Here is a 144,179-nt window from a genome sequence, read left to right as displayed (position 1 = left end):
TCTAAGCATCAAATTGACATCCAATGCCAATGCCTGATGCTCTTTCCTCTTGACCTGGAGAAGTCTTGCGATTTAATCGCAAGTCACACGTGTGGTGCGTTTTCACTGCGATTTTTAATCGCATCCATAGACTTGCATTGCCGAATCCGATCCGAAAATCGGTGACAATCGGAGCATGCTGCGATTGTCTCGGTCTGTGGAACGGATCCGATAAAAAAACGCATGATGGGAGCAGCACCATAGAATAACATTGGGACGAATGCAATGCGATTTTTTATCGCATTGCATTCGTCCGATTTTATCTCTAGTGTGACTCCGGCCTAAGTCTAACAATAAGTACCAATAGACAGAAACCACATGGTTGAAAAAACAAGATGTTAGCCTAAGTGTACATAATAATAGATAAGACATGACCCAATGACCCCAAATCTGGGCGTCCCCAGAACAACAATCTAATAAGTGGTATGTATGTATGTCCGGGATTGGCATCCGCACCGTCGCAGCTACAGACACAAAATTTGGCACAGTCACACGTCTGGACCCCGAGAGTATCATAGGCTATGTTGTGAGGCAAAATTTTAACCCCGCGTGTTCCAATTCACCAAACAATTTTACCCCTATCTACATAATGGGGAAAAAGTGTATGTATGTATTGTCATCTGCACCGTCATAGCTACAGCCACAAAATTTGGCACAGTCACACGTCTGGACCCTGAGACCGTCATAGGCTATGTTGTGAGGCAAATTTTAACCCCATACATTCCAATTCACCAAACAATTTTGCCCCTATCTACATAATGGGGAAAAAGTGAAAGGAAAAGTGTTGGAGGCAAATTGACAGCTGCCAGATGTGAACAAGGAGGACTTAAAGAATGAGAGCGATGGCGCCAAACAGTATATACCGTACAGTTGCTAAGGTGGGGCCCTGACATGGGATACTCACCACACATGGGGATATGAACACACACACAAAATGCGCCACACACTACCACGGGCTTCAACACATATACCACCCTCAGCACACATTTCACCACACATACACCAACCTCGCCACATAAAAGTCGAAACACAAAAGTCGCCACTCAAAACTCGCCACGCTGTCCCAGATGTGTTTAAAAGATGAAAAATGAGCTGTGATTGGTTGCTATCAGCAACAGTTTTCTTTGTAGACAGTTGTGGTAACTGAGGCCTATTATTCTTATCATTTCTATGGTGTTATCGTCCTGTAAAGCTGGAAATAACACAATTTATTACCGTGACAACACAGACCACCCTCTGACACAGACTGCAGGGGAACCCATTATCACACAGGATAGGATTAGATACACGGCTCAGCAGTCAGTATCACACTGGATAGGATTAGATACACAGCTCAGCAGTCAGTATCACACTGGATAGGATTAGATACACAGCTCAGCAGTCAGTATCACACTGGATAGGATTAGATACACAGCTCAGCAGTCAGTATCACACAGAATAGTATTAGATACACGGCTCAGCAGACAGTATCACACAGAATAGTATTAGATACACGGCGCAGCAGTCAGTATCACACAGGATAGGATTAGATGCACGGTTTTAATGTGCAATATAATCATTATAATTTGTCATAACTAACCACAGTTGGTTACTATGCCCAGGCAACGCCGGGCTCTTCAGCTAGTAACATATAAACACTCATGCCACACGGCCTCAGAAAAACCAGGGGGCCCTGTAAGTGGCCCTGTAAGGGAGGGAGTGAGATGAACATCCACTCTAGGGATAAAAAAAATAATGTACCAACACTCACTCCAAGAGGCCTACTGAAGGCCAGAGGGCACTGTAGGTAACCCTGGTAGAGAGGGAGAAAAAAACCATCCACTATAAGGATAGGGAGGAGGGCTGAAATTATATGCCAAAATATATAAATGGGAAAAGTGGAATCACCATAGAGAGCAGTCCAGCATGGAGAATCAGGGGTCAGGCCGTCAGAGGAAGATAGTCCCGGGACAAGGGCAGTGTGGGGAGCCCCACACGTATCACTGCTGGGAGCAGCTTCATCAGGGGAAGCCAGTCAATTACCAGTCATCCAGTCTCTTTTTTTTATGTTTCACATTTATTTGTTATCTATGGGCTCTTGTTTTCTGAGCGCTTTACTGCTGCCTCTATGTGCCAGTCTTTACTGTGATGCTCTCACGCCCATTCCACACCTTGCAGACCGGGTCTCATGTTGTTTCTACTACACTTGCTCAGTATGCCTCTTTTAGTTCCTGTAGTGAACGCGCGCAGACTGGCAGTATACGTCATATAATTTCTGCCTCCTGCATTTTCCTCCAGTTCAGCCCTCCTCCCTATCCTTATAGTGGATGGTGTTATGAATGAGTCACCGTAGGAGGCAGACACAAAAATAGAGGCTACGTCCAGAAAACCAGAGAAGTTGGCAACTATCAGATTGCAGACCCCTGAACCTATCAACACAACTAGCAGTAGCCGTGGGGGGTTCCTACGGTGCCCTAGACCCCTCGATCACAGCCGGAGAGCTAAATAGCCTAAAGACAGAAAAGGAAATCTAAACTGCCCCAGAGCAGACCCCAAAGTAAAAGGCAGCCCCCAACATATAATGACGGTGAAGCAAGATGAAAAAACACTCACACAGATAGAAAGATAGGCTGAGCAAATGATGGGGCCCAAACTAAACTACACAGGACAGGAAAGGACGGTTGCTGTCTGCAATCTGCCAAAAACCCTATCAAAGACATAAGCCAACAGCTGATATGGAAAAAGACCCTGAAGCAGCTAGGCTTCAAAACTAAATCAGCACTCCGGTATCTTCAGAAGACAGAGCAAAAGGAATTCAGCTCACCCCAGCAGGGAATGGCAGAAATCCAGAAAAACAAAGAAAACAAAGTCAAAACACAAATGCAAAAAGCTGAGCAGAAAAACTTATCTTTAGAAGAGCAGGAATTCAGACTGGTCTCCAAGGATCCCACAGAGAAATCACCCGCAGGGCAGAAGGGCGTCGGCAGCCTTATATCCAGTCCGTAACTCCACTCAGCCAGTCATCATCATTAGGCTCAGGTGACTGATAATCAGGCTCACTACCTTTCCTTACCAGAAGAGGGAGTTCATCGGGCCTCAGTAGTGAAGGGGAAAATGAACTCACAACAGTACCTCCCCCTTGAGGAGGGGTCACCGAACCCTCAACCACGCCACCAGGGCGATCAGGGTGAGCCCGATGAAAGGCACGCACCAATCTTTTGGCATGAATATCAGAGGCAGAGACCCAGGAATTATCCTCCTGACCATAACCCTTCCACTTAACCAAATACTGGAGTCTCCGTCTCGCCAGACGAGAATCCAGTACTTTCTCTACCTCATATTCCATGTTACCTTCAACCAATACAGGGTCTGGAGGTGGCACCCCCGGAACAACAGGTTCAACAAACCTCTTCAACAAGGACTTATGAAACACATTATGGATATTAAATGTGACAGGAAGAGCCAAACGAAAAGAGACCGGATTAATAATCTCCAAATTCTTGTAAGGTTCAATAAATCTAGGCTTAAATTTAGGAGAAGCCACCTTCATTGCAATATTTCTTGATGATAACCACACCATATCACCAACTTTAAACTGGGGACCAATGGTCCTATGTCGGTTGGAAAACCGCTGGGCCTTTTCCTGGGAGAGAGATAACTTATCTACCACTTGGTCCCAGATCTGGTGCATTCTCTCCACCACAGTGTCAACACCTGGGCAGGCAGACGCCTCCACCTGCCCTGAAGAGAATCGAGGATGAAACCCAAAGTTACAAAAAAAGGTGACATCAAAGTGGCAGAACTAGCTCTATTATTTAAAGCAAATTCGGCCAAGGGCAAAAATGAAACCCAATCATCCTGATCAGCAGAAATAAAACATCTCAAATATGACTCTAAGGTCTGGTTTGTTCTCTCTGTCTGCCCATTGGTCTGAGGGTGAAAAGCGGAGGAGAAGGACAACTGAATTCCCAGCTTGGAACAGAAAGTTCTCCAAAATCTAGACACAAACTGAACTCCTCTGTCAGATACAATGTTCTCAGGAATCCCGTGCAAGCGAACCACCTGTTGAAAAAACAAGGGCACCAACTCAGAGGAAGACGGCAACTTAGGGAGTGGTACAAGATGAACCATCTTAGAGAACCTATCACAAATCACCCAAATAACAGTCATCCTTTGAGAGACAGGCATATCAGAGATGAAATCCATTGAAATATGGGTCCATGGCCTCTTGGGGACAGGCAAAGGCATCAACAACCCACTAGAGCGAGAACACGATTTAGACCGGGAGCACGTCCCACAGGACTGCACAAAATTCCTGACATCACGAGACAAGGAGGGCCACCAAAAGGACCGACTCACCAGATCTCTAGTACCAAAAATACCTGGATGACCAGCCAAAGCAGAGCAATGAACTTCAGACATCACTCTCTTCTTCCACTGGTCAGGAACATACAACTTTCCACTGGGACAATGCTCAGGTTTGTCCTCCTGGAACTCTTCCAGAGCAAGTCTCAAATCGGGCGAGATGGCAGAAAGAACTACCCCTTCGCATAAGATGGTAGCAGGCTTAGTCACCACAGGAGAATCAGCAAAGAAGCTCCTAGAGAGGGCGTCAGCCTTGACATTCTTAGTTCCAGGAAGAAAAGAAACCACAAAATCAAAACGTGTAAAAAACAAGGCCCACCTAGCCTGTCTAGGGTTCAAGCACTTAGTCGACTCTAGGTAAATCAAATTCTTGTGGTCAGTGAGGACCACGACTTGATGCTTAGCTCCCTCCAACCAATGTCTCCACTCCTCAAATGCCCATTTCATGGCCAACAGTTCCCGATTCCCCACATCATAGTTACCTTCAGATGGAGAGAACTTTTGGGAAAAGAAAGCACAGGGATTCATTTTAGATGTTACAGGATCCTTTTGGGACAAAACAGCTCCTGCACCAATCTCAGAAGCATCCACCTCCACCTGGAACGGAAGTGAGACATCAGGTTGCTGCAAAACCGGGGCGGAGGTGAATCTTCGCTTCAGCTCCTGAAAGGAAGAAACAGCCTCCGGAGACCAATTTAACACATCAGCACCCTTCTTAGTCAAATCAGTCAATGGCTTGGCAATACTAGAAAATTTTGCTATAAATTTCCGATAAAAATTAGCAAAACCCAAAAACTTCTGGAGGGCCTTCAAAGAAGTGGGCTGAACCCAATCATAAATTGCCTGTACCTTGGCCGGGTCCATTTCAATAGTTGACGGAGACAAAATAAATCCCAAAAAAGAAATCCTCTGTACTCCAAAATGGCATTTAGATCCTTTGACATACAGGGAATTCTCCCTCAAGATCCGGAACACAGTCCGTATATGTTCCACATGAGAATCCCAATCCTTGGAGAATATCAAAATATCATCCAGATAGATAATCAAAAACTTATCGACAAAATCTCGGAAAATATCGTTCATGAAGCACTGGAAGACAGAAGGGGCATTAGTGAGCCCAAAAGGCATCACCAGGTACTCAAAATGTCCCTCTGGAGTATTAAATGCCGTCTTCCATTTATCCCTCTGCTTAATGCGAATAAGATTATACGCCCCCCCTGAGGTCAAGCTTGGTAAACCAGCAAGCACCTTTAACTCTAGAGAATAGATCTGAAATCAGGGGTAACGGATACTGATATTTAACAGTAATTTTGTTGAGGGCACGATAATCAATACAAGGTCTTAATGATCCATCCTTTTTGGCTACAAAAAAAAAACGGCACCTAAGGGTAATGAGGATGGTCTAATATGACCCTTCTCCAATGCCTCCTTAATATAGGATCGCATAGCCTCGTGCTCGGGTACAGATAAATTGAAGAGCTGACCCTTGGGAAATTTACACCCCGGGCTCAGTTCAATTGCACAGTCATAACTCCTATGAGGAGGCAGAGTCGCAGACTCATTCTCACTAAATACATCATAAAAGTCCGCCAAATAATCAGGAACATCATGCGACTGAGGAGAGGTGGAAAACACTGGAGCCTCACTAAAGGCACACCGACAACCCCAACTCACCACAGACACAGATTTCCAATCCAAAACTGGATTATGAATTTGTAACCAGGGAAACCCCAGAACAATGGTATCATGCAGATTATGCAACACCAAAAATCTGCAATTTTCTTGATGGTCTGGGGCGACCCGCATTACCACCTGGGTCCAAAACTGAGGTTTATTTTTAGCCAAAGGAGTAGCATCAATCCCCCTCAAAGGGATAGGCATCTGCAGAGGTGTCATCGGAAATCCACAACGTTTAGCAAAATCCAAGTCCATTAGGTTTAGGGCTGCTCCCGAATCCACAAAAGCCTTGGCGGAAAATGTGGACAGGGAGCAGATCAGAGTAATAGCCAAAAGAAACTTAGGTTGAACACCACCAACAGAAAACGTGTGTGCAAAGCGTTTCTCTCGTTTAGGACAGACAGAAATAATATGCGAGGCATCTCCACAGAAAAAACACAACTTATTATGCCTTCTGAACTCCTGACGCTGCTCTCTGGACAAAACTCTATCACATTGCATAGGTTCAGACATTTGTTCAACAGGTGGCAACACCTCTCGTGCAGTTTTGCATTCGCGCAAACGCCGATCAACCTGAATGGCTAATGACATAGAATCGTCAAGACCAGAGAGAACAGGAAATCCCACCATAGTATCTTTTACGGCTTCTGACAAACCCTTCCGAAAGAGAGCAGCCAAGGCATTATCATTCCAGGTAGTAAGTACCTCCCACTTTCGGAATTTTTGACAGTACAATTCTGCAGAATCTCGACCCTGGTTCAATGTCAGCAGGGTCTTTTCAGCCTGATCAATGGCATTAGGTTCATCATACAACAACCCAGTCTAGACCACAGTCTAGATCACGTGAAGTCATTATTTCCCTCTACTCCTCTTTGGTCAGACCTCATCTGGAATATTGTGTCCAGTTTTGGGCACCACATTTTAAAAAAGACATCAACAAACTGGAGCAAGTTCAGAAAAGAGCGACCAGAATGGTGACCGGTCTGCAAACCCTGTCTTATGAGGAAAGGTTGCAGGATTTGGGAATGTTTAGTTTGCAAAAGAGAAGACTGAGAGGAGACTTAATAGCTGTCTACAAATATCTAAAGGGCTGTCACATTGTAGAAGGATCAACTTTGTTCTCTTTTGCACAAGGAAAGACTAGAAGCAATGGGATGAAACTGAATGGGAGGAGACACAGATTAGATATTAGAAAAAACTTTTTGACAGTTAGAGTGATCAATGAGTGGAACAGGCTGCCACGAGAAGTTGTGAGTTCTCCTTCAATGGAAGTCTTCAAACAGAGGCTGGACAGACATCTGACTGGGATGATTTAGCGAATCCTGCTTTGAGCAGGGGGTTGGACCAGATGGCCCAGGAGGTCCCTTCCAACTCTACGATTCTATGATTCTATGATTCTATGAACCCCAAGGCTTGAAAAAACATGTTCACATTAGTCAGAATAGGATCATCTGGTTTCAAAGAAAACGCCCAATCCTGGGGATCGCCACGCAGCATAGAGATGACAATTTTAACCTGCTGCGCGGAGCTCCCCGACGAGTTAGGCTTCAAGGCAAAAAATAATTTACAATTATTTTTGAAATTCAAAAATTTAGACCGATCCCAAAAAAATACATCGGGTGTAGGAATCTGTGGTTCAGCAGCATGTGAATGAGTAAGGTAGGCGGAAATTCCCCGCACTTCCGCAGCGAGCTGCTCCACACGATCAGACAATTGCTTTATCTCCATTGAGAGAAAAAAAAATTCCCCCTACGGCCTCAGAGATATAGAGGAAAAAATATACACATTTTTTTTTTTTTACAATTCTTTCCTGCTAATGAGTACCCTAGGATCTGCGGTATGGCGGGTGATTCTGTTATGAATGAGTCACCGTAGGAGGCAGACACAAAAATAGAGGCTACGTCCAGAAAACCAGAGAAGTTGGCAACTATCAGATTGCAGACCCCTGAACCTATCAACACAACTAGCAGTAGCCGTGGGGGGTTCCTACGGTGCCCTAGACCCCTCGATCACAGCCGGAGAGCTAAATAGCCTAAAGACAGAAAAGGAAACCTAAACTGCCCCAGAGCAGACCCCAAAGTAAAAGGCAGCCCCCAACATATAATGACGGTGAAGCAAAATGAAAAAACACTCACACAGATAGAAAGATAGGCTGAGCAAATGGGGCCCAAACTAAACTACACAGGACAGGAAAGGACGGTTGCTGTCTGCAATCTGCCAAAAACCCTATCAAAGACATAAGCCAACAGCTGATATGGAAAAAGACCCTGAAGCAGCTAGGCTTCAAAACTAAATCAGCACTCCGGTATCTTCAGAAGACAGAGCAAAAGGAATTCAGCTCACCCCAGCAGGGAATGGCAGAAATCCAGAAAAACAAAGTCAAAACACAAATGCAAAAAGCTGAGCAGAGAAACTTATCTTTAGAAGAGCAGGAATTCAGACTGGTCTCCAAGGATCCCACAGAGAAATCACCCGCAGGGCAGAAGTGCGTCGGCAGCCTTATATCCAGTCCGTAACTCCACTCAGCCAGTCATCATCATTAGGCTCAGGTGACTGATAATCAGGCTCACTACCTTTCCTTACCAGAAGAGGGAGTTCATCGGGCCTCAGTAGTGAAGGGGAAAATGAACTCACAACAGGATGGTTTTTTGCTCCCTCTCTACCAGGGTTGTGCCTAATATGCTGGGTTCTTTTTTCTCCTTTTTGAATTATGCTTCTGCCTGTGCGTTTTGCAGCACCCCTTGAATATTTTTGAAAATTGGTCATTTTGCCCTTTAGTGGTGCTTCCTACCCCCCTTTTTTTTCTGCAATGACAAGGGTCACCGGTGAGTGTATTTCCAGCGCGCTTGTCGGAAGCGCCATTTAAATGCTGCTGTCAGCGCTTGACAGCAGCATTAAACTAGTCAATAGCCACGAGTGGATCACGATTCCAACCGCGGCTATTGGGGGCACATGTCAGCTGTTCAAAGATGTGGGCTCACCTCCGGAGCTCACATCAAAGGGAGGGAGTCCGATATTGGCCTAAATATATGCCCGATGTTGGAAATGGGTTAAAGATGGGTTTGGCCATCACAGCGATCACATCTGAGTGCGCAGACAATTCTCCCATTTCTTGGCTACCTTAAAATTTTGTTGGAGTGTCTTATACAAGTTATTGACACCAGTTTGCTGAAAAAAAAATAGTTACCTACAGGGCATATATTTTAAACAGGGTTTGGCTGTCACAGCGATCACATCTGAGTGCACAGAAAATTTTGCCATTCCTGGGCTGCCGTAATATTTTGTTGGGGTATCTTATGCCAGTTTTTGACACCAGTTTGTTGAAAAAAAATAAATGTTACCTACAGGCCAGCTATTTTAAACTCAACCATTTGTAGTGACCATGTAAAATATTGTCCTCCATTTAAAATGGGCAAGGCGCATGGCAAGGGATGGGGAACTGGACGAGATGGTGATGGTGCAAGCAGAGGCCGAGGCTGAGGCCATGAGCAAGCTGAAATTGTGCCACAAAAAACATCCACATCTTTTCGCCCAACCTCCTGTCCCAATTACTAGGAGACCGCAGCAGCACACCACTATTGAACCCTGAACACTGTAAAAGGTTGTTGGTTGGATAGCGGATAATGCTTCCAGTCAGTTTGCCACCACCACCACCACTACCCTGTCTTTCACACGGTCAAGTCTGAGTAGCTGTGAGTCTGGACCGCATATTCCTCACCCTGCTGTGACCTCAGGACCATGGGAAAATGCCAGGGATGAGGTCACAGCGGGTTCAAACCAGCTATGAGAACAGCTTCAGCGAATAGAGGTGATGTCACTGATGCTGCGCTCCCTCACAGCCTGACCCGTGCTCAACTATTGAGCACAGGGAAATCAACTTGCATTTTCCCCCGCTCAAGAGGTAATCGCAGTTCAGCTTGTGAGGGAGTGTAACATCAGTGATGTCACCACTAATCAGTGGTGCTGCACTGGCATAATCTCATTCATTCGTCAGTGGTTTACAGCCGGGGAGGTCGCATCTTAGCCCCACTCCCGGTTGTAAACTGTTTAACCCCCTGGTATGGATTACAGAATACGAAAGATCGCCAGACAGGTAAGGTATATTGTTGGTTTATTATTTTTTATTTATTACAGGAGAACGAGGGCTTCACATGGATTAGCTGTACAACAAATATGGGAAACTGTTGTGTTTGATTTCATTAAAATATTTTAATATGGCTGTGTATTTATTTAACCCCTTAACAGCTATATGATTAGTAATAGAGAGGTGTCTTATTGACACCTCTCCATTACTAAGCCTGACTTGATGTCACCATACAATACAAATGTGACATCAACACCCCAACTATTACCCCATAAGCCAACACTACAGGGCAGTGGGAATAGAGAGTCTAAGTGCCAGAATTGGCGCATCTTAGAGATGCGCCTTTTCTGGGGTGGCTGAGAGCAGATGTTTGTAGCCGGGGGGGGGGAATAACCATGGTGCCTTCCTAGGCTATTAATATCTGCCCTCAGTCACTGGCTTTCCCTCTCTGGCTTGGAAAATTGCGCTGAAGCCCACGCCATTTTTCCCCCTGAAAAGAATCATTTATTAAATATAGACATGTCCCCTAATTTATACACACTATGCTAATCATATTGGTCACTGACATCTATATATCTAACTATTCTGCATGGATTTACTGTATGTAAACCATGTCTCCTATCCTGTCGGCTCCTGCACTGATTTTACAGAAGCCGACAAATGAATTACCAGCTATTCTTCTATCTCTCTATGCAATATAAAGATATATATATATATATATATATATATATGGAGGTGCCAGGGCCTAGCCCTGTAGATATTGTTACTACTGTTTGCTTCTATGATTGACATATTTGTATGTACTGCTCTGTGCCTTATATGTAAATTGTGTATATCTTTATACTGCAATATTGTGTTACATAGGTGTATTAGGTAGAGGCTGTGTAGTTAGAGAGAATGTAGAGAGAATGGACATAAGATGGGGGCACTGAGCACATATATATTGGAGCCACTAGGAGGACACTAGAGGGTTAACTAGGGGGGACATTAGAGGAGTGGTTAACCAGGAACTGAGGGGAGATAGATTTCCCTTACCTCCCAACGGTCCCAGATCTGGTGGGACAGTCCCGATTTTGACCCCCCAACCGCTGTCCCACCCGGGAGCTTATTTTCCCGCAATGCACTGAGGCGCCACTACCCCCATGCACCGACCCCATCCTTGCACTCCCAGAGAGACCCACCGGCCACCACAGCCCCTCACTGATAAATCCCAGCAATTACATCGCTGGGCTGCTCTGTAGACACAGGACCTGTGATGAGGTCACAGGAGGGGAGGAGTCAGGGGTCACATGACCCCTGTGTGGGGTCAGGAGGGGTTTACAGGGTGGATGTAGCAGAGCCGTGTGTGTACGGGGTGTACGGAGCGGAGCTGCGCGTGTACGGGGTGTACGGAGCGGAGCCGCGCGTGTACGAGGTGTACGGAGCGTAGCCACGCATGTACAAGGTGTACACAGCATAGCCGCGCGTGTACGAGGTGTACGGAGGGTAGCCGCGTGTGTACGAGGTGTACGGAGTGGAGCTGCACGTGTACAAAGTGTACGGAGCGGAGCCGCGCGTGAATGAGGTGTACAGAGTGGAGCTGTGCGTGCAAGAGATGTACGGAGCGTAGTTGCATGTGTACGAGGTGTACAGAGCGTAGTTGCGCGTGTACGAGGTGCACGGAGCTGGGTCGCGTGTGTACGAGGTGTATGGAGCGGAGCCGTGTGTGTACGAGGCGGAGCCGCGTGTGTACAAGGTGTACAGTGGTGGGGAGCATTCATACATCCCAACCGTCCCGGATCCAGTGGGACAGTCCCGATTTTGAGAGAGAGTCTGCCCCACTGCCCTGGCCGGGAGCTTAGTTTTCCCGCGGACACAGGAGTACACGGCAGAACCCTGAGAAGCACTCTAAAATTCACACATGAAGTTCCACCGGAAGTGATGTGCTGGAAGCTGACCGGAAATGAGGTAATTTTGGGGGGAGATTGTGACGGAACTATGGAGGCCCTTTGTGGGATGCTTCCGATCCATCAGCGTGTCCTCCTCCGACAGTGTGGACAGCAGGATCACCTTGAATTCAGGGATGTCAGCCATGTGAGCAGATCATGATATATCCTGCACTGGGATGCTCAGGTGGGCATTACAATGGGAGCCGGGCTGCCATAGTATCTTTATAGAATCTTTCTTTTTCTCTCTGTTTCTTTCTCTGTTCTTTATTTTTCTCTTTCTCTCTCTGTTCTTTCTTTCTCTAATCTTTCTTTTTTTCTTTCTCTCTGTTCTTTCTTTCTTTCATCTCTTTCTTTCTCTTTTTCTTTTTTCTCTCTGTTCTTTCTTTCTTCCCCTCTTCCTTTCTCTCTCTATCTGTTCTTTCTTTCTCTCTGTTCATTCTTTCCCCTCTTTCTTTCTCTCTCTAATCTTTCTTTCTCTCTCTGTTCTTTCTTTCTTTCTCTCTCTCCTTCCTTTCTCTCTCTATTCTTTACTTCTCACTCTGTTCTCTCTTTCCTTTCTTTCTTTATTTCTTTCTTTCTCTCTGTTCTTTCTTTCTCTCTCTCGCTCTGTTCTTTCTTTCCTCTTTCTCTCTCTCTCTGTTCTTTCTCTCTCGCTCTGTTTTCTTTCTTTCTTTCTTTCCAATCTTTCTTTCTCTCTCTGTTCTTTCTTTCTTCCCTTCTTTCTTTCTTTCTTTCTTTCTTTGTTCTTTTCTTTCTTTCACCTCTTTATTTCTTTCTCCCTCTCTGTTCCTTCTTTCCCCTCTTTCTTTTTTTCTCTTTCTCTGTTCTTTTTTTCTGTCCACTCTTTCTTTCTCTCTGTTCATTTTCTTTCCTTTTTCATTATTTCTCTCTGTTCTTTCTTACTTTCCCCTCTTTCTTTCTTTCTCTCTGTTCTTTCTTTCCCTTGTTTCTTTCTCTCTCTAATCTTTCTTTCTCTCTGTTCTTTCTTTCTCTCTCTCTGTTATTTCTTTCTCTGTTCTTCCTTTCTTTCTCTCTGTTCTTTCCTTCTTTCTCTCTGTTCTCTTTCTTTCCCCTCTTTCTTTCTCTCTATTCTTTCTTTCTCTCTCTGTTCTTTTGTCTTTTCTATTTCTTTCCCTCTCGCCGTTCTTTCTTTCCACTCTTTCTTTCGTTATTTCTTTCTTTCTCTCTCTGTTCTTTCTTCCCCCTCTTTATTTCTCTCTCTGTTCTTTCTTTCTTTCTTTCTCTCTCTGTTATTTCTTTCCCCTCTTTTTCTCTCTCTGATCTTTTTTTCTGTCCCCACTTTCTTTCTCTCTCTGTTCTTTCTTTCTTTCTCTCTCTGTTTCTTTCATTCTCTCTCTCTTTGTTCTTCCTTTATTTCCCCTTTCTTTCTCTCTCTGTTCTTTCCCCTTTTTCTTTCTTTTTCTTTGCTTTCTTTCATTCCTCTCTTTTTTATCTTTCTTTCTTTCTCTCTATGTTCTTTCTTTCTCTCTATCTTTGTTCTTTCTTTTTTTATGTTTCTTTCTTTCTCTTCTTTCTTTCCCCTCTTTCTTTCTCTCTCCCTCTCTGTTCTTTCTTTATTTCCTCTCTTTCTTTTTTCTCTCTCTCTGTTTTTTTTTCTGTCCACTCTTTCTTTCTCTATGTTCTTTTTCTTTCTTTCTTCTTTATTTCTCTTTGTTCTTTCTTTCCCCTCTTTCTTTCTCTCTCTCTCTGTTCTTTCTTTCTTTCCCTTCTTTCTTTATTTCTCTTTGTTGTTTCCTTCTTCCCCTCTTTATTTCTCTTTCTCTCTGTTCTTTCTCTCTCTAATCTTTCTTTCTCTCTCTGTTCTTTCTTTCTCTCTGTTCTTCCTTTCTTTCTCTCTGTTCTTTCTTTCTTTCTATCTCTGTTCTTTCTTTCTCTCTCTGTTATTTTTCTCTCTTTCTTTCTCTATCTGTTCTTTCTTTTCCCTCTTTCTTTCTCTCCCTCTCTGTTATTTCTTTCCCCTCTTTCTTTTTTCTCTCTCTTTCTTTCTTTCTTTCTATCTCTCTGTTCTTTCTTTTTTCTTTCTTTCTTTCTTTCTTTCTTTCTCTCTGTTCTTTCTTTCCACTCTTTCTTTCTTTTTCTCTCTGTTCTTTCTTTCTTTCTTTTGTTCTCTCTCTGTTCCTTCTTTCCCCTCTTTCTTTCTCTTGCCCTCTCTGTTCTTTCTTTCCCCTTTCTTTCTTTCTATTTTTCTTTCTTTCTTTCTGTTTTTTTTCTTTCCCCTCTTTCTTTCATTCTTTCTTTCTTTTCCCCCTTTCTTGCTCTCTCCCTCTCTGTTTTCTTTCTTTCGCTCTCTGTTTCTTTCTTTCTCTGTGTTCTTTCTTTCTCTCTGTTATTTCTTTCCTTTCCTCAGTACCAGTCAGTGTGCCTATAATGCCAGCCATTGTGCCCATAATGACAGCCACTGTGACCTCAGTACCAGTCAGTGTGATCAGCAGTGCTAAATGTGTGTGGTTTGGGTGTGGACATGGGTGTGACTAGCTGTGTAATGGGTGTGATTGGGAGCATGGCCTAGCTGACAGACAAGGAGTGAAGCAGAGTCCCTCAGCCATCCTAAGTAGAGAAGTGGAGTGTATTGCCTACAGCAGCAGCCAGTGGGAGAGCCGCTGGAGAGATGTCAGCCTGTAACTGGAAGCTGATGTGACAGTGAAGCCGGTGAAGAAGTCAGCCTGTATCTGGGAGCTGTTGAGCCAGGGAGATCAGTAGAAGAGTCCCTGTGGAGACAACAGCCAGAGTGTGGGAGCTTTTAAGGCAGGGTGTACAGTAGAAGAGTCCCTGTGGAGATGAGAGCCAGTGTGTCGGAACTGACCAAGTATACGAGTGGGCCACTAGCCGAGTGCGTGAACAAGATTACCATAAAAGGGTGAACAACCTAGTAGACGGGTACCATCGTGGATCTGAAGTCAGTCGCAGGATGAGAGGTCGAAGTGCCGTATTCACTGGACTCCTCGGTCCGTTGTCATTGTGTGGATCACTCCTGTATCCCTGAAGAAGCAGGGTGCTGCTGTGGAAGAAGTATTGTTGGCACCGTGTCAAGAGTCCTAAAGGTGTGTTGGATGTGCTGTGTCCTGAGGAAAATAAAGTTGAACTGTTTAAAGTTTATCCGGCCTCTGCCTACAGTTTTTTGAACCCCAGGAGTGAGCTATGTACCAGGGATGAAGCAGCCTCCAGCACAGTGAGTACCGGAGCGGCTGATCATGCTACCCCTTGGCGACCATGTTTATACATATATATACACCTATTCTATGTGTATATATCTATTCTATCTGTTCTATTATAACCTATTCTATTGTATACTGTACGTGGCAGATCAGTTGCCGGCTTTTAATCTATCTAGCTAATATTTATATATATATATATATATATACTAGCTATGAACCCATTCTATGCCCGGGTGGCGAGCATTTTTATTGGTATATGGTCTCCCATCCTGGTATGTGCTGTCTCTCTTCTATCCTGGTGTGCATGGTACCCTCACCCCCCCAATCCTGGTAAGCATGGCCCCTATTCCTCATCCTGATATGCATGGTCCCCTCACCCCCCCAATCCTGGCATGCATGGTACCCCCTTATCCCTATCCTGGTATGTATGGTCTCCTCACCCCCCGATCCTGGTATGTTTGGCCCCCTCACACCCCAGTCCTGGTATGCATGGTCCTCTCACCCCCAATCCTGGTATAAATGGTCCCCTCACCCCCCTATCCTGGTATGCATGGTCCTCTCACCCCCTATCCTGGTATGCATGGTCCTCTTACCCCCCTATCCTGATATGCATGGTCCTCTCACCCCCCAATCCTGGTATGCATGGTCCTCTCATCCCCCTATCCTGGTATGCATGGTGCCCTCACCCCCCCTATCCTAGCATGCATGGTCTTTTCACCCCCCAATCCTGGTATGCATGGTCCCCTCACCCTCCAATCCTGGTATGCATGCTACCCCTCACTCCCCAATCCTGGTAGGCATGGTCCCCTCACACCCCAATCCTGTTATACATGGTCCCCTCACCCCCCTTTTTGTGGTATGCATGGTCCCCTCACCCCCTTTTCGTGGTATGCATGGTCCTCTCACCTCCTTTTCGTGGTATGCATGGTCCCCTCCACAGCCTTTCGTGGTATGATTGGTCCCCTCACCCCCCTTTCATGGTATGCAGGGTCCCCTCACCCCTTTTCGTGGTATGCATGGTCCCCTCACCTCCTTTTCATGGTATGCATGGTCCCCTCCCTCCCCTTTCGTGGTAGGCATGGTCCCCTCACCCTCCCTTTGTGGTATGCATGGTCCCCTCACCCAACAATACTGGTATGCATGGTCACCTCTCCCCCCTTTTGTGGTATGTATGGTCCCCCTCACCTCAATTAAACTGCACACATACAAAAAAAACATTTATACTCACCCTTCTTTCCTGTGCTCCAGCGCTGCATGTTCTGCTGGAGTCTGAGGGAGGAGTCTGGCGCCGGCGTACTGCCCATGTGTCTTCAGTAAAATGGCGCCGGATCGCGCTATGCGCATGCGCTTTTCCGGTCTCCGGCCTAAGAGAAGCGCCGGGGCAACGCTCCTCCCGGTCAGGTAAGTATGTAAGTATGGCGCCCAAGATCACGGTATGTACGCATACCGCCATCTCTGGGCACCATACACACTCTTCACCGCTGGATGACTCATTCTGTCTGGAGCCAGACTGCTCAGGCGTGTCGCGCTTGCGCAGTCTATAAGGGCTTCAGACAGAGTGACGCTTTGCCCGTTATAATATATATATATATATATATATGTACATATCTAATATATAAAGCTCAAAGTGTGTATGTATGTGTGTATGTATGTGTGTGTGTGTATGTGTGTATGTCTGGGATAGGCATCCACACCGTCGCAGCTACAGCCACAAAATTTGGAACAGTCACACGTCTGGACCCCGAGAGCGTCCTAAGCTGTGTTGTGAGGTGAAATTTTAACCCCGCGCGTTCCAATTCACCAAACAATTTTGCCCCTATCTACATACTGGGGGAAAAAGTGTGTCAAGCCCCGCCCCTCATTATGATGTCATAATGCCCCTATTTGCATACTGGGGAAGCAGTGTGTGTGTGTCAAGCCCCGCCCCTCATTATGATGTCACAATGACAATGACTATGGAATGGAGGATGTGTGATGAGTGTATGGGCACTGGACTATAGGATGGAGGATATGTATGATGGGTATATGGGCACGGGACTATGAGATGGCGGATATGTATGATGGGTATATGGGCATGGGACTATGGGATGGAGGATATGTATGATGGGTATATGGGCATGGGACTATGAGATGAAGGATGTGTGATGGGTATATGGACACTCGACTGGGATGGCGAATATGTATGATGGGTATATGGGCATGGGACTATTGGATGGAGAATATGTATGTTGGGTATATGGGCAAGGGACTATGGGATGGAGAATATGTATGATGGGTATATGGGCATGGGGCTATGGGATGGAGGATGTGTGATGGGTATATGGGCACTCGACTATGGGATGGAGGATATGTATGATGGGTATATGGGAACGGGCCTATGGGATCGTGGATATGTATGATGGGTATATGGGCACGGGACTATGGGATGGAGGATAATTAGAACTTTCTATAACTAACCACAGTTAGTTACTATGCCCGGGCAGCGCCGAGCTCTTCAGCTATCTAATATATAAAGCTCAAAGTGTGTATTATGTGTGTATGTATGTATGTATGTATGTATGTGTGTATGTCCGGGATAGGCATCCGCACCGTCGTAGCTACAGCCACAAAATTTGGCACAGTCACACGTCTGGACCCCGAGAGCCTCCTAAGCTATGTTGTGAGGTGAAATTTTAACCCCGCGCGTTCCAATTCACCAAACAATTTTGCCCCTATCTACATACTGAGGGGAAAAGTGTGTGTGCGTCAAGCCCCGCCCCTCAGTGTGATGTCATGATGCCCCTATTTGCATAATGGGGAAACAGTGTGTGCGTATCAAGCCCCGCTCCTCATTATGATGTCACAATGGTTGCCATGGCAATGCTGATGTCATCATAGGTTGCAAGCCTTGCCATCGCTCATTATGATGTCATAATGGTTGACTATGGAATGGAGGATGTCTGATGAGTATATGGGCACCGGACTATGGGATGGAGGATATGTGATGGGTATATGGGCTGTGGGTGTAATAGATTATTTTTAAAACAATAATGCCTCATCAGAAAAGGAAGACCATGGCACGAAGGTCAGCTGATGCAAAAAGAAAAGCTGCATTACGGGCCAATGAAAAAATGTGAAGACCGAGAAACAAGGCTGACACACATGAGAATAGCAGCTGCTTCCTCAAGAGCCAATGAACTTTCTGAGGAGAGGGAAGTGAGGCTTGCAGACATGAAAACAAGAGCTGCTTCCTCAAGGGCCAATGAACTTTCTGAGGAGAGGGAAGCGAGGCTTGCAGACAAGAGAACAAGAGCTGCTTCCTCAAGGGCCAATGAACTTTCTGAGGAGAGGGAAGCAAGGCTTGCAAACATGAAAAAAGAGCTGCTTCCTCAAGGGCCAGTGAACTTTCTGAGGAGAGGGAAACGAGGCTTGCAGACAAGAGAACAAGAGCTGCTTCCTCAAGGGCCAGTGAACTTTCTGAGTAGAGGGAAGCGAGGCTTGCAGACATGAAAACAAGAGCTGCTTCCTCAAGGGCCAGTGAACTTTCTGAGGAGAGGGAAGCAAGGCTTTCAGACATGAAAACAAGAGCTGCTTCCTCAAGGGCCAGTGAACTTTCTGAGGAGAGGGAAGCGAGGCTTGCAGACATGAAAACAAGAGCTGCTTCCTCAAGGGCCAATGAACTTTCTGAGGAGAGGGAAGCGAGGCTTGCAGACATGAAAACAAGAGCTGCTTCCTCAAGGGCCAATGAACTTTCTGAGGAGAGGGAAGCGAGGCTTGCAAACATGAAAACAAGAGCTGCTTCCTCAAGGGCCAGTGAACTTTCTGAGGAGAGGGAAGCGAGACTTGCAGACATAAAAGCAAGAGCTGCTTCCTCAAGGGCCAGTGAACTTTCTGAGGAGAGGGAAGCGAGGCTTGCAGACATGAAAACAAGAGCTGCTTCCTCAAGGGCCAGTGAACTTTCTGAGGAGAGGGAAGCGAGGCTTGCAGACATGAAAACAAGAGCTGCTTCCTCAAGGGCCAGTGAACTTTCTGAGGAGAGGGAAGCGAGGCTTGCAGACATGAAAACAAGAGCTGCTTCCTCAAGGGCCAGTGAACTTTCTGAGGAGAGGGAAGCGAGGCTTGCAGATAAGAGAAGAGCTGCTTCCTTAAGGGCCAATGAGTTATCTCAGCAGAGAGAAGGCCTACTTGCCACTAGGAGAATTGTTATGTCTTCCACCAGGGCACAGGAAATGGTTAGAGATTTTAAACATGCTGCCTTTTGTTACCAGTCACACATAAGCTATCAGGATAATTTTACAGTTCAGATAGGAAAAATGGATGTGGTCTGCATGTACTGCAGTGCCCTGAAATGGAAGGATGAACCGCCAGGTTTATGCTGTGCAAATGGCAAGATAAAACTTCCACTGCACTTGAATGCATGCCAAATGACGATTACAAGGTTGTCATTCGAGCTGACAAAACACCACAAGGTGAACATCAGCGACGTTTCAATGCTCCCACATTTGATGAAGTTGCCATCTTGATTGTAGGTAATGATTTTCAAAGCCGTGACATTGTGCTTCAGAAAAGGAACAATAGTTTGCAACGAGTAGCAGAAACTCACAGGTCCTATGATGCACTGCAATATCTAATCATCTTTTTTGGCAGGGACAGTATGGCTATCACTTTGGAATACCTCAGACAGACCCTACAACAGGCAACCCTTCAGGAAAAAAAGTGTCTGCCATGGTCTTCTATGCATATAGGATCATGACAAGATTTGCAGAGGAAAATCGCATCTTAAAATGCAAACACCTCTTTCACCAATTTATTGTTGACATGTATGCAAAGATTGAGAGTGAACGTCTATTATAGATCCGACTAAATCAAAAGAAGCTCAGGGCAGAAGAAGATGTTCACCTTAGAGATGCTGTTGCAAATGATGCTGATCTAAAAGAGTTGGGGAAAATGGTTATTCTTCCATCAACTGTCACTGGAAGCCCACGACACATGCATGAATACACACAGGATGCAATGACTTATGTCAGAAAGTATGGCCGTCCAGATCTTTTCATCACCTTTACTTGCAATCCTGCCTGGGAGGAAATTGGAGGGCACCTGTTGCCGGGCCAAAAAACAGTGAATCGCCATGACCTTATTGCTCGGGTTTTCAAACAGAAACTTTCAAAAATGACTAATCTCATCACAAAATCACATATTTATGGTGAGACGCAGTGTTGGATGTATTCAGTTGAATGGCAAAAAAGAGGCCTTCCGCATGCCCACATCTTGATCTGGCTGAAGCAAAAAATACAGCCTTCCGAAATTGACAATATCATCAGTGCCGAATTGCCAGACCTTCAGACTGACCCATTGCTGTTTGACATCATCACAAAAAACATGATCCATGGTCCCTGTGGGAGTCTCAACAAAAATTCTCCCTGTATGATTGATGGCAGGTGTTCAAAGCATTACCCACGATCCCTGGTCCAAGAAACCCAAACAGGACAAGATGGATATCCAGTCTACCGAAGAAGAAAGCCAGGGGATGGTGGTTTCATAGCAAAGCTCAAAATGTGTGTTGGATCATCACTGCAAGAGATAGAAATTGGCAACAGGTGGGTAGTGCCTTACAACCCTTTGCTGTCAAAAATTTTCCAGGCCCACATAAATGTTGAATATTGCCACTCTGTTAAATCAATCAAGTATATCTGTAAATATGTCCACAAAGGAAGTGATCAAGCAGTTTTTGAACTGCAGAAAAATGGACCTATTATTGATGAAGTGGAGGCATTCCAGATGGGCAGGTACATAAGCAGCAATGAAGCTGTTTGGAGAATTCAAGGATTCTCCATTCATGAGCGCTACCCACCAGTTGCGCATCTGAGTGTGCACTTGGAAATGGACAGAGAATTTACTTTAACCCAGCAAACTTACAGCAGCAGCTCCTAACACCACCTAAGACCACCCTCTTGGCATTTTTTGAGCTGTGTCAACAAGACACTTTAGCAAAAACAATTCTCTACTGTGATCCACCAAAGTACTACACTTGGAATGCCTCCAGAAAAACACTGGAACGGAGGAAACGGGGGCTTGATATTGAAGGCTATCCAGGGGTGAAAGCAACTGATACTCTTGGTCGCGTCTACACTGTTCATCCGTCAAATGCAGAGTGCTTCTACCTGCGCATGTTACTTCATGTTGTCAAAGGCCCTACATCATTTTCTGACCTGAAGACCGTCGGAGGCCATGTGTGTAAAACATTTAGGGAAGCTTGCCAAAGAAAAGAACTTCTGGAAAATGATGGACACTGGGACATGACCCTCAGTGAAGCAGCAGCCACACAAACCCCAAAGCGACTAAGACACCTCTTTGCTATTATTCTAACAACCTGTAGCATTTCAAATCCTCTTGAGATTTGGACAAAGTACAAAAATGATCTCAGTGAGGACATCCTCATGCAGATTAGAAGGGAAAATCCACAGCAACTCAGGAAATGTTCAAGGAAACTTTAATGCTCCTTGAAGATCTGTGCATAGCAATGTCAGGAAAAGCCTTACAGTTGCTTGGTTTGCCTGCTCCAATAAGAAATCCTGAAGGCATCCAAATGTGTAGGGAGATTTTCATAGAAACAAACTTCAATATTGATGAACTGACAGCATTTGTGTCTCAGAACGAGCCAATATTGGTACCAGATCAGAGGGACGCCTATAACTACATTCTAAGTTTCAGTGAAACCAACAAAGGTGGGATTGTCTTCCTTGATGCTCCAGGTGGAACAGGAAAGACATTTGTAATCAACTTGCTCCTGGCAAAATTTCGACAACAAAAAAAGATTGCACTTGCAGTGGCATCTTCTGGAATTGCAGCTACGCTTATAAAAGGTGGCAGGACAGCACATTCGACATTCAAACTACCACTTAACCTGTCTCATAGTGACAGCCCCGTATGTAATATTGCCAAGGGATCAGCACTGGCAAAATTGCTTCAAAAATGCAGTGCCATCATTTGGGATGAATGCACCATGTCACACAAAAGGGCTCTGGAAGCAGTGGACAGACTGTTGCAAGACCTGCGTAGCAACAAATATATCATGGGAGGAGTAGTTGTTGTTTTGGCAGGTGACTTCCGCCAAACACTACCTGTTATTCCAAGATCAACCCCTGCAGACGAACTCAATGCCTGTCTCAAAGCATCGTACCTTTGGAGAAAAGTAAAGAAAATGTCACTGAACACAAACATGAGGTTCTACATGACGGGCGATGTTTCTAGCCAGCTGTTTTCGAGCCAGCTGTTGACTATTGGAGATGGCAAGGCACCAGTAAACTCAACCACTGGACAGATCACCTTCCCAAGCAACTTTTGTTGCATTGTAACTTCCATTGAGGAGTTGAAAGCAAAGGTTTTTCCAAACATTGAACTCCACTTAAAAAATTCTGACTGGCTGTGTGAAAGGGCTATTCTAGCTCCCAAAAATGACAGTGTCAATAAGATCAATCTTCAAATTCTAAATCTCCTTCCAGGTGTGTGCACAACTTACAAGTCAGTGGATACAGTTTTAGACCCTGCTCAAGCATTATTTTATCCAACTGAGTTCCTCAATTCCTTGGAGCCACAAAGACTTCCTCCTCACAACCTCTTTCTAAAACCTGGAGCACCTATTCTGCTATTGAGAAATTTGGATCCACCAAATCTGTGTAATGGAACAAGACTCTTGATTAAGAACCTGTTTCCACATGTAATTGAGGCAACCATTTTGACAGGATGTGCCACAGGAGAAGATGTTTTCATTCCAACAATTCCTCTCATTCCATCTGATTTGCCTTTTGATTTTAAACGCCTCCAGTTTCCTGTTCGACTGGCATTTGCTATGTCCATCAAAAAGGCTCAGGGACAGTCCTTGAAAGTAGTTGGAATCGATTTACAATCTCCATACTTTTCTCATGGTCAACTTTATGTGGCCTGTTCAACAGTTGGAGCAGCCAAAAATCTGCTCATCTTTGCACCTGAAGGAAAAATTAAGAATGTCGTTTATCAAAAGGCACTCGAATAAATAGTACAAGATTACTTCACATTACTTGGCCAATTTATTTAAATCTGTGTGGAATATCTCTGGTGTTGAAATATATGTTGTGAAATGCTTCTATTGGCTTAGTTTTTGCCTTTTAATAATTACATTTCTATCTATTTGTTTTGTGGTTTTTATGTGCAGAATAAATTTTTGTTAACATATTCTATTTTGCTAACAGCAGTTATTAGCCCGGGAGACGCTGATGTCATCATAGGTTGCAAGCCCCGCCGCTCTTTATGATGTCATAATGTTTGACTATGGGATGGAGGATATGTATGATGGGTATATGGGCACGGGACTATGGGATGGCGGATATGTATGATGGGTATATGGGCACGGGACTATGGGATGGAGGATATGTATGATGGGGATATGGGCATGGGACTATGAGTTGAAGGATGTGTGATGGGTATATGGGCACACGACTATGGGATGTCGAATATGTATGATGGGTATATGGGCACGGGACTATGGGATGGAGGATGTGTGATGGGTATATGGGCATGGGACTATGAGATGAAGGATGTGTGATGGGTGTATGGGCACACGACTATGGGATGGCGAATATGTATGATGCGTATATGGGCATGGACCTATGGGATCATGGATATGTATGATAGGTATATGGGCATGGGACTATGGGATGGCGGATATGTATGATGGGTATATGGGCACGGGCCTATGGGATTGTGGATATGTATGATGGGTATATGGGCACGGGACTATGGGATGGAGGATAATTATAATTTATAATTTATAATTTATAACCACAGTTAGTTACTATGCCCGGGCAGCACCGGGCTCTTCAGCTAGTATATATATATATATATATATAATATATAAAGCTCAAATTGTGTATGTATGTGTGTATGTATGTGTGTGTGTATGTGTGTATGTCCTGGATAGGCATCCGCACCGTCGCAGCTGCAGCCACAAAATTTGGCAAAGTCAGACGTCTGGACCCCGAGAGCGTCCTAAGCTATGTTGTGAGGTGAAATTTTAACCCTGCACATTCCAATTCACCAAACAATTTTGCCCCTATCTACATACTGGGGGAAAAAGTGTGTGCGCATCAAGCCCCGCCCCTCATTATGATGTCATAATGCCCCTATTTGCATACTGGGGAAACAGTGTGTGCGTATCAAGCCCCGCCCCTCATTGTGATGTCACAATGGTTGCCATGGCGACGCTGATGTCATCATAGGTTGCAAGCCCTTCCGCCACTCATTATGATGTCATAATGGTTGACTATGGAATGGAGGATGTGTGATGAGTATATGGGAACGGGACTATGGGATGGAGGATGTGTGATGGGTATATGGGCACCGAATTATGGGATGGAGGATATGTTTGACGGGTATATGGGCACGAGACTATGGGATGGCGTATATGTATATGGGCATGGGACTATGGGATGGAGGATGTGTGATGGGTATATGGGCACTGGACTATGTGATGGAGGATATGTATGATGGGTATATGGGCACGGGACTATGGGATGGAGGATATGTATGATGGGTATATAGGCACGGGACTATGGGATGGAGGATATGTATGATGGGTATATAGGCATGGGACTATGGGATGGAGGATATGTATGATGGGTATATGGGCACGGGACTATGGGATGGAGGATGTGTGATGGGTATATGGGCACTGGACTATGGGATGGAGGATATGTATGATGGGTATATGGGCACGGGACTATGGGATGGAGGATGTCACTGGACTATGGGATGGCAGATATGTGTGACGGGTATATGGGCATGGGACTATGGGATGGAGGATATGTATGATGGGTATATGGGCATGGGACTATGGGATGGAGGATATGTATGATGGGTATATGGGCATTGGAATATGAGATGAAGGATGTGTGATGGGTATATGGGCACTCGACTATGGGATGTCGAATATGTATGATGGGTATATGGGCAAGGGACTATGGGATGGAGGATAATTATAATTTGTTATAACTAACCACAGTTAGTTACTATACCCGGGCAGCGCCGGGCTCTTCAGCTAGTGTATATATATATATACACTCACTGGCCACTTTATTAGGTACACCTGTCCAACTGTGTGTTAAGACTTAATTTCTAATCAGCCAATCACATGGCGGCAACTCAGTGCATTTAGGCATGTAGACATGGTCAAGACAATCTCCTGCAGTTCAAACCGAGCATCAGTATGGGGAAGAAAGGTGATTTGAGTGCCTTTGAACGTGGCATGATTGTTGGTGCCAGAAGGGCTGGTCTGAGTATTTCAGAAACTGCTGATCTACTGGGATTTTCACGCACAACCATCTCTAGGGTTTACAGAGAATGGTCCGAAAAAGAAAAAAAATCCAGTGAGCGGCAGTTCTGTGGCCGGAAATGCCTTGTTGATGCCAGAGGTCAGAGGAGAATGGGCATACTGGTTCGAGCTGATAGAAAGGCAACAGTGACTCAAATTGCCACCCGTTACAACCAAGGTAGGCAGAAGAGCATCTCTGAACGCACAGTGCGTCGAACTTTGAGGCAGATGGGCTACAGCAGCAGAAGACCACACTGGGTACCACTCCTCTCAGCTAAGAACAGGCATCTGATGGCTACTTTCAGCAGGATAATGCGCCATGTCATAAAGCTCGAATCATCTCAGATTGGTTTCTTGAACATGACAATGAGTTCACTGTACTCAAATGGCCTCCTCAGTCACCAGATCTCAATCCAATAGAGCATCTTTGGGATGTGGTGGAACGGGAGATTCGCATCAGGGATGTGCAGCCGACAAATCTGCGCCAACTGTGTGATGCCATCATGTCAATATGGTCCAAAATCTCTGAGGAATGCTTCCAGCACCTTGTTGAATCTCTGCCACGAAGAATTGAGGCAGTTCTGAAGGCAAAAGGGGGTCCAACCCGTTACTAGCATGGTGTACCTAATAAAGTGGCCAGTGAGTGTATATATATATATATATATATATATATACAGTGCTGTGCAAATTAATTGGGACAAAGCATTTTTGTAAGTAAAATCTTATGTTGGTTACCAGTCAGTGATTCACACCAGTTTTTACTGCTTTGAACAGGTGTGAGTGCTTTGTCCCAATTAATTTGCACAGCACTGTATGTATATATTGTAAGGATTGTACTCACTCAGCTGCGTAGGAGGAAACAGAAGGCACATTCTCTTCAACATCCATGTGAATTGTTTGCTCCAAAACCATCAAATCCGCAACAAAAGAGGTATACAGTCTTTACACCAGGCAGACACGGCATCAATGTCCATAGCAGAGCTCTATCTGGAGGCACAGACACAGGAAGGCTTCATCTTCCTCACACAGACCACTCTGTAGTGTCCCACCTGGACATATGGAAGTCTGTGCACAGTGCTAGACTCTCCCAAACACTCACTCCCATGTGCTAAACACACCTTGATTACATCGCCTGTAACTACTTCCACAGGTGAGGTATGGATCACATGGGCTGGTCACATGGTCTTGACCTCACTGCAGGTCCTGAACCTCACAATCATACACACAGGGAAAAAGGGGTACAGTTAGCACCCTCACCCAGAGGTGAGGTATTATGGGTAGCCAGACCCTCCCATCTCTCATAGCTACCCCCAACCCGGACACAGGTGCACTAAACGACATGTTAGTGCTCACATGCACTAAATACAAAATACTCCGCTTTGCATTGCAGGGAGCATCCATCCCTGTGACATATACCTCCCATTAACTATGCGACCACCAGTCATACTACAATATATACTGTATATGCTCTGAAGAATATTTGGATTTAAAACGATGTGTAGAGTTGTGTATTACAATGCGATTTTAGCATACGGATGCCATACGGATACTAGATGCGAGGAAGTTGCATCATCGCATTGCAAACGGATTCCATATGGATCACCATATGGAGAAAATTTGTGCAATTCTCGGCCATCAAAACTGAACCGATTTTTTATACGTTAAGTGTGACTTCAACCTTACCCTGAGATGCGCCATTGGCAAGTGATGAGGGACGCATTGCCTACTGAGGCCATTTCAAAAGGCCATAAAATGTATTATTAAGGGGAACTATGATATCAGCGATGTCACCGACTCTTAGTTATGGTGGAAAAAATGCTCCAAAAGATGCAACATGAATTGAAAGAATAAGAGCAACTTCCAAATGTTTTCTGAAGTTCATTAATTTTTTCTTGGTGCTTTTTATTGGCTGTGACGGGCAAGACATGGCCGCCCACCACCATTTTTCTGAACTGTTAGAAGCCATTAAAATGTAAAAAGTTATCATGAAACTCTAATAAAATACATGTAAGTTTATGGCTGTAATGTGAAAAAATATGGAAATGTTCACGGATTTGTTTTCAAGGTGATGATAATGCCTGTAAAGCACTGTGGAATATGATGGCGCTATATAAGTAAGCATAATAATAAGACAGTGTATGGGAAACAGGAGACTGTGATGCTTCATGCCTACTGCCCTATCAGCATACTGCTTATCTATGCTGGGTGGTCAGCAAGCAGGCATAGGCGTGGAAGAGCCATGTGGAAACATGAAAGTGCAGCATTAACTGCAACCCTTCCTCTTCAAATATACCACCTTCTATCTCAACTACCAAATGGCATTGTGATAAAGACCCTGGTAGGGTCGAAACGTCTTACTTTGTAGCACATTTCAAAGCCAACTTTTTTTGTGTTTGTCTTATCAAAATAAAGAACCTTGGAATACCTAAAATAGAGTGTGCAGTGAATTTCTCTAGCATTGTAGCTATGGACTATTGTGTCTATTACCTTATTTATATCAGCATTTCTGGGGGTTTTCTCCACCTACTGGACTTTGATATTTTTTCTGTCTTGCATGGTTGAATAAAGCTTACCAGGGCCAGCCTATGGTGAGTGGGGTAGAAATGAGGGAACCTTTTAAGGTTTGGTTAGGTTAGATTTGCTAAATGTTTAGACATTTGCCAAATGTATTCGCCAAACAGTTCAACTAACGTACCCGAATCCCAATAAATTCAATGGGAGGCCAAACCAAACGTATACACTAGAATTGAGCGACTTTTGGTTTTTTAGGGTCGCGTTTCGTTTCGTGAAACCCGACTTTTCCAAAAGTCGGGTCGAGCAAGATCGTCCGATTATAGGGAAAAGTCGGGGTCGTCCCGAAACACGAAACCCAATGTAAGTCAATGGGGAATAAAAGTCGGCAGTGAGAGGAGGACAGGAAACACACCAACAGTGCCCATTTGAATGCCAAAACCATCAATTCTTCTTACTTAAGCTTGTCAACCTTAATTAACTTCATAATATAAGTTACGCACTTAAAAATGGGTGTTATTTGGCTAAAGTTGTGGGGGGGGGAGGGCTGGCTGCAGGTTTTCATGTGCCCTGGGCGAAAGAGCGCCCCTTTAACACATACCACAACTCATCATGCTCCGATACGGCAGATAAATAGCGGTATAGTACAATGAAAAATACCTCACTTTTTACATCTCATGACGAGGCCCATCTATTTCTCCATACAGAATCATTGGTCCCATATAATGTTTGAAACAGTATATGATGAGCTCCACATAATGCTACAGTATATGTTGGTCCCCATGGATGAAGCTCCACTGTCTTATGGGCCCAAATAATGCTCCAAACATAATGGGCCCCATTTCTAATGCTCTAGTGTATAATGGGCCCTGTAAATGCTGCTCCAGTGTCTGATGTCCACCTTTGGAATGTTCCAGTGTATGGTGGGCCCCATCTATCATTCTCCAGAGTATAGTGCTCCCCAAAAATTGCTGTCCCAACATTGAAAACAATCAAATAAGTCTCCTCACTAAGGAATCCCTGTACTTGTCTGGACAGGTGCTGTAGCTTGCTTAACAGCTCGCCAGCCGTTCTCACGCCCAGTATGGATTGCACGTGATTGCACAAAGGTTAGAAAGGGTACCGTATCCCTGGATAACATGTATGGATAGCGTACACATTCAAAATATATGTCTATACAGCATGAGGCAGGCTCAGACGGTGTTAGGCCCAGTATGGATTGCACGTCATTGCACAAAGGTTAGAAAGGGTACCGTATCCCTGGATAACATGTATGGATAGCATACACATTCAAAATATATGTCTATACAGCATGAGGCAGGCTCAGACGGTGTTAGGCCCAGTATGGATTGCACGTCATTGCACAAAGGTTAGAAAGGGTGCCGTATCCCTGGATAACATGTATGGATAGCGTACACATTCAAAATATATGTCTATACAGCATGAGGCAGGCTCAGACGGTGTTAGGCCCAGTATGGATTGCACGTCATTGCACAAAGGTTAGAAAGGGTACCGTATCCCCGGATAACATGTATGGATAGCGTACACATTCAAAATATATGTCTCAGGAGGCAGGCTCAGACGGTGTCAGGCACAGTATGGATTTGACGGCCCAGATTACACAGCGGAGGAGCAGGGAGAGGTAAAGATTGCAAATGCTGGGGCCCTGCCCAAGCAAGGGGGGCCCACTCTTGGGCGTCGGTACTGACACTGGGCCCCTCATAGTACAGCGGTGTGTCTGACGGCGGGTGTGCACCACCACCGTCAGAGACACTTGATTGCACTATGAGGGACCCTGTGCCAGTGCCCGCGCCCAAGAGTCGGCCTACCCACCTGTCCAGGGCAACGGCACTCGCACGGTGTCGTGCGCTAGGTGGTTACCCCGGCCATGTGGGGGAGGCAGCACAGTTAGGGAGTTTTAGAAAGTGGCATATGTTGATGTTGGACATTCAGCTGATGCAAAAGGCGAAATAGGTGAAGTACCAGGAAGAGGTGGACCAAAGCAAGCCATTTTTCTGTCACCCTATGTGTCATCAGGGGAAGGTGGGACAAAATCCTTGGAAACCCATGCGTGGTTCATTTTAATGAAGGTTAGATCATCCACATTTTGGGTTGACAGACGGGTCCTTTTTTCTGTCAGGATTGATCCAGCTGCACTGAAGACTCTTTCCGATAGCACACTTGCAGCTGGGCAAGCGAGCTCCTGTAAGGCATATTAGGCCAATTCAGGCCAGGTGTCCAGTTTAGCGGCCCAATAGTCAAAGGGGAATGACCTGTGTGGGAGAACATCGATATGGGAGGAAAAGTAGTTTGTAACCATAGTTGACAACTGCTGTCTCCTGTCACTTTCCATCGATGCAGTATTACCAGTTGTGTGAGCGGTATTTGAAAAATCAGTCCACAACATTGTCATGAAACCCCTGTCTCCAACGCCACTTCTGCTGTGTGCACCACGAACACCTCTGCCAAGCTGCCCCCCCGGCCCGTACGGCTCGTGTGAGAACCATCACCGCTGCTGTGTGCTGGGAATGCCTCAAGCAACCGATTTACCAGAGTTGCTTGTTTATTAGCCAACATTAGGTCAAGGTTCTCCTGTGGCATGATGTTTTGTAATTTGCCTTTATAGCGTGGATCCAGGATGCTGGCCAACCAGTAGTCGTCATCGTTCATCATTTTGGCAATGTGGGGGTCCCTTTTTAGGATCCGCAAGGCATAATCTGACATGTGGGCCAATGTTCCCGGTGTCAATGATGCACTGCGAGTGCTGGGTGGAGGAGCACTTTCTGGCAAATCCACATCCCTCCAGTCACGCACAAACCCTGTACCAGACCTTGCCACGCCAACATTTTCACTTGCCCCACGAGATGCATCCTCCTCCCCTAAGTAATCATCCCCATCATCCTCCTCCTCCTCCTCCTCTTCTTCCTCCACCTCGTCCAGGAGAGGTCCCTGAGCAGACAATGGCTGAATGTCATCAAGGATTCCCTCCTCCTCTTCCTCCTCATCAACATTGGCTGCAGACGCCTGCTCCTTAAGGTGCGTCAAAGTTTGCATGAGCAGACGCATAAGTGGGATGCTCATGCTTAGGATGGCGTCGTCTGCGCTTACCAGCCGTGTGCATTCCTCAAAACACTGAAGGACTTTACAAAGGTCTTTCAGCTTCGACCACTGCACGCCTGTCAACTCCATGTCTGCTCTCAAAGTGCCTGGCCGTGTAACCTCCCACAAATGCATTATGGCCTGCCTCTGCTCGCACAGCCGCTCCACCATGTGCAGGGTGGAGTTCCACCTTGTTGCAATGTCGATAATGAGGCGGTGGTTGGGAAGGTGGAGCAATCGCTGCAGCTTCTGCATACGAACGGAGTGTACAGGCGACCGGCGGATGTGCGCGCACAGTCTTCGCACCTTCTGGAGCAGGGCTGTTAACTCCGGATAATTTTTGAGGAAGCACTGCACCACCAGGTTCAAGGTGTGAGCCAAGCAAGGTATGTGGCTGAGTTTTGAAAGGGCTATGGCTGCCACAAAATTACGGCCGTTATCACTAACTACCTTGCCTGCCTCAAGATGTACACTGCCCAGCCATGACTCAGTTTGTCGCTTCAAGTACTCGGCCAGCACCTCGGCGGTGTGTCTGTCGCCCAAACACATCATCTGCAACACAGCCTGCTGACGCTTTCCACTAGCTGCTCGATAGGGGGACACATCGAGTGCAACAGTGGCAGCTGCAGATGGAGTGCTCGTACGACTGCGCTCTGTGGACGAGCTTTCGCTTCTGGAGGAGGAGGAGGAGGAGGAGGGTCGAACGCCTACAGCCAACTGTTTCCTATACCGTGGGCTAGGCAGCACTGTCCCACCACCGCTGTCCCCTGTGGACCCTGCATCCACCACATTAACCCAGTGCGCAGTGATGGACACGTAACGGCCCTGGCCATGCCGACTGGACCATGCATCAGTTGTGAGGTGCACCTTTCCGCTCACTGACTGCTTGAGTGCATGGACAATGCGGTCTTTCACATGATGGTGGAGGGCTGGGATGGCTTTGCGAGAGAAGAAGTGGCGACTGGGTAGGTCATAGCGTGGTACTGCATAGGCCATGAGTTCGCGGAAAGCTGTGCTTTCCACCAACCGAAAGGGCATCATCTCAAACGAGATTAGTTTGGCACGAGATTAGTTTGGCAATGTGGGCGTTCAAACCCAGTGTACGCGGATGAGAGACTGAGTACTTTCTTGACCTACTCATAGTGTCTGGGAGGGTGAGCTGGACTTGAGAGCTGCATATGGTGGAAGTAGCAGTGGACAGGGCGGACTGAGAGAGGGTTGATGATGGTGATGGAGTTGGTGTTCTTTCTGATGGCCTAGAATCAGTCTTTCGTTGATATAACAGTGGGATTCCCTGACTGCTGTGGCCTTGCAACGACACCTCAACATTTGCTGCTGTGCTAACCGGTGGGCTTACAGTGGGGGAAACAATGTAGCGTTGCTGACTACCTTCGTTGTGATCAGTTGCACATGTGGCACTTGAGGTTTGGTGTTGTGTCCACGCTTGCAAGTGCATGCTGGTTAAATGTCTAAGCATGCAACTGGTATTCAAATTTTTCAGATTTTTCCCTCGGCTAAAGGTCTTTGCGCACTTCTTACAGATAACCTTGGCCTGATCATGAGGATTTTGTTCAAAAAAGTGCCACACTGCACTCTTCCTACTTTGGCAGACATTTTGCGGCCTAGCACGCTGTGATCTTTTGACCCTCTGGACAAGCTGTCCAGCAACTCTTTTGATTTTTGGAACCTGTCTTTGGAGTGCTCCGGGCCTGCCAGATAACAGCTGTTGCGATGTCGATGTCTGCTGTGGATGCTCCTCATCTGAGCTATTGGAAGCAGCACCCTCTTCCCCCAATGGATGCCAATCTGGGTCAACAACTGGGTCATCCATCACCTCCTCTTCTATGTCATGTGCACCTTTCTCTGTGTCACCGTGTATGGTGGTATAGTGTGCGGGAAGGGGCACCTGAGTCTCATCAGGGTCAAAATCTGGCTCTGTACACTGCGAGGACATTGTAGTGCTCTGAGTGAATGTACCAGCAGAATCATCCATCAGCGGCTGTGCATCAGTGCACTCCATGTCAGATTCATCTTGGCCTGGGTAATTCACCATTTGACTTGATAATCCAGGCATGGTATGTGAAAACAGCTCCATGGAGTAATCAGTAGTATGGCCTGCGTCATCCTTCAATCTTGGTTGGGGTGAAGGACACAAGGAAAGGTGTGGTTCATGAACATGAGCCTTCAATGACGACTCAGTGCTTTTACTTTTTACAACTGAAGAAGAGGAGGCGATAGAGCTGGAGGCTGAGTCAGCAATGTAAGACAAAACTTTTTCCTGATGCTCTGCCTTTAAAAGCGGTTTGCCAACTCCTAGAAAACTAAGCGTTCGAGGCCTTATGTAGCCAGACGGTGACGCAGGGTCAGCACCTCCTGCATTCGGTCCTATTTTGCTCTTGCCACTACCATCAGATCCACCACCAACACCATCATTACCAGCTGCCAACCCCCGCCCAATTCCACGGCCTCTTCCACCAGCCTTCCTCATTTTTGGTAGAAATGTAGACAAAGTCCAACAAACTATATAGTAATGTAAAACAAGGTACAAGGTGTCTATAGGACAGGGGAGATTTAGAATTTCTGCACACACTTGTGGACAGTGGACACTTTTGGATTGTGTGAGGCCCACTGATATCTGATCGCTATGTGACACGCTCGATGGCACAGCTGCCTGTGACCAAAGTGACGAGAGGATAATGGAGATTTTGAATCTCTGCGTACACTTTTGGACACTGGACACTTGTAGATTGTGTGAGGCCCACTGATTTCTGAGCGCTATGTAACACGCTCGATGGCACAGCTGCCTGTGACCAAAGTGACGAGAGGATAATGGAGATTTTGAATCTCTGCGTACACTTTTGGACACTGGACACTTGTGGATTGTGTGAGGCCCACTGATATCTGAGCGCTATGTGACACGCTCGATGGCACAGCTGCCTGTGACCAAAGTGACGAGAGGATAATGGAGATTTTGAATCTCTGCGTACACTTTTGGACACTGGACACTTGTAGATTGTGTGAGGCCCACTGATATCTGAGCGCTATGTAACACGCTCGATGGCACAGCTGACTGTGACCAAAGTGACGAGAGGATAATGGAGATTTTGAATCTCTGCGTACACTTTTGGACACTGGACACTTGTAGATTGTGTGAGGCCCACTGATATCTGAGCGCTATGTGACACGCTCGATGGCACAGCTGCCTGTGACCAAAGTGACGAGAGGATAATGGAGATTTTGAATCTCTGCGTACACTTTTGGACACTGGACACTTGTAGATTGTGTGAGGCCCACTGATATCTGAGCGCTATGTAACACGCTCGATGGCACAGCTGCCTGTGACCAAAGTGACGAGAGGATAATGGAGAGTTTGAATCTCTGCGTACACTTTTGGACACTGGACACTTGTAGATTGTGTGAGGCCCACTGATATCTGAGCGCTATGTGACACGCTCGATGGCACAGCTGCCTGTGACCAAAGTGACGAGAGGATAATGGAGATTTTGAATCTCTGCGTACACTTTTGGACACTGGACACTTGTAGATTGTGTGAGGCCCACTAATATCTGAGCGCTATGTGACACGCTCGATGGCACAGCTGCCTGTGACCAAAGTGACGAGAGGATAATGGAGATTTTGAATCTCTGCGTACACTTTTGGACACTGGACACTTGTAGATTGTGTGAGGCCCACTGATATCTGAGCGCTATGTGACACGCTCGATGGCACAGCTGCCTGTGACCAAAGTGACGAGAGGATAATGGAGATTTTGAATCTCTGCGTACACTTTTGGACACTGGACACTTGTAGATTGTGTGAGGCCCACTGATATCTGAGCGCTATGTGACATGCTCGATGGCACAGCTGCCTGTGACCAAAGTGACGAGAGGATAATGGAGATTTTGAATCTCTGCATACACTTTTGGACACCGGACACTTGTGGATTGTGTGAGGCCCACTGATATCTGAGCGCTATGTGACACGCTCGATGGCACAGCTGCCTGTGACCAAAGTGACGAGAGGATAATGGAGATTTTGAATCTCTGCGTACACTTTTGGACACTGGACACTTGTAGATTGTGTGAGGCCCACTGATATCTGAGCGCTATGTGACACGCTCGATGGCACAGCTGCCTGTGACCAAAGTGACGATAGGATAATGGAGATTTGGATCTCTGCGTACACTTTTGGACACTGGACACTTGTGGATTGTGTGAGGCCCACTGATATCTGAGCGCTATGTGACACGCTCGATGGCACAGCTGCCTGTGACCAAAGTGACGAGAGGATAATGGAGATTTTGAATCTCTGCGTACACTTTTGGACACTGGACACTTGTAGATTGTGTGAGGCCCACTGATATCTGAGCGCTATGTAACACGCTCGATGGCACAGCTGCCTGTGACCAAATTGACGAGAGGATAATGGAGATTTTGAATCTCTGCGTACACTTTTGGACACTGGACACTTGTAGATTGTGTGAGGCCCACTGATATCTGAGCGCTATGTGACACGCTCGATGGCACAGCTGCCTGTGACCAAAGTGACGAGAGGATAATGGAGATTTTGAATCTCTGCGTACACTTTTGGACACTGGACACTTGTAGATTGTGTGAGGCCCACTGATATCTGAGCGCTATGTGACACGCTCGATGGCACAGCTGCCTGTGACCAAAGTGACGAGAGGATAATGGAGATTTTGAATCTCTGCGTACACTTTTGGACACTGGACACTTGTGGATTGTGTGAGGCCCACTGATATCTGAGCGCTATGTGACACACTCGATGGCACAGCTGCCTGTGACCAAAGTGACGAGAGGATAATGGAGATTTTGAATCTCTGCGTACACTTTTGGACACTGGACACTTGTAGATTGTGTGAGGCCCACTGATATCTGAGCGCTATGTAACACGCTCGATGGCACAGCTGCCTGTGACCAAAGTGACGAGAGGATAATGGAGATTTTGAATCTCTGCGTACACTTTTGGACACTGGACACTTGTAGATTGTGTGAGGCCCACTGATATCTGAGCGCTATGTGACACGCTCAATGGCACAGCTGCCTGTGACCAAAGTGACGAGAGGATAATGGAGATTTTGAATCTCTGCGTACACTTTTGGACACTGGACACTTGTGGATTGTGTGAGGCCCACTGATATCTGAGCGCTATGTGACACGCTCTATGGCACAGCTGCCTGTGACCAAAGTGACGAGAGGATAATGGAGATTTTGAATCTCTGTGTACACTTTTGGACACTGGACACTTGTAGATTGTGTGAGGCCCACTGATATCTGAGCGCTATGTGACACGCTCGATGGCACAGCTGACTGTGACCAAAGTGACGAGAGGATAATGGAGATTTTGAATCTCTGCGTACACTTTTGGACACTGGACACTTGTAGATTGTGTGAGGCCCACTGATATCTGAGCGCTATGTGACACGCTCGATGGCACAGCTGCCTGTGACCAAAGTGACGAGAGGATAATGGAGATTTTGAATCTCTGCGTACACTTTTGGACACTGGACACTTGTAGATTGTGTGAGGCCCACTGATATCTGAGCGCTATGTGACACGCTCGATGGCACAGCTGCCTGTGACCAAAGTGACGAGAGGATAATGGAGATTTTGAATCTCTGCGTACACTTTTGGACACTGGACACTTGTGGATTGTGTGAGGCCCACTGATATCTGAGCGCTATGTGACACGCTCGATGGCACAGCTGTGACAAAAGTGACTAGAGGATAAGGGAGATTGGATTGCTTTTAAAAAAGCAGTTTGCGGAGCAGTGGGTAAACAGCAATGCCAGCGTGTCAGGAAGCCTTAAAAGGCAGCCCAACAACCAACACCACTGATACACCACAATATAGCCTCCCCTTGCACTGCACACACAGTGACTTGTGTGTTGTGCAGGCCAAATCGCTAGCAGCAGAAGCAGTTTTTTTGTCTTCTTCCCTGCCTAACGCTCTCCCTACAGAATCAGCAGCAACCTCTCCCTATACTAAGATCGGCAGAAGTAAGATGGCGGTCGGCGTGCACGTCCTTTTATACCCCTTGTGACGCCCACCAAAGCAAGCCAATCACTTGCATACCCTTCTGAAAGATGGTGGTGACCCGTGCCTAGGTCATCACGTTGCCCACAGTGTCCGTGGATCCTGATTGGCTGAAAAAGAGCGCAAAACAAACTTTTGAAACGCGACTTTGGCGCGTAAGTCGCCGACCTCGTGGCCGACCTCATCCTAGGGTCGGGTTTCGTTTCATGAAACCCGACTTTGCCAAAAGTCGGCGACTTTTGAATTTTTTCGACCCGTTTCGCTCAACTCTAGTATACACAATTCCTTAAGGGGTGACAAAAATCTTCCCAAACAGCTAAAATTAGGGGCAGACACCATAAAAAGTGGCATCAATTAACCCACAGTAGAAATTTACAAATGGCACAGCAGTAATCAGCCATGGGCCATGCATGAGGTATCAGGGTCTGGGCCGGCATCTACAGCTTTGAATTGAAGTTTCAATGAGGAACTGGTGGTTAAGGAAGCCATGTAAGCCTTTTTAGCTGGGAGTCCTGATACCTCATGCAACACCTCCCAGTTTTTTTTCCAACCACACTCAGATGGCACAAACATCAGTTTGATACTGTGCTACTGGTAGAAAAGTAAAAGGAAAGTAACACAGGTAGTTGAGGGAAAGTTCAGACCTGCCTGTCTGGGAGCCCTACTTACAGAGGTAATCCACCTGATAGAGACCCAATTTAGACTTTCCACAGAGTAAAAATATTAAAATAGTCCTCTGACACACCTTCCACTACAAGCAACTCACCAGATGGAGAACAAACTTCGAGTCTCCACATTTTTAAAAAAAATATTGTCTCACAAAACTAAAGCAGAATTAATTTCCACAGAGTACAAATAGTATAATAGGTCTCTGACACACCTTCTACCACAGGCAACACATCAGATGAAGACCCAACTTTGCGTCTCCACATTTCAAAAGATTGCATGTAACATGAGCAGCCACTGCGGGCACAGAATCACGATAAAGGTGTCACAGACTGAAATAACATGAGATTAATGGTTGACACTAAAAACAACACCATGGCCTAGTCTGCTCAGTCTGCAACTGGATTGCAAAAGTCATTGGAGGTCCATGACTTGTTCATTTTCATGAAAGTTAGGTAGTGTACACTTTCAAAAGATAGCCAGATGCACTTATTTGTCAGGATACCACCAGCAGAGAGTATGCTGGCTGCCGGGCATGACAAAATCTCCAAGGCATGACTGGCTAGCTCTGGCCACTCTTCCATTTTTCAAGGCCAAAATGCAAAAGGGTCCAAACTCCCCTGATGGCATTGATATTGAGCTCCAGATACTCCTTCACAATCCTCTCCAGTCGTTCACAAACTTTCCAGTACTCTGTTTTGCTGGGTCACAGGCTGTCTTAAAAATGTGTAAAACGACTCACAGAAATTGCTTATGTCTTTTACAGTGCTGCTGTTGCTAATATTTCGGCGATGATGCCTTGACGTTTCTGGTGTTGGATGTCTAAAGCTGCAATGCACACTGCGTGCCTCACTGCTGTCTTGTGTAAAACCAATTTTAAAATTGTCTACAAGCGTGTCTTGATACTCCAACATGCGCGCTTCCCTTTCAACGTGGGGGGAGGGGGCATCTGGCTAAAGTTACTCTTGTAACGTGGATCTAACAGAGTGGCAACCCAGTAGTTAGCAATATTTCTAATATTAAAAATGCGGGCATTATGTTGAAGATAGTGAAGCAAGAAGGTGCTCAAGTGTTGGGCCCTTCCATGAGGCCCAAGTCAATGGTGTGTTGGTGGCGGTGTAGCTCAAAGTTGCTTCCTCCATCCCCTCCCACCAATCACGGACAACAGAGTGCGGATCATTATCTTCTTCATCTCCTGGCTTTTGCTAATCCATCACCTCTTCATCCTCGTCCTCCATTTGTTCCTTGGCTCCTGCACCTTCACTAACAATTTGTCTGGTACAATAAGCCTCCCGGGATCACTGTAAGCCACTCTCACATGGCACCCACCTGTGTGACAACAGCCTGGTAATTTGATATATTGTTATCCCTTCCGCATCCTCCTCTGCTTCCACCTCTTCCTCTGGGACCACCACTTCCTCACGCATACTATTCAATTTGTGCTCCAGCATGTAGATGACCGGAATAGTGATGCTAATGATGGCATCATCAGCACTAGCCATCTTATTAGCCATTTCAAAACTGTGCAGAAGGATACAGAGGTCCTTCATCTGTGCCCACTCTGAAAGTGTGATTTGCAGCTTGTCCATACTGCATTGGCCCAGGCTATGAAAAAGGACATACTGCACCAGGGTTCATTGCTGCTGCTAAAGTCGCTGCAACATTTTCAGAGAGGAATTTCACTGTCGGAGCATTGCAAATCAAATAGTTAACCGGTAGGCTGAAAGACCTTACTAGCAATGCAAGTCGATGATCTGTGGGGTGCGATCGTTAGAAGTGCGCACACAGTGGCTGTGCTTTCTGCAGCAATGCATTGAGGCTGGAATAGTAGCAGATAAATAGCTGTACCACCAGATTAAGGATGTGAGCCATGCAAGACACATGTGTGAGATTGCCATGGCATGGCGTAGGGCCGCCACCAGGTTTGCACTGCTATCACACGCAGCGTTCCCTGGCTCTAGGTTCAGTAGAGACAGCCATTGCTCTAACTCAGACTGGATAGCTGTCCACAACTCTTGAGCTGTGTGACTGCAATCTCCAAGGCAAATTAATTTTATCACTGCCTGATTGTGGTGAGTCCTGGCTGCGCAGTACAGAGGTAGAGTTGATTCTATCTGCACTTTTGGAATGTGTGTCTGACCAAGGCAGAGGTTGAGCTCACAGGTGGAGGCCCTAGGGGACGTGGAGGAGCCAGAAGCCGTGGAGGAAATGTTAAATACAAAGGCTTATCCTGCAAGCCTTAGGGATTTATAGACTTGTGGAGCAGCCCTTTGACCGCCTGCCTCCACAGCAACCAGAATCACCCAGTGCCCCATCTGTGAGATGTAACACCCCTGCCCATGCTTGCTTGTCCAGGTGTCAGTGGTGAAATGCACCCTTGCAGGCATAGAGTTTTACAGGGAATGGGTAATGTTGTCTGTGACATGCTTGTGTAGCGTGGGCATTTCTTAGAGAAGTAATGGAGACTGGGCATCTGGTACTGGGGTACAGCAACGACCATCAACTTTCTGAAACCGTCTGTATACATCAGACAGAAAGGTAACATTTACGTTGCCAACAGACTGGAGATGGTGCATTTCAAGTTTTTAGATTTGCCATGTGTAGGAGGAAACATTCTTTTACGTGACCACAACTGCGGGACCAAGGGATGGCTGCTGTGCTGAGAGAGGGTGGAGTATGGAGAACAGCACAAACTGCTGGACTGTGAATGAGGTGCAGGCGGAGATGTTATGGTGGATTGAGAAAGATGTGTTGTGCTAGGTGACACAAAAAACAGCAGACATGTCCAGTTTTGTAACAGCTGATGGGCTCTCACTCATGCCAACTGTAGGGGAAAAAAAGTGAAGTTTCTGTGGCTGGAGACCTGTGTGAAAACTCTTGGCTCGGTGACGAAGAAGGAATAAGCAGCAGATGTGGTTGATAGGCCACTGTTTGGCGAGGCCTGCTAGTCGGCATTTGCGGTCTTAAATAAGGCTCAAGCTGGGCAACTCTTGCCGCCCCTGTGAACTCTTGCCGCCCCTGTGAGGATGCAGTGCTTGTCGTGGTAGCATCATTTCAACTGTGTGGGAAGGCGCAACGTAACATCCTCGTATTCGTCCTCCACCTCCTCTTATGAGCTACTCTGCTGCGAACCTCTGGATTCACACCAAGTGAGATTTACAACCTCATCATCATCATCTCTGTTCTCACACTCCTCCCTCTAAGAGATTTCCTCTTCTTCCTGCTCTGACACTGGAGCACATGCTCTTTCTGGCCCTCATCTACAAGGCATAGCGCTGTGCGGTTGCCAAAGAAAGGGAGTCAAGTAGCCCGTCCAGTAACAGATGTTGTCAGTGGACTTTGGATAGGATGAGACTGTATTTGTTCAGTTGAGTTTTCATTAACATTCACACCTAACCCATGAACACCAAGCCTATTCCCCCCTTCCATCACGACTTTTTCCATTTTTGCCACTCATTTTGTATGTACCCTCTCCCTCTTGTAAACCTGCTTTTTCACAACCTTAGGCCCACAGCTGTCAGTCACCTGTCACTAAATGAACAATCACTAAATATTTTCTTAGATAGTGTGCCTGTACAACACTGTTATACCTAACAACTTTTAAATGGAAATGTGACCTTCTGGTTTCTCACTGCAACACAGTTTTAGCGCAAACGATTTGGATAAGCAAATTGGGCCTCCTGGCTGAACCCCAATATTAGGCCTAATGATTTTTAAGTGGAAATTTGGCCTTCTGATTTGTCACTGAAATACCATTTTTTCCCAAACAATATGGATTAGCAAGTTGGGCCTCCTGGCTGCACCCCAATATTAGGCCTAATGATTTTCACATGGAAATCTGGCCTTCTGAGTTCACACTGAGACGCAATTTTATCACAAACAATTTGGATTAGCAACTAGGGCCTCCAGAGACGGCCACACAGTTTTAGCACAATCTAGTTAGATGTTGGAAGATCGAGTTTACACTGGAAACGATCCTATCCAGCTAACTGACAAGGTCACTTTCAGCATAAAATGATGACATCAAAACAAAATGTCTGCTTTTTACATGGTCAGTAACATATGACTTCAGCAGCCAATTACAGAAGACCTTGTGTCATGATGTTGAGGATGGTTTCTGCGCGCTAATTGACTGCCAGAATGTATATATATATTAAGTTATTAAAGAAAAAAAAATGAAAACAAAAATTACATTCAACAGCTCCTCTGACCTAGACACATCCCCTCTCCTCATCAAACAGTCCCCGTCACCCCTTCTAATCATACAGCACCACTATTCTAGCCAAAGTCATACCAAAAGCATTAGTGGAAACTCAATGATTTACAGAACTGTGACCGAACTTTGCCGACTGAGTAAATGTGCTTGTGAAAGCAAGCACGAATCCGAATGTGCTACGTTTGTGCCGAATTTGAGATTGGCGTATGTTTCCAAACAAGTTCTCTTATCTGTAGAGCGGAGAGCCATTTGGGATATTAGGGTGCCAACCTCTGTGACAAGGTAAGGGCAGGATTGCGGTGCAATAGGATTCGTCTTTACCACAATGGTTGACATATTTTGAAAATTTGGCTACTTTTTGATAAAACATGGAATTATGAAAAAATATTGGGTAGTGTCATGGGAACAGCAGAGAGAACGTGCAGATCCAACCACTGCCACCAATTTGTATGGGAATAACAGTCTGCTGATCCAATCGTCAGGAGAAATACACAATTGACTGACGAGTGATGGACGAGGCCACAGCTGTTTTCATTACCAGGCCAGTTAGTGGGGGACTCACAGTGAACGTAGATTCCAATGCATGGAATATATGTACAGTCATAAAGGAAAACTGAAATCCATAAAATATCTCCAAAGAAGGGAGAAGAGCTGACAATTTAAACTTCCATTGAAATAGGCCTTCACAAGGAACATATGAGGATGAGGGAAAATGAGTTATAGCTAGGGTGAGAGGAAATAATTAAAAGAGGGGAAATACAAAGAGTGCGAACAGCTCGTCTCCTGTGAAGCAGTGACTCCCTGCAGCATCCAGGTAATTAAACAGGAAAAATCTTTTCCAGGAACCAGATAACAAAATGAGATTTGTTTACACAGAATTAACTTTTGTTCTCATCAAAGCATCTTTCATAGACACTCTGTCTTCCGGGTTCAGATAGGAATATTGAGGTTTGTATCGATCCGATAGTTATGGGACATAGATTTTCGGCATCGAAAGTTAACTGAAATAGTGTCCAGGCAGCTGGACATGAAAAATTGTAAAATCAATTGGAAATAAAATGCAGCAGGCCAGATGGACCCTTCACCAAGGAAAGCAGACACCCTCTAAAGACCTCATGAGACACAAAATGAGAATGTTTGGCAAGTGCCAGGCTGTCACTCACATCACTCCAATCTCGAGCCCATTGTATTAGAGCATTGTCGCTCTTTCCAGGTCATCAGGGAAAGCAAACAAAAGAGAGCAGCTGGAATGCCAAGGGACCGTACATTATGTAAAATACCTAGACCTAGTTTCTCATTTAGTTCAATGTGCATTCTGTGCATATAAGGGTGTGACCGCCCTGTTTCTGAGTTGGGAAATCCATCCTGTCTGGCCTATGCTTTTACTGGTGGTTCAGTCCCTCGCTCCTTGTTCACATTTACGTCACTTGACAAGTGGAAAGGTTATAAATACAAGAGTTAGGACTGTCCCACAAGGGTTTCCTTGACGTGGCGGGATGGCTTGTACAGTCTATTATCAAAATTATGTTTACTAAATACCCTTCTTATTATTATTGCCTTCATGCAAATTTTCCAATTTATTTTTTACTTTTTTTATTTTAGGATATTAGCTTTTTTTTTGGTTTTCATTATGTCAAATGCCTGTGACAGGAATGATGCCATCGAGATTACCCGATATGTGTGTGAGAGACCGGCACTTGATAACTTGGAGTGACTGCTTTTATTGGTGAAGGGTCTATGCACCATTTTAAATGGTACATTACCTTCTGTAAACAGATGAACAAGAAATACACCGCACTGGTATTTTCACCCACAGACATCATGAGTGCAAAAAGGCAGAGATATTTCATTAAGGCTGTGTGCCCACGAAGCGATTTTTAAGCGTTTTTGCTGCGATTTTCGGCAGGAAAACGCAGCGAAAACGTTTAAAAATCGTGTTCAGAACGCCCCCCATGCATTCCTATGGCATTCCGCACATGCTGTGCTAATGCTGTGCTTTTTTCTGCGGCGGAATCGCATCGCGGAAAAAAACGCAACATGCTCCTTTTGTGCGGAATCGCAAAGAATTGCCACGATTCCGCACCCATAGGAATGCATGAGAATCGCTTACTTCCCGCATGTGGCTATGCCCACCATGCGGGAAGTTAAGCGTCTCATGTGCAGTTGGAACCCACGGTGTGGAGGAGGGGAGACTGTCCTCCAGGCCCTGGGTACCATACCCCTGTAAAAAAAAGAATAAAAAATAAAAAATCAGTGTATATTTACCTTCCGATGTCCCGCGCTGCATTCCCGGCCTAAGCGTTCCCAGTAATGCCTTGCGGCAAGGTCCTGTGATGATGTAGTCTCTCGTGACTCTAGCGGTCTCGCGAGATCGCTATAGTAACGCGAGATCAACGCCATTTTAGGTCGCGCAAGGCATCGCTGGGAACGGGATGGCAGCGCGGGACGCCGGAAGGTAAATATACCCCGATTTTTTATTTTTTTATCATTTTTAACATTTTATCTTTTACTATTGAGGCCGCATAGGCGGCCTCAATAGTAAAAAGCTGTTCACACTTGTCAAACACTATGTTTGACGAGTGTGACCAACCTGTCAATCACTTTCCAAGCGATGCTTCAAATCGCTTGGAAAGTGCTTGAGAAAATCGCGGCAAAATCGCGAACAGAATCGCGGTGAAATCTTTCGCGGTGATTTCTGGGAAGGAGTCCGGCTTTCAGGCTGCATTTTAAAACGCAACGTGGGCACATAGCCTAAGAGCAAGAAAGTAATCATAGAGGACTCCCGAAACGCAAGTCTGGATCATGTCAGTAACCATCATTTCCTGAGCTGGAAGGCCTGATCTGTGAATAAGTTGCTGACAGGAGAGAAAAGGCTTTGGTTTGGCTTGGATATATTTGAATAAATGCTGATTTTTTTTTGTTCAAGAATAAATGTAGATTGTTTATCATGAAAAAATAAGACATCCCTGAAAATAAAAAAAATTAATAAAAGACCCTGTCTTATATATGGGTAAACACGGGATTTACATGATTCTATGACTGATAACTGACACTTCTATCAACGTGGACACTGAAGAAAATCATAGAAAATAGCACCACATAGAGTGATTATGTGTTTTACAATCCAAAAGACAAATAGAAAATAATAGAAAGTCCCCACAGGCGGTGGGTAATATGCAATGTTGGTGGGGTGTCAATACCACAAATGTTGGGCAGCTGGAGAGCAGCCAATGCCTTTTCCATCCCCAGGGTACTGGTAGCCGACCATATTGGCATATTGGAGATAGGAGGTGCCAAGGTTTGTAGAGAGGCAAAATCTGAAAGATTCATATTAGGTAAAATATGAGGGACGATCTCAAGGGTCCAACTTTCCATCAGCCAAATATCATAGAAAACTTGTATTTATTTGTAAAGAAAAATATGAGACATGAGACATAGAACAATGTTAATCTTATAAAATACTAGCTGAAGAGCCCAACATTGCCTGGGCATAGTAACTAACTGTGGTTAGTTATAACAAATTATAATGATTATCCTCCATCCCATAGTCCCGTGCCCATATACCACTACACATCCTCCATCCCATAGTCCAGTGCCCATATACCCATCATACATATCCTCCATCCCATAGTCCAGTGTCCATATACCCATCACACATCCTCCATCCCATAGTCCAGTGTCCATATACCCATCACACATCCTCCATCCCATAGTCCCATGCCCATATACCCATCATACATATTCTCCATCCCATAGTCCCGTGCCCATATACCTATCACACATCCTCCATCCCATAGTCCTGTGCCCATAAATCCATCATACACATCCTCCATCTCATAGTCCCGTGCCCATATACCCATCATACATATCCTCCATCCCATAGTCCCGTGCGCATATACCCATCATACATATCCTCCATCCAATAGTCCCATGCCCATATACCCATCATACATATCCTCCATCCCATAGTCCCATGCCCATATACCCATCATACATATCCTCCATCCCATCGTCCCGTGCCCATATACCCATCATACATATCCTCCATCTCATAGTCCTGTGCCCATATACCCATCATACATATCCTCCATCCCATAGTCCCATGCCCATATACCCATCATACATATCCTCCATCCCATAGTCCCATGCCCATATACCCATCATACATATCCTCCATCCCATAGTCCCGTGCCCATATACCCATCATACACATCCTCCATCTCATAGTCCCGTGCCCATATACCCATCATACATATCCTCCATCTCATAGTCCCGTGCCCATATACCTATCATACACATCCTCCATCCCATAGGCCTGAGCCAGAAGCGCTGATCAGGGAGTTCCTGGAGATGTGCTGTTATGTAACCTGGCAGTGTGGCTCTGTGTGTGGCCACTGATGATGTGATTTTCTACGCCAGTAACAATAGAGCACGGCAGTAATAGAGGAGGGGGTGATTCATTTCTGTCATGTGTTCTCTGCTGCTTTCTGGGGGCAGACAATGTCTGGGAGCTTATGTTCCCGGGGATGCTAGATTTCTCCGACCTGGTCAGTGTCTGCTGAGGTGTTGTGGAGTGGGAAAACTGTTGTTCATTGCAACCACTCACAGTTCAACTTTCATCTTTTAAACCGCTCTGGTGAAATGAAAGATGCTTAGTGATTGGTTGCTATGGGCCACACAGGCAGTGTATCCTGTTGTGGTCAAGAAGATGTGCCTATGAGATATAAATATATTAGATATTTATTTTATATATTTGAGATATATATATATATATATACAATATTATAGGGGCTATGCGGAGTGGGCGTGGCTCGATACACACATACATACACTCAGTTTTATATATATAGAAAATAATGAGGCTTCCGATGAGCAGCGAGTTCTGGGGGAAAAGGGGTCTCCCATTTCACACCACTTCTGTTAGGAATTGTAATGGATAATGGGATAATTATGTTATAGAGATATAAAACAGAAAAAGCAAAACTTTCCCCCGTGGTTACAAAGTCGATACAAACACAGCGTGATAACAGATTTATTTTGTCTTTTGATTCTTGTGTTATAACATTTTATTATTGGAGCAGAGTGAAATCCGTCACATATTGCTCATGTCACTTTTACATCACAAATACTTCTCAGGTTACAGACATATAAGATTATTAGTAATAAGCTGTAATATCAGTGCTATAAAGATACAACAAATCCATGTCCAGTAATATTCTCAGGGCACAGGACACATCCTACCAATTGCACACATCTCAGTGTTGGAGCTGGGGGGCGCCATCCTGTGATTGATGGATAAATGTCTGACATTTTATTACCTCTGTAAGAAACACAACTTTATTGGGAATGTGAAATCCCTATAAAGATGGCGCTTATCAGACTGCAGATCACTGCGGGTATGTAGGTGTAAGGGAACCTGCCATGTAATATAAGGCTAATAACGTGCAGATATGGGGCTAATCTGCAGGTTAATAGCGCTCTGACACCGTGCGTCCCCCGCACTGAGAGCCCCGCTGCCAGGAGGAAATGGACGTTATTCCCCCAGGCAGCGTTAGGGTCTCAGTCACCGCTCTGTGCATATGAAATGGTGAAATAACATTTGTTTCCTTCTCCGATTCCTTCACAGTCTCCATCATCTTCCAATGTTATAGGTCTCCTTTATCACAGAGAAATAAACAGAGAAGAAATCTTTGGCCACAATGATCAAAGGTATGTGTGGAGGAAAAAGGGCACAGACTTTCAGGAAAAGAACATCCTGCCGACCATGAAGCATGGGGGTGGATCAATCATGGTTTGGGGTTGTGTTGCAGCCAATGGCACAGGGAACATTTCATGGGTAGAGGGAAGAATGGATTCAATGAAATCAAATTTCAACAAATTCTTGATGGAAACATAACACCATCTGTAAAAAAGCTGAAGGTGAAAAGAGGATGGCTTCTACAAATGGATAATGATCCTAAACTCACGTCAAACTCCACAATAGATGACCTCAAAAGGCGCAAGCTGAAGGTTTTACAATGGCCCTCACAGTCCCCTGATCTGAGGATCCTTGAAAATCTGTGGCGAGACATTTCCCAGGAAGAATGGAGGAAAATCCATCAAACAAGAATTGAAAAACTCTTAGCTGGCTGCAAAAAGCATTTGCAAGCTGTTATACTTTCAAAAGGGGGCGCTACTAATTACTAACCATAAAATGCTCATGGAAAACAATGCATGCTTAGACTGTCATCTAATAGCAGAACATGCTGAATCATAATAAGCATACTACCAGAGTGTATGTACAAGGGGATAATGGCCAATGTATTATCACACCCAAAGACCAACGAAAATAATGAAAAAATGGTCCAACATCCCAAATATTTATGTAACATGCAAAAGTTTATTAATTAAAGGCTAAATCAGGTACAAGGAGAGAAGGGATGGATAAAACATGCATGCCTACACGAGCATGGGCGCACAAACAAGGATCACCAATCCATGTGGTAATAGAAACTCTGTCATTTATGGATTTATTGCTTATCGTTATATAAATATTTGGGATGTTGGATCATTTTTTCGTGGTCTTTGGGTATAACAAATACTAACCATGCCTATACCTTTGCAGTGGTACATTTTCCTTTTAGTAATTTTTAAAATGTAAAAAATGACATCATTTTTTCTTCCCTAAAATACAGGAAATGTGTCATCTGTAACTTTAGGCATTTTTGCCATCATTTCAGCTTCAATTTGGTTATCTGTTCACAATAGCAGTAATTATGACCAGAGGTGCCAAAACTTTTACTGTCACTGTAAGGCCTCTTTCACACATCAGTTTTTTGCCTTCAGGCGCGATCCGGCTTTTTTTTTTTAAAACCGGATCCGGCAAAATGCAATGCCGGATCCGTTTTTTCCCCATTGACTTGCATTAGCGCCGGATCGTGCCGGATGGCATTGCGTTTCATCCGTTTTTTGCCGGATCCGGCAACTTGTCTCATTCCGGCGTCTGGAAAAAACGGCTACTGTAACGTTTTTTGTCTGCGGCGAAAAAGCCGGAAGCGCCGGATCCGGCGCTTCCAGCTTTTTGCTACAATGCAAGTCTATGGGCGCCGGATCCGGAAAAAGATGGATCCGGCTACCGGATCCGTTTTTTTAAGTCTGCGCATGCTCAGATCCAATTGGCCAGCCCCCAGGAACAGATATACCTGCTAGACGGATCCAGCAAAAAAACGGATCCGTTTCTACAGTTCTCCAAAATTTATGCCGGATCCGTTTTTTCTAAAAATAGCCGGATCATGCCTGACGGCAAAAAACTGATGTGTGAAAGTAGCCCAAGACAGGAGAGAGAAAGGACCCCTCTGTCCATAAGAGATTATTACACTCCACAAGAGAGAGACAGTGAGAGAGAGGACCTCACTGACCATAAGAGCTTACACTCTACATGAGAGACAGAGAGGACCTCACTGACCATAAGAGCTTACACTCTACATGAGAGACAGAGAGGACCTCACTGACTATAAGCGCTTACACCACTGTACCAGGTATGATAATCCACCAGATGTCATAGCTGTGGGGTGTTTTTAAAAGGTCCACGTGGACACGCTGCAATACATTATCCCTCTCTCTGATGTTACGGCAGTGCGGGGAACGTGTCGGGCAAGTTTTTTTTATTGTGAATCACTAATCACATTTTAGAATATGAATTCACGTGAAACCATGAATTTCAGGAAACTGGACTCACACTGCGGTTTGATCCACTCACATCTAATATATATGCATATATACCCCTTTCCCACCTTAGACGTATAGCTACATCCAAGGTCGCCTCCTCCTGTTGCTGCAGGCTCCAACAGCAACTGGTGAAATCACGATCCACCCGCAGCTATCAACGTGTTAAATGCCGCTGTCAATCTCTGACAGCGGCATTTAACATGATTGCGCCGGAAACCTGCCACAAACCCCGCCCATCGGCTCACGTGTCACATGACTGTGGGTCACTGATGGGTTGGTATGACAACGTGGGGTCTGCAGGAGTCCCCTGTGGTTGTCATTGTCTGATAGATATGAGCGCCCCCCAGTGGTCGGTGCGCAGAGCTGATGAGCATTTTAGTTACACATAGGAGGGCTAAAGGCCCCTCAATGTGTGGAACAAGCAATCAGAAGATCGCAGCTTCAAGTCTCTTAAGGGGACTATTGAAGCAAGTAAAAAATGTTTTAAAAAATAAACAAATAAAAGTTTATATCACCCCCCATTCCCAATATAACAATGAATAAATTATTCACATATTAGGCATCGCCGCGTTCAGATTCGCCTGATCTATCAATATATAAAAATTATTAATCCGATTAGTAATTGACGTAACGAGAGAAAAATCAACTCTGCAGAATTACTGTTTTTTTCATCGCCGCAATATTGGATTAAAATGCAATAACGGGCGATCAAAAGATCGTATCTGCACCAAAATGGTATCAGTAAAAATATCAGCTCAGCGAGCAAAAAATAAGCCCTCACTCCACCTGAGATCACGAAAAATGGAGACGCTACGGGTATCAGGAAATGGGGACTTTTTTTTTCTTTTTGAAATATTGGATTTTTTTAAATAAAAAAAGAACCTAGACGTGTTTGGTATGTACAAATTCATAACGACCTGGAGAATCATAATGGCAGGTCCGTTTTAGCATTTGGTGAATATGGTAAAAAAATTGAAAAAAAAACAATTGTGGAATTGCACTTTTTTTTTGCAATTTCACCGCAGTTTGAATTTTTCCCATTTTGCAGTACACTATATGGCAAAACCAATGGTGTCAATCAAAAGTGCAACTCGTCCCACAAAAAACAAGTCCTACACGGCCATATTGACGGAAAAATAACAACGTTATGGCTCTGGGAAGAAGGGGAGCAAAAAAACGGAAACTTAAAAATGGAAACTCCCAAGGTGGTGAAGGGGTTAATTGATGTGATCTGCAGAATCTACTGGGTCACTTTATTATTATGGTGGAATTACAATTTGTTTTTCACTGTTTCACTTCACTTGGGATTATTTTCTCCCCATTCTTCAGCACATTATGTGGTAACATGAAGGGAGACTTTCATAATTACATTTCATCCTGCAAAAATCCGTCCTTCATGGAATACACATTACACATCAGTAGGGCGAGTGTCTCCTGCATCTCCTCGCTCCCCGCACAGGTCATTAGGAGGGTCACCTAAGGCTCTTTCTAGCCTGGAGGGGATGGATCTGAGGAAACCTTGTTGGAAATCCGCTGTCAGAAACACATAAATGATTGGATTCAGGCAACTGTTCAGACAAGCCAGGCTGGTAGTGATAGAGGATACTGTATGGAATGTTATGTAATACGTATAATAGGGTATTATGTATACACCATAATACCAGAATATTATTGGCCAGATGTAATATGGGAACCAGCAGATGAAGAAACACGATATAACAGTGGTGATGATCCTGGAGGATCTCTGAGATCTCTGGGATCTCTTACTTTTTCTAAGTTTGTAGAAAATGGTGACATAAGAGGTGACGATGATGAGAAACGGGATCACACACATTATAACCAATCTGATCCACTGCATGGTCAGATATAACTCTGGGTTATAATCATATATGTAATAAAAACTAAATACACACCATTCACGTAGATCATCTACATGGTATCTATACACATAATACACCGCACCGGCCACAGTGACGCTCAGCCCCCAGATGATCGCTGCACTGATTCTCACCAGGCTACGAGATCTATGAACTTTGGCCCAGAATGGCCACATGACGGACACCCAGCGGTCAATGCTCATGGCCGTCAGGAGGAGAACACTGGCGCTCATGTTCACATTAAACAGAAACATGTTCACTATACAATGTGCAGGATGTGGGATGTGTGAGAAAAGTGCAGCCCACTCAGCAATTCTCAGGGGGAGAGAGGAGCAGCACAGGAAGTCAGCGATGGCCAGGTGGAGGAACCACACGGCACTGATTGTGTTCTTCATCCTGAATCCGGCAATCCAGATGACTAATCCATTACCGATAATCCCGAGAGCAAAAACAATGCTGTATAATGTAATGGACGCCTTCTGCAGAATCTTATAATAATCTATCATGTTGTATTCATCAGGTGACCTGAGAAGACAGAACAGGGCAGACATTAGGGGAATGAAGACTTTATAGTTCCATCAGTTTCCCCCTTGTACATGGAGGACGGGGGCTGACATCACAGTGGGATCACAAGGTGGAGCGGTTTTTATGTTTTTTAATACAAATGTTTCCCTGCGTTTCACCTGTAAAGTCTCTGAGGTTCCCGCGATCTCCTGCACACAGCTCGGGTTTTTCTCCGCAGTATTTTGTACAATACCTTGGTTTCTGCAGAATGCAGCATGTCACTTATTTCAGCATTTTTTCTGCATTTTTCAGCCATTAAAAGCAATAGGGGAGCGAAAAACACTGAAAAAATGCTGAAAAATCGCAGATATCAGTTTTGCTGCATTTCTGGAGCCAAAACCTGATGAACTTGAATCTGATTTTTTTATGCACTAAACTTTATCAGCATGAACAAGAGACAAATGTACCCCGACAACAACGCAACAAAAACTAAGCAAAACCGGGATTTTTTGAAGCAAGTTTCTTACTGCCGAGAGAGAAGGTTTTTCCTGCAGAAAAAATGCAGAAAAAATGCAACATGTGAACATGGACTAATATAGAAGCAAACAAGGACAAAATAAAAGCAAAAAACAAAATTTAAAGGGACAAAAGATATAGGCAAAATAAAGGGTGGAAAGGGTTAAGGATGAGAATTGGGAAGGAAAAATATGGTTTATTAAGGGACATGGAGAAAAGAGAAACATTAAAAATTACAGGGATAGAAGGAAAATGAAAAAGCTTGGTCTGTCCAGACAGGCAGGGAAAGGGTTACGGTACACAGATAAGACCCCTTATATATAAAACATATAGGAGGTAGGAGGGAAGAGAAGGAATGGGAAAGCAAGGAAAGAAAAGGGAAAGGAAGAACAGCTGTAACCAGGAGGAGACAAGACTATAGAGAAATACTGACTGTTACATAATGGAGATACTGTCTGCTGGAGTCTAATAGCGGCGCAGTTTTCATGGAATCACAGCCACTCTGCTTGGACAGTCAGACACAGCAGAATATTCATGTAAAAACAGCAGAAAATACGCAGCATTTACGCTACATGTGAACACGGTCTAAATGTCCAAGCAACGTGGACGTGATTCCATGAAATCTCCGCTCTCTGAGGTCTGAAGACGCTGCTGAACTCTGCGGTTTTGGTGCTTTGTTTCTCTATAGGCTTCTTCTGGAAAAAACACACATAAAACACTGTTAGGCTATGTGCACACGTTACGGATTTGCCTGTGGAATTTTCTGCTCAATTTCTTCCTCTCTTAGCAGAAAACGCAGTTAGAAATCCGCGCGTTTTTGATGCAGATTTTCATGCATTTTTCCATGAGGATTTGTAAGATAAATAAAGATATGTTATTTACCAACAAAAAAGAGAATTGTGATGTCGCTTCTTTGTCCAACCTCTTCTCTTACAAGCTCCATTGAAGACCATAATATCATCACACACCATGTTCTAAAGTCATGTTTACACACACAAAACTAATAGAAGTGAATCTCTATAGATATTAGTGATGGGCGAGCAGTAAAATGCTCGGGTGCTCGCTGCTCGGGTCGACCAATTGGAATACTCGGGTACTCGGCCAGAACAACAAGCCCAATGTAAGTCTATGGGAGACAAGAGCATTTTTACCGCGATCCCCCCCGGGGTCCTTTTAAGGTCTAAAAACATCAGAAAATGATGGAAACACTGCTCAAATGACACGGGGACATCATGGGGATCACCCCGGAAGCATTCCTGACTCCTAGATCACAGCTGTAAATAATGTTGTCAGAGTTTCATGCCATTTTTACCGCTGCACCAAAAAATATACCAAAACGTAACCAAAACGGATTTTGCTGGGAAATATTTTAAGGTGCATCCTTTCCAGGTTAATGACTTATATATAAGGCAAATAAATAACCCCAGACCAAAATGTTCCTCCATCACTTGGGCTATGTTCAGACGCAGCCTTTTTGAAGCGTTTTTCAACTTTAACATTGCTTTCAACCAAAACAAATGCATTCACTGGGAAATGTCATTGTAACATTCACCAACCCTAGCTGCCATGTGGTGTGTGACACATAAGCAGACACATCTTGCTTCATTTATGAAGGAGGGACTCACAGTCACAAAGCCTAGTTTTCACCGGGGCATCAGGCGGCATTAATCTTCTAAGGCCTCATACCCATTTGCGATAAAAAAATCGGTCCGTTTTCTGGATTCTATGCGAGTGTAATGCGATTTCAGTGTGATTTTTCCATATGATATCCGTATTCAAAGCGACTTTAACATGAGGCTTTACATTGAGCGTTCTCTCCATGTAAAAACTCATGTTAAAACAGCATTGTAAAAAAACAAACTGTACACATCGTTTTAAAACAAGAATCTTCAAAACACACACACACACATATATATATATATATATATATATATATATATATATATATATGATAGACATAGCAGAATAGCCGTTCATTTGCCGGCTTTTGTAAAATAATTGCAAAAGCCGACATGATAGGAGACATGGATTACATACAGTAAACCATTTTATTTCATTTACTTTTTTATATGTACATATATACACATAGAGTACCTACATATATACACATATCAGTGACACACACAGCTATATATATATAGATATATAAATACATAATATATATATGTATAATTTCAAACTATATATATAATATATATTTAATATATTAATATATTATATATACATATAATATAAATATATATAGACATGTTAGTGACATATACAATTATTCTAGGGTTGGTTCTAAATTATGGACATGTATTTACTTAATAAATGATGATTATTTCAAAGAACAAAATGGTGTGGAATCCCCCTATTATTTATAGAGAGCAACACTATACTACGGTAATTGTATTTGTCACTGACATATATTTTTATATCTATAGATTATATATGATATGTATGTATATCTATATATATATTTTATATATAATATACATATCAGATATAAAAGATATATAATATATATACATATTATTTAAATATACACTCACTGGCCACTTTATTAGGTACACCATGCTAGTAACGGGTTGGACCCCCTTTTGCCTTCAGAACTGCCTCAATTCTTCGTGGCAGAGATTCAACAAGGTGCTGGAAGCATTCCTCAGAGATTTTGGACCATATTGACATGATGGCATCACACAGTTGGCGCAGATTTGTCGGCTGCACATCCCTGATGCGAATCTCCCGTTCCACCACATCCCAAAGATGCTCTATTGGATTGAGATCTGGTGACTGAGGAGGCCATTTGAGTACAGTGAACTCATTGTCATGTTCAAGAAACCAATCTGAGATGATTCGAGCTTTATGACATGGCGCATTATCCTGCTGAAAGTAGCCATCAGATGTTGGGTACATTGTGGTCATAAAGGGATGGACATGGTCAGCAACAATACTCAGGTAGGCTGTGGCGTTGCAACGATGCTCAATTGGTACCAAGGGGCCCAAAGAGTGCCAAGAAAAAATTCCCCACACCATGACACCACCACCACCAGCCTGAACCGTTGATACAAGGCTGGATGGATCCATGCTTTCATGTTGTTTACGCCAAATTCTGACCCTACCATCCGAATGTCGCAGCAGAAATCGAGACTCATCAGACCAGGCAACGTTTTTCCAATCTTCTACTGTCCAATTTCGATGAGCTTGTGCAAATTGTAGCCTCAGTTTCCTGTTCTTAGCTGAGAGGAGTGGTACCCAGTGTGGTCTTCTGCTGCTGTAGCCCATCTGCCTCAAAGTTCGACGCACTGTGCGTTCAGAGATGCTCTTCTGCCTACCTTGGTTGTAACGGGTGGCAATTTGAGTCACTGTTGCCTTTCTATCAGCTCGAACCAGTCTGCCCATTCTCCTCTGACCTCTGGCATCAACAAGGCATTTCCGGCCACAGAACTGCCGCTCACTGGATTTTTTTTCTTTTTCGGACCATTCTCTGTAAACCCTAGAGATGGTTGTGCGTGAAAATCCCAGTAGATCAGCAGTTTCTGAAATACTCAGACCAGCCCTTCTGGCACCAACAATCATGCCACGTTCAAAGGCACTCAAATCACCTTTCTTCCCCATACTGATGCTCGGTTTGAACTGCAGGAGATTGTCTTGACCATGTCTACATGCCTAAATGCACTGAGTTGCCGCCATGTGATTGGCTGATTAGAAATTAAGTCTTAACACACAGTTGGACAGGTGTACCTAATAAAATGGCCAGTGAGTGTATATACACATACACAGAGAGAGAGAGAGATGTCATTGACAAATACAATTAGTATAGTGTTGCTGTCTCTAAATTATAGAAGGATTCCACGCCATTTTGTTCCTTGAAAAAATCATTTAATAATTAAATACATTTCCACATTTAGAAACAACACTAGACTAATTGTATTTGTCACATATATATATATATGATATATTGTGATTATATTTATATTATATATGATATGTATATATATATATATATATATATATATATATATATAATATTAGATTTATATTGTATGTATTTATATATCTCTGTCTTCAATATAATATATTATTTTATATATATCCATATATAGATATATATAGAATAAATATAAATATATATATAAAAATTATGGCTATATATATTACATATAATATATATTATTTTATGTGTGTATATATATACAGTGGGGAAAAAAAGTATTTAGTCAGTCAGCAATAGTGCAAGTTCCACCACTTAAAAAGATGAGAGGCGTCTGTAATTTACATCATAGGTAGACCTCAACTATGGGAGACAAACTGAGAAAAAAAAATCCAGAAAATCACATTGTCTGTTTTTTTTTCATTTTATTTGCATATTATGGTGGAAAATAAGTATTTGGTCAGAAACAAAATTTCATCTCAATACTTTGTGATATATCCTTTGTTGGCAATGACAGAGGTCAAACGTTTTCTGTAAGTCTTCACAAGGTTGCCACACACTGTTGTTGGTATGTTGGCCCATTCCTCCATGCAGATCTCCTCTAGAGCAGTGATGTTTTTGGCTTTTCATTTGGCAACACGGACTTTCAACTCCCTCCAAAGGTTTTCTATAGGGTTGAGATCTGGAGACTGGCTAGGCCACTCCAGGACCTTGAAATGCTTCTTACGAAGCCACTCCTTCGTTGCCCTGGCGGTGTGCTTTGGATCATTGTCATGTTGAAAGACCCAGCCACGTTTCATCTTCAATGCCCTTGCTGATGGAAGGAGGTTTGCACTCAAAATCTCACGATACATGGCCCCATTCATTCTTTCATGTACCCGGATCAGTCGTCCTGGCCCCTTTGCAGAGAAACAGCCCCAAAGCATGATGTTTCCACCACCATGCTTTACAGTAGGTATGGTGTTTGATGGATGCAACTCAGTATTCTTTTTCCTCCAAACACGACAAGTTGTGTTTCTACCAAACAGTTCCAGTTTGGTTTCATCAGACCATAGGACATTCTCCCAAAACTCCTCTGGATCATCCAAATGCTCTCTAGCAAACTTCAGATGGGCCCGGACATGTACAGGCTTAAGCAGTGGGACACGTCTGGCACTGCAGGATCTGAGTCCATGGTGGCGTAGTGTGTTACTTATGGTAGGCCTTGTTACATTGGTCCCAGCTCTCTGCAGTTCATTCACTAGGTCCCCCCGCGTGGTTCTGGGATTTTTGCTCACCGTTCTTGTGATCATTCTGACCCCACGAGGTGGGATTTTGCGTGGAGCACCAGATCGAGGGAGATTATCAGTGGTCTTGTATGTCTTCCATTTTCTAATTATTGCTCCCACAGTTGATTTCTTCACTCCAAGCTGGTTGGCTACTGCAGATTCAGTCTTCCCAGCCTGGTGCAGGGCTACAATTTTGTTTCTGGTGTCCTTTGACAGCTCTTTGGTCTTCACCATAGTGGAGTTTGGAGTCAGACTGTTTGAGGGTGTGCACAGGTGTCTTTTTATACTGATAACAAGTTTAAACAGGTGCCATTACTACAGGTAATGAGGGGAGGAAAGAGGAGACTCTTAAAGAAGAAGTTACAGGTCTGTGAGAGCCAGAAATCTTGATTGCTTGTTTCTGACCAAATACTTATTTTCCACCATAATATGCAAATAAAATGAAAAAAAAACAGACAATGTGATTTTCTGGATTTTTTTTTCTCAGTTTGTCTCCCATAGTTGAGGTCTACCTATGATGTAAATTACAGACGCCTCTCATCTTTTTAAGTGGTGGAACTTGCACTATTGCTGACTGACTAAATACTTTTTTTCCCCACTGTATATATATATTTACATATATCTTCTAAATATATTACATATATTTATTATACATATATATATATATATATATATACTGTATATAAAGACTAGCTGTTTCCAGCCAGCTAACTCTCGGCATGCTCATTGCTATCTAATTAACACTGCTGGTGATTAAACTAAAGTAAATAATGACAACATTCAATAGCGCTTACGCAGGTGGTAAATTAAATTAAAATGAAGTTAATGACAATAATAATCATCAAAAATCTGAATAATACTAATGATACATTTTATTCATAGTATAAAATCGAAAACAAACTGGATTCAGTAAGGCCTCTTTCACACATCAGGTTTTCGCCTTCAGGCGCGATCCGGCGCTTTTGACAGAAACCGGATCCGGCGAAATGCAATGCCGGATCCGGTTTCCCCCCCATTGACTTGCATTTGCGCCGGATCGCGCCGGATGGCCATGCGTTTCATCCGGTTTTCGCCGGATCCGGCAATGTGTCGCAATGTGTCGCGATCCGGCGTCTGGAAAAAACGTCTACTGTAACGTTTTTTGTCTCCGGCGAAAAAGCCGGACACGCCGGATCCGGCGTGTCCGGCTTTTTCACACAATGAAAGCCTATGAGCGCCGCAATGCGCCGGATCCGGCGAAAGCCTGATCCGGCGGCCGGATCCGGTTTTTTGGTCTGAGCATGCTCAGTAGCTCTGCCCACAAGACATATATAAAAGCAAGACAGTGGGACCCACAGCCACACCCAACATGCCACCCAAGACAGCAACCAGGCGCCATCAGCACCACCCCAATTGGAGCAGCATGCTGAACAACGGGAGGGGAGTCCAGCAGCAGATGAGAGACGGTAATTATCAAATCACCCATTCCTCCAAACTAGGGCTATTGAATATCAAGATATTCATTGGCCCTTTGTTTCTCTTTATTCAACAGCCGCCCAATAGATGCAGCAGCAGCAGCAGCAGCAATGGCAGCAGCTGGAACACCACCCACAGGCATGGAGTGTGGCCACCAGGAAGACAGCACATCATCTTCTGGGAGCCCTCCCTCGCATCGTCAGCGTTTGACGGTAAGTTTTTATTTCCAAAATCCATCTTCTCTGTAATATATGTCTATTCATGGCCTTTTATTTCAAAACAGGAATCACAAGATGAAGAGGAGCTCCCAGAAGAAGAAGGAAGGGGTGGACAGACACCTGGAGTGGGCTCACAATTGGTAAGTTTTTTGCATCAAACGCAGAAACACAACATCACACTACACACAACACATAGAAAACAATGTTCTGCAGACCACACACAGCAAACAAATGCCTACATCCAAAGACATAACTTTTTTTGTTTTCTTCTCTAGTCTTCCCAATCTGGTGCTTGGCCAAGAGGTGCTCGCAGTGCCTCCCAGGGTCGTCGGCGACAGCAACGCGGCGGTCACCAGCGTGTAAGTATAAATATTTTTGCTTTGTTTTTTTGCACTTTTTATTTCATTTCTTTTGTGGAGGCTAATTATGTTATTTTTGTCTTTTTCTTTAACAGCCTTCACAGCGTGCTCCCGACTCTGACGTTGAGGATGGAGGGATTGATGTGGACCGCCTCATCGATCTCGTCAGAGAAAGGGAGCCGCTCTGGAATATGGCTGACCGCCGCCACGCTGACCTGATCGTTACCCGACGACTCTGGGAGGAAATCTGTTCGCTCCTTGTGGGCCGCTGGGAGGACCTCGATGTTCGGGCCCAGATTACAGAGCGTAAGTATATACAGTACCGGTTGCTTGATTTAAACCAGTGTTTCCCGAACTCCAGTCCTCGTGGTCCCCACGGATCATGTGTTCAGGATTTCTATTTACTATGGAAATCCTGAAAACATGACCCCTGGGGACCATGAGGACTGGAGTTTGGGAAACACTGATGTTGTATACTAACCACTCCTTTCTCGTTTCAGGGAACAGAATTGTGAATCGGTGGCGGTCTGTGAGAGATCGTTTCAAGAAGGAGTTCAATAAAGAGATGCGGGCACCGAGTGGATCTGGAGGACGCAGGAGCAAGTACAAGTACGCAGAAGCCCTGTCGTTCCTCCGGGAAACAATGGTCACCAGAAGGTAAATATTACACACCACATGTGAAAAAAAATGTTAGATGTAAATTTTTTTTTCAGCCAGGGCCATACCATGTCAGTATTTTAATTGTTTTTTTTTTCTCTTTATTCCACAGCACGGTGAGCAGCACTCGGGAGCCGGCACGATTGGACCCTTCTGAGGCGATCCCTGAGGAGACCGGCACCGAGGGACACTTCGACCGCCCCGGTACATCTGCACCTTCCCAGCCTTCCAACACATTCGACCCATCTGTCCCATCCACCAGCACAGGAGCATCGTGGCCGCCTACATTACATGAAGCTGCTGGTGAGGAGATCGCTTTCCCTTTACCCCACCCTTCTGCCCCTGCCACCTCTAGTACACCTGCGTGTACTGGGCGGCAGCGGCAGAGGGGTCAGGAAAAGACTTATGCGCCAGAGTTCTTGCATCTGAATGCATCTTTCCAGAACTGTCTAAAAGTCTTGTCAGAGCAAATCTCCGCAGGCTATCAGCAGATCAACTCCAGCATTCTGGAGGTGAAGACACTTCTGCAAACCATGCATTCAGAAGCAAGATCTTCGCCAAACCACACCTTTTTCAGGTCTGTTGTGGAGCGCATGGAAACGCTCTCTCCTGCCCAGCAGATGCATGTAATGCATTCATGCCACGCTGCTCTCCAGCAAGTTACCTCCCAACCTCCTCCTCCTCCTCCCACCACAGTAGTTCCTCCACCTGCACCCCCTCCAGCCACTTTCCATCCTCCCCCTCCTATTACATCTACACCCCCTCCAGCCACTTTCCATCCTCCCCCTCCTATTACATCTACACCCCCTCCAGCCACTTTCCATCCTCCCCCTCCTATTACATACCATCCACCTCCAGCCACTTTCCATCCTCCCCCTCCTATTACATACCATCCACCTCCCCAGCACCATCCACCTCCCTAGCACCATCCACCTCCCCAGCACCATCCACCTCCCCAGCACCAGCCACCTCCCCAGCACCAGCAACCTCCCCAGCACCAGCAACCTCCCCAGTACCAGCAACCTCCACAGTACCTGCAAACTCCCCAGTACCAGCAACCTCCCCAGTACCAGACATCTCCCCACTTCCAGCAACCTGCCCCGTACCAGACATCTCCCCACTTCCAGCAAACCTGCCCCGTACCAGACATCTCCCCACTTCCAGCAACCTGCCCCGTACCAGACATCTCCCCACTTCCAGCAACCTGCCCCGTACCAAACTCCTTCCCCATACAACTTGCCATCAACATCATCTGCTCCTACAGTCCCTGCCCAACCCTCCACTCCACCACCCACCACCTCTTCTGCTTCCCACATGTCCACCCATTCAGTAGTTTTTTCCACACCTTCACCTCTAACTGTTCCTTCCCCACAACGATCCCAGTCCTCTCTCCACACTCCCAGTGTCGAAGTGTCCCGCAGCCCCTACAGCAGTATTTCCACCACACACTACACAGAATTATAATGTGTGTATTTAAATAAAAATGACCAGTTTTATGGTTTCAGTTTTATAGTTTCAAATTTTTATTAAACATGCTTATTAAAATTTTAAAAAAGTTTACTAAAAAAAACATTTTTCAATAAAAGTTAAATTATTTTACACTGGTTGTCTGTCATTTCTTTCTGCGGCGAAAAAGGTTAAATACAGGGTATTTAAAAGGTGAAATGGTATTCAAAACTAGGTATATAACTGTGGGTAAATTTTAGCTTTTTGCCACAGTTGTGTTCCTGGTTGTGTTTGAAGCAAAGTATTTCACCTAAAAAGTTGTGTTTATTGTTGGTGATTTCCGAACAATGTACACAACTTTTGTTAAAAGGTGAAATACTTTGCATAAAACACAACCAGGTACACACCTGTGGCCTAAAGCTAAAAATAGAGACCATGACAAGATAGCCAACTTTGGTTGGCAAAGGTATATACTGTTGGTACAGAAGGTACACAAGTTTGGTTGGGCACAAATCTTTCACACTCTGTCATCCTGCCAGTGTACTCTGCCTTGAGGTGACATAAAGTATAGTGCAAAATTGTCCCTCATTACTGAAACCGTCACAGAACTTCTAGTGGTAATGTCATGGTAATCTTGCAAGGTGGTTTCTTCAGAGGTGTCCTCAATGGAAATGGGTTCCTTGCATATAACAAAATTGTGGAGTACCACGCACGCTTTGATCACCTCGTCCACAGTTTCTGTCTTGAGGTTGATCGCAGTCAATAGGACCCGCCATTTGGCTGTCAGAATACCAAAGGTACATTCAACCATTCTTCTTGCTCTTGTGAGGCGGTAATTAAAAATGCGTTTTGGTCTTGTCAATCCTCTGCTAGAGTACGGTTTCAAAAGGTGTTCTGACAGCTGGAAGGCTTCATCCCCTACACAGACAAATGGCATAGGTGGACCAGATGTTTGCGGCAGCGGTCTAGGTGGTGGGAACTGGAAGGTGTTTCCATACAGTTTACGCCCCATGGCAGACAGTTTGAAAACTTGAGAGTCATTGGAGCGGCCATAGGCCCAATATCAACCGCAATAAATTTGTATTCCGCGTCAGCGATGGCCATGAGGACAATTGAAAAATATTTCTTGTAATTGAAATATTCCGATCCAGATCCAGCTGGCTTTACAATGCGGATATGTTTCCCGTCCACAGCGCCCAAGCAGTTTGGAAACTGACATATCTGTTGAAACTTGTCAGCAATTTCAATCCACCTCTCTGTTGTGGGCTCTGGTAAAAACTCTTCAGCTAAGGAGTCCCACAGTGCACGGCATGTGTACTTCACAATTCCAGATATGGTGGAAATCCCGAGTCTGTACTGGAAATGCAGTGACGAAAGGGATTCTCCAGTTGCAAGAAATCTGTGGGGAATTAACAAACAATAAATTAGTTTTAAATCACAGCATTACATACCAAAACTGACCTAACACTTGGAGATACAAATTACCACCAACAAGATTGCAGTGAAAGTGTGCTCTGATGCGATCATATCCAATAAATGTGGCTTACCTTAAAGTCACCATCAGACGCTCTGCGGGTGAAACGGAGAAGTGGCAATAGGTGTCCGCTTTTCTTATGAGGTGTGCAATGCGCTCCACCAAGTAATCAAAATTCTCCATTTTCATCCTAACATATCCAAAAAATTTATCCGGGTTTCGTCGAAGGTCCATGCATAGTGTAGAATAGACCCCACGCGTCATTCTCTTGGCTGTGATGGGGTGGATCCACAAACGTTGTCTACGATGCCTGATGCGCTGCTGTCTCGCTCTCTCCTTCTCCAGAACAATCACCCTCAAACGATTTGCCTCCGCTGTAAAATCCGCCAAATTCTTCAAAATATTTCCAATGACAACATCCATCTTCGCCAGTAAACTTGCTCTTCTCTCCAACCTGCACTTTCTCCTCTACAACCTGTCAAAGAAGGGCTGTAGGAACATGCTATATATAGTTTTCCAGTAGCCAATCCCGTTCGGAAGGCCACAAGGGTCAATTTTAAAAACCGGATCCGGCGTAATCCGTCGAAAAACGGATAGAAAAATGGATGAACCGGATGAGACGGATCCGGTTTTGTCTGTCAAGAAAAAGACGGATCCGGCAGAAAACCGGATCCGTCACATCCGGTTTTACTAAACATTTGCCGGATCCGGCGTTCCGGCACGACGCCGGATCGCGCCTGACGCCGAAAACCTGATGTGTGAAAGTAGCCTAAGATGTGTGTTTTTTATTCATTCCAGCATCTAAACAAATTTCATAACGAAACATAAATTAAGGTAAAATTTCTCTGTAAACACAATTAAATGTATAGTCATTTTCATCATTTTCAAAGATCTTTCCTTGACTTCTACCAGGTACAATTTGAACTGAAAGACCTTTACAACTTGTTACTCTAGAGAATGCAGTGCATAATTGACCATGTGTGAATACAGGATCAAGTAGGAGAACGCCAATCTTATCGAATGTTTGTCCTTGCGATTTTGTAATTGTCAAGGAATAAGCCAGACGAAGTGGGAATTGTTTTCTTGTTAACTTAAACGGGATATCGCAATTTTCGCTAGTGTCCAATAGTATTCTTGGAATGAGAACCTTTTGACCACGACGCTCCCCAGAAAAAATACTGCAGTCGATGAGATTTGTACCAAGAGTTTCTACAATTAATCGAGTACCATTGCACAGTCCTTTCTTTGGATTTAGATTGCGGAGTAGCATGACACAGCAGCCTTTCTTAAGGTTCAGCATATGAGGAGGGAGAAAATCCCATATCCACCACCAATAAATGGCAGAAAGAGAGGCATAGAATAAAATTACAACAATGTTTATTACATTTTCACAAAATTCATATTCAACAAGGTAGGTACACATAAATTAGCGCCATGGGTACATATAAAGAAACACTGTGAGGACAAAATTGTATACAGGACTAATACCAATAATTTCTCAATGAGATTGAAGTTTTTTGTTCAATTTTTCCAATCTCATTGAGAAATTTTTGGTATTAGTCCTGTATACAATTTTCTCCTCACAGTGTTTCTTTATATGTATCCATGGCGCTAATTTATGTGTACTTACCTTGTTGAATATGAATTTTGTGAAAATTGTTATGTAATAAACATTGTTGTAATTTTATTCTATGCCTCTCTTTCTGCCATTTATTGGTGGTGGATATGGGATTTTCATAATCATTATTGAGGTGGTGAAAAAAATATTCAGGACATTTGCTTGACATATGAGGAGGGAGGCCCATAGGAGTTAGGGAATGTACAAATTCGATGGGGTACTGAGCTCTTTCTTCTTCTGTCTCACAGGATGAAATATTGTTGACACTGAAGTATGATTTAGTCTGACCTCTAAGCATGTTCAACACTTGTTCATTGACTGTCAGCGTGTCACAGTTTTTAGGGCATAGTACTGCTCTGGAAGCAAGATCAGCAGGAGTGAGAGAGTTCAGGTCATTCCCAAATATGCTCGTCAAGACGTCATGAGTCAGAATGTCTTTGCTCAGCTTCACAAAATCCACCAGATTCCCACCTTCAACTCCTGATCCAACAGTTAGCAGCAACACACAAAATTCAACCTCATCAGGATTGACTCTCATGTTCCTGATTAATTTCAGTTATGTGGCGCCCCCAGGAGTATGGCCGCCACACTGGCTTTGCCTTCCTCCAGGGGAGGGTAATGCCAGGCTTGGAGGCAATGATGGGTCTCTCTCGCAGTCAATCCATACATGCAACACAGTTCCACTCCAGGCCAGCAGGGGGAACTCTGAACCATGATTAAGGGGAGGAGTGCTCTCTGAGGGCCAAGAGGAAGGAGTGGTCAGTTAGTCTGCGGAGGGTGAAGAGTGCAGACATGTAAGGAGAAGCTGGAGGTTGAGCTGCAGAAGGCGAGCTCCCTCAGCTTGAGAGAGCAAGAACTGGAGTCTGGTCTCCACGGTTGTACGGATACTAAAGGTCCTGCAACAGATACCAGAGGAGTAGGAGACTGTAAATGTCCTACTCCCATTTAAGACTTGAGGCACAACAGCAGCTTGGATAGTGAGCCAGGACTCAAGAGAGAGGAGTCCCCGAGAGAGGCTACAGCTGTCAGCCGTGCAAGTAAGGTTCTTGGGAACACCTGACAGAAAGAACTCTAGAGTAACTAAGTACTGGAGTGCTTCACACCACAAGGCGCTAGGAAGGAGACTGCACAGCCCGTCTGTGAGAGAGAGAATCCCTGAGTTGCTTCCAGGCTAGCCTGCTCCGTTACCATCTGTAATCAGGACCCTGGACTGCAGTTACCAAGTAAAGGTACAGAAATTGCACCCCGCTGTGTCTTGTCTGCTTCCTACCCTGTCGGCACTGCTACATCCATTGCCAACCACATCTACACTGCCCTGGGGCCACAGCTTCACCTGTGGGGAGCTACACCATCTAGGCTGCAACACACCACCAGCCCTAGAGGATCTGCATGCAGCGTCGGCTTCACATCTCACTTGCCGAACACCACAGGTGGCGTCACAAACTATTATTCCATTAACTACATTCCACCATTGATTTGGGCACCCAGGGCCATGGACCGGGTCACCGCTGCTGTGACACATCCCCCTGACACTGGCCCGGTACCAAGTACCCCACAGCCCTGGGAGGGCGACCCAGTTCCTTGAAGGATTTCCAGACTGGACTGCTCTTGACACACGCCTCTACAATACTAACGCGATTTCCATGAAGTACAACTGGAGCTTGCTGACAAAATTCTCCTCCAACAACAATCGGGATCCCACCAAAAGGTTCTTCATTGTGAAGGAGAATATGTAAGCTTCTATCAACGGCATTGAAAAGATGAACGTGAGACATTGAAATTTCATCCCATATAATAAGTTTAGTATCCCGAAGCTCTCGGCAGACTGAGGTTCCTTCTTTAATACTTGATACAGTTCTCTCATTCAAATGAATTGAAATTCCACATCCGGAGTGGACTGTTTTACTGCCTGTGTAAAACAAACAAAAAAAATCTTCAATACAGACATCTTAAATTTACATTTTTCAGTATTCTGTAATCTAATTAAAATTACCTTTTAGTAATGTAGCTGCCAAACCGGTAGGAGCAACTGTTTTTACAATGCCACCATTCCCAAGTATAGTAGATGTCAAAGCCTTGCACACGAAAGTCTTTCCACAACCTCCTGCACCAGATAAAAAAAAGCATTTTTGTGATATGGTTGGATTATTAACTGCATTCATGATTGTTTCAAAGGCGCCTCGTTTTTCTAGGTTCATCAGAAACTGCAGTCGTTCAGATTCATGTTTCTCCCTTTCCACATCAACAATGTCACTCATTTTATACGCATCTGATGAGGAAGGTAGTCCACAACTTTTGCAATCTTTAGCAAACTGTCATAAGTGGTCTTGTATATCGGCAAGTGTTTGCTGCTCGGCCATGTATTCGTTATGAGTCAGGAGGAAGTCTTCCATCATGTTATTTTTATATTTGTTGTATAAATCAAGTCCACTTATGATGTTGGTGTGGTTCAGGATTACAGCAAATAGCTGTCGAAGCTCACCGAGCATTCTAAATAAAGATGCTTCTTCCATTGTTTTGTCCCACTCTGAATCGTCATGCAATAATCCCATGTGTTATGATTGAGTCACCGTAGGAGGCAAAAATAGAAATGCTAGCTAAGTCCAGAAAACCAGAGAAGTTGGCAGCTATCGGATTGCAGACCCCTGAACCTATCAACACAACTAGCAGTAGCCGTGGGGGGCTCCTACGATACCCTAGGCCCCTCGATCACAGCCGGAGGACTACATAGCCTAAAGACAGAAAGGGAAATCTAAACTGCCCCAGAGCAGACCCCAAAGCAAAAGGCAGCCCCCCACATATAATGACGGTGAAGCAAGAAGAAAGAACAAAACACAGACAGAAAGATAGACTGAGCAAAGATGGGGCCCAAGCTAGCTTAGATAGGAAAGGACAGGAAGGCTGCTGTCTGCAATCCGTGAAAAACCCTATAAAAATAAGAGCCAACAAACTGACAGTAAAAAAGGCCCTGAAGATGCTAGGCTTCAAAAAAGGCTATGTCAGTACTCAGGAATATTCTGAAGACAGAGCAACAGGCAAAAGGAGATTCAGCTCACCCCAGCAGGGAATGGCAGAATCCAGAAAAGCAAGGAAAACAAAACACAAATGCAAAAAGGCAAAGCAGAAATCTTAGCTTTAGATGAGCAGGAATCAGACTGGTTTCCTAGAAGTCCACAGAGAAATCACCCGCATGCCAGAAGGGCATCGGCAGCCTTATATCCAGTCATTAACTCCACTCAGCCAGTCATCATCATCAGCCCCAGGTGTTTGACAATCAGGCTCACTACCTTTCTTCACCAGAAGAGGGAGTTCCTCGGGTCTCAGTAGTGAAGGGGAAAATGAACTCACAACAGTACCTCCCCCTTGAGGAGGGGTCACCGAACCCTCAACCACGCCACCAGGGCGTTCAGGGTGAGCCCGATGAAAGGCACGCACCAATCTTTTTGCATGAATATCAGAGGCAGAGACCCAGGAATTATCCTCCTGACCATAACCCTTCCACTTAACCAAATACTGGAGTCTCCGTCTAGCCATACGGGAATCCAGTACTTTCTCTACCTCATATTCCATGTTACCTTCAACCAATACAGGGTCTGGAGGTGCAACCCCCGGAACAACAGGTTCAACAAACCTCTTCAACAAAGATTTATGGAACACATTATGGATTTTAAATGTGACAGGAAGAGCCAAACGAAAAGAGACCGGATTAATAATCTCCAAAATCTTGTAAGGTCCAATAAATCTAGGCTTAAACTTAGGAGAAGCCACCTTCATAGCAATATTTTTTGATGATAACCACACCATATCACCAACCTTAAACTGGGGACCAATGGTCCTATGTCGGTTGGAAAACCGCTGGGTCTTTTCCTGGGAGAGAGATAACTTATCCACCACTTGGTCCCAGATCTGGTGAATTCTCTCCACCACAGTGTCAACACCTGGGCAGGCAGAGGGCTCCACCTGCCCTGAAGAAAATCGAGGATGAAACCCAAAGTTACAAAAAAAAAGTGACATCAAAGTGGCAGAACTAGCTTTATTATTTAAAGTAAATTCGGCCAAGGGCAAAAATGAAACCCAATCATCCTGATCAGCAGAAATAAAACATCTCAAATATGACTCCAAGGTCTGGTTTGTTCTCTCTGTCTGCCCATTGGTCTGAGGGTGAAAAGCAGAGAAGAAGGACAACTGAATTCCCAGCTTGGAACAGAAAGTTTTCCAAAATCTAGACACAAACTGGACTCCTCTGTCAGATACAATGCTCTCAGGAATCCCGTGCAAGCGAACCACCTGTTGTAAAAACAGGGGCACCAATTCAGAGGAAGACGGCAACTTAGGGAGTGGTACAAGATGAACCATCTTAGAGAACCTATCACAAATCACCCAAATAACAGTCATCCTTTGAGAGACAGGCATATCAGGGATGAAATCCATTGAAATATGGGTCCATGGCCTCTTGGGGACAGGCAAAGGCATCAACAACTCACTAGAGCGAGAACACGATTTAGACCGGGAGCACGTCCCACAGGACTGCACAAAACTCCTGACATCACGAGACAAGGAGGGCCACCAAAAAGACTGACTCACCAGATCTCTAGTACCAAAAATACCTGGATGACCAGCCAAAGCAGAGCAATGAACTTCAGACATCACTCTCTTCTTCCACTGGTCAGGAACATACAACTTTCCACTGGAACAACGCTCAGGATTGTCCTCCTGGAACTCTTCCAGAGCACGTCTCAAATCGGGCGAGATGGCAGAAAGAACTACCCCTTCGCCTAAGATGGTAGCAGGCTTGGTCACCACAGGAGAATCAGCAAAGAAGCTCCTAGAGAGGGCATCAGCCTTGACATTCTTAGTTCCAGGAAGAAAAGAAACCACAAAATCAAAACGTGTAAAAAACAAGGCCCACCTAGCCTGTCTAGGGTTCAAGCGCTTTGCCGACTCTAGGTAAATCAAATTCTTGTGGTCAGTGAGGACCACGACTTGATGCTTAGCTCCCTCCAACCAATGTCTCCACTCCTCAAATGCCCATTTCATGGCTAACAGTTCCCGATTCCCCACATCATAGTTACGTTCAGATGGAGAGAACTTTCGGGAAAAGAAAGCACAGGGATTCATTTTAGATGTTACAGGATCCTTTTGGGACAAAACAGCTCCTGCACCAATCTCAGAAGCATCCACCTCTACCTGGAATGGAAGTGAGACATCAGGTTGCCGCAAAACCGGGGCGGAGGTGAATCTTCGCTTCAGCTCCTGAAAGGAAGAAACAGCCTCCGGAGACCAATTTAACACATCAGCACCCTTCTTAGTCAAATCAGTCAATGGCTTGGCAATACTAGAAAATTTTGCTATAAATTTCCGATAAAAATTAGCAAAACCCAAAAACTTCTGGAGGGCCTTCAAAGAAGTGGGCTGAACCCAATCGTAAATGGCCTGTACCTTGGCCGGGTCCATTTCAATAGTTGACGGAGACAAAATAAATCCCAAAAAAGAAATCCTCTGTACTCCAAAAAGGCATTTAGATCCTTTGACATACAGGGAATTCTCCCTCAAGATCCGGAACACAGTCCGAATATGTTCCACATGAGAATCCCAATCCTTGGAGAAGATCAAAATATCATCCAGATAGATAATCAAAAATTTATTGACAAAATCTCGGAAAATATCGTTCATGAAGCACTGGAAGACAGAAGGGGCATTAGTGAGCCCAAAAGGCATCACCAGGTACTCAAAATGTCCCTCCGGAGTATTAAACGCCGTCTTCCATTCATCCCCATGCTTAATGCGAATAAGATTATACGCCCCCCTGAGGTCAAGCTTGGTAAACCAGCAAGCACCTTTAACTCTGGAGAATAGATCAGAAATCAGGGGTACCGGATACTGATATTTAACAGTAATTTTGTTGAGAGCACGATAATCAATACAAGGTTTTAATGATCCATCCTTTTTGGCTACAAAAAAAAACCGGCACCTAAGGGTGACGAGGATGGTCTAATATGACCCTTCTCCAACGCCTCCTTAATATAGGACCGCATAGCCTCGTGCTCGGGTACAGATAAATTGAAGAGCCGACCTTTGGGAAATTTACACCCCGGGCTCAGTTCAATTGCACAGTCATAACTCCTATGAGGAAGCAGAGACGCAGACTCATTCTCACTAAATACATCATAAAAGTCCGCCAAATAATCAGGAACATCATGCGACTGAGGAGAGGTGGAAAACACCGGAGCCTCACTAAAGGCACACCGACAACCCCAACTCACCACAGACACAGATTTCCAATCCCAAACTGGATTATGAATTTGTAACCAGTTAAACCCCAGAACAATAGTATCATGCAGATTATGTAACACCAAAAACCTGCAATTTTCTTGATGGTCTGGGGCGACCCGCATTACCACCTGGGTCCAAAACTGAGGTTTATTTTTAGCCAAAGGAGTAGCATCAATCCCCCTCAAAGGGATAGGCGTCTGCAGAGGTGTCATCGGAAATCCACAACGTTTAGCAAAATCCAAGTCCATTAAGTTTAGAGCTGCTCCCGAATCCACAAAAGCCTTGGCGGAAATTGTGGATAGGGAGCAGATCAGAGTAATAGCCAGAAGAAACTTAGGTTGAACACCACCAACAGAAAACATGTGTGCAAAGTGTTTCTCGCGTTTAGGACAGACAGAAATAATATGCGAGGCATCTCCACAGAAAAAACACAACTTATTACGCCTTCTGAACTCCTGACGCTGCTCTCCGGAAAAAACTCTATCACATTGCATAGGTTCAGACATCTGTTCAACAGGTGGCAACACCTCTCGTGCAGCTCTGCGTTCGCGCAAACGCCGATCAACCTGAATGGCTAAAGACATAGAATCGTCAAGACCAGAGGGAACAGGAAATCCCACCATAGTATCTTTTACGGCTTCTGACAACCCCTTCCGAAAGAAAGCAGCCAAGGCATTATCATTCCAGGTAGTAATTACTGCCCACTTTCGGAATTTTTGACAGTACAATTCTGCAGAATCACGACCCTGGTTCAATGCCAGCAGGGTCTTTTCAGCCTGATCAATGGCATTAGGTTCGTCATACAACAACCCAAAGGCCTGAAAAAATGCGTTCACATTAGTCAGAATAGGATCATCTGGTTTCAAAGAAAACGCCCAATCCTGGGGATCGCCACGCAGCAAAGAGATGACAATTTTAACCTGCTGCGCGGAGCTCCCTGACGAGTTAGGCTTCAAGGCAAAAAATAATTTACAATTATTTTTGAAATTCAAAAATTTAGACCGATCCCCAAAACATACATCAGGTGTAGGAATCTTTGGTTCAGCAGCATGTGAATGAGCAAGTTAGGCGGAAATTCCCCGCACTTCCGCAGCGAGCTGCTCCACACGATCAGACAATTGCTTTATCTCCATTGAGAGAAAAAAAATTCCCCCTACGGCCTCAGAGATATAGAGGAAAAAATATACACACTTTTTTTTTTTTTTTGTACAATTCTTTCCTGCAGTTGAGTACCCTAGGATCTGCGGTATGGCGGGTGATTCTGTTATGATTGAGTCACCGTAGGAGGCAAAAATAGAAATGCTAGCTAAGTCCAGAAAACCAGAGAAGTTGGCAGCTATCGGATTGCAGACCCCTGAACCTATCAACACAACTAGCAGTAGCCGTGGGGGGCTCCTACGATGCCCTAGGCCCCTCGATCACAGCCGGAGGACTAAATAGCCTAAAGACAGAAAGGGAAATCTAAACTGCCCCAGAGCAGACCCCAAAGCAAAAGGCAGCCCCCCACATATAATGACGGTGAAGCAAGAAGAAAGAACAAAACACAGACAGAAAGATAGACTGAGCAAAGATGGGGCCCAAGCTAGCTTAGATAGGAAAGGACAGGAAGGCTGCTGTCTGCAATCCGTGAAAAACCCTATGGAAATAAGAGCCAACAAACTGACAGTAAAAAAGGCCCTGAAGACGCTAGGCTTCAAAAAAGGCTATGTCAGTACTCAGGAATATTCTGAAGACAGAGCAACAGGCAAAAGGAGATTCAGCTCACCCCAGCAGGGAATGGCAGAATCCAGAAAAGCAAGGAAAACAAAACACAAATGCAAAAAGGCAAAGCAGAAATCTTAGCTTTAGATGAGCAGGAATCAGACTGGTTTCCTAGAAGTCCACAGAGAAATCACCCGCAGGCCAGAAGGGCGTCGGCAGCCTTATATCCAGTCATTAACTCCACTCAGCCAGTCATCATCATCAGCCCCAGGTGTTTGACAATCAGGCTCACTACCTTTCTTCACCAGAAGAGGGAGTTCCTCGGGCCTCAGTAGTGAAGGGGAAAATGAACTCACAACACCCATGGCCTTTGCTGCCAGAATATAAGTTTCATATGTGTGTCCTTCCACTGTTCTCAGATCTTCGAATGATGTAGCACCTGTAAACAACATAAAGAAAATAATTAAAAATTATAAAAAAGTCAGGATGATCTAATAACGTACAATTAGATGAATATAACTTACCCTTGCTATGCATTAGGTGTAGGCGCAGGGAAAATCTTTCCATATCTTGTGGAGAGACAGAGTACATTCTTGGAATGATCTTGTCAGCACCTCTTTTTCTTGTCTTCCAAAACTTATTTGTCCAGACATAATGTAGGGTATTTCACAATATAAATACTGACGAGTTGATGGATCAGTTTGGTTTAGAACAAACCATTTCGCAAGTTTTGTTTTGTGCCATTACGCTGAGCTTTTTCCACAGAAAGCTGCTCCGTTCCATCCTCAAAGTAAACTGATTGTTGGAAAGGTAGGTGTACCGGAAGTCTTTCTACAGCATGGGAACGTGCAGACATCTCAAATTTTCACAGCCGCCACATTGCTTCAGGCGTTGCCAAATATCATGTATCGATGTAAGTCTTAATCTCGTCCCAGTGGTAGGTGCCGGTGTTGCTGACTTCGTTCACTTGAACAATGGCTGCATCATGTCCTTTGTACATTTACTTGAAAATATATTTGACGGTCTGGATGGAAGAGCAGATTTCCACATTTATGTGTGCGTTGTATTTCTGAGAGAGGTAGGGGTTGTATGGTACAACCCAACGGCTGTCAGCTTCCACATCCCTAATCTTGAGCTTAATGCCATCTTTTTCTCTGCAGTATACTGGATAACCATCCACATTAATATTTGTTTCTTCGCTGAAGTCTTTGGGAAACTTTTTGGAGCATGTCCGGATTCCTTTTACATCTTCCATACACGGTGAATTTCTATTGTGTTCTCCACAGGGCTCATGAATCATGCAGCTGGTGACAACATCATAAAGCTCCTTGTTAATATCCGGGTCAGGAATTTCTGCACAAACAGCATTGTCACAATCGATAGCTTCTCGAAACTTGTCTTCGTCGTCCAGAATTAAGAGCATATGGCAATGAGGAAGACCTGAAACAATAAAAGGATGCATTAAATGTGCATTATTAATCATTCCATTCTTAACATTACTGTTACGAACATTCAGATGAATGTACGTAATACCTCTTTTTTGAAATTCAATGACGTAGGTGTATGCCTTTACTTGTCCCATCACTCCTCATTTTTTTGCAGTCAAGTCATTTAGTAACTCTTGTAGCTTTAAGTGGAATATGGTAGATACCAAATCTGGGCGGTCTATTGCTGTTTCATGTTGTAAAAGGCCAGACTGAATTTCTTCCCACTTTGGGGGTCAAGTGAATGTAATAAATAAATTCGGCTTTCCAAATTTTGCTACCAAAGTCATCGCATCTTGGTAATTCTGTGTCATGGCACGTTTTCCACTGGTAAAAGAAGAGGGAAGTATGACGATGCGACCCGGTCTCAGATCTTGTTGTTCAGCCCTACTGTTGATATAATCCATAAGCCTGACATATAATTCTACTCTGAGCTTCTTTTGGTTTTGTATGTTCCAGTCCAGTTGCTGCGCTTCAACCTTTAGGTAGGCATCAATTATGTATTGTTGTGTCAGTTTGCCAGAATGTGGCAGCGGGCTGAAGGATTGTCGATCCTGAAGGTGGTACGCATAGAATTCCCTCATCGACACATTTATGTTTATTTTTTTCTTGTTCCCCTGCATCGTGACTGATATCTTCCTGTCCTTCATCGTCACCTTCCTCCATTTCATGACTTCCTTTTTGCAGTTCTCCCTTGCTTCCATATTCCAGGTTGCCATTCGTGTTCACCATACAGAAAGAGGAGTGGATAGACCATTGGATCACAGTTTGGGCTATGGTACACAATATTCTGTAGTCCTCGCTGCCCAATGGGATGAACGGTAATGTCTCTTTTGATCAGCGGCTCTCCATCATCAGAGACAAACACAGCTGCAACTTCATTGGCTGTTGGCAAGTTGTATCGGTGAGGGTCGTGTTGTCTATCCTTGGTTATCCACATTTTGATTTTATGCTGGTCGTAGCCACCCTGATCAATCAAATCCTTCATCATCTTGAAAGCCTGAGCAAATGGGTTGATATCTCTGAGTAAACAGTCAATATTATTCATTATGTCCCTCTTGCATCCTTCATTTTGCTCGTTATTTAATCGTTGAATGTTTATATACTCAGGGTCCAATATGTAGAGTTGTGAATATGAAGGAATATCAGATCTAAAGAAAGCACAAATATATTTTTAATTATTAAAAAAAGAGTAGGAATGAATTAAAAACGTATATTTAATTGTATTCAGGTCTTTTACCTTAGAGAAGTTGATGTACAGTGGTACACTTGTCCATGAATGACTAAAACGGGTGGGCCACTGGAAAATTTCATTGACTGAAATCCAAAGGATGCAAAGGCAAAAGCACTGTTGTACTTTCTGATGTTCTTTCTAAAATTTTTTGCCTCGTACGTATCTTCAGTTAACCATGCTTGAAACTGCTGAGGATATGCATTTACTTCACGTAAGTGTATGGTACCACTTCTGCAGCACGACGCAAACTTTGCACTGTGTAATTTTTCTTTCCAAAAGTGAGATGCACCGCAATCACTACACGTAACGTCTTGCTTTCCCACGTGGTGTTCACTGGGTATATTCTCTGGATTTCTTGCTGAAAACCTCGAAGGTGGTGGCAGTTTACGTCGACGGGCATTGTTGTTTTCAACTTCCGCAGGTGTCAAATTCCTTCTTCGATGACGCTGGTTATATATATCAGCTTCCCTATTTTCTGTCACTCGGTTGATATAAACCTTGTGATATCTCTCTCTGTCCTTATCAGTCTGCTCAGGTGTTCGTTGTTGATAACCAATCCTACGATTTTGTCGATGTTGTTGTGGAGTAGCGACTGCATCATTGTCCGGATTTTCCTGCGGCCTGTGAGATGGACCTGGCGTCTCTTCTTGGCTCATTTTGTTTGGGAGAATGCGGATGCAATTAAATGTACGTTTACCTTGGCTGAAGTGGTTGAATTACATTGAAAGGAAGTGCTGCGTGTGGTAATGTGGGGGGGCGGAGCCTCATGTGGTAATGTGTGGGGACGGAGCCTCATGTGGTAATGTGTGGGGACGGAGCCTCATGTGGTAATGTGTGGGGACGGAGCCTCATGTGGTAATGTGTGGGGACGGAGCCTCGTGTGGTGATGTGTGGGGACAGAGCCTTGTGTGGTGATGTGTGGGGACGCAGCCTCGTGTGGTAATGTGTGGGGACGGAGCCTCGTGTGGTAATGTGTGGGGACGGAGCCTCGTGTCGTAATGTGTGGGGATGGAGCCTCATGTGGTAATGTGTGGGGACGGAGCCTTGTGTGGTAATGTGGGGGGATGGAGCCTTGTGTGGTAATGTGGGGGGACGGAGCCTCGTGTGGTAATGTGGGGGGATGCATCCTCGTGTGGTAATGTGGTGGGGGTCTGATTATGTGTGGTAATGTGGTGGGGGGCGGGATTATGTGTAGCAATGTGGTGGGGAGCGGGATTATGTGTGGTAATGTGGTGGGGGTGGGATTATGTGTGGTAATGTGGTAGATAGATATATAGATATATATTATATATATTCTTTATTACATATATAAATATATATATTATATGTTTCTAATATATATATATATATATATAATTATACAGTATACATTACATATATTATATATAATGTATATATTTTATATATATATGTGTGTGTCACTGACATATGAATGCATATGAATGTACTCTGAGTATATATCTAGTGTTTTGTGAGCTCAGTGTTATTTTACTAAATCCGACAAATGAATTATCACCTATTCTGCTATGTATCTCTCTAATATATATATATATTCACCTATTCTATGTGTATACATGTAGTATATCTTTTGTATTAGAACATGTCAGTGTGATTTTAATGTCTAGCCGCATATGAATTACCAGCTTATCTATCTATCTAACAAAAATACATACATACATGTCAGTGACGCAAACAAACATATATATGTATTTATATTAGATAGATCGATAGATAAGCCGGCAATTCATATGCAGCTAGACAGTAAAATCACACTGACAGCTCAAAAAAGAATAGACAGAATAGATATATACACATAGAATACATATATATATACACACACGTCAGTGACACACACATATATACAGTTGTGGCCAAAAGTATTGACACCCCTGCAATTCTGTCAGATAATACTCAGTTTCTTTCTGAAAATGATTGCAATCACAAATTCTTTGGTATTATTATCTTCATTTAATTTGTCTTAAATGAAAAAACACAAGAGAATGAAGCAAAAAGCAAAACATTGATCATTTCACACAAAACTCCAAAAATGGGCCAAACAAAAGTATTGGCACCCTCAGCCTAATACTTAGTTGCACAACCTTTAGCCAAAATAACTGCGATCAACCGCTTCCGGTAACCATCAATGAGTTTCTTACAATGCTCTGCTGGAATTTTAGACCATTCTTCTTTGGCAAACTGCTCCAGGTCCCTGATATTTGAAGGGTGCCTTCTCCAAACTGCCATTTTTAGATCTTTCCACAGGTATTCATGTCTGGACTCATTGCTGGCCACCTTAGAAGTCTCCAGTGCTTTCTCTCAAACCATTTTCTAGTGCTTTTTGAAGAGTGTTTTGGGTCATTGTCCTGCTAGAAGACCCATGACCTCTGAGGGAGACCCAGCTTTCTCACACTGGGCCCTACATTATGCTGCAAAATTTGTTGGTAGTCTTCAGACTTCATAATGCCATGCACATGGTCAAGCAGTCCAGTGCCAGAGGCAGCAAAGCAACCCCAAAACATCAGGGAACCTCCACCATGTTTGACTGTAGGGACCGTGTTCTTTTCTTTGAATGCCTCTTTTTTTCTCCTGTAAACTCTATGTTGATGCCTTTGCCCAAAAAGCTCTACTTTTGTCTCATCTGACCAGAGAACATTGTTCCAAAACGTTTTAGGCTTTTCAGGTAAGTTTTGGCAAACTTCAGCCTGGCTTTTTTATGTCTCGGGGTAAGAAGTGGGGTCTTCCTTGGTCTCCTACCATACAGTCCCTTTTCATTCAGACGCCGATGGGTAGTACGGGTTGACACTGTTGTACCCTCGGACTGCAGGGCAGCTTGAACTTGTTTGGATGTTAGTCGAGGTTCTTTATCCAACATCCGCACAATCTTGAGTTGAAATCTCTTGTCAATTTTTCTTTTCTGTCCACATCTAGGGAGGTTAGCCACAGTGCCATGGGCTTTAAACTTCTTGATGACACTGCGCACGGTAGACACAGGAACATTCAGGTCTTTGGAGATGGACTTGTAGCCTTGAGATTGCTCATGCTTCCTCACAATTTGGTTTGTCAAGTCCTCAGACAGTTCTTTGGTATTCTTTCTTTTCTCCATGCTCAATGTGGTACACACAAGGACACAGGACAGAGGTTGAGTCAATTTTAATCCATGTCAACTGGCTGCAAGTGTGATTTAGTTATTGCCAACACCTGTTAGGTGCCACAGGTAAGTTACAGGTGCTGTTAATTACACAAATTAGAGAAGCATCACATGATTTTTCGAACAGTGCCAATACTTTTGTCCACCTTCTTTTTTATGTTTGGTGTGGAATTATATCCAATTTGGCTTTAGGACAATTCTTTTTGTGTTTTTTCATTTAAGACAAATTAAATGAAGATAATAATACCAAAAGAATTTGTGTTTGCAATCATTTTCAGGAAGAAACTGAGTATTATCTGACAGAATTGCAGGGGTGTCAATACTTTTGGCCACAACTGTATCTGTGTATTCTATGTGTATATATCTATTCTAACATGTCAGTGTGATTGTACAGTAGCCGCATATGAATTGTCTGCTTTTTCAAAGGACACCGGTGCGTATCAATCGGACAGCACTCGCATGGTGTGAGTGCTGTCAGATTTTTTATCGCACCCATTGACTTGCATTGGCGATTTTCACCTGAAAATCGCAGCAAATCGCAGCATGCTGCGATTTTTTTTCTCAATCCGATTTCAGCTGAGAAAAAAAAAAATTGGTCAGAGTGCAATACGATTTTTAATCAGATTACACTCATCCGATTTTCGCACCAGTGAGTATGAGCCCTTAAAGGGCCATTATTAAACAGTGGGTCTACTAAACTGATATAGCCTATGCAGTGAGTGGATGGGCTGCCAAGAATTACGACGCACCCCTTGGGGATGTACATGTTTTTTGTATTTTGGTGATGGGCATCATAACACCCTTGCCAAAACATAGAGTGGCCGGAGCATGTCTGAATACGTTCACCCAGGTGTTCAAGTGGTGGTGGACGGTGAGGATAAGGAGGAGGAGGACGACGACAAACAGACAAAATCAGGAAGCGTATACCCATGTTTGGTTGTGAAGAGGTGCATGGGAATACACCTCCCAAAAAAACACTACATTGGAGTTTATGCTTCGCTGTCATCATTTGGTGGTGTCGAGAAAAGTCAGGCCCAATCCATCCCTTGTTCATTTTTATAAGAGCCAGCCTGTCTGCATTTTCCATAGAAAGGCAAATGCGCTTATCTGTGGTAATGCCACCAGCAGCACTAAAAACCCTCTCAGCCAAAACACTAGCGGTAGGGTAGGCCAGAACCTCCAAGGCGTAGAGAGCCAGCACATGCCACGTGTTCAGCTTGGATACTCAATAATTAAAAGGTGCAGAGGAATCACGGAGGATGTTGGTATGGTCAGCAAGGTACTCCCTCAGCATCTTAGAAAACATTGCATTCCTTGTGAGATTACCCCACGCCACAGTGCATGGGCGATGGGAGGGTCTTAGAAAACTGTCCGAGAACTTTGCCAGTGCTCCCCTGCCTCTGCTGGAGTGAATTTGTGTCTGCTTCGCCTGTCCTGCTTGGTTGGCCAATGAACTGTCATCTCTGCCGCCAGCATTTTGACAAGGGAATTTTTTTTAATAATTCTGCAACAATGACCCTATGGTACTGCACCATTTTGGTACACCTGTCTGCCTCTGAAACAAGAGATTGAAAGTTATCCTTGTAGCGTGGGTCTACAACTGTCACTAGCCAGTAATGACTGGTACCCATTATTTTGACATTATGAGGGTCACGGGAAAGGCAGCACAACATAAAGTCAGCTGTTGTGGGTTCATTTTCCCCTTCATTACTGAGGCCCGAGGAACTCCCTCTTCTGGTAAAGAAAGGTAGTGAGCCTGATTGTCAAACACCTGAGGCTGATGATTGTGACTGGCTGAGTGGAGTTACGGACTGGATATAATGCTGCCGACGCCCTTCTGCCCTGCGGGTGATTTCTCTTTGGGATCCTTGGAGACCAGTCTGAATTCCTGCTCCTCCAAAGCTAAGTTTGCTGCTCGACCTTTTGCTTTTGTGCTTTGACTTTGTTTTTCTGGATTTCTGCCATTCCCTGCTGGGGTGTGCTGAATTCATTTAGCTCTGTCTTCTGAAAATACCTGAGTGCTGATTCAGTTTTTGAAGCCTAGCTGCTTCAGGGCCTTTTTCATATCAGCTGGTTGGCTTATGTCTTTGATAGGGTTTTGGCAGATTGCAGACAGCAGCCTTCCTGTCCTTTCCTGTCTAGGTAGTTTTGGGGCCCCATCTTTGCTCAGTCTATCTTTCTGTCTGTGTTAGTATTTTCATCTTGCTTCACCGTCATTATATGTTGGGGGCTGCCTATTGCTTTGGGGTCTGCTCTGGGGCAGTTTAGATTTCCCCTTTCTTTCTTTAGGCCTATGTATTTCTCCGGCTGTGATCGAGGGGTCTAGGGCATCGTAGGAACCCCCCACGGCTACTGCTAGTTGTGTTGATAGGTTCAGGGGTCTGCAATCTGATAGTTGCCAACTTCTCTGGTTTTCTGGACTTAGCTTGTGTTTCTGCTTTTGCCTCCAACGGTGACTCATTCATAACAGAATCACCCGCCATACCGCAGATTCTAGGGTACTCAATAGCAGGAAAGAATTGTAAAAAAAAAAAAAAAAAAAAGTGTGTATATTTTTTCCTCTATATCTCTGAGGCTGTATGGGGAATTTTTTTTTTCTCTCAATGGAAATAAAGCAATTGTCTGATCGTGTGGAGCAGCTCGCTGCTGAAGTGCGGGGAATTTCCGCCTACCTTGCTCATTCACATGCTGCTGAACCAAAGATTCCTACACCTGATGTATTTTTTGGGGATCGGTCTAAATTTTTGAATTTCAAAAATAATTGTAAATTATTTTTTGCCTTGAAGCCTAACTCGTCAGGGAGCTCCGCGCAGCAGGTTAAAATTGTCATCTCTTTGCTGCGTGGCGATCCCCAGGATTGGGCGTTTTCTTTGAAACCAGATGATCCTATTCTGACTAATGTGAATGCATTCTTTCAAGCTTTGGGGTTGTTGTATGACAAACCTAATGCCATTGATCAGGCTGAAAAGACCCTGCTGGCATTGAGCCAGGGTCGTGATTCTGCAGAATTGTACTGTCAAAAATTCCGAAAGTGGGCAGTACTTACTACCTGGAATGATAATGCCTTGGCTGCTCTCTTTCGGAAGGGGTTGTCAGAAGCCGTAAAAGATACTATGGTGGAATTTCCTGTTCCCTCTGGTCTTGACGATTCTATATCATTAGCCATTCAGGTTGATCGGCGTTTGCGCGAACGCAGAGCTGCACGAGAGGTGTTGCCACCTGTTGAACAAATGTCTGAACCTATGCAATGTGATAGAGTTTTTTCCGGAGAGCAGCGTCAGGAGTTCAGAAGGCGTAATAAGTTGTGTTTTTTCTGTGGAGATGCCTCGCATATTATTTCTGTCTGTCCCAAACAAGAGAAACGCTTTGCACACACGTTTTCTGTTGGGGGTGTTCAACCTAAGTTTCTTCTGGCTATTACTCTGATCTGCTCCCTGTCCACATTTTCCGCCAAGGCGTTTGTGGATTCGGGAGCAGCTCTAAACCTAATGGACTTGGATTTTGCTAAACATTGTGGATTTCCGATGACACCTCTGCAGACGCCTATCCCTTTGAGGGGAATTGATGCTACTCCTTTGGCTAAAAATAAACCCCAGTTTTGGACCCAGGTGGTAATGCGAGTCGCCCCAGACCATCAAGAAAATTGCAGATTTCTGGTGTTGCATAATCTGCATGATACTGTTGTTCTGGGGTTTCCCTGGTTACAGATTCATAATCCAGTTTTGGATTGGAAATCTGTGTCTGTGGTGAGTTGGGGTTGTCGGTGTGCCTTTAGTGAGGCTCCGGTGTTTTCCACCTCTCCTCAGTCGCATGATGTTCCTGATTATTTGGCGGACTTTTATGATGTATTTAGTGAGAATGAGTCTGCGTCTCTGCCTCATCATAGGAGTTATGACTGTGCAATTGAACTGAGCCCGGGGTGTATATTTCCCAAGGGTCGGCTCTTCAATTTATCTGTACCCGAGCACGAGGCAATGCGATCCTATATTAAGGAGGCATTGGAGAAGGGTCATATTTGACCATCCTCGTCACCCTTGGGTGCCGGTTTCTTTTTTGTAGCCAAAATGGATGGATCATTAAGACCTTGTATTGATTATCGTGCCCTCAACAAAATTACTGTTAAATATCAGTATCCATTACCCCTGATTTCTGATCTATTCTCCAGAGTTAAAGGTACTTGCTGGTTTACCAAGCTTGACCTCAGGGGGCGTATAATCTTATTCGCATTAAGCATGGGGATGAATGGAAGACGGCGTTTAATACTCCGGAGGGACATTTTGAGTACCTGGTGATGCCTTTTGGGCTCACTAATGCCCCTTCTGTCTTCCAGTGCTTCATGAACGATATTTTCCGAGATTTTGTCGATAAATTTTTGATTATCTATCTGGATGATATTTTGATCTTCTCCAAGGATTGGGATTCTCATGTGGAACATATTCGGACTGTGTTCCGGATCTTGAGAGAGAATTCCCTGTATGTCAAGGGATCTAAATGCCTTTTTGGAGTACAGAGGATTTCTTTTTTGGGATTTATTTTGTCCCCGTCAACTACTGAAATGGATCCGGCCAAGGTACAGGCCATTCACGATTGGGTTCAGCCCACTTCTTTGAAGGCCCTCCAGAAGTTTTTGGGTTTTGCTAATTTTTATCGGAAATTTATAGCAAAATTTTCTAGTATTGCCAAGCCATTGACTGATTTGACTAAAAAGGGTGCTGATGTGTTAAATTGGTCTCCAGAGGCTGTTTCTTCCTTTCAGGAGTTGAAGCGAAGATTCACCTCCGCCCCGGTTTTGCGCCAACCTGATGTCTCACTTCCATTCCAGGTAGAGGTGGATGCTTCTGAGATTGGTGCAGGAGCTGTTTTGTCCCAAAAGGATCCTGTAACATCTAAAATGAATCCCTGTGCTTTCTTTTCCCGATAGTTCTCTCCATCTGAACGTAACTATGATGTGGGGAATAGGGAACTGTTGGCCATGAAATGGGCATTTGAGGAGTGGAGACATTGGTTGGAGGGAGCTAAGCATCAAGTTGTGGTCCTCACTGACCACAAGAATTTAATTTACCTAGAGTCGGCTAAGCGCTTGAACCCTAGACAGGCTAGGTGGGCCTTGTTTTTTTACACGTTTTGATTTTGTGGTTTCTTTTCTTCCTGGAACAAAGAATGTCAAGGCAGACGCCCTCTCTAGGAGCTTCCTTGCTGATTCTCCTGTGGTGACCAAGCCTGCTACCATCTTAGTCGAAGGGGTAGTTCTTTCTGCCATGTCGCCCGATTTGAGACGTGCTCTGGAAGAGTTCCAGGAGGATAAACCTGAGCGTTGTCCCAGTGGAAAGTTGTATGTTCCTGACCAGTGGAAGAAGAGAGTGATGTCTGAAGTTCATTGCTCTGCTTTGGCTGGTCATCCAGGTATTTTTGGTACTAGAGATCTGGTGAGTCGGTTTTTTGGTGGCCCTCCTTGTCTCGTGATGTCAGGAATTTTGTGCAGTCCTGTGGGACGTGCTCCCGGTCTAAATCGTGTTCTCGCTCTAGTGGGTTGTTGATGCCTTTGCCTGTCCCCAAGAGGCCATGGACCCATACTTCATTGGATTTCATCTCTGATATGCCTGTCTCTCAGAGGATGACTGTTATTTGGGTGATTTGTGATAGGTTCTCCAAGATGGTTCATCTTGTACCACTCCCTAAGTTGCCGTCTTCCTCTGAGTTGGTGCCCCTGTTTTTACAACAGGTGGTTCGTTTGCACGGGATTCCTGAGAACATTGTATCTGACAGAGGAGTGCAGTTTGTGTCTAGATTTTGGAGAACTTTCTGTTCCAAGCTGGGAATTCAGTTGTCCTTCTCCTCTGCTTTTCACCCTCAGACCAATGGGCAGACAGAGAGAACAAACCAGACCTTGGAGTCATATTTGAGATGTTTTATTTCTGCTGATCAGGATGATTGGGTTTAATTTTTGCCCTTGGCCGAATTTGCTTTGAATAATAGAGCTAGTTCTGCCACTTTGATGTCACCTTTTTTTTGTAACTTTGGGTTTCATCCTCGATTTTCTTCAGGGCAGGTGTTGACACTGTGGTGGAGAGAATGCACCAGATCTGGGACCAAGTGGTGGATAAGTTATCTCTCTCCCAGGAGAAGGCCCAGCGGTTTTCCAACCGACATAGGACCATTGGTCCCCAGTTTATGGTTGGTGATATGGTGTGGTTATCATCAAAAAATATTGCTATGAAGGTGGCTTCTCCTAAGTTTAAGCCTAGATTTATTGGACCTTACAAGATTGTGGAGATTATTAATCCGGTCTCTTTTCGTTTGGCTCTTCCTGTCACATTTAAAATCCATAATGTGTTCCATAAATCTTTGTTGAAGAGGTTTGTTGAACCTGTTGTTCCGGGGTTGGCACCTCCAGACCCTGTATTGGTTGAAGGTAACATGGAGTATGAGGTAGAGAAAGTACTGGATTCCCGTCTGGCTAGACGGAGACTCCAGTATTTGGTTAAGTGGAAGGGTTATGGTCAGGAGGATAATTCCTGGGTCTCCGCCTTTGATATTCATGCCAAACGATTGGTGCGTGCCTTTCATCGGGCTCACCCTGATCGCCCTGGTGGCATAGTTGAGGGTTCGGTGACCCCTCCTCAAGGGGGAGGTACTGTTGTGAGTTCATTTTCCCCTTCATTACTGAGGCCCGAGGAACTCCCTCTTCTGGTAAAGAAAGGTAGTGAGCCTGATTGTCAAACACCTGAGGCTGATGATTGTGACTGGCTGAGTGGAGTTACGGACTGGATATAATGCTGCCGACGCCCTTCTGCCCTGCGGGTGATTTCTCTTTGGGATACTTGGAGACCAGTCTGAATTCCTGCTCCTCCAAAGCTAAGTTTGCTGCTCGGCCTTTTGCTTTTGTGCTTTGACTTTGTTTTTCTGGATTTCTGCCATTCCCTACTGGCGTGTGCTGAATTCATTTAGCTCTGTCTTCTGAAAATACCTGAGTGCTGATTCAGTTTTTGAAGCCTAGCTGCTTCAGGGCCTTTTTCATATCAGCTGGTTGGCTTATGTCTTTGATAGGGTTTTGGCAGATTGCAGACAGCAGCCTTCCTGTCCTTTCCTGTCTAGGTAGTTTTGGGGCCCCATCTTTGCTCAGTCTATCTTTCTGTCTGTGTTAGTATTTTCATCTTGCTTCACTGTCATTATATGTTGGGGGCTGCCTATTGCTTTGGGGGTCTGCTCTGGGGCAGTTTAGATTTCCCCTTTCTTTCTTTAGGCCTATGTATTTCTCCGGCTGTGATCGAGGGGTCTAGGGCATCGTAGGAACCCCCCACGGCTACTGCTAGTTGTGTTGATAGGTTCAGGGGTCTGCAATCTGATAGTTGCCAACTTCTCTGGTTTTCTGGACTTAGCTTGTATTTCTGCTTTTGCCTCCTACGGTGACTCATTCATAACAGTCAGCCATTCGTGCCAGACTGTAACAGGCAAGCCTTCCGTGTCCTCACCAACAGGTAAACTGACCAAGGTGTCCTCCTCCACGTTTGGATGACATGAGGTTGGGCTGTGTGAAATCACCCTGTATGGTTCCTTGATCCATATCCTCATGTTCCGCCTGCAATACATCCTCTTTCATTGCGAGCAGAGAGCTTTTCAGAATGCAGATGAGTGGGATAGTGATGCTAATTATGGCCTCATCGCCGCTCACCATCTTGGTGGACTCCTCAAAGTTTTGGAGGATGCTTCATATGTCTGACTTCCATGTCCACTCCTGAGGTCTTATGTGTTGAGGCAAACCTGAAAAACGACAGCCTTGTTGATGTTGGTATTCAACAACTGACCGCTTCTGCTCACAAATCCTTTCTAACATATGCAGTGTAGAGTTCCAACGCATGGGGACATCACACACCAGTCGGTGAGCTGGAATCTGCAATCGCTGCTGAAGCACGGCATGGCGGCTGAAGCTGTAGCTGACTTTCTAAAATGTGCACACGGGCGTCGTACTTTAACCAGCAGATACGGCAGCTCCGGATAGCTTTTTAAAAAACATTGAACAACGAGGTTCAGCACATGGGCCAGTCATGATATGTGTGCCAGTTCGCCTCGCATCAGAGCTGCCACCAGGTTTCTGCCATTGTCACACACAACTGTTGTGAGTTCATTTTCCCCTCCGTCACGGAGGCCTGGTGAACTCCCTATTCTAGTGAAGGAAGGTAGTGAGCCTGATTATCAGGCACCTGGGACTAATGAAGACGATTGGCTGAGTGGAGTCACTGACTGGATTTAAGGCAGCCTACGCCCTTTCTGCCCTGCGGGTGATTTCTCTGTGGACTCTTGGACACCAGTCTGATTCCTGCTCTCCTAAAGCTAGGTTTTCTGTTTTGCCTTTTTGCATTTAAGATTTGTTTTTGTTTTTCTTGCTTTTTGGATTCTGCCACTCCCTGCTGGAGTGTGCAGTGTTCCGTGAGCTCTGTCTTCTGAAAGTACCTGAGTGCTGATTTAGTTTTTGAAGCTTAGTTGCTTCAGGGCCATTTTTATATCAGCTTGTTGGCTTTTGTCTCTGATAGGGTTTTGGCAGATTGCAGACAGCAGCCTTCCTATCCGTTCCTATCTAGGTAGTTTTTGGGCCCCGTCTTTGCTCAGCCTGTCTTTCTGTCTGTGTAAGTGTTTTCATCTTGCTTCACCGTCATTATATGTGGGGGGCTGCCTATTGCTTTGGGGTCTGCTCTGGGGCAGTTAGATTTCCCCTTTCCTTCTTTAGGCCTATGTATCTCTCCGGCTGTGATCGAGGGGTCTAGGTCATCGTAGGAACCCCCCACGGCTACTGCTAGTTGTGTTGATAGGTTCAGGGGTCTGCAATCTGATAGTTGCCAACTTCTCTGGTTTTCTGGACTTAGCTAGCATTTCTGTTTTTGCCTCCTACGGTGACTCAATCATAACACACAACCATGCCTGGCTAGAGATTCAGTGGTGTCAGCCACACATCTGCCTGCTCTTTCAGAGCTGTCGACAACTCTTTAGCATTGTGCGGTTTGTCACCTAAGAAAATTAGCTTCAGCACAGCCTGTTGCCGCTTTGCTTGGCAGTGCTGCACTGCCTCCAGCTTGTGAGTGATGTGCTCATTTTGTACATGGAGGCTGAAGAGGAGGAGGAGGTGGTGCGGGAGATGTACACAGTGGGGGAAACCCTGATTGAGGTAGGGCCCACAATCCTTGGCATCAGAAGAACGAGTTGCATCCTAAACTCTGACTGGGGCCCAGCTTCCACTATGTTAACCCATCGAGATGTACTGTCCCTGGCCACAAGCACTTGTCCATGTGTCCGTGGTTAGGTGTACCTTCCCAGTAAATGCATTGTTGAGGGCATGGGTAATGTTGAGGAACACGTGCTTGTGTAATGCCAGGACAGCACAGCGGAAGAAATAGTGGCGGAAAGCTTCTGTCTCCACGAGCCTAAAAGGCAACATTTCGACCGCAAGCAGACGAGAAATATGAGAATTGAGTACTGTGGCCTGTAGGGTGTTGGCTGCGTATTTATGCTTACGTTCCAATGACTGAGGTATGGACAACTGAAGGCTGCGCTGGGACAAGGACATGGATTTTCTTGATGATGGTGCTATTTGACTGTGGGCAATGCCAGGTGCAGGGCAGGAGGCATCTTTGCATGCACCATGGACAGGGGATTGGCTTGCACGCACAACACTGGAAGAAGCTGTGGTGTCACCCGCAGACACTGTTCCTGCAGCATTGGCTGGGGCCCAGTAAGTCGGGTGCTTTGCTGCCATGTGCCTGATCATGCTGGTTGTGGTAAGGCTGGTAGTTTTGCTACCCCTACTGATGCAGGCATGACAGGTGTTGCAAACGGCCTGTTTGGGGTTATCTGCAGAGTTTTTAAAAAATATCCAGACTCGGGAAGACCTAACAATCGTACTGGCAACTTCCGACAGGTTGGTGTTACGGAGAATGGTTCTACACCTTCTGTCTGCAGCCACCACACTGCTTCTTCCTGCCTGAAGTGGTGTGATGCCTACATCCCCGTGTGCTGCTGTCCTCGCTCTGCATGTCCTCCTGCCAGGTTGGGTCTGTTACTAGATCATTCACCACCTCAACTTCCACTTTCCCACCCTGGTCCTCCTCCTGACTTTCCGACAATTGGATCTCATCATTGTCCTCCTCTTGTGAATGTGGCTGCTCAAAGATTTGTGCATCGCTACATGGAATATCATCTTGCCCCGCTTCAAGTGGACCGGGCGAGAGGCACAAGTCTCCAAATGGAAAACTGAACAGCGCTTCGGAGTGTCCGAGTGTGTGATCAGTTGGCTCAGGGAACTCAGCATGTTGGGAGGAAGGAGGATCAGGGTAAGGAATATGTGGTCCAGATTCACTGCTACTGTGACTTGACCGTGTTGAAGACAGGGTGCTGGTGGATGAGTAACTGGAACCAACAACCTTTTCACACTGCTCAGGCTTCAACAGTGCTGTCTTGCCGCTGTCCCCTAGGACTTCAAACACTAAGGTCCAGCAAGAAGATGTGGGTGTTTTTGGTGGGCCAATTTCAGCTTGCCCACGGCCTCGGCCTGCACCATCACGTCCACTTCCCCATTCCTTGCCACGCGCCTTGCTCATTGTAAATGGACTAGAATATTATACACGATCACTGCAAAAGAGTGATTTGGGAAGCAACTTGTATGTGATACGTGTGCTGGAAAACCACACTTCTACCTATCTGGACTTTAGGTAAAAATGTGTTTTGCCTTATCAGATTTAATAAGTACGTTAACAGACTGCAAAAAAATACAATGTGTAGGCCTAAAATGGCCAAATTTTTGGCAATGATAAATGAGGCCTCTTAGGGAGATAGCACAATGAAAAATGTGTGGCCTGTATTTTTATTTTTTGGCTAACTAGTGCTGTATATAAGTACTGTGACATCCAGGACAAAAAAAAAGGAAAACTGGCCTAAACTGGCCAAACTTTGAGCACGCACAGATATTACCTGGCATGGAGATACCACTACGGCAAATGTGTGGCCTTTTTTTGGCTAAATAGTGCTGTATTTAAGTACAGTGATAGAGTGATAGATACAGCAAAAATAAAATTGAATTTTGGGCTAAAAATACCAAAATTTTTTGCAGACGGATGGATGAGGTGTGTCACAGATATACCACACTGTAAAATATGTGGCCTGTATGTATTTTTTTTTTGGTAGGGGGGGGTCAGGAAAATAGTGTCAAGAAATTGTGTAAGACACTCAAAAAAAAAAAATCTACTCAACCGTACCACATAAAAATTAAATATTTCTCTGCGGACTCTAAAGGGATGTTTGGGACCCCTTTAAAATTGCTGGATTTTCATGCTGTGCTAGGAAAAGGATCTGGCTGTATTGTGCACTGTCAATAAGCATTTCGGGGAAAAAAGGGCTCTGGATTGCTTTGCAATAAAAAAAGCTCTATTAGCCCTGGCCAAAAAACATTTCAAAGCCAATTACACCTGGGCCTAGGTATATACGGCCAATATATCCTACAAATAGCAGCAGCAGCACCAGAACACAGGAAGGGATGGGCCCTCTTGATGATTGTAATGATCTATATACACATATACAGAGCCTGCAGGCCTTGCACAGATGTTTATAGAGCGACGTACACTACCCTGCCTACCTAACACTGGAACGTATATACTCTGGAATTAGTCCTTAGAAGGGCTGTTTGTTTATCTGGATTTGAGTAGTTTATGATGGTAGACCCCACACTGACTAATAAATCCCCAAATCTGACCCTATCTCGGCAGCAGCTCTCTCTACACGATCTCTATCCGGAGCAGAATGCGCCGAGCATGGCGGCGCCCTGTCTCTTATGCCCCAGTTGATGCTGTGCGGCCAGCCAATCACTGCACGACCACAACAAAGATGGCTGCGGCATTTCATGGCCTGGCAGGCAATCCCTGCAGCATGATTGGGCCTCTGAAGTCAGCCAAAAAGCTGGGTGGAGACCCGAGTTCCCACCGAGTAATACCGGAAATGCTCGGTGCTCGCTGAGAACAACGAGTACCGTGATACTCAGCCAAGTAACGAGTAGTTGCGAGCACGTTCGCTCAACACTAATAGATAAATCTATCTATCGATATACAGTATATCTATATACAAACAAATCTGACCAGAACCTCCTAATGTGAACACGTGCAAGCTGCCAAACTGTATTATATAGACAAAAGAAGGGCACAGCAGCACTATGCATGAATCTAGGCCATGTGAAAACACAGAAAAACATTAAAACATTTAATTTATATTTTACTACTCAAAAATATTTTTTTCAAATTTTTTTTAACTTACAGTAATAGATGAAAATGAAGGTTCTGATGGGTCCTGCTCTACTGTATATGCCTCTCTGGCTCTATCAGCCTACTGTTATGGACACTCATGTCAATCCCAGGCTTAGCCTACAATTTATGGACAGGTAAAGCTGATTACGCCACCTGCAGGTCAATGGGAGGAGTGCAAAATCAGGCTGGAGGCAGCCAGAATCAATTGCTTAGGGTATGTACACACGTTGCGGATTTGGCAGTACCATGTAAACCTATGGAAAACAAAATCCACTGTGCACATGCTGTGGAAAATTCCACGCAGAAAGGCAGCGTTTTTTTCCCCAGTATGTCAATTCTTTGTGCGGAATCCGCAGCTTTTTACACCTATTCCATTTTAGGAATCCACAGGTGTAAAAACGCAGGCGAAATCCCCACAAAAACTGCAGAAAATCCGCAGGTAAAACGCCGGTCATTTTACCTGTGGATGCGGAAAAATCCACACTGAAATCCACAACGTGTGCACATACCCTAAATATACAGAAAACCTGGTGCTGCTGTGCTCTTTTTTTGTCTGTATCTATCGACATATCTATCTATCTATAGACATATCTACTTTATCTATCTATAGACATATCTATCTATAGATAGAAAAAAATCTGCGTTAGCCAGGGTCACACCTGCGAGAATCTCGCACAAGTCTCGGACCTCAATATCCGGCACTGCCGCCAGCACTCAGACCGGAGCGCATAGAAAAACATGCAGCCGCACACTCCGGTCCCGAGTGCAGGCGGCAGTGCCAGGAATTGAGGTGCGACACTCGTGCGAGTTTCTTGCAAGTGTGGCCCCGGTCTTAAACGCAATATCTGTTTAATTAAAAAAAGGGGGAAAAAATTGCGGCCCCTGGAGAGCGGTAACATCTCCCGATGTGACAGCTCTCAATGGGAGATTGTCGTGGGACACTCGGTATTAAATGGATTACGTCAGAACAGGGAGTATACTGTTGGTGGTTTTTTTTCTTTGCAGGGGATCGAGGGCATTGGGGATTAGCTGTATGGTGAGTATGTACTGTATGTGTGTATGTTTTTTTGTATTCAACTACTGTGCCATCATCGGCTAATGCTGTCACTGTAGCAAACAAAGCCGGATGGGACTAGTAGTCCCATCGGACGATGCCTGCCTACACACAAACCCGCACACACAGTCACCCGCAGGCAGAGACACATACAGTGGGGAAAAAAAGTATTTAGTCAGTCAGCAATAGTGCAAGTTCCACCACTTAAAAAGATGAGAGGCGTCTGTAATTTACATCATAGGTAGACCTCAACTATGGGAGACAAACTGAGAAAAAAAAATCCAGAAAATCACATTGTCTGTTTTTTTTTCATTTTATTTGCATATTATGGTGGAAAATAAGTATTTGGTCAGAAACAAGCAATCAAGATTTCTGGTTCTCACAGACCTGTAACTTCTTCTTTAAGAGTCTCCTCTTTCCTCCACTCATTACCTGTAGTAATGGCACCTGTTTAAACTTGTTATCAGTATAAAAAGACACCTGTGCACACCCTCAAACAGGCTGACTCCAAACTCCACTATGGTGAAGACCAAAGAGCTGTCAAAGGACACCAGAAACAAAATTGTAGCCCTGCACCAGGCTGGGAAGACTGAATCTGCAATAGCCAACCAGCTTGGAGTGAAGAAATCAACTGTGGGAGCAATAATTAGAAAATGGAAGACATACAAGACCACTGATAATCTCCCTCGATCTGGTGCTCCACGCAAAATCCCACTCCGTGGGGTCAGAATGATCACAAGAACGGTGAGCAAAAATCCCAGAACCACGTGGGGGGACCTAGTGAATGAACTGCAGAGAGCTGGGACCAATGTAACAAGGCCTACCATAAGTAACACACTACGCCACCATGGACTCAGATCCTGCAGTGCCAGACGTGTCCCACTGCTTAAGCCTGTACATGTCCGGGCCCGTCTGAAGTTTGCTAGAGAGCATTTGGATGATCCAGAGGAGTTTTGGGAGAATGTCCTATGGTCTGATGAAACCAAACTGGAAATGTTTGGTAGAAACACAACTTGTCGTGTTTGGAGGAAAAAGAATACTGAGTTGCATCCATCAAACACCATACCTACTGTAAAGCATGGTGGTGGAAACATCATGCTTTGGGGCTGTTTCTCTGCAAAGGGGCCAGGACGACTGATCCGGGTACATGAAAGAATGAATGGGGCCATGTATCGTGAGATCTTGAGTGCAAACCTCCTTCCATCAGCAAGGGCATTGAAGATGAAACGTGGCTGGGTCTTTCAACATGACAATGATCCAAAGCACACCGCCAGGGCAACGAAGGAGTGGCTTCGTAAGAAGCATTTCAAGGTTCTGGAGTGGCCTAGCCAGTCTCCAGATCTCAACCCTATAGAAAACCTTTGGAGGGAGTTGAAAGTCCGTGTTGCCAGGCGAAAAGCCAAAAACATCACTGCTCTAGAGGAGATCTGCATGGAGGAATGGGCCAACATACCAACAACAGTGTGTGGCAACCTTGTGAAGACTTACAGAAAACGTTTGACCTCTGTCATTGCCAACAAAGGATATATCACAAAGTATTGAGATGAAATTTTGTTTCTGACCAAATACTTATTTTCCACCATAATATGCAAATAAAATGAAAAAAAAACAGACAATGTGATTTTCTGGATTTTTTTTTCTCAGTTTGTCTCCCATAGTTGAGGTCTACCTATGATGTAAATTACAGACGCCTCTCATCTTTTTAAGTGGTGGAACTTGCACTATTGCTGACTGACTAAATACTTTTTTTCCCCACTGTATATATTCACCGCACACACATAGTCTCCACCCACACATTCATTCTCCTCCCTATCTGCAGCGTTTCTCGCACGAAACTCCGCAGCAAAACCGCAGATCTTTTTAAACCTGTGGTTTTGCTGCAGATTTGAGTGACTCAATGGAAGCCAATGGGTGCAGAAATACTGCAGATCCGCAAAAAAAAATTGACATGCAGAAAATAAAACGCTAGAAATCCGCACGCATTTTTCCACAGGATGTGCACACCAATTCTCAAATTCCCATTGACTAACATTGGTGGGGCGCTAAGCTGCAGATTTCATGCAATTCTGAGCGTCCAAAAACGCTGCGGATCCGCATCAAAATCTGCAGCGTGTGCACATAGACTTAGATTTTTAGGGGCAGAATCAAAGCTTTTCTGTACTATTAGAAAAGCGTTAAAAACTCTGCTTCATATCTGCCCCAAAATTGCCTCATATAAGGGGGAAAACACATAAAAGAAATGCAGCAAACATGCAATAATCAGAAAAGATTGTTATTGCGCTCTGTGGTGCGGAAACCTGCGGAAAGAAGGCAGCATTTACGCTACATGTGAACACGGCCTCAGCATTACAATATTTATGGGTTTAATAGAGAAAGATATCAATCACGTCAGTTACTGATCCCCGTAAATAATCTGATCGCTGTGATGTGCGGGTCGTCACAATTACAGTGAAACCAAATGTATCTGTGTTATGTGCTGAATAGTGATGTTTATTATGTTAAAAAAAGCATTAAAATTACTTTTTTTTTTCAGTTTCACGTTTTTCATCATTATTTTTTAGTAATTTCATAGGATGAAAAAAATTATTTTTCCCCCACTAGAATACAAATCCATCCATTATACACAGCAGTGTCTTTCTATCCGTATAATCTGCCTGTAGTACGGATCAAGGACACAGAATTCTCTCTGACCCTATCAGAGCTTGTGGTTCAGCAGCATAAAAGCCTGTGTGAGATGTCTTATTCCTCTGGGTTTGAGACCGGGAGACTCCATGAAAACATAAGTTCATTTTATTTGTAATTGCTTATTATTTTTACTACTTTTATAGGATCAAAAATGTTATTCTTCACCTCAGTATATAGGGACCATAAATATACATAGTTATACACAATGTATCTCTATGAACGTGGATAAGCTGCTTCTGGCTTCATTGTCTGCTGTACAGGACAAGATAACCATATTCTCCTCCCTCCATCATAGTGGGCTGTAGCTCAGTGGTAAAGCAACATCCAGGGCGCAGAGCGGTGAGTTTGTTCCCTGTGGAGACCCGATCACACCGTGTGATCTGCAATATTCACCCAATTTCAGGAAATAATGTGATTGGTCATCTGCAATTTCATTTATGCAGAGAGCAGCCCCGTCCCCGAGGAGGAGCCGTGTAGAGGGAGCGAGGAAACCTGCGTATAGAAGCTTGGAGAAAAACTGTGATGTGACAGTATTCGGGACTTCCTGCCGAATCCAAGATGGCTGGTAACCATACATCCATAATCCAGAGTGACATATAAGAGCTCGTACCTACAAATGTCTCCATGCTTAACTTTCTATAAACTTTAACCCCTTTACGACATGTGCCGTACATGTACGGCGCATGTTGTGTCTCTCCCATTGATGTGGGCTCTAGCGATGAACCCACATCTTTCCTGGCACATGTCAGCTGATTATTATTGCTGATATGTGCTCCTAACAGCTGCAGGTCTAATCACAATCCACTCGCAGCTGTTAGCATGTTAAATGTCACTGTCATTCTCTGACAGCGGCATTTAATGTGATTGCGCTGGAAGTGTCACCAATCCTGCCCATTGGCGAAATATCACATGACTGCAGGTCGCCGATGGTTTAGCATGACCACCCAGGGTCTACAGGAGACCCCTGTGGTTGTCATTGCCAGATTGCTATGAGCACCGCCCAGCGGACCTGTTCTATGCGGCACAAGCGATCGGATGATCGCAGCTTCTAGTCTCACATGGAGACTATTGAAGCCAGTGTAAAGTAAAAAGAAAATGTTTTTAAAAAATTCAAATCACCTCTCGTTCACCCCATTCACCCCATTCAAAATAAAACAGTTAAAAAAAATTAAAAATACTCATACTTGGTATCGCTGCATTCAGAATCGCCCGATCTATCAAGAGTTAAAAAGAATTAATCCAATCGGTAAACATCGTAACAAGAAAAAAAATCAAAACATCAGAATTATGTTTTATTGGTTGCCGCAACATTGCATTAAAATGCCATTACGGGAGATAAAAAGATTGTATCTACACCAAAATGGTAACACTAAAACTGTCAGCTCTGCGAGCAGGAAATAAGCCCTCACCCAACCCCAGATCACGAAAAATGGCGACTTTTTTCTTTACAAACTTTGATTTTTTTTCAGCAAAAATCAGTGGTGTCCTTCATAAGCACAACTGCTGGTCCCACAAAAAACAAGCCCTCATACGGCAAGATTAATGGAAAAATAAAAAAGTTATGGCTCTGGGAAGTAGAGGAGCAAAAAACAGAAACGCAAAAAGCAAAATGGGCTGCGGCGTGAAAGAGTTAAAGATTCTACAATATAAATGTAATAGAATATTGCACCAGGCCAGAAAATCCCTGACAGGCTGCAGTACACATCACAACCACTAGGTGACCACAGGAGAAGACACAGGACAGACATCACACAGATGAGGACTGCCAGCACTTCTCAAGCCACTCCAGCTCTGTCATTACTCTCCCCTACCTAATAGACAAACATCAGAAATAGAAACATCCCCTCCACTAATCCCCTCATAACAGGTAAAAATCACCTTTTCTCACGATTTATGTATTAACAATAATTTCAATAGCACAAACAATAAAGTAGAAAGTAAATAATGTATTTTATATAATGTTCCCATAGCAATAAAATCTAATAAATATATACAGTACACATATAAGTACATGTGACTGTATGGGAGCAGTGTGTGCACAGTACGTGATTTGGGAAAAGCGCGAGAGGACAGCACCTCCAAAAACCATACAGTGATCTAATGCCTCTCGGCAGAAATATCTAACTGAACATGAGGTTCTTAGATTAACATTCTGATCAGACTGTATGACGCCCACTGCCACATCACGGCAAACCTTGTACTGGGTCCGAGCGCCCTAACGGAGCGGAGCCGCGTGCCGACCACTGCCACAGCAGCACCAGCAGGGCCGACGGCCTGGTGCCCCACAGCCCACATGCTACAAGACTGAGACCCCAGGACTCCAGACCGCGCCGCCCCGCCAGCACAAAACCAAAGCAAAAAATGGCCGCCATACAGCACCCACACCAAATGAAAGAAGTACTGAAACTCACCTTCCTCCAGCTTCTCAGTGAGAGCAGAAAAAGGGCTAGACCCCTTACTTTGCAGTCTCCTGCTAATTAACATCATGCAAAATGTGAGTTGCATGGGGGCACTGTGTGTGCAGTATGTGATTGTATGGGAGCAATGTGTGTACAGTATATGATTGTATATGAGTAGTGTGTGTACAGTGTGTGATTGTATAGGAGCAGCGTGTGTACAGTATGTGATTGTATGCGAGCAGTGTGTGTACAGTATGTGATTGAAAGGGAGCAGTGTGTGTACAGTGTGTGATTGTATGGGAGCAGCATGTACAGTATGAGATTGTATGGGAGCAGTGTGTGTACAGTATGTGATTGTATGCGAGCAGTGTGTGTACAGTGTGTGATTGTATGCGAGCAGTGTGTGTACAGTGTGTGATTGTATGTGAGCAGTGTGTGTACAGTGTGTGATTGTATGGGAGCAGTGTGTGTACAGTATGTGATTGTATGCGAGCAGTGTGTGTACAGTGTGTGATTGTATGTGAGCAGTGTGTGTACAGTGTGTGATTGTATGGGAGCAGTGTGTGTACAGTGTGTGATTGTATGAGAGCAGTGTGTGTACAGTATGTGATTGTATGGGTGCAGTGTGTGTACAGTATGTGATTGTATGCGAGCAGTGTGTGTACAGTGTGTGATTGTATGTGAGCAGTGTGTGTACAGTGTGTGATTGTATGGGAGCAGTGTGTGTACAGTGTGTGATTGTATGGGAGCAGCGTGTACAGTATGTGATTGTACAGTATATGAGTAGTGTGTGTACAGTGTGTGATTGTATAGGAGCAGCGTGTACAGTATGTGATTGTATGTGATCAGTGTGTGTACAGTATGTAATTGTAAGGGAGCAGTGTGTGTACAGTGTGTGATTGTATGTGAGCAGTGTGTGTACAGTATGTGATTGTATGGGAGCAGTGTGTGTACAGTATGTGATTGTATGGGAGCAGTGTGTGCAGTATGTGATTGTATGGGAGCAATGTGTGTACAGTGTGTGATTGTATGTGAGCAGTGTGTGTACAGTATATGATTGTATATGAGTAGTGTGTGTACAGTGTGTGATTGTATAGGAGCAGCGTGTGTACAGTATGTGATTGTATGCGAGCAGTGTGTGTACAGTATGTGATTGAAAGGGAACAGTGTGTGTACAGTGCGTGATTGTATGGGAGCAGCATGTACAGTATGTGATTGTATGGGAGCAGTGTGTGTACAGTATATGATTGTATGCGAGCAGTGTGTGTACAGTGTGTGATTGTATGTGAGCAGTGTGTGTACAGTGTGTGATTGTATGGGAGCAGTGTGTGTACAGTGTGTGATTGTATGAGAGCAGTGTGTGTACAGTATGTGATTGTATGGGTGCAGTGTGTGTACAGTATGTGATTGTATGCGAGCAGTGTGTGTACAGTGTATGATTGTATGTGAGCAGTGTGTGTACAGTGTGTGATTGTATGGGAGCAGTGTGTGTACAGTGTGTGATTGTATGGGAGCAGCGTGTACAGTATGTGATTGTATATGAGTAGTGTGTGTACAGTGTGTGATTGTATAGGAGCAGCGTGTACAGTATGTGATTGTATGTGATCAGTGTGTGTACAGTATGTGATTGTAAGGGAGCAGTGTGTGTACAGTGTGTGATTGTATGTGAGCAGTGTGTGTACAGTATGTGATTGTATGGGAGCAGTGTGTGTACAGTGTGTGATTGTATGGGAGCAGTGTGTGTACAGTATGTGATTGTATGGGAGCAATGTGTGTACAGTGTGTGATTGTATGGGAGCAGTGTGTGTAGAGTGTGTGATTGCATAGGAGCAGCGTGTACAGTATGTGATTGTATATGAGTAGTGTGTGTACAGTGTGTGATTGTATAGGAGCAGCGTGTACAGTATGTGATTGTATGTGATCAGTGTGTGTACAGTATGTGATTGTAAGGGAGCAGTGTGTGTACAGTGTGTGATTGTATGTGAGCAGTGTGTGCACAGTGTGTGATTGTATGGGAGCAGTGTGTGTACAGTATGTGATTGCATGGGAGTAGTGTGTGTACAGTGTGTGATTGTATGGGAGCAGTGTGTGTACAGTATGTGATTGCATGGGAGTAGTGTGTGTACAGTATGTGATTGTATGGGTTCAGTGTGTGTACAGTATGTGATTGTGTGGGTGCAGTGTGTGTACAGTGTGTGATTGTATGGGAGCAGTGTGTGTACAGTATGTGATTGTATGGGAGTAGTGTGTGTACAGTGTGTGATTGTATGGGAGCAATGTGTGTACAGTGTGTGATTGTATGTGAGCAGTGTGAGTACAGAGTATGATTGTATATGAGTAGTGTGTGTACAGTGTGTGATTGTATAGGAGCAGCGTGTACAGTATGTGACTGTATGCGAGCAGTGTGTGTACAGTATGTGATTGTAAGGGAGCAGTGTGTGTACAGTGTGTGATTGTATGTGAGCAGCGTGTGTACAGTATGTGATTGTATGGGAGCAGTGTGCGTACAGTGTGTGATTGCATGGGAGCAGCGTGTACAGTATGTGATTGTATATGAGTAGTGTGTGTACAGTGTGTGATTGTATAGGAGCAGCGTGTACAGTATGTGATTCTATGTGAGCAGTGTGTGTACAGTATGTGATTGTAAGGGAGCAGTGTGTGTACAGTGTGTGATTGTATGTGAGCAGTGTGTGTACAGTATGTGATTGTATGGGAGCAGTGTGTGTACAGTGTGTGATTGTATGGGAGCAGTGTGTGTACAGTGTGTGATTGTATGTGAGCAGTGTGTGTACAGTATGTGATTGTATGGGAGCAGTGTGTGTACAGTGTGTGATTGTATGTGAGCAGTGTGTGTACAGTGTGTGATTGTATAGGAGCAGCATGTACAGTATGTGATTGTATGAGTAGTGTGTGTACAGTGTGTGATTGTATAGGAGCAGCGTGTCCAGTATGTGATTGTATGTGAGCAGTGTGTGTACAGTATGTGATTGTAAGGGAGCAGTGTGTGTACAGTATGTGATTGTAAGGGAGCAGTGTGTGTACAGTGTGTGATTGTATGTGAGCAGTGTGTGTACAGTATGTGATTGTATGGGAGCAGTGTGTGTACAGTGTGTGATTGTATGTGAGCAGTGTGTGTACAGTATGTGATTGTATGGGAGCAGTGTGTGTACAGTGTGTGATTGTATGTGAGCAGTGTGTGTACAGTGTGTGATTGTATAGGAGCAGCATGTACAGTATGTGATTGTATGAGTAGTGTGTGTACAGTGTGTGATTGTATAGGAGCAGCGTGTCCAGTATGTGATTGTATGTGAGCAGTGTGTGTACAGTATGTGATTGTAAGGGAGCAGTGTGTGTACAGTATGTGATTGTAAGGGAGCAGTGTGTGTACAGTGTGTGATTGTATGTGAGCAGTGTGTGTACAGTATGTGATTGTATGGGAGCAGTGTGTGTACAGTGTGTGATTGTAAGGGAGCAGTGTGTGTACAGTGTGTGATTGTATGTGAGCAGTGTGTGTACAGTATGTGATTGTATGGGAGCAGTGTGTGTACAGTGTGTGATTGTATGTGAGCAGTGTGTGTACAGTGTGTGATTGTATAGGAGCAGCGTGTACAGTATGTGATTGTATATGAGTAGTGTGTGTACAGTGTGTGATTGTATAGGAGCAGCGTGTACAGTATGTGATTGTATGTGAGCAGTGTGTATACAATATGTGATTGTAAGGGAGCAGTGTGTGTACAGTGTGTGTATGTGAGCAGTGTGTGTACAGTATGTGATTGTATGGGAGCAGTGTGTGTACAGTGTGTGATTGTATGGGAGCAGTGTGTGTACAGTATGTGATTGTATGGGAGTAGTGTGTGTACAGTGTGTGATTGTATGGGTGCACTGTGTGTACAGTATGTGATTGTATGGGAGCAGCGTGTACAGTATGTGATTGTATGGGTGCAGTGTGTGTACAGTATGTGATTGTGTGGGTGCAGTGTGTGTACAGTGTGTGATTGTAAGGGAGCAGTCTGTGTACAGTATGTGACTGTATGGGTGCAGTGTGTGTACAGTATGTGATTGTATGGGAGCAGTGTGTTTACAGTATGTGATTGTATGGGTGCAGTGTGTGTACAGTGTGTGATTGTATGGGAGCAGTGTGTGTACAATATGTGACTGTATGGGTGCAGGGTGTGTACAGTATGTGATTGTATGGGAGCAGTGTGTGTACAGTGTGTGATTGTATGGGAGCAGTGTGTGTAGAGAATGTGATTGTATGGGAGCAGTGTGTGTATAGAATGTGATTGTATGTGAGCAGTGTGTGTACAGAATGTGATTGTATGGGAGCAGTGTGTGTACAGTGTGTGATTGTATGGGAGCAGTGTGTGTAGAGAATGTGATTGTATGGGAGCAGTGTGTGTACAGAATGTGATTGTATGTGAGCAGTGTGTGTACAGAATGTGATTGTATGGGAGCAGTGTGTGTATAGAATGTGATTGTATGGGAGCAGTGTGTGTACAGTGTGTGATTGTATGGGAGCAGTGTGTGTAGAGAATGTGATTGTATGGGAGCAGTGTGTGTACAGGATGTGATTGTATGGGAGCAGTGTGTGTACAGTATGTGATTGTATGGGAGCAGTGTGTGTACAGTATGTGATTGTATGGGTGCAGTGTGTGTACAGTATGTGATTTGCTGAAAAGCGCGAGAGGACAGCACCTCCAAAAATCATACAATGATCTAATGCCTCTTGGCAGAAATATCTAACTGAACATGAAGTTCTTAGATTAACATTCTGATCAGACTGTATGACGCCCACTGCCACATCACGGCAAACCTCGTAGGGGGTCTTAGTGCCCTAACGGAGAGGAGCCGTGTGCTGACCATTGCCACAGCGGCAATGCATCGGCAGGGCCGATGGCCTGGTGCCCCACAGCACCCATGCTGCAAGACTGAGTCCCCAGGACTCCAGACCGCTCCGCCCCGCCAGCACAAAACCAAAGCAAAAATGGCCGCCATACAGCACCCACACCAAATGAAAGGAGTACTGAAACTCAACTTGCTCCAGCTCTTCAGTGAGAGCAGAAAAAGGGCTAGACCCCTTACTTTGCAGTCTCCTGCTAATTAAAATCATGCAAAATGTGAGTTGCATGGGAGCAGCGTGTACAGTCTGTGATTGTATGGGAGCAGCGTGTACAGTCTGTGATTGTATGGCAGCAGTGTGTGTACAGCATGTGATTGCATGGGAGCAGTGTGTGTAGAGTATGTGATTGTATGGGTGCGGTGTGTGTACAGTATGTGATTGTATGGATGCAGTGTGTGCACAGTATGTGATTGTATGTGAGTAGTGTGTGTACAGTATGTGATTGTATGGGAACAGCGTGTACAATATGTGATTGTATGGGAGCAGTGTGTGCACAGTATGTGATTGTATGGGAACAGCGTGTACAGTATGTGATTGTATGGGAACAGCGTGTACAGTATGTGATTGTATGTGAGTAGTGTGTGTACAGTATGTGATTGTATGGGAACAGCGTGTACAGTATGTGATTGTAAGTGAGTAGTGTGTGTACAGTATGTGATTGTATGGGAACAGCGTGTACAGTATGTGATTGTATGGGTGCAGTTTATGTACAGTGTGTCATTATATGGTAGCAGTGTGTACAGTATGTGATTGTATGGGTGCAGTGTTTGTACAGTATGTGATTGTATGGGTGCAGTGTGTGTACAGTGTGTGATTGTACGGGAACAGCATGTATAGTATGTGATTGTATGTGAGTAGTGTGTGTACAGTGTGTGATTGTATAGGAGTAGCGTGTACAGTATGTGATTGTATGGGAGCAGTGTGTGTACAGTATGTGATTGTATGGCAGCAGTGTGTGTACAGTATGTGATTGTATGGGAACAGAGTATACAGTATGTGATTGTATGGGAGCAGAGTGTGTACAGTATGTGATTGTATGGGAGCAGTGTGTGTACACAGTATGCGATTGTATGTAAGCAGTATGTATATAGTATGTGATTGTATGGGAGCAGCCTGTACAGTATGTGATTGTATGTGAGTAGTGTGTGTACAGTGTGTGATTGTATAGGAGCAGCGTGTACAGTATGTGATTGTATGGGTGCAGTGTGTGTACAGTATGTGATTGTATGGGTGCAGTGTGTGTACAGTATGTGATTGCATGGGAGCAGTGTGTGTACAGTGTGTGATTGTATGGGAGAAGTGTGTGTACAGTGTGTGATTGTATGTGAGCAGTGTGTGTACAGTATGTGATTGTATGGGTGCAGTGTGTGTACAGTATGTGATTGTATGGGAGCAGTGTGTGTACAGTGTGTGATTGTATGGGTGCAGTGTGTGTACAGTGTGTGATTGTATGGGTGCAGTGTGTGTACAGTATGTGATTGTATGGGAGCAGTGTGTTTACAGTATGTGATTGTATGGGTGCAGTGTGTGTACAGTGTGTGATTGTATGGGAGCAGTGTGTGTACAATATGTGACTGTATGGGTGCAGGGTGTGTACAGTATGTGATTGTATGGGAGCAGTGTGTGTACAGTGTGTGATTGTATGGGAGCAGTGTGTGTAGAGAATGTGATTGTATGGGAGCAGTGTGTGTATAGAATGTGATTGTATGTGAGCAGTGTGTGTACAGAATGTGATTGTATGGGAGCAGTGTGTGTACAGTGTGTGATTGTATGGGAGCAGTGTGTGTAGAGAATGTGATTGTATGGGAGCAGTGTGTGTACAGAATGTGATTGTATGTGAGCAGTGTGTGTACAGAATGTGATTGTATGGGAGCAGTGTGTGTATAGAATGTGATTGTATGGGAGCAGTGTGTGTACAGTGTGTGATTGTATGGGAGCAGTGTGTGTAGAGAATGTGATTGTATGGGAGCAGTGTGTGTACAGGATGTGATTGTATGGGAGCAGTCTGTGTACAGTATGTGATTGTATGGGAGCAGTGTATGTACAGTATGTGATTGTATGGGTGCAGTGTGTGTACAGTATGTGATTTGCTGAAAAGCGCGAGAGGACAGCACCTCCAAAAATCATACAATGATCTAATGCCTCTTGGCAGAAATATCTAACTGAACATGAAGTTCTTAGATTAACATTCTGATCAGACTGTATGACGCCCACTGCCACATCACGGCAAACCTCGTAGTGGGTCTTAGCGCCCTAACGGAGAGGAGCCGTGTGCTGACCATTGCCACAGCGGCAATGCATCGGCAGGGCCGATGGCCTGGTGCCCCACAGCACCCATGCTGCAAGACTGAGTCCCCAGGACTCCAGACCGCGCCGCCCCGCCAGCACAAAACCAAAGCAAAAATGGCCGCCATACAGCACCCACACCAAATGAAAGGAGTACTGAAACTCAACTTGCTCCAGCTCTTCAGTGAGAGCAGAAAAAGGGCTAGACCCCTTACTTTGCAGTCTCCTGCTAATTAAAATCATGCAAAATGTGAGTTGCATGGGAGCAGCGTGTACAGTCTGTGATTGTATGGGAGCAGCGTGTACAGTCTGTGATTGTATGGCAGCAGTGTGTGTACAGCATGTGATTGCATGGGAGCAGTGTGTGTAGAGTATGTGATTGTATGGGTGCGGTGTGTGTACAGTATGTGATTGTATGGATGCAGTGTGTGCACAGTATGTGATTGTATGTGAGTAGTGTGTGTACAGTATGTGATTGTATGGGAACAGCGTGTACAATATGTGATTGTATGGGAGCAGTGTGTGCACAGTATGTGATTGTATGGGAACAGCGTGTACAGTATGTGATTGTATGGGAACAGCGTGTACAGTATGTGATTGTATGTGAGTAGTGTGTGTACAGTATGTGATTGTATGGGAACAGCGTGTACAGTATGTGATTGTAAGTGAGTAGTGTGTGTACAGTATGTGATTGTATGGGAACAGCGTGTACAGTATGTGATTGTATGGGTGCAGTTTATGTACAGTGTGTCATTATATGGTAGCAGTGTGTACAGTATGTGATTGTATGGGTGCAGTGTTTGTACAGTATGTGATTGTATGGGTGCAGTGTGTGTACAGTGTGTGATTGTACGGGAACAGCATGTATAGTATGTGATTGTATGTGAGTAGTGTGTGTACAGTGTGTGATTGTATAGGAGTAGCGTGTACAGTATGTGATTGTATGGGAGCAGTGTGTGTACAGTATGTGATTGTATGGCAGCAGTGTGTGTACAGTATGTGATTGTATGGGAACAGAGTATACAGTATGTGATTGTATGGGAGCAGTGTGTGTACACAGTATGCGATTGTATGTAAGCAGTATGTATATAGTATGTGATTGTATGGGAGCAGCCTGTACAGTATGTGATTGTATGTGAGTAGTGTGTGTACAGTGTGTGATTGTATAGGAGCAGCGTGTACAGTATGTGATTGTATGGGTGCAGTGTGTGTACAGTATGTGATTGTATGGGTGCAGTGTGTGTACAGTGTGTGATTGCATGGGAGCAGTGTGTGTACAGTGTGTGATTGTATGGGAGAAGTGTGTGTACAGTGTGTGATTGTATGTGAGCAGTGTGTGTACAGTATGTGATTGTATGGGTGCAGTGTGTGTACAGTATGTGATTGTATGGGAGCAGTGTGTGTACAGTGTGTGATTGTATGGGTGCAGTGTGTGTACAGTGTGTGATTGTATGGGTGCAGTGTGTGTACAGTATGTGATTGCATGGGTGCAGTGTGTGTACAGTATGTGATTGTATGGGAGCAGTGTGTGTACAGTGTGTAATTGTATAGGAGCAGCGTGTACAGTATATGATTGTATGGGTGCAGTTTATGTACAGTGTGTGATTATATGGTAGCAGTGTGTACAGTATGTGTTTGTATGGGAGCTGTGTGTATACAGTATATGATTGTATGTGTGCAGTGTGTGTACAGTATGTGATTGGATGGGAGCTGTGTGTGTACAGTATATGATTGTATGGGTGCAGTGTGTGTACAGTATGTGATTGTATGGGTGCAGTGTGTACAGTATGTAATTGTATGGGTGCAATGTGTGTAAGGGATGTGATTGTATGGGTGCAGTGTGTGCAGGGCCGTGATCGGGGCATTACAGCCCTGACTGGCATATGGAGCCTGTGAGAATCATGTGGGAATAGTGGATGAGGGTAGTATATCTCGCCCAGATTCCTTTCCTATGTGGCCTAGTCTGGTCAGTATCGCACCTGCTTGCTAATGAATAATGGGAGGTGGATATAAAAGGATGCCAGGTGGTTGTGTGAGTGTCTCAGCCTGGGAACACAGAGAGCCTGTCTGTGTGAGAGACACACGTGAGTGGAAGCAGTGCCCACTGCAACTGTGGTTTGGCTGGACGGGAGAAGCCCGCCAGTTGGTAGTTAGGTTGTCCATTGTTTAGTTAGTGCCGGACAGGCAAGGATTTGTTTTATGTTTTATTTCCTTTTGCATTGCTTTCACCATTAATAAACCTGACCCAGGGTCAGTTACACCCGAATCCCAGCTCTGCGCCTGAGTTTCATGCTGAACTCACGTGACCTTTGACCCCAGCAAAGCCGATCCCGGAGTGTTTTATCACAGGCCCGATCAGCAGAGGGGGCCTGCATCGGGCCCTGTCACCTCTACCCATCGAGCCCCACTGCCCGGTCCCCAGCGGCAGGATTCTGCCGATCAAACTGAACCTGCGTCCAGGACATAGGTTCAGTTAGTCTATTGCCGTGTGCAGCCGCATGGCCATAGTTAAAGCTGCCAGCCAATCAGAGGCTGGCAGCTGACGTCAGCGCACTTGTCGCCGGTGTCTGACATCATTGTCAGTCGCCGGTGAGTGCGCGCTTTCTTGTTGGGGTGAGGATCGCTCGCCGATGGAGCACGGCAAGCCAGGTGAGATGAAAGGTTGTTTTTTTTTTTGGGGGGGGGTTTAGTTGAAAGCGGCAATGCCGGCAAGCCAGGCCCGGCAGGATGGAGACAGGGCAGGATGGAGATGGGGCAGAATGGAGATGGGGCAGGATTGGGGGCAGGATTGGAGACACTGTTGGCAGAATGGAGACACGGAGCATGATTGGAGGCACGGGGCAGGAAGAAAGACATGGGGGCATGATTGGAGCCACTGGGACAGGATTGGAGACACTGGGGGCAGGATTGGAGACAGATTATGCAGGATCATGGGGCAGGATGGATATGATGGACACAGATGAGACAGGATGGGGAGATCATATGGGGCAGAATGGATAACTCATAAGGGTGGGATAGGAGAACATATGGCTGAAGCCAGGAATGAGACACACGGGGGCCAGGATTGGGGATATTATTACCATAGGGGCTAATTAAGGGATATTATTACTGCAGTGATGTATTTTGAGTATGCTGTTTTAAATGGGGGGTAGTCCTGATACTGTGTAGAGTGATACTATGTTGCCTTTTTTTCTTCATGTGGTGTAATGTAGAAGTTGGGGAAAAAAAAAAGTAATGTGTTCTGCAAGCGGGGCTCTAGATAACTGTGTTATTTCCTGCAGAGACAAGTCCTACCCACCCATCTCTTGTGTGACATGCGCATAAAGAGCCGTCTACACCACGTGCCCACACCAGGAAGCGCCTGTCTGAATCCTGTTCATTTAGACACTGTTCATATGTTCAGGTTTTAAATGCATTAGATAGTGACTGCTCCACTAAGGTTTACCGTGACGAGGTGGAGTGGCTTGGTATACATTTTTTGCAAAAAACATATCGACTAAATACCCTGTATTTGTTATATTTTTTACCAGCACTTGCTGACTACTATTATATTTTTTACTGCAGAGTATTTTTGCACATTTGTCATTCTGTGTTTTCATTTTGTGTTTCAGTCAGTGGGTGGTGTGAACACTGTCCGACTGACTTGTTCACATTTGTGCATGTCACATGTGTTTTTAACCCCTTCACTACCAAGGGTGGTTTGCATGTTAACTCCCGGGCCAATTTTTACAATTCTAACCACTGTCCCTTTATGAGGTAATAACTCTGAAACGCTTCAATGGATCTTGGTGATTCTGACAATGTTTTCTCGTGACATATTGTACTTCATGTTAGTGGTAAAATTTCATTCAAATAACTTGTGTTTATTTTTGAAAAAAAACAGAAATTTGGCGAAAACTTTGAAAATGTCGCAATTTTCCAACTTTGAATTTTTATGCTCTTAAATCACAGAGATACAGCACACAAAAAACTTAATAAATAACATTTCCAACATATTTACTTTACATCAGCATAAATTTGGAACGAAAATTTTTTTTGTTAGGTAGTTATAAGGGTTAAAAGTTGACCAGCGATTTCTCATTTTTGCAACAACATTTTATTTTTACGGACCACATCACATTTGAAGCCACTTTGAGGGGTCTATATGAGAGAAAATACCCAAAAGTGACACCATTCTAAAAACTGCACCCCTTAAGGTGCTTAAAACCACATTCAAGAAGTTTATTAACCCTTCAGGTGCGTCACAGGAATTTTTTAGAATATTTAAAAAAAAATGAACATTTAACTTTTTTCACAAAAAAAATGCTTCAGGTTCAATTTTATTTATTTTAACAAGGGTAACAGGAGAAATTGTACTGCAAAACTTATTGTGCAGTTTGTCCTGAGTGCGCTGTTACCTGATATGTGGGGGGAACCACTGTTTCGGCGCATGGCAGAGCTCAGAAGAGAAGGAGCGCCGTTTGACTTTTGTAATGCAAAATTGGCTGGAATTCAGATCCGACGCCATGTCACGTTTGAAGAGCCCCTGATGTACCTAAACAGTGGAAACCCCCCACAAGTGACCCCATTTTGGAAACTAGACACCCCAAGGAACTTATCTAGATATGTGGTGAGATCTTTGAACCTGCAAGGGCTTCACAGAAGTTTATAACGTACAGTGGTACAATTAAAAAATCATATTTTTTCCACAAAAATGATCTTTTCACCCCCAATTTTTATTTTCCCAAGGGTAACAGGACCCTAAAAGTTATTGTGCAATTTGTCCTGAGTACGCTGATACCCCATATGTGGGTGTAAACGACTATTTGGGCGCATGGCAGAGCTCAGAAGGGAAGCAGCGCCATTTGACTTTTTTGGCTGGAATTGAGATCGGACACCATGTCGCGTTTGGAAAGCCCCTGATGTACCAAAACAGTGAAAACCTACCACAAATGACACCATTTTGAAACTAGACCCCCCAAGGAACTTATCTAGATGTGTGGTGAGCACTTTGAACCCCCAAGGGCTTCACAGAAGTTTATAACGCCCTGGCGTGAAAATAAAAAAATCGTATCTTTTCAACAAACATGATCTTTTAGTCCCCATTTTTTTATTTTCCCAAGGGTAACAGGAGAACTTGGACCTCAAAAGTTGTTGTCCAATTTGTCCTGAGTAAGCTGATACCTCATATGTGGGAGAAAACTACTGCATGGGCACACGTCGGGGCTCGGAAGGGAAGTAGTGACGTTTTGGAATTCAGACTTTGATGGAATGGTCTGCGGGTGTCATGTGCGCTTGGAGAGCCCCTGATGTACCTAAACTATTGAAACTCCCCACAAGTGACCCCATTTTGGAAACTATACCCCCCACGGAACTTATCTAGATGTGTGGTGAGCACTTTGAACCCCCAAGTGCTTCACAGAAATTTATAACGCCCAGGCATGAAAATAAAAAAATCATTTTTTTCCACAAAAATGATATTTTTGCCCCCATTTTTTTATTTTCCTAAGGGTAACAGGAGAAATTGGACCCCAAAAGTTGTTTTGCAATTTGTCCTGAGTAGGCTGATACCCTATATGTGGGGGTAAAACACTGTTTGGGCGCATGGCAGAGCTTGGAATGGAAGGAGCACCATTTGACTTTTTCAACGCAGAATTGGCTGGAATTGAGATCAGATGCCATGTTGCATTTGGAGAGCACCTGATGTGCTTAAACAGTGGAAACCCCCAGTTCTAACCCTAACCCCAACACACCCCTAACCCTAATCTTATTCCTAACTCTTGCCCTAACCCTAATGGGAAAATGGAAACAAATGCATTTTCTTTTAATTTTATTATTTTTCCCTAACTAAGGGGTGATAACGGGGTGTTTGATTCACTATTTATGGCGGTTTTTATGTTTGGCAGCTGTCACACGCTAAAAGACGCTTTTTATTGTAAAAAATAGTTTTTGCATCACCACATATTGAGAGCTATAATTTTTCCATATTGTGACCCACCGAGTCATGTGAGGTCTTATTTTTTGCGAGACGAGTTGACGTTTTTATGGGTATCATTTTTGGGCACGTGACTTTTTTTATCGCTTTTTATTCTGATTTTTGGGACACAGAATGAACAAAAACCAGCATTTCATGAATTTCTTTTGGGGGGTGCGTTTACACCGTTCCGCCTGCGGTAAAATTGATAAAGCGGTTTTATTCTTCGTGTCAGTACGGTTACAGCGATACCTCATTTAGGTAATTTTTTTATGTTTTGGCGCTTTTATGCAATGAAAACAATTTAACATAAAAAATTTTTTGCATTGCTTTATTCTGCGAGCTATAACTTTTTTATTTTTTTGCTGATGATGCTGTATTGCAGGCTCGTTTTTTGCGGGACAAGATGATGTTTTCAGAGGTACCATGGATATTTATATTCGTCTTTTTGATCGCGCATTATTGCTAGTGTTGAGCATTCCGATACTGCAAATATCGGGTATCGGCCGATATTCGCTGTATCGGAATTCTGATACCGAGTACCGATATTTTTTCAATATCGGATACCGGTATCGGAAGTCCCCATAATGCAATGAGCCACTGTTGTGGCTGTGATTGGCTGCTGAAATGATGTCATCATGATGCGCGGTCTGTGCCGACTGCGGGGGGTCTGTACGGGCCTCTCGGGGGCTTGTGCCGGCTGTCAGTGGTCTGTGCCGGCTGCTGGGGGCCTGTGCAGGCTGCCAGTGGTCTGTACGGGCCTCTCGGGGGCCTGTGACGGCTGCCAGTGGTCTGTACGGGCCTCTCGGGGGCCTGTGCCGGCTGTCGGTGGTCTGTGCGGGCCTGCCGGGGTTCTTGTGTGTGTGCAGGCATCGTCCGATGGGACTACAAGTCCCATCGGGCGATGCCTGCTGCAATGTCAGTGATTGACACATTAGCCAATGATGGGACAGTAGTAGTCCCAACATCCGGCTAATGTGTTGAATGTAAAAAAAAAAACATACTACATACATACTGCATATATGCTACATTCATACAGCATACATGCATACTACATACTACATACATGCTACATATATACTACATTCATACAACATACATATATACTACATATATACTACATATATACTACATTCATACAACATACATACATACTACATACATGCTACATATATACTACATTCATACCACATACATATATACTACATACATACTACATATATACTACATTCATACAACATACATACATACTACATACATGCTACATATATACTACATTCATACAACATACATACATACTACATACATGCTACATATATACTACATTCATGCAACATACATATATACTGCATACTACATACATGCTACATATATAGTACATTCATACAAGATACATATATACTACATACATACAACATATATACTACATTCATACAACATACATACATACTACATATTACATACATGCTACATATATGCTACATTCATACAACATACATACATACTACATACATGCTACATATATACTACATTCATGCAACATACATATATACTGCATACTACATACATGCTACATATATAGTACATTCATACAAGATACATATATACTACATACATACAACATATATACTACATTCATACAACATACATACATACTACATATTACATACATGCTACATATATGCTACATTCATACAACATACATACATGCTACATATATAGTACATTCATACAACATACATATACTGTATACTACATACATACAACATATATACTACATTCATACAACATACATACATACTACATACATGCTACATATATACTACATTCATACAACATACATACATACTACATGCTACATATATACTACATTCATGCAACATACATACATACTACATACATGCTACATATATACTACATTCATACAACATACATATATACTACATACATGCTACATATATACTGCATTCATACAACATACATATATACTACATACATGCTACATATATGCTACATTCATACAACATACATATATACTACATACATGCTACATATATACTACATTCGTACAATATACATATATACTACATGCATACTACATATATACTACATTCATGCAGCATACATACTACACACTACATACATGCTACATATATACTACATTCATACAACATACATACTACATACATACTGCATGCAATACATTCATACATATAGACATACAGTACATATAACATAGAGTACATACTCACCATTACTTGTCACTTTGATCCCCGAAGCCAGTGTCATCTATGAAAGAAATTAGAAAATAACAAACAAGCAATATACTCCCTGATCCGCAGAAATCCACGAGGGTCCCACGACGATTTCCCGTGGAGAACAACAGCATCAGCTGATGCAACCGCTCTCTAGGGGGCTCCAGGAATCCAATGACGGAAGGTAGGTATCCTTCCGCACTGTATTCCTCTGCCACTGTAAAAAAATAGTCCCTAGTCTTACTTTATGGCAAATGCTGCGTGAGAAAGTTCCCATGCAGCGTTTTCCATTAAGTGAGACTAGGGACTATTTTTTTACAGAGGCGGAGGAATACAGTGCGGAAGGATACCTACCTTCTGTCATTGGATTCCTGGAGCCCTCTAGAGAGCGGTCGCATCAGCTGATGCTGCTGTTCTCCACGGGAAATCGGCATGGGACCCTCGTGGATTTCTGCGGATCATGGAGTATATCGCTTGTTTGTTATTTTCTAATTTATTTCATAGATGACACTGTATGTCTATGTATGTATTGTATGAATGTATTGTATGCAGTATATATGAAGTATGTAGTATATATGTATGTTGTATGAATGTAGTATATATGTAGCATGTATGTAGTATATATGTATGTTGTATGAATGTAGTATATATGTAGCATATATGTAGTATGTAGTATGTATGTATGTTGTATGAATGTAGTATGTATGTATGTTGTATGAATGTAGTATATATGTATGTTGTATGAATGTAGTATATGTAGCATGTATGTAGTATGTAGTATGTATGTTGTATGAATGTAGTATATATGTAGTATGTATGTTGTGTATATGTATGTTGTATGAATGTAGCATGTATGTAGTATGTAGTATGTATGTATGTTGTATGAATGTAGTATATATGTATGTTGTATGAATGTAGTAAATATGTAGCATGTATGTAGTATATATGTATGTTGTATGAATGTAGTATATATGTAGCATGTATGTAGTATATATGTATGTTGTATGAATGTAGTAAATATATGCAGCATGTATGTAGTATATATGTATGTTGTATGAATGTAGTATGTATGTATGTAGTATGTATGTATGTTGTATATATGTAGTATGTATGTAATGTAGTATGTATGTAGTATGTATATATCTTTTTTTTTTACATTCAACACATTAGCCGGATGATGGGACTACTACTGTCCCATCATTGGCAAATGTGTCAATCACTGTCAGTGTAGCAGGCATCGCCCGATGGGACTTGTAGTCCCATCAGACGATACCTGCACACACACAAGACCCTCGGCAGGCCCACACAGACCACCGACAGCTGGCACAGGCCCCCGAGAGGCCCATACAGACCACCGGCAGCCCGCACAGGCCCCCGGCAGGCCCGTACAGACCACCGACAACCCGCACAGACCCCGCCCGCACACACAGACATGCACAGTGTCCGCCCACACTCTTCCCCCCTCCCGAAGGGGTTTTTTTTTAATTCCGATATTTCTGTCCCATTGACTTTAATGGGACTTCCAGTATTGGAATGGGAATCGGCGATACTTTTTTGTGTATCGGGTCGATCCATTCCAATCCAATACTTTTGAATATCGGATGGTATTGCTCAACCCTAGTTATTGCACTTTTTGTTCGGCGGTATGATAATAAATCATTATTTTTTGCTTCGTTTTTTATTTTTTAAGGGGTTCCCTAAAGGGGTTAACTAATGGGACAGTTTTATAGGGCGGGTCCTTACGGATGCGGCGATACCAAATATGTATACTTTTATTGTTTTTTTTATTTCCAAAAAATGAGTTTATTAGGGAATTTTTTTTTTATTATTTATTTAGCGATTTTTTTAAAATTGTTTTTACACTTTTTTTTTAAACTTTATTATATTGTCCCAGGGGGGACATAACTGTCATGTGACAGATCGCTGAACTGTCACATCAGAGATCACTGTGACAGATCAGCGATCTGTCACAGGCACAGCACAAGGCTTCCTCGTGCCTGAGCTTTGCAGGCACTGAGGAAGCCATCTCCCTGCAGGCCCCCGAAGGTCCCCGTCGCCATCTTGGATCCGGGGACCTGCAGGGATGGAGCCCCCCACAGCAGCACTGCACATTGCGCTGCTGTGGGGGGCTCAGGGAAGCACGGAGGGAGCCACTCCCTGCCGATGCTTCCCTTTAACCCCCGGTACACCGCAATCGTGTTTGATCGCGGTGTGCAAGGGGTTAACGTGTCGGGGGTGGTCCGTGACCACCCCTGAGACACTGTGCCGGGTGTCAGCTGTGATAATCAGCTGACACCCGGACGCGATCAGCGGCGCTCACCACGTGGGCGTCGCTGATCGAAATAACGTAATATTCCGTCCATCGGAATTAGGTCCAGGGTCACATGGGCGGAATATTATGTCCATTGTAGGAAAGGGGTTAATCCATTTTTTCCTTGCTTATGCATGGTTTGGGAGACCCCACCCCTCTCGTGTGACATGCACATAAAGAGCGGTCTTACACCATGTGCCCACACCAGGAAGTGCCTGTCTGGACACTGTTCATATGTTCAGGTTTTAAATACATTAGCACTCAGCCTCCTACCATGTATATACAGGACTCGGCCTCCTACCATGTATATACAGTACTCGGCCTCCTACCATGTATACACAGCACTCAGCCTTCTATCATGTGTATACACAGCACTCAGCCTCCTATCATGTATACACAATACTCAGCCTTCTATCATGTGTATACACAGCACTCAGCCTCCTAACATGTATATACAGTACTCAGCCTCCTATCATGTATATACAGCACTCAGCCTCCTATCATGTATATACAGCACTCAGCCTCCTATCATGTATATACAGCGCTCAGCCTCCTATTATGTATATACAGTACTTAGCCTCCTATCATGTATATACAGCACTCAGCCTCCTATCATGTATATACAGCACTCAGCCTCCTATCATGTATATACAGCACTCAGCCTCCTATCATGTATATACAGCACTCAGCCTCCTATTATGTATATACAGTACTTAGCCTCCTATCATGTGTATACAGTAATCAGCCTCCTAACATGTATATACAGTACTCAGCCTCCTACCATGTATATACATCACTCACCGTCCTCTCATGTGTATACAGCACTCAGCCTCCTATCATGTATATACAGCACTCAGCCTCCTATCATGTATATACAGCACTCAGCCTCCTACCATGTATATACAGCACTCAGCCTCCTATCATGTATATACAGCACTCAGCCTCCTATCATGTATATACAGCACTTGGCCTCCTATCAGGCATATACAGCACTCAGCCTTCTATCATGTGTATACACAGCACTCAGCCTCCTAACATGTATATACAGTACTCAGCCTCCTATCATGTATATACAGCACTCAGCCTCCTATCATGTATATACAGCACTCAGCCTCCTATCATGTATATACAGCACTCAGCCTCCTATCATGTATATACAGCACTCAGCCTCCTATCATGTATATACAGCACTCAGCCTCCTACTATGTATATACAGTACTTAGCCTCCTATCATGTGTATACAGTACTCAGCCTCCTAACATGTATATACAGTACTCAGCCTCCTACCATGTATATACATCACTCACCGTCCTCTCATGTATATACAGCACTCAGCCTCCTATCATGTATATACAGTACTCAGCCTCCTACCATGTATATACAGCACTCAGCCTCCTATCATGTATATACAGCACTCAGCCTCCTATCATGTATATACAGCACCCAGCCTCCTATCATGTATATACAGTACTCAGCCTCCTACCATGTATATACAGCACTCAGCCTCCTATCATGTATATACAGCACTCAGCCTCCTATCATGTATATACAGCACCCAGCCTCCTATCATGTATATACAGCACTCAGTCTCCTATCATGTATATGCAGCACTCAGGACAGTACTATATACAGGAGCTACAGTGCAGAACCGAATCCTCTGACCCACAGACACCACTGACTCCTGATGGGTGATACTGAGGGCAGAGGGGCTTGATGGGTTCTCCAGAGTTTCCATCATTATGGGAGGGATAATCGCTGCAGGTAGAGCTGATTTATCCCCATGTATATGGATGTAATCGGGGTGGAGGCTCAGATATAGATGAGAATGGAGTCTGCTCTGATGTCTCATGAGAAATATAGAATTAGGAATATAAACTTACCAATAACTGAAGTTCAGAGTTGTATTAGATGTGATCAGATTATCATAATAATAATTATATTCATCATCAGCAGCATCTTCCATTCTGAGGAGTCACCTACAGTAATAATAATACAACAGACCATGTAATCTCTGTATCTGGGCAGTAGGATCTTGTGGTAAAGGAGCTCTCCAGCCATTGTTTGCTCATTGTCCCCCTGTTAGTTATCAGTAATGTGTGTAGCGAGTGTATTACATTACTGACCAGTCACTGTATTTTGCCATTTCCAGCTTTCTTTGCCTCGTTCTGCGTCTCATAGACTAATACTGAAAAGTGACCTCCGGCCACAGAGAAGTGGAGTGGAGTTGGAGTAGACTGGAGCAGCGCTGGAAACGGCAGATGAAGGCGGCTGGTAAGTAATGGAATACACTCTCTACACACATTACTGATCGTTAACGGGGGGACAATAAGCACATCGGGGGCTCCTGTGATCACACGTAGCTCCAGCTTACACTATGGGGGGATTTATATAAAGCCGGCTGGAGTAAGATGAGCTGCACGCTGTATAGTTATAGTTCATGGGAGCAGGATCCAAAAATATTGGTGCTGGGGAAATCTCAGAAAATGTGTGGAATATTAATATTTTCTTAATTTATATGAGGGGCAGGGACAATTTACCACAAATCTACCAATACAGTGTGCAGCAAACAGGTCTCCAAGTAAAGGAACCGGTTATTATAAAGTTGTATCCCACCACTGATAAAGACATCACTATCTGCTGTGGAATGACTTCATACAGATTTATCATTATCGCTCAGTGTCGGACTGGGGTGCCAAGGGCCCACCAGTAACACTGACTTTGGGGGCCCACTTGCATACAAATATTACACTACCCTCGTTCACAAATTTACCTATATCACTATTTAATAATAAACTGGGTAGTTTGATTAATGAATGATGAGATGCTGCCTTTTTCTATACAGGATCAATTGAATTATGCCAAGTACTTCTCATACAGTGGGTTTCGGGGCCAGATCTGCACAGGGGCCCACCGGGGGATTCCCTTGTTACCCTATGGGACAGTCCGAGCCTGTTATCACTCATCACACGAGACATAACACCCGAACCAATCAGGGCAATATCTTCTGGAGATGCCTCATGGGAATCTGTCAGCACAAACCTCTCCCCAACTGTGTATATGGTCGTGTTCCTCTGTGACAATACTGAAAGGACACAACACGACCATATACACAGATTGGGGGAATTGTGCCGACAGATTCCCTATAACAAAGAAAATTCCATAAGGAGCAAATTACTGTTATAATAAACTGCTGATAGGTAAAAAATACAATAAAGGTAGATAATAGAGAGATAATAGATAGATGATAAATAGATATATGATAGATAGATAGTAGATAGATAGTAGATATATAATAGATATATAGATAATAGATAATAAATAGATAATAGATAGATATCATTACCTTCCTTTCTTCTCCACCAGGATCCCTTCCCTTTGGTCAGTGAGTGCAGCGGATCCTCTGCCCATAACCAGCATTGCTGCTGTATATACTGTATATATATATATATATATATTCACACTTCTCCACCCCAATCCATCAGATGCTTCTGCTAAGTGCAAACAGTTATAAATTTCAAAATAATTGTTTTTTATCTCATTTATTTAGTTGTTATTGAAACATCCGAATATATTACTTTATACATATTTTATACATATAATTATTAATGCTTTTTCTTGACTCTTACCCAATTATCTGCTCTTTCAATCCATTATGTGAAAAGCGTAAAGCAAATGTTTTTATTGTTGTATTTAAAGTGGACGTTCTACCAAATTTTTCATCTCGAGCTGGACACACAATGTAATCGCAGCTGCAGAGTGTAATAAAATATATATTTTTATTTTGCCTCTCCGTTGTGGAGATATTAGCAATCAAAGTATATGGCACCTAATGAGTAAATTTTTGTTACGTTCAAATGGGTGTTAGCAATAGCTTGCACTTCTCTCTGTATGATGCTGATCAATCATCAGCAGGCAGATGAGCAAATCATCAAGATCCTCTGCTGGCAGCTCCCTTTGCAACTGACATCATTGATGCCCCACATGTGCTCAATGGGAAACAAGACCAAAGACAGAGCAAACGACCAAGATACAATCTGAACTCACTGTTGAATAAGTTAAACCCCCATTCTAGACTCCATTTATCTATTTCAACCCCCATTTGGAAACCACATGGGCAATGTATTGAAGAGGACAACACGAGTGAATGGCACACAGATCCTATTGCTGTGATTTTGTTGTAGGGTGAGCTTACAGAGACTACTCTAATTTTTTTTATATTAGGAGAGGAGGGATTGTAAGATGGCCTTACATCAGCCTTCTGAAATATGGCTATGACACTGATCTGTTTTCCTTTGTCTGTGGCAGGAGATGCCAGACTGGAGAAGGGATATTTGGGTTCAGATGTAACCATACAGAAGAGCTTTTTAACTTGATACAACTATGCATGCAAAACAATTGAATAAGTGTAATTTCTGATAGAGATGGAAACTCTCCAGTAGCAGATGCTGAACAAAGTTTCCCATACCGGTATGACACCTATCCCACTCTCCCAGCAACCTCACTAATCTCATCTACCCTAAGGCAAGAGCCTATTGGAAGTGAATTTGTCACTTATTATTATTATTTATTTATATAGCACCATTGATTCCATGGTGCTGTACATAAGAAGGGGTTACATACAAATTACAGATATCACTTACAGTAAACAAACTTACAATGACAGACTGATACAGAGGGTAGAGGACCCTGCTCTTTCGGGCTTACATGCTACAGGATGGAGGGGAAGGAGACAGTATGTTGGTGGGTTGCAGCAGTTTCAGTGTTGGTTGAGGTGATGTCTCCGGTAGTGGTGAGGAGGTAGTGGGGTCATTGCAGGCTGTAGGCTTTCTTGAAGAGGTGGGTTTTCAGGTTCTGTCTGAAGGATCCGAATGTGGTTGATAGTCGGACATGTTGGGGCAAAGAATTCCAAAGGATGAGGGCTATTTGGGAGAAGTCTTGGAGGCGGTTGGGTGAGGAGCGAATAAGTGTGGAGGAGAGAAGGAGATCTTGGGATGAGCATAGATTACATGAGGGTAGGTATCGGGAGATTAGTTCAGAGACATATGGAGGAAACAGGTTATAGATGGCCTTGTAGGTCAGTATTAGTAATTTGAACTAGATACGCTGAGGGAATGGAAGGCAGTGAAGAGATTTGCAGAGGGGAGAAGCGGAGGAGTAGCGAGGAGATGAATTAGTCAGGCAGCAGAGTTAAGGATGGACTGGAGAGGTGTGAGGGGGTTAGCAGGGAGACCATAGAAAAGGATGTTGCAGTAGTCGAGGTGGGAGATGGTGAGGGCGTGCTGTTATGAATGGGTCACCGTGGAGAAAAAAGCAAACAAGCTAAGCCACAGAAAACAGAGTGGTTGGTAACTATGCAGATTGCAGATCCCTGATCTTACCACACAACTAGCAGTAGCCGTGGAGCGTGCCTACGATGTTCCTAGACGCCTCGTCACGGGACTACAAAAGCCTAAAGCAAGAAAGGGGAAAACTAACTGCCCCAGAGCAGACCCCAAAGGAATAGATAGCCCCCACACATGTATAAACAAGATGAAGGCACAAACACAGGCAGGAAAATAGGCTGAGCAAATGATGGGGCCCAATGTTATGAATGAGTCACCGTAGGAGGCAAAAACAGAAATGCCAGCTAAGTCCAGAAAACCAGAGAAGTTGGCAGCTATCGGATTGCAGACCCCTGAACCTATCAACAACAACTAGCAGTAGCCGTGGGGGGTTCCTACGGTGCCCTAGACCCCTCGATCACAGCCGGAGAACTACATAGCCTAAAGACAGAAAGGGAAATCTAAACTGCCCCAGAGCAGACCCCAAAGCAATAGGCAGCCCCCAACATATAATGACGGTGAAGCAAGAAGAAAAAACACTAACACAGATAGAAAGATAGACTGAGCAAATGATGGGGCCCAAGCTAACTAGATAGGACAGGATAGAAAAGCTGCTGTCCGCAATCCGCTAAAAACCCTATCAAAACAAGAGCCAACAGACTGACAGGGAAAAAGGCCCTGAAGACGCTAGGCTTCAAAAAGACTATGTCAGTACTCAGGAATTTTCTGAAGACAGAGCAATAAGACACCAAGGAATTCAGCTCACTCCAGAAGGGAATGGCAGAATCCAGAAAAGCAAGGCAAAATAAAACCAAAACACAAATGCAAAAAGCAAGGCAGAAAACTTAGCTTTTGAGGAGCAGGAATCAGACTGGTCTCCTAGAATCCCTCAGAGAAATCACCAGCGAGGCAGAAGGGCGTCTGCTGCCTTATATCCAGTCAGCAATTCCCGTCGCCCAGTCATCCTCTACCAGCTCAGGTGTTTGGTAATCAGCCTCACTACCTTCCTTCACCAGAAGAGGGAGTTCATCAGACCTCAATGGCGAAGGGGAAAATGAACACATAACAGTAACTCCCCCTTGAGGAGGGGTCACCGAACCCTCATCCATGCCACCAGGGCGATCAGGGTGAGCCCGATGAAAGGCACGCACCAATCTTTTGGCATGAATATCAGAGACCCAGGAATTATCCTCCTGACCATAACCCTTCCATTTAACCAAAAACTGGAGTCTCCATCTAGCCAGACGGGAATCCAGTATCTTCTCTACCTCATATTCCATGTTACCTTCAACCAATACAGGGTCCGGAGGTGCCACCCCAGGAACTTCTGGTTCAACAAACCTCTTCAACAAGGACTTATGAAACACATTATGGATTTTAAATGTGTCCGGAAGAGCCAACCGAAAAAAGACCGGATTAATGATCTCCAAAATCTTGTAAGGTCCAATAAATCTAGGCTTAAACTTAGGAGAAGCTACCTTCATAGCGATATTTTTTGATGATAACCAAACCATATCACCCACCTTAAACCGGGGACCAATGGTCCTATGTCGGTTGGAAAACCGCTGGGCCTTTTCCTGGGAGAGAGATAACTTATCCACCACTTGGTCCCAGATCTGGTGCATTCTCTCCACCACAGTGTCAACACCTGGGCAGGCAGAAGGCTCCACCTGCCCTGAAGAAAATCGAGGATGAAACCCAAAGTTACAAAAAAAAGGTGACATCAAAGTGGCAGAACTAGCTCTATTATTTAAAGCAAATTCGGCCAAGGGCAAAAATGAAACCCAATCATCCTGATCAGCGGAAATAAAACATCTCAAATATGACTCCAAGGCCTGGTTTGTTCTCTCCGTCTGCCCATTGGTCTGAGGGTGAAATGCAGAGGAGAAGGACAACTGAATTCCCAGCTTGGAACAGAAAGTCCTCCAAAATCTAGACACAAACTGAACTCCTCTGTCAGATACAACGTTCTCAGGAATCCCGTGCAAGCGAACCACCTGTTGCAAAAACAGGGACACCAACTCAGAAGAGGATGGCAACTTAGGGAGTGGTACAAGATGAACCATCTTAGAGAACCTATCACAAATCACCCAAATAACAGTCATTCTCTGAGAGACAGGCATATCAGAGATGAAATCCATTGATATATGGGTCCATGGCCTCCTGGGGACCGGCAAAGGCATGAACAACCCACTAGAGCGAGAACAAGGTTTAGACCGGGAGCAAGTCCCACAGGACTGCACAAAATTCCTGACATCACGAGACAAGGTGGGCCACCAAAAAGACCGACTCACCAGATCTCTAGTACCAAAAATACCTGGATGACCAGCCCATGCAGAGCAATGAACTTCAGACATCACTCTCTTCTTCCACTGGTCAGGAACATACAACTTTCCACTGAGACAACGCTCAGGTTTGTCCTCCTGGAACTCTTCCAGAGCACGTCTCAAATCGGGAGAGATGACAGAAAGAACTACCCCTTCGCCTAAGATGGTAGCAGGCTTGGTCACCACAATAGAATCAACCAAGAAGCTCCCAGAAAGAGCGTCAGCCTTGACATTCTTAGTGCCAGGAAGAAAAGAGACTACAAAATCAAAACGTGTAAAAAACAAGGCCCATCTAGCCTGTATAGGGTTCAAGTGTTTGGCCGACTCCAGGTAAATCAAATTCTTGTGGTCAGTGAGGACCACGACTTGATGTTTAGCTCCCTCCAACCAATGTCTCCACTCCTCAAATGCCCATTTCATGGCTAACAATTCCCGATTCCCCACATCATAGTTACGTTCAGATGGGGAGAACTTTCGGGAAAAGAAAGCACAGGGATTCATTTTAGATGTTACAGGATCCTTTTGGGACAAAACAGCTCCTGCATCAATCTCAGAAGCGTCCACCTCTACCTGGAACGGGAGTGAGACATCAGGTTGCCGCAAAACCGGGGCAGAAGTGAATCTTTGCTTCAGCTCCTGAAAGGAAGAAACAGCCTCCGGAGACCAATTCAACACATCAGCACCCTTCTTAGTCAGATCAGTCAATGGCTTGACAATACTAGAAAATTTTGCTATAAATTTCCGATAAAAATTAGCAAAACCCAAAAACTTTTGAAGGGCCTTCAAAGAAGTGGGCTGAACCCAATCATAAATGGCCTGTACCTTGGCCGGGTCCATTTCAATAGTTGACGGAGACAAAATAAATCACAAAAATGAAATCCTCTGTACCCCAAAAAGGCATTTCGATCCATTGGCATACAGGGAATTCTCCCTCAAGATCCGGAACACAGTCCGAACATGTTCCACATGAGAATCCCAATCCTTGGAGAAGATCAAAATATCATCCAGATAGATAATCAAAAATTTATCCACAAAGTCTCGGAAAATGTCGTTCATGAAGCACTGGAAGACAGAAGGGGCATTAGTGAGCCCAAAAGGCATCACCAGGTACTCAAAATGTCCCTCTGGAGTATTAAACGCTATCTTCCATTCATCCCCATGCTAAATGCGGATAAGATTATACGCCCCCTGAGGTCAAGCTTGGTAAACCAGCAAGCACCTTTATCTCTGGAGAATAGATCCGAAATCAGGGGTAATGGATACTGATATTTAATAGTAATTTTGTTGAGGGCACGATAATCAATCCAAGGCCTTAATGAACCATCCTTTTTGGCCACGAAAAAAAACCCAGCACCTAATGGTGAAGAGGATGGTCTAATATGACCCTTCTCCAACGCCTCCTTAATATAGGATCACATAGCCTCGTGCTTGGGTACAGATAAATTGAAGAGCCGACCCTTGGGAAATTTACACCCCGGGCTCAGTTCAATTGTACAGTCATAACTCCTATGAGGAGGCAAAGACGCAGACTCATTCTCACTAAATACATCAAAAAAGTCCGCCAAATAGTCAGGAACATCATGTGACTGAGGAGAGGTGGAAATAACCGGAGCCTCAGTAAGGGCACACCGACAACCCCAACTCACCACAGACACAGATTTCCAATCCAAAACTGGATTATGAATTTGCAACCAGGGAAACCCCAGAACAATGGTATCTTGCAAATTATGCAACACCAAAAATCTGCAATTTTCTTGATGGTGTGGGGCAACCCGCATTACCACCTGGGTCCAAAACTGAGGTTTATTTTTTGCCAAAGGAGTAGCATCAATCCCCCTCAAAGGGATAGGCGTCCGCAGAGGTGTCATAGGAAATCCACAACGTTTAGCAAAATCCAAGTCCATTAGGTTCAGGGCTGCTCCCGAATCCACAAAAGCCTTGGCGGAAAATGTGGACAGGGAGCAGATCAGAGTAATTGCCAGAAGATACTTAGGTTGAACACCACCCACAGAAAACGTGTGTACAAAACGTTTCTCTCGTTTAGGACAGACAGAAATAATATGCGAGGCATCTCCACAAAAAAACATAGCTTATTATGCCTTCTGAACTCCTGACGTTGCTCCCTGGACAAAACTCTATCACATTGCATAGGTTCAGACACTTGTTCAACAGGTGGTAACACCTCTCGTGCAGTCCTGTGTTCTCGTAAACGCTGATCAACCTGAATAGCTAATGACATAGAATCGTCAAGACCAGAGGGAACAGGAAATCCCACCATAGTATCTTTTACGGCTTCTGACAAACCCTTCTGAAAGAGAGCTGCCAAGGCATTATCATTCCAGGTAGTAAGGACCGCCCACTTTCGGAATTTTTGACAGTACAACTCTGCAGAATCTTGACCCTGGCTCAATGCCAACAGGGTCTTTTCAGCCTGATCAATAGCATTAGGTTCGTCATACAACAACCCCAAGGCTTGAAAAAATGTGTTCACATTAGTCAGAATAGGATCATCTGGTTTCAAAGAAAATGCCCAATCCTGGGGATCGCCACGCAGCAAAGAGATGACAATTTTTACCTGCTGCGTGGAGCTCCCTGACGAGTTAGGCTTCAAGGCAAAAAATAATTTACAATTATTTTTGAAATTCAAAAATTTAGACTGATCCCCAAAAAACACATCAGGAGTAGGGATCTTTGGTTCAGCAGCATGTGAATGAGCAAGGTAGGCGGAAATTCCCCGCACTTCCACAGCGAGCTGCTCCACACGATCAGACAATTGCTTTATCTCCATTGAGAGAAAAAAAAATTCCCCCTACTGCCTCAGGGATATAAAGGAAAAAATATACACACCTTTTTTTTTTTTTTTCCAATTCTTTCCTGCTATTCAGTACCCTAGGATCTGCGGTATGGCTGGTGATTCTGTTATGAATGAGTCACCGTAGGAGGCAAAAACAGAAATGCCAGCTAAGTCCAGAAAACCAGAGAAGTTGGCAGCTATCGGATTGCAGACCTCTGAACCTATCAACAACAACTAGCAGTAGCCGTGGGGGGTTCCTACGGTGCCCTAGACCCCTCGATCACAGCCGGAGAACTACATAGCCTAAAGACAGAAAGGGAAATCTAAACTGCCCCAGAGCAGACCCCAAAGCAATAGGCAGCCCCCAACATATAATGACGGTGAAGCAAGAAGAAAAAACACTAACACAGATAGAAAGATAGACTGAGCAAATGATGGGGCCCAAGCTAACTAGATAGGACAGGATAGAAAAGCTGCTGTCCGCAATCCGCTAAAAACCCTATCAAAACAAGAGCCAACAGACTGACAGGGAAAAAGGCCCTGAAGACGCTAGGCTTCAAAAAGACTATGTCAGTACTCAGGAATTTTCTGAAGACAGAGCAATAAGACACCAAGGAATTCAGCTCACCCCAGAAGGGAATGGCAGAATCCAGAAAAGCAAGGCAAAATAAAACCAAAACACAAATGCAAAAAGCAAGGCAGAAAACTTAGCTTTTGAGGAGCAGGAATCAGACTGGTCTCCTAGAATCCCTCAGAGAAATCACCAGCGAGGCAGAAGGGCGTCGGCTGCCTTATATCCAGTCAGCAATTCCCATCACCCAGTCATCCTCTACCAGCTCAGGTGATTGGTAATCAGCCTCACTACCTTCCTTCACCAGAAGAGGGAGTTCATCAGACCTCAATGGTGAAGGGGAAAATGAACACATAACAGCCCAAACTAACTAGACAGGAAAGGAAAGGCAAGTCACTGTCTGCAACCTGCAAAAAACCCTACAAAAATAATGTCCAACACTTCTGATAGCAAAATTAACCCTGAAGTCACTAGACTTCTCCCACTATATCAGCACTCTGAAACTCTGAAATATTCTGAGATAGAGCAAAAAGAGACCGAACTAGTAAGGGACAAAAAGCCCATTGGCAAAACTGATAAATAAGAGTGGAAATTCAGCTCAGCCCCCAGCCGGGGCTGGCAGACCACACAAAAAACTGAATAGACCAACAAAATCAAGTGTGAATATTATCAGAAAAACTTAGCTTTAGATGATTGGAACAGAGCTGAAAACCAAGAGCTGACAAGCCAGAAGGAATCACCAGCAACTGAATAGGGTGTCGGCTGTCTTAAATCCAATCTGAGAATCCTGAGATCCAATCGTCATCCTCATTCTCATGTTGCAGATCTCCACCAATCAAACCAGCCGCACCACCTCCCGTCACCACCAGAGGGAGTCCAGAAGGGGAACTCACAACTGGTGAGAATGAACTCACAACAGCGTGCACAAGCATTTTAGAAGATTGAGGGTTGAGGAAAGGACGGATTCTGGAAATATTTTTGAGCTGGAGGTGACAGGAGGTAGAAAGAGCTTGGATATGTGGTTTGAAGGACATGACAGAGTCAAGGGTTACTCCAAGGCAGGGGACTTTTGGTACTGGGGAAAGCATGATGTCATTAATTGTGATAGATAGGTCAGGTAAGGAAGATCTGTGGGATGGAGGAAAGATGATGAGTTCAGATTTGTCCACATTGAGGTTGAGGTAGCGAGAGGAGAAAAAGGAGGAAATGGCTGATAGACACTCCGGGATTCTGGACAGCAGAGAGGTGACGTCTGGGCCAGAGAGGAAGATCTGAGTGTCGTCAGCATAAAGGTGGTACTGGAATCCATGGGACTTTATGAGTTGACCCAGGCCAAGGGTATAAATTGAGAAGAGTAGGGGTCCTAGAACAGAGCCTTGGGGGACTCCAACAGTGAGAGGGTGGGATGAGGAGGTAGTGTAGGAGTGGGAGACGCTGAATGTGCGGTTTGAAAGGTATGAGGAGATCTAGTATAGGGCGAGGTCTTTGATGCCAAAGGAGGAGAGGATCTGTAGTAGGAGGCAGTGGTCAACTTTGTCGAATGCAGAGGACAGGTCTAGAAGCAGGAGTATAGAGTATTGTCAGTTTGCTTTGGCTGTAAGTAGGTCGTTAGTAATTTTGGTCAGGGCTGTCTCAGTGGAGTGATGGGGATGGAAACTAGATTGTAGATTGTTAAAGAGCAAGTTATATGAGAGGTGGGAGGAAAGTTCAGTGTGGATGTGCAGCTCCAGGAGTTTTGGAGTGAATGGGAGCAGTGATATTGGGCGATAGCTGGACATAGCGGTTGGGTCGAGGGTTGGCTTTTTAAGGATAGGCGTGATTGTGGTATGTTTAAAAGCAGAAGGGAAGGTACCTGACATTAATGATAGGTTGAAGAGGTGGGTTAGGCATGGGTTAAGTGTGGTGGTGAAGTTGGGGAGGAGGTGGGATGGGATGAGGTCAAGTGCACAGGTTGTGAGGTGCGATTTGGAAAAGAGGCGATTAAGCACCCTTTCAGTGATGTTGGAGAGGGAGGTTATGGGGTTTGGGCATTGGTCTGGTATACAAAGGGGTTGTGGTGGTTGAATAATGAAGACTTGACTTGTTTGGTCGATCTTTCTTTTGAATTGTGTGGCAAAGTCCTCAGCAGAGATGAGGGAGCAGTGGTGGGCGGAGGAGGAAGTTGAAAGTTTTGAATAACTGTTTGGGATTGTAGGATAGGGAAGATACGAGGGTTGTGAAGTAGGCAAATTTGAAAGCGAGTGTTGCCTGTTTGAATGCAGTGAAGTCATCTTGCGAATTTGTTTTCTTCCAACACCGCTCTGCAGCCCTGGACACTTGCCGGAGCTTTTTAGTGGTGTTATTGTGCCAGGGTTGTCTGTTGGTACGTCGCATTCTGCCATGAACGAGAGGGGCGACCGTGTCAACAGCTGATGTGATAATGGCATTGTAGAAAGCAGTGGCACTGTCTGTGTCTTGGAGTGAGGATATGGATGCCAGTGGTAGAATAGAGTCAGAGAGCGTGTGGGTGTCTAGGTGTGTAAGGTTTCTGTGGGGGGTGCGCATATTGCTGGACATGGGTGCCAGGAGAGGAGGACAGGGATGAGAAAGTGAGTTGATGGTGGTCAGATAGAGGGAGAGGGGAGATGGTGAAGTTAGAAAGAGAGCAGAGGCTGGTGAAGACCAGGTCTAATGTATGTTCATCTGTGTGGGTGGGTGAGGAGGACCACTGAGTAAGTCCAAAGGATGAAGTAAGGGACAGGAGTTTGGAGGCTGCTGACTGAAGGGTATCAGTGGGGATGTTGAAGTCACCCATGATGATAGCGGGGATGTCAGTTCAAAGAAAGCAAAGAAGCTAGGTAGAGAATTGGTCAATGAAAGCAGTGGTCGGGCCTGGAGGTCGGTATATGATGGCCACTTAGAGGTTGGAGGGAGAGTAGATGTGGACAGAGTGAACTTCAAAAGAGGTGAGTATTAGGGAGGGAAGAGGTGGGATTGTGCTGAAGGTGCAGTTGGAAGAAAGGAGAAGACCCACTCCTCCACCGTGTCTGTTGCCAGGGCGAGGAGTGTGGGTGTAGTGAAGGCCGCCGTAACACAGCGCAGCAGGGGAGGCGGTGTCAGAGGGTGTCAGCCAGGTTTCTGTGAGGCCGAGAAAAGCAAGATTGCGAGAGAGAAAGAGGTAATAAATCACATGAAGCGTATTGCATTCCAAATTGCTCCAGAGAGAGGGAGCAGGGGGTTGGGTGTCAATGGCACGGGTTTTAAGTTGGAAAGATTGTGGTAGTTTTTATTAGATAGGGAGCGGTAGGAAGGGGTAGTAATGGGGGTTATGAGCTGTGGTGGTCCAGGATTGGGAGATATGTCGCCAGCAGTGATGAGAAGCAGAGAAAGGGAGAGCAGATGGGAGAGTGGGCAGCTTGTTTTAGGTTTCATTAGGACAGATTTGAGGTTGAGGAGCAGTTCAGCAGAGGAGGTCAGGTGGGGAGGAAAGAAGAAAGGGGAGATGATTATTTTGTTAGAAGGTGCTGAGGTTTGGGGATAGCGAAGGTGAGTGAGGATTAATGGAGCAAACACTGTGAGGGTATATGTAAACATGGTGAAGGAGTAGGAGGGTTAATCGAAAAGATAGATACAATTAATAAGTGCTTACTTAGCAGACATACCCAAGAGAGACAGATGCATAGTGTGGGGTCCTGACTCCTGTCATGACTAACTGCCGTTGTAATAACTGCATCTTCACCATACTTTTGCTGCAGGGAGACACGTGCCTGACGCACACACGTGCCCCCCTTAGGAGGCATTTAAATATATAGGACTGAGTAGAGGATCAGGTAAGAGGGATTGTGGGAACTGATTTGGGATAAATTACCAATTGCCTAGCACACCAGGGGAGGTTACACAATCAAAGGCACAGGGCCTGACTACATCCATATGCTAGTAACACCTTGCACCTGATAACATCTCTGCTGGCCCCAACATGGGTACACAGCAGTAAGTATTGAGTTCAATGCAACAAATGAATTTAGCAAACATTCAGTAGGCACTGTTATATACCATTAAAGGAAATATTGCACTAGATGACAGCAAGCAGGGATTGTAGCAGTAGCAGAGATTGTACCATTTGTACCACTTCTTCATCTTACACAAGAACATTAGAAAATTCCAACTTTCCTGATTCTAACAATACGAAAAGATCCAATTTACCGATACACCATAAGCTTTCAGATTGTGGCATGAGTCACATGTCTATGCAAAGCTATCTTAATGTAGACGAGCATCTTGGACTTGGCCAAGCCTGTGTGGTTGGGAACACAATAAAAAGTGAAGAAATAAAAGCATTTAGTAGTATACAATCTGGAGATTTAAATGGAGCCATATGGGACTCTGGTTATGACAGTGATTACCGTCATGAATCCTCCTGTGAGAGAAGAATGGGGTATGAAAATGTTTCAGCTATTCCAGGAGTGTGTCTTAGGTCCCGGAGCATGTTGGTTTCGTTCAGTAGCTCCGAGTCACAAAGCAGTGATAATTTAACACCTGATATATGAGGATGTGTTAATAGCAAGGCATCGTCTCCATCTATCATTGAGCAAAATATGGCCTTCATGAAGGAAGACAGTAGTTCATTAGCAGTGTGAAATTGTCAGCATGTGCTCAGGGTCGGCAGTAAGCCATTAGAATTCCGGCACCTCCCGAGAAGAGATTGTGTGAATTCAGGGCAAGCATCTAGCCTTTAGAATTCTGGGACCTTCGGAAAGGAGTTTGTTTGAGTGCATTCACTGTAGTGTGTTTACTGCTCGCCTCCTTGCCCCGTGTGAGGAGTGCATCTCCCTCTGAGGTTAACAGGGGATTGAATCTAGCGCCATACCTATTGACTTGGCATCAAGCTGCATCGTTCTGACTTTATCTCCGTGTGCACCCCTCTTAGAAGTCATCAGAGTTGGGTAATTACCTTTCTGTCCACACGGGGTGACGTTTAACCCCATTTTTAGAGATCGTTCGCCGCACAGTTCCACCATTACTCACTAGCAGCAGGTTAACATCTCTGCACGGTGGACCCCGGGTTGAAATCACACTTTATTATTTTTTTTTATTTAGTGTAATCCGCCAACCCTAACACGGTCTTCTTGTGCTACTTGAAATAAGATGCCAACCCATGACATGAGTACCATGAACTTTGAGTGCTGACTAGAATTGTTGTTCACTATATAAATTAGGATGTTTCTTATTTTTCAACTTCAATTTTTTCATCTAATATTGAAACACAAAGAAGTCAAATTTCATGATGTTTAGTGTACGTTAACCCAGAGTTCTACTGAAACATGTTAGTACTTGCATACTTAGGAGCACGTGCTCTGACGCGTCCCCGGCCATACCTCTTAATTATACTGTAAGTGTTTTTGATAGAGGACAGATTGTTTTCAGTGAAACATTATGCTAATGGATTTCGCATTGGGGGATGTAAGTTATCAAATAGCGGGATCAAAACTACCATCAAAGCTTCAACTTCTAACAGTTTTATTTCATAATATTCATGAAGTTAAGTAAATTTTCAGTGAAGGCGCAATTCTCGCTATTCGCGAGTATATTATATTTTGGGGAAAGGCAAGAATACTTACAAAATATTTACTTAATTGTGTAAAAAAGCTAGTGAATTTGCATCACGTTTGGAGGGACTGCAAAAATATGCAAAGAAAATGCATGACGTATTCGAGCGTTGTAGAGAAGAGTTTTCAGTCAATTTGGATCATCTATTTGACATTGCACACGTCGATGCACTTCAGACTTTGAAAATAGAAGAAGACAAGATCTCTTTGCAGCTACAGAGGGAGCCAGGCTGGCCCAGTAACTTACAGTAGATGGAGTAGATAGAAGACTTGCTGAAAAAGAGGAGTGTATGAGACAAAGGGCTACAGAAGAGGAAAATCAGTAAATAAAATATCTCTCTAGAGCATCAACATCTTTGGCAGCATATGAAATTACAAACTTACCCCAAGATTTATCTTCATGATTCAGTTCAGCTGATAATATTCCGAATTATAAGAATAAAGCTGATCCCTGTCAGTTTAGAGGGATCAGCTTTCATCTCATTTGCACAAGAAAAGACTAGAAGCAATGGAACGAAACTGAAAAGGAGGAGATACAGATTAGATATTAGAAAAAACATTTTGACAGTGAAAAGTGATCGAGTGATACAGGCTGCCACATAGGTGATGAGTTCTCCTTCAATGGAAGTCTTCAAACAGAGGCTGGACAGACATCTGTACAGTTGTGGCCAAAAGTATTGACACCCCTGCAATTCTGTCAGATAATACTCAGTTTCTTCCTGAAAATGATTGCAAACACAAATTCTTTGGTATTATTATCTTCATTTAATTTGTCTGAAATGAAAAAACACAAAATAGAATGAAGCAAAAAGCAAAACATTGATCATTTCACACAAAACTCCAAAAATGGGCCAGACAAAAGTATTGGCACCCTCAGCCTAATACTTAGTTGCACAACCTTTAGCCAAAATAACTGCGATCAACCGCTTCCGGTAACCATCAATGAGTTTCTTACAATGCTCTGCTGGAATTTTAGACCATTCTTCTTTGGCAAACTGCTCCAGGTCCCTGATATTTGAAGGGTGCCTTCTCCAAACTGCCATTTTTAGATCTCTCCACAGGTGTTCTATGGGATTCAGGTCTGGACTCATTGCTGGCCACCTTAGAAGTCTCCAGTGCTTTCTCTCAAACCATTTTCTAGTGCTTTTTCAAGTGTGTTTTGGGTCATTGTCCTGCTGGAAGATCCATGACCTCTGAGGGAGACCCAGCTTTCTCACACTGGGCCCTACATTATGCTGCAAAATTTGTTGGTAGTCTTCAGACTTCATAATGCCATGCACACGGTCAAGCAGTTCAGTGCCAGAGGCAGCAAAGCAACCCCAAAACATCAGGGAACCTCCGCCATGTTTGACTGTAGGGACCGTGTTCTTTTCTTTGAATGCCTCTTTTTTTCTCCTGTAAACTCTATGTTGATGCCTTTGCCCAAAAAGCTCTACTTTTGTCTCATCTGACCAGAGAACATTGTTCCAAAACGTTTTAGGCTTTTCAGGTAAGTTTTGGCAAACTTCAGCCTGGCTTTTTTATGTCTCGGGGTAAGAAGTGGGGTCTTCCTGGGTCTCCTACCATATAGTCCCTTTTCATTCAGATGCCGACAGATAGTACGGGTTGACACTGTTGTACCCTCGGACTGCAGGGCAGCTTGAACTTGTTTGGATGTTAGTCGAGGTTCTTTATCCAACATCCGCACAATCTTGCATTGAAATCTCTTGTCAATTTTTCTTTTCCGTCCACATCTAGGGAGGTTAGCCACAGTGCCATGGGCTTTAAACTTCTTGATGACACTGCGCACGGTAGACACAGGAACATTCAGGTCTTTGGAGATGAACTTGTAGCCTTGAGATTGCTCATGCTTCCTCACAATTTGGTTTCTCAAGTCCTCAGACAGTTCTTTGGTCTTCTTTCTTTTCTCCATGCTCAATGTGGTACACACAAGGACACAGGACAGAGGTTGAGTCAACTTTAATCCATGTCACCTGGCTGCAAGTGTGATTTAGTTTTTGCCAACACCTGTTAGGTGCCACAGGAAAGTTACAGGTGCTGTTAATTACACAAATTAGAGAAGCATCACATGATTTTTCGAACAGTGCCAATACTTTTGTCCACCCTCTTTTTTATGTTTGGTGTGGAATTATATCCACTTTGGCTTTAGGACAATTCTTTTTGTGTTTTTTCATTTAAGACAAATTAAATGAAGATAATACCAAAGAATTTGTGTTTGCAATCATTTTCAGGAAGAAACTGAGTATTATCTGACAGAATTGCAGGGGTGTCAACACTTTTGGCCACAACTGTATGAGATGACTTAGTTACTCCTGCATTGAGCTGGTGGTTGGACCAGATGAACCAAGTGGTCCCTCCCAACTCTACCATTCTATGAATGTTCAGAAGTTCAGTTGTCAACGCTGAACAAAAACTCACAATCTAAGACTCTTGCGAAACAAGGTAATAACAATTTTGCTACTCTGAAATTAGTAGCAGTTTTAGGTAGGTGATGGATATAGTTAAGTATAAGAAACTCTGTCATAATGCTGAAGATTTTCCGGTAAACAAATTATCCATCCAACGAATTCAGACAGAAAAATGAAATGAAACGTGCAGAAGTCATAAAAATTGATTTTCAAAATGAAGTACCAAAAGTAGTTACTGTTCACTCGGATGATAAATTGTTACCAGCTTTGGATGTCTGAAATTTCAAGGCTCGTCTTCCAATAGTAATTTCATTTGGAAATAAAAAACTACTTATTGGTGTGCCAGAATTGGACGATTCTAACTGCAAAGTGCATGGACAAGCTGTTTGGAATGTTATCACCAATTGGAACCTCGAAGATAATGTGCAGAGCCTCTGTTGTGATACTACAGCCTCGAATACATAAATATTGGACCAGTTCATAGATAAGGAGTCTGGATGTTTTATTGTCCTCTGATTTATTTATTATGTATGTCTGTAATGAATAACATTCCACAGGAAGGACAGCACACATTAGGAGACCCCAATCAGAGGACAATAAAACATCCAGACTCCTTATCTATGAACTGGTCCAATATTTATGTTTCTCCCTCTCCCACAATGATAGTTCTGCTTCACGTCACTTGTCTTATCTATTGCATTTTTTTCTGTGCTGTGTTGTATATAAATATGTGATTCTTCAGATTTTGTATTAGTCTAGCCTGATGAAGAGACCTGAGTAGTCTCGAAAGCTTGCAATGTGTTACCATCTTTTCAGTTAGCCATTAAAAGGTATCAACCACTGAGGACTCGCAATTGAGAAAGTTGGAAAAACTTTGATGCCAATAATATACAGTACAAATGTTCTGTACAGCTATATAATTGCTATCTAGAAAGTCATTTTTGTGTGTATTAATCCTTCATATATTTCATACTGTAAGGTAACAGCACCACCTGCTGGCTGTTTAATGCATAGATTCTAGTTTAATTTGCAATGTATTGTGGGATTGTTCCTGTTACATCATAGTCTTGTTTATGACACTGTGAGGGGAACAGCAGCTATTATTCCTCCATATGTCTTATGAGAAACTACACCATTCGCGTTCTTCATGCTTCTTAAACAGCCTGCTCTAAGCATAGTTGGAAACCACTATCTAGGTGTTATAATCCTGTGTTTATAACATTTGTTGTATTAAATAGGTAATCATCAGCTATATATTACCTCATGGTACCTATGTATTACCTCATGGAACCTATGTATTACCCCATGGAATTTATGTATTACCTCATGTTACTGTGTATTACCTCATGTTACTGTGTATTACCTCATGGTACCTATGTATTACCTCATGTTACTGTGTATTGCAGACTATCTGTATTTTTATGCTCTGTGCAGCTATATATTCTGAAATGCTCCTGTTATTGCATCCTATAGTTTCACCCTTTCCTGTCACATCTGCAATCAATAAAAGAAGGTTACAATTTTACAGCCTCTTTTTCTTAAAGAAGACGGGTTTAGCTACATGTCTCATTGCACACCCTGCTAACGTGTATGAGGACAGTATAGTGAAACAACTATGCTTAGAACAAGCTCAGAAGATCTGACGTTACAGAGCCTGCCATTATCGAAGCATACGGTTATTGCATACGGATATTGCAGCAACCTCCTAATGGTTGGATCGAATAATCGGACCATACGAGCCCGCCATTATCCACACAGAGCTGACAAAGGGATATTACAGCGGTCGCCTAACTGTTGAATCATGTCTCAAGGACGAGCATCCTCTTTCAAGGCGAGATCACAAGTTGGTTCCTCCAAGACATCATCCGTCAGCAATGCGGCCGCTATTGCCCACGCAAAAGCTGAAGCAGCAAAAGCAAGAAGCACCTTTGCTGAGCAAGAGATAGAATTGAAACTACAACAAACATCCCTGGATGCAGAAAAGCACGCCAACAAGAATGCCTGGATGCGGAAAAAGCATCACTGGATGCAGAAAAAGCACGCCAACAAGCATGCCTGGATGCAGAAAAAGCACGCCAACAAGCATGCCTGGATGAAGAGAAAGTGCACCTTGAAGCAACATTACAGAAACTTGCTCTTGAAAAAGAAACAGCAGCTGCCATAGCAGAAGCAGAAGCCTTAGAAGCTTCCATATATTCTGACGATGAACATAGCAGACGCAGCAGTGTGCTAGGCCTACAGCAAGTTACTCACGATCCATTGCAGCGTACTGCAGAGTACGTCCATCAGCATTCCAAATCAAATGACGATCCAGACCCACAGGCGAAGACAGAGCATTTTGTCAACAAGTCAAGCCAACCAGATAATTCGGACCCCCAGAAAGCCAACTATCAGTCTCCCTACCAAAAGCAAGGAAATACACATTGGGATGATACTGACTACAATAATCTTTCTCCAGAACAGAAGATCCGGAATCTGTCCCAGCTTAAGGAGAAAGGTACTACAGCAGTTGGACCAAACCAGAGACATCTAACAGGTATGATCACACAGCACACATGTACTCTGCAACACTCCATCAGCTGGCATCAGTGCCAATCAAGCCACGATGGACTTTGCCAAGTTCCTTGCTCGACGTGAGTTGGTCACTAAGGGACTTGTAAAGTTCAGCGAACGCGCTGAAAACTACAGGGCTTGGCGAGCCTCCTTCAAAAATACCATAAGAGACATAGGTCTATCATGTAGTGAAGTGGATCTCTTGGTAAAATGGCTAGGAAGTGAGTCTGCCAAACACGTGAAGAGAATCAGAGACATTAATGTAAATTATCCAGATGTCGGCCTCAAAAGAATTTGGAATAGACTTGATGAATGCTATGGCTCAGTAGAGGTTATAGAAAGTGCCTTGCTTAAAAGAATAGACTTTCCTAGAATAGCAAACAAGGATTATTCAAAGCTCAGAGAATTAACTGACTTGTTAATGGAGTTGTGTGTAGCAAAACCAGAAGGAGATCTTGTGGGGTTGACATATCTCGACACTGCTAGAGGTGTGGACCCCATAGTTCAAAAACTCCCATATAACCTGCAAGACAAATGGGTTACATATGGTTCTAGGTATAAACAGACTTACAATGTACCATTTCCTCCATTCAATGTGTTTGTAGATTTTGTCTCAGAACAAGCAAAAATTAGAAATGATCCCAGCTTTGATTTCATGCTGTCATGTGCCAATAACTCTGTTAGTAAACCTCGTAGAACAACTGTAGAGGTCCACAAAGCTAACATTTCTTCCACAGGTTCAGTTCGCAAAGAGTTCAGCTCCGGTCAAGGAGAAGACAAATTCAAGGACCCAAGCAGGCAGTGTCCCTTACACAAGAAGCCACATTCCTTACTTAAGTGCAGAGGTTTCAGAGAGAAGTCATTGGAAGAAAGGAAGGCCTTCCTTAAGGAGAACCGCATCTGCTACAAATGCTGCTCTTCAACATCCCACTTTGCCAGGGACTGTGAGGTTAATGCAAGGTGTACCGAATGTGACAGCACTGAACATAACTCAGTTCTACACCCTGGACCACCATCGGAAGTTTTGCCCCAAGAGCATAGCGGGGAGCTGAAGGACTCAAATACTGACGCTCCAGCCATTACTTCTAATTGTACAGAAGTTTGTGGAAATCTCATAGGAGGCAAGTCCTGCTCTAAAATTTCCCTAGTGAGAGTTTACCCAGCAGACGAAAAGGACAAGGCCATTAAAGTATACGCGATTTTAGATGATCAGAGTAACAGGTCATTAGCCAAGTCTGCCTTCTTTGATAGCTTTAACGTCAGAGGACCCAGTGCCCCCTACTTTTTTAAAACTTGTTCCGGTATAGTAGAGACAGCTGGTAGAAGAGCAAACAGGCTACGTAGTCGAGTCTATAGATGGCCAAATGTGTCTGCCCTTACCAACCATATTGGAATGTAACCAGATTCCTGACAACAGGTCTGAGATACCTACGCCTGAAGTGGCATCGTATCATCCTCATCTGAAGCGTATAGAACGCCTAATTCCTAACCTTGACCCAGAGGCTCAAATAGTCTTGCTCCTTGGGAGAGATATTCTACGAGTCCACAAGGCTAGGCATCATATCTATGGCTCTCACAACGCTCCATATGCCCAGAGACTCGACCTTGGGTGGGTCATTATAGGAGAGGACTGTTTAGGAGAAGCACAAAAACCGACAGTGGTTAACAACATGCTTACCAGTACGCTTGATCTCTCTCTCCTTCAACCATGTGAAAATCACTACTTCATAAAGGAGTTGCTACACAGCACTTCAGCACCAAGTATCTTAGCGAGTCGTGCCAATGATGATTGCATTCAGAATTGCGACAAAGATCACCTTGGGTGTACGGTCTTCCACAAGACCAAAGAAGATAATCATATAGCAATGTCATTTGAAGATAGACTGTTCCTAGAGATGATGGAGCAAGGAATAGTGAAAATCAAAACGAAGAGCTGGATTGCACCTCTACCCTTCAAGCCTCAAAGACAATGCATGCCTAACAACAGAGAACAAGTTAACAAACGATTTGTCTCCCTCAGGCACAGCTTCCATAATAAACCAGAGATGAAAGACCATTTCTTAACCTTCATGGAGAAGATATGTAAGAATGGTCATGCAGAGTTAACACCTGCACTTCAAGACTTTGAGGACCACTGGCACCATGGTAAACACGTTGTCACAATCCCGGTTGGATCTGACAGATTAAATGCACAAAGTAACCTTTTTTTTCCCCTTGGCTGTGTGCCAAAGGTGGTTTTGCCCCCGGTGGCCATTAGGGTCATTGCACTGTGGTGATTTCAGTTGTAGTTTTCACCCCAGTGGCCATTAGGGTCATTGCACTTTGGTTACCTTAGTCTGTGCACGTAATCATGTAACAGGTGTGATAGCTCTATAAGAGAGTATCAGGTGTGTTAATCATTGTTGGTGGTAAAGTATTCATTTGCAAGCAAGCCTTGGTGAAGGATGGAGCTAAAGGTGAGTCATGGGCAGCTCAGTGAGATTCCTGGAGTGTCAGCTATGGTGTCTGCAAGGAGTGCTGGCATGGCATGGTGGAGTCGCAGCTATGGTGTCAGCAAGGAGTTCGTGCATGAATTGGTGGAGTGGCGGCTATGGTGTAGAGCTGCACTCAAAATGCTGGACGTTGTTGCTGAGAAGCATGCTGGACTTTTTGGCAGAAAAGCTGGACTCATTTACGGGACTCTGTTTCTAGACAGCTGCATGCAGGTGTGGACTCTGTTTGCTCCAAGGCTACACTATGATGCTGAGAAGGTCCGTTTCTGGACAGCGCACTCAGATGTCAGACATGGTGGAGGAAAAGATGCACGCAGGTGGTGGTCTCTGTTGCTGGGAGCATAAGCAACAGAGCAAAGCTAAGTGATGTTCCCCTGTTTTGTCACTTTTCCTTTTGTGTGTTTAGTGCAGTGGTGGGATTAGTTTCCACACCGACCAATTCCCTAGTGAGGGTTTAGGTGCAGGGCACATCAGGGTTTTGAGGTTCATGATCGGCGCCCGGTGTTGAACCGGCCTAGGGAATGTTAGGAGTGTAGAGACACTGACTCAGGGGAGTGCAGGGGGTCTCCACTTCCCCGTTTCCCTATTGCAGGGCCACCATTGTTATTGTTACCCAGGTTTTCCCAATTCCCTTTGTCTTTTTGTATTAGTTACTGGCCTGCGGGCCGCGTCACATAGGACAATTACACGTGCCGCGTCCTGTTGTATCAGTTACCGGCCTGCTGGCTGTGTCACTCAGGACGGGGCACGTGACACACGTCCACACAGCTCTACAGCTAGAGCAGTTGAAGAATATAATTATCCGAGCTGTACAACCGGAAAACTATGCCAAAGAAATCAACTGTTTAACCAATCAATGACCAATACCAAAAGATAGTGTTCTGAGGAAACTCAGAGCAGCAAGAGAACTGCAACTCTCTTCCAACTTGGATATGAATTATGTAGAAAAATACCTAAGTGTACAAGGGTGTACTTGGACATTCAACCCACCACATTCTTCACATATGGGAGGTGTATGGGAGAGAATGATAGGTGTCGCAAGGAGAATCCTCAATTTAATCTTCTTACAGGAAGGATCTGCAAGACTGACACACGAAAGCTTGACAACATTCATGGCCGAAGTGTCAGCCATCATAAACGCCAGACCGTTGACTCCAATTTCCAGTGATCCTGATGACCCAACTGTTCTCACCCCAGCCCTGCTGCTTACGCAGAAGACTGACCCTAATTGCTCTCCACCTGGAGAATTTAATGTTAAAGACTTGATGGAGACAAGTACAGAGTCTCTCCAATGCCTTTTGGGACAAGTGGAAAAAACAGTACCTGCCTACTCTGCCACAGAGGAGAAAGTTTATTTTCACTAAAGGGTTGAAACAAAAGCGCAATAGGGTCTTATCCGGGTAAAATGTACAAATACTGAAAGTATTAAACTCACCTTCTCAAAGAGAAAATAAAGCCTGTATAGTAAGTCAGCCTGCTGCACGTCCAACGGTCCACAGCGGAACCGTACCACAGTTCAATAAGGAATAAATTCTTGGACTTTGAGTGCGCTGCCAGACAGATTCAATAACCACACAAGGTTAAAAAAGTTAACCCTTTAATCCCAATAGGGATTAAAGGGTTAACTTTTTTAACCTTGTGTGGTTATTGAATCTGTCTGGCAGCGCACTCAAAGTCCAAGAATTTATTCCTTATTGAACAGAGGAGAAAGTGGCAAACCAACAAGCCTAACCTTCAGTCTGGCGATATAGTACTAATTAGAGTTGAGCAAAACGGGTCAAAATATTTCAAAAGTCGACGACTTTTGGCAAAGTCGGGTTTCATGAAACGAAACCCGGACCCTAGGATGAGGTCGGCCACGAGGTCGGCGACTTAAGCGCCAAAGTCGAGTTTCAAAAGTTTGTTTTGCGCTCTTTTTCAGCCAATCAGGATCCACGGACACTGTGGGCAACGTGATGACATAGGCAGGGGTCACCACCATCTTTCAGAAGGGCATGCAAGTGATTGGCTTGCTTTGGTGGGAGTCACAGGGGGTATAAAAGGGCGTGCACGCCGACCGCCATGTTACTCATGCTGATCTCAGAATAGGGAGAGCTGCTGCTGATGATGATTTTGTAGGGAGAGCGTTAGGCAGGGAAGAAGACACTAAAAACTGCTTCTGCTGCTAGCAATTTTGCCTGTACAACACACCAGTCACTGTGTGTGCAGTGCAGGTGGAGGCTATATTTTGCTGGATCAGCGGTGTTGGTTGTTAGGCTGCCTTCTAAGGCTTCCTGACGGCTGCATTGCTGTTTACCCACTGCTCTGCAAACTGCTTTTTTAAAAGCAATCCAATTTTTTTTTTTTGCCCTGGTGAGGTACTGAGCTTGCATTTTTTCACACCATACAGCGGTGCACACTCCTCACACAGTACCGTGTAACGGCTGTTATCTCAGCCACAGTGAAGCTGTCATGATCTGAATTTGATCTGACAGTTTTAAATTGCAGAGGGTGAACTTTTTTTACTTTGGCAAGTGCCAAGTGACTTGACTGTCCCCAATGGTGGTTAGTGGTATCGCACTTTAGGTTTAATGTGCACGTAATTATGAATCAGGTGTGGGGCTCTATAAGTGAGTTTCAGGGTGTGCAATCACTGCTGGTGATATTGATTGATTCATTCTGAGTTTGTGAAGCCTGGGTGAACATGGAGCTGAAGAGGAGTCCTGCGCAGTCAGCCAGAGGAGACGAGTGGCAGCTAATGGTGTCTGCAGGAATTGCTGGCATGGCGTGGAGGAGTCGCAGTTTATGGTGTCGGCGGGAAGTGCGTGCATGGCTTTGTGGAGTGGCGACTATGGAGAGAGTTGCACTCGGCATGCTCGACTTGGTGGCCGAGAGCTGGACTCAAGCATGCTTAGCATTTTGGCAGAGGCTGACTCATCCTTGGGACTCTGTTATTGGACTGCTGCAACTGGAGATGGACTCTGCTCCAAGGCTGCACTATGGTGTAGGATCAAGGATGGTGATGGATCCGGGTGGAGGAGAAGATGCACGCAGGTGGTGGGGCTCTGTTGCAGGAGCATAAGCACAGAGCATAAAGCTAAGTGGTGTTTCCCCTGTATTGTCTTCTTTCCTTTTGTGTCTCTAGTGCAGTGGTGGGATTAGTCTCCGCACCGACCAATTCCCTAGTGAGGGTTTAGGGTCAGGGCGAGCAAGGGTTTAAGGTCCGTGTGCGGCGACAGGTGCGGAGCCTGTATAGGGAATGTGAGGAGTGCAGGGACACTGGCTCAGGGGAGTGCAGGAGGTCTCCATGTCCCCATTCCCTATCGCAGGGCCAACCATTGTTAATGCTTCCCAAGTTCCCCCTTATTATTTAAATTCGCCACTGGAGGCGCTGTATCCAGGGTCACGTGTGTTATGGGATCGCCTTGCGCCAACATCTGCGTCCAGACACACGTGACCATGACAGAAGCTATCTGTGTGTCACTCTGTAAGAATAAGTCGAGGACATGTTCCGTTCTTACAGACCTGCACCTTCTAGTTTTGTCTAGCTTTCAAACAGTTAAATATATTTGCTGTTTGATCACATTCAAAACTATAGAGAGACAGCGTGTGTCAGTCCGTATACTTAAAAAACACGGAGCTTGACAATTTTACGTACACCGGACAGCCGTGTACGTGCACGCTCCTCTCTCAGTACCATGTAATGGCTGTTATCACGGCCACAGTGAAGCTATCTGTGTGTCGCTCTGTAAGGATAAGTCGAGGACTTGTTCCGTTCTTACAGACCTACACTCTAGGGAGATTCCTATTCTGCCCAATTCTATATACACCTTGTAGTTTGTCATACACTAGCCAATTTCTGCCTGTGACATAGCGCTGTGATATTCAGTGGGCCTCACACAATCCAAAAGTGTCCAGTGTCCACAAGTGTGTGCAGAAATTCAAAATCTCCCCTGTCCTATAGACACCTTGTACCTTGTTTTACATTACTATATAGTTTGTTGGATTTTGTCTACATTTCTACCAAAAATGAGGAAGGCTGGTGGAAGAGGCCGTGGAATTGGGCGGGGGTTGGCATCTGGTAATGATGGTGTTGGTGGTGGATCTGATGGTAGTGGCAAAAGCAAAATAGGACCGAATGCAGGAGGTGTTGAGCCTGCATCATCGTCTGGCTCCACAAGGCCTCGAAGGCTTAGTTTTCTAGGTGTTGGCAAACCGCTTTTAAAGCCAGAGCTTCAGGAAAAAGTTTTGTCTTACATTGCTGACTCCAGCTCTATCGCCTCCTCTTCTGAAGTGGTAAAAAATAAAAGCACTGAGTCGTCATTGGAGGCTCATGTTCATGAACCACACCTTTCCTTGTGTCCTTCACCCCAACCAAGATTGAAGGATGACGCAGGCCATACTACTGATTACTCCATGGAGCTGTTTTCACATACCATGCCTGGATTATCAAGTGAAATGGTGAATTACCCAGGCCAAGATGAATCTGACATGGAGTGCACTGATGCACAGCCACTGATAGATGATTTTGCTGGTACATTCACTCAGAGCACTACATTGTCCTCGTAGTGTACAGAGCCAGATTCTGACCCTGATGAGACTCAGCTGCCCCTTCCCGCACACTATACCACCATACACGGTGACACAAAGGAAGGTGCACATGACATTGAAGAGGAGGTGATGGATGACCCAGTTGTTGACCCAGATTGGCATCGATTGGGGGAAGAGGGTGCTGCTTCCAATAGCTCAGATGAGGAGGAGGAGCATCCACAGCAGACATCGACATCACAACAGCTGTTATCTGGCAATCCCGGAGCACTCCAAAGACAGGTTCCAAAAATCAAAAGAGTTGCTGGACAGCTTGTCCAGAGGGTCAAAAGATCACAGCGTGCTAGGCCGCAAAATGTCTGCCAAAGTAGGAAGAGTGCAGTGTGGCACTTTTTTGAACAAAATCCTCATGATCAGGCCAAGGTTATCTGTAAGAAGTGCGCCAAGACCTTTAGCCGAGGGAAAAATCTGAAAAATTTGAATACCAGTTGCATGCTTAGAC

The 144,179-nt window shown here is 44.3% G+C and overlaps 2 protein-coding genes and 3 pseudogenes across 2 annotated transcripts; 3 read left to right on the top strand and 2 right to left on the bottom strand.

Moving 5' to 3' along the window:
* The first annotated feature begins 19,976 nt into the window (after positions 1 to 19,976).
* LOC141055934 (uncharacterized) lies at positions 19,977 to 21,721 on the top strand (annotated as a pseudogene).
* Positions 21,722 to 21,747: 26 nt separating this feature from the next.
* Positions 21,748 to 23,259, top strand: LOC141055933 (ATP-dependent DNA helicase pif1-like). The gene has a single exon (XM_073552638.1). It carries the CDS (start codon positions 21,748 to 21,750, stop codon positions 23,257 to 23,259), a length of 1,512 nt encoding a protein of 503 aa, XP_073408739.1.
* Positions 23,260 to 51,235: 27,976 nt separating this feature from the next.
* Positions 51,236 to 67,393, bottom strand: LOC141055932 (N-formyl peptide receptor 3-like). The gene is made up of 4 exons (XM_073552637.1): positions 67,129 to 67,393; positions 66,753 to 67,044; positions 51,783 to 52,229; positions 51,236 to 51,728 (listed from the first exon to the last, which is right to left on the bottom strand). Exons 1-4 carry the CDS (start codon positions 67,391 to 67,393, stop codon positions 51,236 to 51,238), a joined length of 1,497 nt encoding a protein of 498 aa, XP_073408738.1.
* A 6,422-nt stretch (positions 67,394 to 73,815) lies between these two features.
* LOC141055931 (uncharacterized) lies at positions 73,816 to 75,243 on the bottom strand (annotated as a pseudogene).
* Positions 75,244 to 88,069: 12,826 nt separating this feature from the next.
* On the top strand, positions 88,070 to 130,728 carry LOC141055929 (fibroblast growth factor receptor substrate 2-like; annotated as a pseudogene).
* The last annotated feature ends 13,451 nt before the right edge of the window (positions 130,729 to 144,179 follow it).

This window comes from Dendrobates tinctorius, unplaced genomic scaffold, assembly GCF_039654945.1.
Source record: "Dendrobates tinctorius isolate UK_male_01 unplaced genomic scaffold, ASM3965494v1 ptg000192l, whole genome shotgun sequence".
In the NCBI taxonomy this organism is placed as follows: domain Eukaryota; kingdom Metazoa; phylum Chordata; class Amphibia; order Anura; family Dendrobatidae; genus Dendrobates; species Dendrobates tinctorius.
Note: the sequence above shows the minus strand (reverse complement) of the source record. Positions and strands in the feature narration are given on the sequence as shown.

What these genes read in the sequence shown, in the direction of transcription:
- LOC141055933 (XM_073552638.1), top strand. Translation starts at nt 21,748, where the DNA reads ATGTCAGGAAAAGCCTTACAGTTGCTTGGTTTGCCTGCTCCAATAAGA.
- LOC141055932 (XM_073552637.1), bottom strand. Translation starts at nt 67,393, where the DNA reads ATGAGTGACATTGTTGATGTGGAAAGGGAGAAACATGAATCTGAACGA. An exon ending in CGCGTTAGTATTGTAGAGGC is followed by an intron (nt 52,230 to 66,752) that starts GTGTGTCAAGAG and finishes CTGTCTTCTCAG; the next exon opens with GTCACCTGATGAATACAACA. An exon ending in GTCACTGTGGCCGGTGCGGT is followed by an intron (nt 51,729 to 51,782) that starts GTATTATGTGTA and finishes GTGTGTATTTAG; the next exon opens with TTTTTATTACATATATGATT.